At 33.6% G+C, this 144179-nt stretch overlaps 6 protein-coding genes across 11 annotated transcripts; 2 read left to right on the top strand and 4 right to left on the bottom strand.

The window, feature by feature from the left end:
• Positions 1–1271: 1271 nt before the first annotated feature.
• On the bottom strand, positions 1272–3144 carry LOC112755342 (histone-lysine N-methyltransferase ATX5). Its single transcript, XM_025803368.3, has 5 exons — positions 2844–3144; positions 2597–2701; positions 2354–2418; positions 1963–2176; positions 1272–1655 (listed from the first exon to the last, which is right to left on the bottom strand). Exons 1-5 carry the CDS (start codon positions 3009–3011, stop codon positions 1461–1463), a joined length of 747 nt encoding a protein of 248 aa, XP_025659153.1. The 5' UTR covers positions 3012–3144; the 3' UTR covers positions 1272–1460.
• A 47077-nt stretch (positions 3145–50221) lies between these two features.
• On the top strand, positions 50222–54297 carry LOC112755341 (uncharacterized RNA-binding protein C1827.05c). The gene is made up of 9 exons (XM_025803367.3): positions 50222–50525; positions 52065–52184; positions 52270–52384; positions 52478–52533; positions 52769–52816; positions 52910–53007; positions 53523–53592; positions 53691–53801; positions 53920–54297. The coding sequence occupies exons 2-9, from the start codon at positions 52080–52082 to the stop codon at positions 53965–53967; spliced, it is 651 nt and encodes a 216-aa protein (XP_025659152.1). The 5' UTR covers positions 50222–50525; positions 52065–52079; the 3' UTR covers positions 53968–54297.
• A 5642-nt stretch (positions 54298–59939) lies between these two features.
• LOC112755339 (uncharacterized) lies at positions 59940–64288 on the bottom strand. Of its 2 annotated transcripts, none has more exons than XM_025803365.3 (8): positions 64028–64288; positions 62854–63012; positions 62440–62566; positions 62289–62342; positions 61577–61650; positions 61351–61468; positions 60946–61004; positions 59940–60331 (listed from the first exon to the last, which is right to left on the bottom strand). In XM_025803365.3, exons 3-8 carry the CDS (start codon positions 62530–62532, stop codon positions 60253–60255), a joined length of 477 nt encoding a protein of 158 aa, XP_025659150.1. In that variant the 5' UTR covers positions 62533–62566; positions 62854–63012; positions 64028–64288; the 3' UTR covers positions 59940–60252. The 2 variants fall into 2 exon arrangements, with proteins under 2 accessions (XP_025659150.1, XP_025659151.1); XM_025803366.3 differs by having other exon boundaries at positions 62938–63012; positions 64028–64259.
• A 1414-nt stretch (positions 64289–65702) lies between these two features.
• LOC112755338 (histone-lysine N-methyltransferase ATX5) lies at positions 65703–75268 on the bottom strand. Its single transcript, XM_025803363.3, has 23 exons — positions 73045–75268; positions 72890–72945; positions 72550–72763; positions 72077–72205; positions 71880–71948; positions 71716–71784; positions 71518–71609; positions 71242–71334; positions 70260–70395; positions 69663–69765; positions 69459–69558; positions 68994–69118; positions 68618–68763; positions 68371–68475; positions 68115–68179; positions 67724–67937; positions 67342–67428; positions 67153–67209; positions 66982–67071; positions 66776–66862; positions 66595–66669; positions 66259–66359; positions 65703–66108 (listed from the first exon to the last, which is right to left on the bottom strand). The coding sequence occupies exons 1-23, from the start codon at positions 73984–73986 to the stop codon at positions 66018–66020; spliced, it is 3246 nt and encodes a 1081-aa protein (XP_025659148.1). The 5' UTR covers positions 73987–75268; the 3' UTR covers positions 65703–66017.
• A 26565-nt stretch (positions 75269–101833) lies between these two features.
• Positions 101834–109403, top strand: LOC112755335 (sister chromatid cohesion 1 protein 3). Of its 4 annotated transcripts, none has more exons than XM_072221333.1 (15): positions 101834–101967; positions 102342–102542; positions 103115–103376; positions 103459–103505; positions 103601–103644; positions 103742–103809; positions 103889–104313; positions 104386–104494; positions 104625–104761; positions 104844–105373; positions 105712–105751; positions 105916–105961; positions 107296–107425; positions 108314–108457; positions 109001–109403. In XM_072221333.1, exons 2-14 carry the CDS (start codon positions 102419–102421, stop codon positions 108407–108409), a joined length of 2058 nt encoding a protein of 685 aa, XP_072077434.1. In that variant the 5' UTR covers positions 101834–101967; positions 102342–102418; the 3' UTR covers positions 108410–108457; positions 109001–109403. The 4 variants fall into 4 exon arrangements, 3 of the variants coding, with proteins under 3 accessions (XP_072077434.1, XP_025659142.1, XP_025659144.1); XM_025803357.3 differs by having other exon boundaries at positions 101875–102014; XR_003178980.3 differs by lacking the exons at positions 108314–108457; positions 109001–109403 and adding an exon at positions 106390–106604 and having other exon boundaries at positions 101875–102014; positions 107296–107427.
• A 298-nt stretch (positions 109404–109701) lies between these two features.
• Positions 109702–113374, bottom strand: LOC112755336 (uncharacterized). Of its 2 annotated transcripts, XM_025803361.3 has the most exons (5): positions 112999–113139; positions 111792–111866; positions 110730–111239; positions 110436–110582; positions 109702–110139 (listed from the first exon to the last, which is right to left on the bottom strand). In XM_025803361.3, exons 3-5 carry the CDS (start codon positions 111213–111215, stop codon positions 110050–110052), a joined length of 723 nt encoding a protein of 240 aa, XP_025659146.1. In that variant the 5' UTR covers positions 111216–111239; positions 111792–111866; positions 112999–113139; the 3' UTR covers positions 109702–110049. The 2 variants fall into 2 exon arrangements, with proteins under 2 accessions (XP_025659146.1, XP_025659145.1); XM_025803360.3 differs by lacking the exon at positions 111792–111866 and having other exon boundaries at positions 112999–113374.
• Between the last annotated feature and the right edge of the window lie 30805 nt (positions 113375–144179).

Below are 144179 nucleotides of genomic sequence, written 5' to 3'. Positions count from 1 at the left end.
TATCGTTCTGGCTAGCCACAGAACCCACTCCCTTCCACCTCTGCCATGAAGCCGAAAAATCGCTGCCATAGAAGAGGAATAAGTCTTTTTGTCGCCGCTGCTGGCTGGCTAACTCAAAACACAAAATCGATTCTGTAGAAGAACCCCGATCTCCATAAAGGTGTCATAATTCTCAGATGACGACGCAGTCAAAGCACAAAATACATAGCAGTTACAACAAGTCTATTATCTTTTATTTCAAATTATCCTCGACGTGTGCGTGATAGAATGAAAAATTAAAATACAATTCTATTTAAACAATTATTTGTATTACTTTTTATTAATTTATTCAAAAATAATTAAACTTTAAAGCTAATTGATATAAAATATTACAGATATAAAATTAAGAGAAATTTTTATTTGTATAAAAATGAGCTAATAAATAATTATTCTATTTAATATATAATTAAGAGTATTTTTTTCTTTGCCAACGAGTTATAATTCAAATGGTATAGTCTTCTTATACTCACTTAAAATGTTGCGGATTTGAGTCTTCCTATTTTGGGTAAAAAAAAAATGAGTACTTCTTTCTTTTATTAACTTATATAATATTTATTGAATAGTCGCAGTTACGTAAAAAAATTTTTGTTATAGTATTTGAACAAAAAAAAGAAAATATTATTTTAAAAAAAATTAATAATATATTTTTAATACAAAATAATAAATTTTAAATATAGTAAAATAACATATTTCAATAAAAAAATTGTTAATAAAAAAATTATATAAATATTTTTTTATATGAATTTTTGTTTCACACAAAATAAAATTATTATATATTTGTTTACTTCTTACGTTATATATATGTTTTTTAAATTAAATTTATATAATACAAAATATGTTATCATTCACTTCATATTTAATGTTATAATTTTGTTTCACATAAAATAAAATTATATATATGTATTAATTAAATTTATATAACACAAAATTTTTTATTATTGTGTTTATATTTAATATTATAATTTTGTTTTACACAAAATAAAATTTATTTAAATTTTAATATTATATACATAATATATATTTAATATTATTTTTTTTATGATTCTAATATATCTTTTTTTATGAATTTAGTACATAAATTTTCAATTTATTTTTCATATATTATTTATTTTAATTCTAAAATCCAGTAATTTTTTCTGTTGTACATACATGTTGTTTTTAATATTTATATACTTATTTTTTTTTTTGTTTGGACTTCAGCTCAATATCTGAAACTTAAAAAAAATCTAAAATTTATAAAAAAAAATGGTTAACCTGATTAACAGGTTACCTTTTTAAATTCAGACCATTCAAATAAGATATAATAAATGAAGAGTTCAGATTTAACGAATTAACAAGGTGTGCAGCACTCCATACTTAACAAGGAGCGTTTAAGGATGAGCCGCTTATCACATACTTAAGTGGAACATATTTTATTTTTTTCAACTATCTATATTTAATAAAGGTGTGCCTGATGTTGGGGGAGGGACGGTTATGAGTGAGGAGGCAGATTCTGAGAGGACAATTAGTTGTGCTCTTAATGGATGATGGTAGGGAGCATTCAAACTCTGTATTGCATCTAAAGGATGATGGTAGGGACCCCTCACATGATGAGGAACGGCATCAGCTGCTGATTTCTAGCAAGTGGAAATCCCAAAAATGAGTGAAGGGGCATAGTTTATGAGGAGAGATAACAGTGCCATGGACATACTAGAGAGATGAAGATAGTGTACAGAGAAGTGAACAGAGAAGTGAACAATTCAAAGAAAAGTTCATAAACCATGGTATTTCACTGGTAAATTCCATTAATTTATGATCTAAAAAACAATTTAACTTGAAGTATGAATTGCACCGAAAATGTAAAGAAGTATCAAGAGTAAATGTTACATTGACTAAGCATTATGTTACAGATTTTGCAAATGAAAATAAATCTCTGCATCTTACCTTTTTAGTGTAGTTTGTTCTTTGAAAGATTCGACATCTAGCGGCAGAGAATGGCTCATGTTCAGTATCTTCTGCTTGAGGGGTTTCTTCTACCTTTGTTCTTCTAGAGGAAATTAGCCTGGAACCCGTTTTTTTCTTAGTTTGTAGAAGACTTTTAGTTGATATGACCCCAAGGGGGGTTTGCATAATCAAAACAGTGTCTGGATTGGGAGCCCTGCAAGTAATATTAAAACAAAAAGCTGACAGTAAGATTCAAATGAATCTTAAATTCATACTTGAGGAATTCAAAAAAGAGTAAAAATTGTGTCAAAAGCAAACTCTGAAAAGGAAACCGTATAAATGGACAAAGAAGAAAGTATTGTCTCTTTTGTTGTAATTGAAGATTCTATACCTGTGATAAGCACAATAGGAAACCATTTTTGTTGTCTGTTTACCATTTTTCTCCGAAATGTGCAACTGCATTTAAGCAGGAAAATTTAGAGAAAAAAAAAGTCTCTAAATTATCTATAAGAAAATGCAACATGTAGTCATGATGCATAACTGAACTGAAATCCAAATTGTAAGAGGTTAACAACAATTCGCAAATGGAAGCCCGAAATAATAAATAAAAAATAAAAACCAGAGTTGATCCGACCTCCATTCGGTAGCCAGCCCTTGATGCACACATGGCATGGAAATAAGTAGAACACTTGCAACATTGTGTGCATGAACCATGAATTTGCTTACAAATAACACAAATCTGAAATTCAACAAACACAATTTAGATTAACATAGGCATAAAGAAGGAACAAGAGACGTCAAATGAAAACCATTTAGGAAACCTGTAGTCTATATCATTTTACAATTACGTTTTCTAAACAAACTGGGTATTGATATCTCACCTTAACAAAAGAACTTGACGGAATACTAAGAATACCCAAAGCAGGCTCCATCTTCTCATCACTAGCAAAAGCCACTTCAGGCCGAAACCAAGCACAAGTGACATGAACCCATAACGTGTCAATATCTGTTGGCTTTAGAGCACCACCTAAGGAACGATAAACTTCCATGCGAAAGCTTGGCCGTGGCAGTGGCCGTGGCCGTGGCCCAATAGCACAGCCATGATGATGCTAACCACTAGACCAAATGCAGAAACTACCATCAACCTCACGAGGACCAGCTACCATTCTGTCGACTGCTTTGTATACCAGAATTCCAGCAAGCAACCATATCAATTGGATGGAAACCAAAGCCCCAAGAATCTCTATTCTAAAATATCCATACGATTGGCGGGGGTTAGCTTCCCATCCAGCAGCCCATAGCGAAAATAAGGAAATGGCAAAGGCTGCAACATCCGAAAGCAAATGTGCCGCATCAATTAATATTGCAAGCTGTTGGCACATTTGCAATTTTGTTTTCATGACTGTTGAAGTAATTGAAGGGATCAAAGCCAACAGTCTTGCCATATTAACAGATGCGGCACATTTGCTTCACTACAGATCTTACTCCCTCCTGGATTCCTTGTTTCATCATGATCTCCACTTATTTCAATGACTTGTGCATCCTTAGAGCCATGTGCTTCCATCTACAATATATACCAAAAATACAATCTTTTAGAGTTGGAAAGAAAAGATAACAGAAGCATAAACTCCTCCTATCATTAAAGAAGCAATACCAATAATAGCAGGCATCAACAACTTAGGGAGTATGGACAATATGATGAAAAGGTGGTGCTCTATGTTAATGTGTTATTGTTCCTTAGGTGGTGCTCTAAAGCCAACAGATATTGACACATTATGGGTCCATGTCACTTGTGCTTAGTTTCGGCCTGAAGTGGCTTTTGCTAGTGATGAGAAGGTGGAGCCTGCTTTGGGTATTCTTAGTATTCCGTCAAGTTCTTTTGTTAAGGTGAGATATCAATACCCAGTTTGTTTAGAAAACGTAATTGTAAAACGGTTCATAATAATAGTAAGAGTAGTATTGATGGTACAATAAATGTGATAGATGCATATATATATATATGCAAATGCTATGGTGTCTATTATGTTGTACCTAAATTATTAAAAAGGGTAAATACATAATATTTAATAAATTTTACATGATTTATTTTTTACTTTAAATATTTTATTTTTTATTTTAAAAAGTAAGTTAAAAAATTTAAACATTATAACAAAGATACCATAAAGCTCACTAAAAGGAGTGCTAGCTACTATTGATGGTACAATAAATATGATACTTGCATTATATATATATATATATATATAATTTTTACCAACTTTTGTACCACAATTGCTTATTTTTATTTTTCGTTTTTTTACATTAATTAGTTTGTGTTTTAAAGGCTTATATCTTTAGCACTTTTTTTCCTTCTAAATACTTTACAAGTAATAATTTATAATTTTACTATCTATCTTTGCTAGTAAAACAAAATGACATACCTACTAAATGTTTATTATGCCATAGAAAGTATTTTTTCTAAAAATTGGTTGGAATTCTTTGAAAATATTTAATTGTTAGAAGGATACTAATACTATATATATATATATATATATATAATCCTGAGATTGACCATTCGTTTTTTTATTGGGCCACAGGCCTAATTTACGTTTTTTACAATTGACCTTATTTTATATATGACATATAGGTTTTTAACCCAATATTATGCTTTTGTCCTAGGTAACCTCTTTTTTTCTTTTTGGGTTAAGTCCTAGGTAACCTCTTAATGTAAACCAAGTTCACGTCCAAAAAATTCTACCAAGTTTGTCCATTCTACCTTTCTGCTTAGCCCAAAAAAAAAAACTGGCTTTCTGATTTCTAGTTTCTACACGACCCTTCGTACTTTTGTAGTCGTACTATGCAAGAAACGCTTTTTTATCTCTTACCCAAAAAAAAAAAAACTCGTGTTGATATCCCTTTTATTCACGAATCAATATTCAGTTGTGCTAAACTAGATAAGTTTGAGTAGTGGTGTTATTTTATGCGAAACTTATACATGAATCAATTCACCGAACCTTAAAATGATTTCATTTGCGAAAATCGCAGTATAACCAAAGACTGGACTCTAATATGGACTCGAAGATTATGTTTGACGATAACACCCACAATATTATTAACCCAAATGGATCTGTGATATTTAGTGCGCTTAATACAGGTTCGCTTATTTTTTTAAATAAATAAATACAGGTTCGCTTATTTTTAAAGATAATTTAAAGATAGTTAAAAATAAATAAATAACTATTGTATTAAAAATAAATAAATAAATAACTATTTTCAGCAATGGTGATTTTTAGATTTTTTTTTTTGTTGCTTTGTTTTAAATGTTTCTATTTTTTTAAATAAAAAGCTCAACACAACAAGGTGGAGCATTAACGTTTCAACAGAAAAGTACTAAACAGATAAAATAAACTAATTCATAATCATCTTTGACAAAAGTCATCAACAACCCAAAAGATCAAATATCACTCCACTCTTTGTAACTCTTAATCGACCTGTTAACTACTCTTGCAACACCTGATTCTTGATTCCTGAAAATTCTGTCATTCCTTTTCAACCAAGTGCTCCAAATGATAACAATGAAACCAAACTCAACAATATTCTATTAATTTGACTGCACGATTGACCCCCTGAATCATGTAAACTTACGATCATTCAGCTCTATATCTACCAGTTCGATAAAGCTGTTAACACACTAGCACATTTTCTTTCTTCCAACTGCACAACCTCATTGAAGACACCCATGTAGCAAAGAGGAACCTGACATATTTCCGATAAAAAACTCAACTCTTCCCACACAGCAAGCTTCTCTTCCCTTGTATGCGCACCATACACCAAGCAAACAGCACAAATAAAATTATTGTTTGTCAATTCCCGTTCTATACACAACCATCTCTCCCTTTTGTAACAATTACTCAACCTAAATATCATAACATCCCACATTATTAATAAACCTCCAGAAGCACCTTCCGATCCCACAAATTCCAAACTCACCGCATCATTACCCCAAAATTGTACTACATCAAACCTAGAAATCACCTCCTTCTTTGCCTTTATCAATCCTAATATATTCACATTATTTTTACTCTTAAATTTTTTACCATTTTTCACTTTCCAACACCCCTTAAACCCCTCATATTCCACAAACTAAAATCATTTAAAAGCTTTATTACACACCTTGTTTCGGTTTTTAGGGCAGCACCTTCTTGCTTTCTCTTTCTGTTTTGCTTGCCTTCTTTTTTGTGCCAATACTTCATTCTGAGCTTGAAGAATAGCCATAATGTCCTCATCCTCGTCATATAAAACAGCTCCTGATTCGACAGTCAAGTCCCAAGCAGCCCTATTTTCAGCTATATCTTTATCCCAACTTCCTCCGTGTTCATCTTGATTAGTTTCACCGTCTGCATCCTGCTCTGAGTCCTCCGAATCTTCCAAGTTCCTTACAGCCCTTTCATCATCCAACCCAATTTCCTGCACCACTGTATTCTCATCCTCTAAATCTGAATTTTGCACTGCATCACCCCTCATCAGACCCATATGCCAACATGCTGCTTACCACTCTCGTCCAAACTAGCGTGGATCTCATTAACTACACCTGGTGGAATATTTTTCTCTGCTGTGCTGTTCGAACACTTCTCCGCACCTCTGCCAATCTCTTTTCCGGCTTGATTATGCTCGTCGGGTGTATAAGGGGCTTCACACTCCTCCCTGCCCTCCACGCCATCAAGTTCAGCGCGGACATTATCACCTTCGCTACTAGCAGCTGACTTCCACACTGCTCCCAAATCTTCCTCGTCGGCGCTGTTCACCGTGGCATCAACCCCGCGAACTCTATGACTAGCCATGCCCCTCTCGTCACCATCGCCTGCAGCAGCTAGCAAGGAGGCCATTTTAAAACGTACAATGATGTACTCTCCGTCGCACCACACAGCCACTTCGCTGCCACACCCCACTAACGTATTAGGCCTTATATGCTTCAACTCAGCCCCAACTGAACTTTTGTTCAACACCAGATCAACCCCTTCTTTCCGTTTATCCCCGTATTCCCAAGTCTCTGTTCTTTTAGAGATTGCTTCATTGCTGATTGTTTGAGATCCCATAGATTCTGCACTCACCATAACTGCCGGATACATCAAAGGATTATCCGTTTGCGTTTTCAAAAAACCATCATGCCACTCATCCAACTCCTCAACAGCAAATACCTTTCTATCCTTGTCATGCTTTGGCTCCCGTAGAGTGGCATCATTACCACCGCATCCCATCCCACCTCCAACGGTTCCCTCTGAATTTCTAGTTCTTCACTTCTATGGTGTTCCAAGACAACTCTCTCTTTCTCGTTCACCTAAATATTCTTTTCTTTGATTTTTCTTGTTTTCCATCAGGAGACTCCATGACATCTTCATCGTGTGTAGTGGTTTTTCTCCGGACATCAATCCTCCTCCTGTACTTAGCCTCACCCACAAATATCTCTTTGCTCCTTAATTGCATTCCATTCATCTCATTGATGGCCTTTAATATACCTCCTTTTGTAGTATACCTGATAAAAGCAAACAGATGGATCCGACCATACTTCTCCTTACGTGCCAAATAGATGTCATTTATCCTTCCTATCCACTTGAACATATGAAACAATTCATTCTTCGAAACATTGCCAGGTAAATTATCCACAAAAATTGTGAATGATTCACTCTCCAATCGGAGATACGCTTCCCAATTCCAAATCTGTGGATCTTTTTTCACCATGAAGCTGTCTAACTTTATCCCACCTTACATTAGACATAGATAGATTATAGAGTACCAGGAGTACTTACTCTCATACTTTTATTGAAGCACCATTCTGCCAGTCTTTTTCTCTGATTGTGTCGAGGACGGGGTTGTGTGGTGCGAATGTAGTGACTCTCGGTGGCTGGGACGGCTTTAGGGTTTTCAAAGGTGTTTCCCTTAAATGTTCCTATTGTTGTTGTGTTTTTGCTGTAATTTAAATGTTCTTTTGATTTTTTTTTTCAAATGTCCAATGAGTACTTGATTGATTGATTTTGTTCACTGAATGTATTTGATGATAAATTTTCAATTGATAACTCTATTACGGTTTTATTGTCTGTTTCTATAGTTAAATTTTATTAAAGTTTTTTGAATTTGCAATGTCTATGTTATTGATTCACCGTTACTTCATTGTTTTTTTTTTTTGTTATTAATCATTGTGATGAGCTTTATTAAAGTTGGATTGAAAACTACCAATTTTTCTTCATTTTTCACTATTCTAACTTCTGTTTTTATTAAAAGATTTGCAATTGGTGATCTTTTGATTTATTATATGCTTCATGTTTTTATTATTCTATTTGCATTGTAATTCAATCCATCTATTTTTAATGGAAGTATAATATGTTAATTGTCAATAAATTTGCAGCAAGTTATTGCATATTTTGATGATTAATTACATTTAATTGGTAATATTTTATATAGGATTTTAAATTTGTAAAATATTTATGATGTTTATTTATTATTTTATTATGAAATAATTTTTTCGGTTGAACTACGAATAGATCGATTAGACCAATAAACTAATGAATCAATGACTAAAACGGTTTGATAATCGATCCGATTTTCAGGACTTTGCTAGTTTGCTTCGATCTTTGTTTTTGTTTTAAAAAAAAAAACAAAAAAGAGTTTTTGTTTTTCTCAAAAAAGGTTTTTCTCTTCCAGAAAAAGAAAAAAAAAATTGCTTTTTTGAATCCAAGGTGAGTAGTACTACTATTAGTATCTTTCTTTTTCAATACATTGAATCATCAATGCTCATCAAGTAAATGTGATACGAACAAATTTTCTCATGTGAATCATCAATGCTCTTAAATCGTTTAACTTTTGTCTGGTTAGTATATGGCGCAATTAATAACCAATTTGAAGTTGATGGACGGTTTTTTAACAGCTATGATAGACTATTAACAATCAATGATATTTGACAAATAAATTTAAAGATAAAAAAATACAGATTAAAAATTTAAATTTAAATTTTTAATCATATTTAAATATTAAAAAATAAATAAATAACTATTTTTAATCAGCAATAACATTTAATTACTTGGAATATACCCAGCACAAACATCCAATTCCATTAGCGGGTTATATAATACAATATATATATATAGCAATAAACATTTTTGAGGTACTTGAATAATAATTATGTAAGCACTGGATGGAAAAGTAAATTCCTTTTTTTAATTACTATATATATAATATATAATAATAGTAATATCTCTCGTACTCATAGGGGATTTTTTAGTTTAATAAATAAATTAAATATAATAATTATTAAAATAAATAATTTAAAAAATATTTACCGAAATAAATATCCTTCTCTCATCTCGTTTATACGGTAAATGAGATATATATAGTTTTTCAATTTTCGTATATCTCGTTTACAGTATAAACGAGATAGATATTATCTCGTTTGCACTGTAAACGAAATATATGTATTTATGAATAATTAAATGTAATTTTTAAAAATAATAAAAAGTATTAATACTTTTAATTTGACCAAACTCTTACAAATGGAATGATAAACTGTCCATTTTAAATAGGAAAGATAAACTATCCATTTAACACGTTTACTTTGAAAGCACATAAGTGCACCATTAAATTGCCCACTATTATTTTTGTCCCAACGTTTGGGATAAGTCTTAAGTTGTCCCTAACGTTTTAAAATTAACTCAATATTGTTCTGTTAGGGATCCGTTAACAGAATTGACGACGAGACAAAATTGAGACGATTTTAAAACGTTAGGGACTTGAATAGGATGAAAACGTTGAGGACAAAAACCATAGATAGAAATAAATTTTAGTTTTATCCTTTAATAATATCAATTTTCTACTGTACATAGTATTCAATTACTTTTTAATCACATCTAAAAAAATTACACTTAGTGCTTGTTTGGGCGCCATTATTTTGATAAAAAAAGATCTTTTTTCAATAAAAAAGATCTTTTTTTATTTTTTAGCGTGTTTGGTAAATTTCTAGTAGTAAAAGTAAAAGCACTAGAAAAATAAAAAAAAATCTTTTTTGAGAAGCTGTAATTTACATCTTTTTTTTAAAAGATATTTTTTTCTTAAAAAAAATATGTTTTTCATTTAATAAATAAACAAAAAAGTACTTTTATATTGTTATACCCAAACATAATTGATAGATAAAAAGATCTTTTTGCATGAGATATCCAAACATAAAATTACTTTTACTTTTCCATAAGATCTTTTAAAAAAAGATAACTCAAAAAAAGATCTTTTCTTAGAAGTTCACCCAAACAAGCTCTTAATCACATTACTTTCATTCTAAATAAGTTTTTTTAGATTTTTATATTAACTTATAACTTAGTGTAAAATTATAAAAATATAAATAAATTTATTTAGAATGAAAGTAACGTGATTAAGTGTAATTTAATTAGATGTGATTAAAAAATTATTGAATATTATGTACGGTAAAAAATTAATATTATTGAAGGATAAAATTAAATTTTATTTTTATGTATCATTTTTGTTCGGTAGGTCGGGTACCGGACGGTTCGGGTTAAGACCCTGAGGTCAGCGTTTCGGATGGTGGAGGGGCTCGTCTGGTCGTGGTTTCCTGGTCCCGAGTGGGCGAGATCCCGAGCACTTTGTACGAAGAAGGGGGTGCCACCTGCAAAGACACTCCGACGCTCTTGTCAGAATATGTGCAGGCGGAAAGGAGGTGGTGTAAGAATGTGACGTACCTTGGGGGGAGAGCCAGTCTCCCCCTTATATACATGTCAGTAGTGGGCCCCTTCAATGGTCAGGCCCATACCCTCAAGGGCGCTGTCCTTCGGCTGTGTGCAAGCCGTACGAGACGCGTGTCCGGGTCGGGTGGAGGGCGCATTACTGGGCCGGCGAGAACTCGGGTCGGGTCGACCCGCGTGAGTTTGGGCCAGGCCGTAACAATTTTCATACCCAACGTGTTCGTTCTATTTAATTCCCTAACGTTTCAAAATCGTCTCGATTTTGTCCCGCCCGTTAATTCTGTTAACGGATCCCTAACGGCAGGGCAACATTGAGCCAATTTTGAAACGTTAGGGACACTTTGGGACTTACTCCAAACATTGGGAACAAACACGATACTTTATTTTAATAGGAATCATCTAACCAATCAATCAATCTCCATTGAGTTCTGTGTTATTTAAATTATATTTCAAATTTTTATGTACTCTCATGTAACAAACGAAATTTTTATGTACTCTCATACAATAAATAAAATTTCAAATTTTTAAACGAAATAATTAAATATAATTTTTGAAATTTCAAATTTCAAATTTACAAAATTTTGTTTGTCGTATGGGAGTACATTAAAATTTCGTTTGTTGCATGAGAGTACATAAAAATTTGAAATATAATTTAGAAAGAACTCAATGGAGATGGATTGATTGGTTGGATTATTCCATTAAGAGTCAATCCAAAATAACCGTGTTAATAGTGGGCAGTTTAACGGTGCACTTATGAACGTGTTAACGTGCTTATTTTAAATGCACAGTCCATCTTCCATTTTATTTAAAATAAACAGCTTACTTTCCTATTATTTGAAACCTTCCATTTTTAAGAATTTGGTCCAATTAAAAGCATTAATATTTTTTATTATTTTTAAAAAGTGATACGTTACCACAAACCTCGGCCGCCCGAAAAGCTCGGCACGTGAGCAGATAAGATCGGCCTCACACCAGCTGCCCGAAAAGTTCGGCCCGAAAGCAGATAACAACGACCTCACCCGTTTGAAAATTAGAAACGTGCTCATCAAGCCTAATCACCAAAACAGAATATCATAACTAACCTACAAACTAGGACTTATCCCCAGTGAAGCGGATAAAACAACTCCTATAAAGCCGAGCTAATATCCTCGGCTAAGGTTCAGGTTTTCATTCTTAGTCTTCAAACTTACTTAATTACTCTCACTCGAGATTATCACTAACTTGAGTGTCGGAGTATCTTTTTGCAGGTATTCCCGCCGCGGTGTTCGATCCAGGCCGACGTATAGCTCTTCCTCTCCGACAGCCACTTGCTCGGAGTCGCTAAGCTCGGCCACCCCAGTGCCAGGACGAATCACTTGGCGCCCACCATGGGGCCCGAAATATATCTGACCTCACCATCCATTTTATTTAGTATCTTACCTTGTTTTGCAGGATTCCCTATCCTCGGACATGGCTGACAATGGAAACCCCCAACCCACACAAGCAGAGCTCTTGGCTCAGATCGCCGAACTCCAGGCGGAGGTGCGGAGGATAGCTGAACTATCCACACAGAACAATGGAAAGCAGGAAGGAGAAAGCTCTAAAAGCTTGGCGCAGGGCCACACAGATCTCCTAAATATCACTCTACCAAAGGAGAAGCTCACCCTCGAGAACCCCTTTTCTGACGAGATCATTAAGTTCCAGATGCCAAAAAATTTTGTATTGCCTACAGCGCTGGAACCGTACAAGGGGTTCAGTGACCCCCAAGCTCATATCAAAAAGTTTCAATCCATGATGTTCTTTAACGGCGCTAACAATGAGCCCGTCCTTTGCCGGGCTTTTCCTACTTATCTTGATGGTGCTGCATTACTGTGGTTTTCTAAATTGTCTGCAGGTTCGATTTCCTCCTTTGAGGAACTGGCGAGATCCTTTATTGACTATTTTGCTACATCAAGAATTTATGTCCATGGATCAGACTACCTAGGCACAATCAAACAAGGCCAACATGAGAGTTTAAAGAACTACATGACCAGGTTTTTCGAGGCTACTATGGAGATCCAAGACTTGGATCCGGCTGTCCACCTTCATGCCCTCAAGGCCGGCCTCCGACAGGCAAATTCCGAGAAACCATTGTGATAACAAAACCAAAAACACTCGAGGAGTTCCGAGAGAGGGCTGCAGGTCAAATGGAGATTGAAGAGCTCCGCGAGGCCCAAAAGTCGGATAGACAACCACAAAGGAGGGATGAGGAAAAAGCTTTCCGATCACCAGGCAACAAGGATACAAAGAAGCCCTTCAAGCTCACACCAAAATACAACACGTATACCAGATTCAATACCAAGAGAGAGAACATCATAAAAGAGATTTTGAATGCCAAAATCGTGAAGCCACCAACTCGGGCAGGAAACTACCAAGACCAAAGGTTCGTGGATAGGAGCAAGCATTGCGCCTTCCATCAGAAGTTCGGCCACACCACGGACGACTGCATTGTCGCGAAAGACCTCTTAGAAAGACTGGCGCGTCAAGGACTTCTCGACAAATACGTCGAGAGCCGGAAAGCCAGAAGAGCAAGCTCGGACAGGGAAGAGAGCAAACAAACAGTAATAGACAAGAACAAAAAAGAACAGACCACCCCTGATCCACCAAGAGGCATCATCAGCCACATATCGGGAGGATACGCAGGCGGAGGTGAAACAAGCTCGGCCAGAAAACGAAGTTATAGGGCGATGCTGGCAATCAAGGGAACACTGCAGCCAAAAAAGGAGGAGGACCTAGATGTCACAATATCTTTCAATCAATCAGACTTCAGATCAACAAGCCCTAACCTCGACGACCCAGTAGTGATCTCCATACAAGTTGGAGAACTGTTGGTAAGAAAAATACTACTGGACCCAGGTAGTAGTACTGATGTTTTGTTTTATTCTACCTTTAAAAAGATGAAACTATCAGAAAAGCTAATACAGCCTTCCTCGGGAGAGCTAATTGGGTTCTCCGGAGAAAGGGTCCCCATCATGGGACATATATGGCTAAGAACTACAATGGGAGAAATCCCTATGTCGAAATCCATTGATATTCAATACCTAATAGTAGATTGTTATAGCCCTTATAATATTATAATTGGGAGACCCGCTTTGAATATATTCAAAGCGGTAGTATCCACATTACACCTGTGTGTCAAGTTTCCAGTGCAGGAAAATAAGGTAGCTACGGTGTACGCCGATCACCAAAAAGCTCGGCAGTGCTACAATGCCTACCTAAAGCAAGCCCATGCAAAGGAGATAGCTCGGCCCCAGGTCCAAGCCATACATAGCTCGGCCGAAGCCACAATGTTAGCTGATCTCGACCCGAGAGAAGACCTCGGCGAAAGACCTCAGCCAATGGACAACCTTCACCAATTAACATTAACAACAAATGAAAAGCAATACACATACATCAGAGAAGCACTCGAAGGAAAATAACGAGCAAGACCCATACACATACTGCGACAGAACGCCGACCTATTCGCATGAACACCAGACGACATGCCGGGAATAAGCCCAGAAGTCATCTGCCATAAATTAGCAATCGACAAAACAGTCCGACCAGTGGCATAGAAGAAAAGAAACCTCGGAGAAGAGAAAAAACAAGCAGCACTTGAAGAAACCAAGAAGCTCCTTAATGCAGGTTTCATCAGAGAAATCCGCTTCACCACATGGCTATCAAACGTGGTAATGGTAAGGAAAAGTTTAGGTAAATGGCGCATGTGCGTCGACTTTACAAATCTAAACAAAGCTTGCCCTAAAGATGCATATCCATTACCTTGCATTGATAAGTTAGTTGATAACGCTTCTTGTTTCAAAGCCTTGAGTTTTATGGATGCATACTCTGGTTATAACCAGATTTTGATGCACCCAGAAGACCAAAGCAAAACAAGCAAAGGTAATAAAAAGTAACCCTGGTAGCCTAAACGGTTACAAAACCATTTGCATTCAATCCTGGTCGTCAAAAAAGAGAAGCATTAATGACCCCGAAATCCAACGGATAAGGGTGCCTGGGAATGCGGGGCATGTTTCACGTCAATCATATCAACTGGCGCGAAAGACAAAGCAACAATTAAACACACAAAACGTTTCAAAATCCACACAGAACCAAGCCGAGCTTGGGGGCTGTAAGGAATATACACGACAAACAACTCAGCGGCCGAGGCTTATGACATCATTTTTTCGAAAGCTCGCCTTAGTTCTGTCCAAACCAAAGCAAGCTTGGGGGCTATGATACGTTACCACAAACCTCGGCCGCCCGAAAAGCTCGGCATGTGAGCAGATAAGATCGGCCTCACACCAGCTGCCCGAAAAGTTCGGCCCGAAAGCAGATAACAACGGCCTCACCCGTTTGAAAATTAGAAATGTGCTCAGCAAGCCTAATCACCAAAACAGAATATCATAACTAACCTACAAACTAGGACTTATCCCCAGTGAAGCGGATAAAACAACTCCTATAAAGCCGAGCTAATATCCTCGGCTAAGGTTCAGGTTTTCATTCTCAGTCTTCATACTTACTTAATTACTCTCACTCGAGATTATCACTAACTTGAGCGTCGGAGTATCTTTTGCAGGTATTTCCGCCGCGGTGTTCGATCCAGGCCGACGTATAGCTCTTCCTCTCCGACAGCCACTTGCTCTGAGTCGCTAAGCTCGGCCACCCTAGTGCCAGGACGAATAAAAAAGTATATTAAATTATTTATAAATACATATATTTTGTTTACCGTCTCTCGTTTACAGTGTAAACGAAATAACATCTATTTCGTTTATACGGTAAATGAGATATACGGAAATTGAAAAATTACATATATCTCGTTTACAGTGTAAACGAGATAAGAGAAGTATATTTATTTCGGTAAATATTTTTTAAATTATTTATTTCGATAATTATTATATTTGATTTATTTATTAAAATAAAAAATTCCAATCATTTGTGTGCATAATTAATTTGCATATCTACATAAGCGTGCTATTGATGGTCTAATTTTTGTACTTTAAATTTGTGTACTCCAAATTTTTTACACAAATAGTAAAAGAAGCACGAGTGGTCTAGTGGTAGAATAGTCACAAAAAAAAATAGTAATATCTTTCGCAACCATTTGTGTTACATAATTAATTTGTGTATTCTAAATTTGTTATACAAATAGAACGGTTTGATTTGTGTATTCTAAATTTTTTAAACACAAATTGGAGGATCCAATTTTTATACTTTTTGTAGTTTTAAAAAATATAAAAAAAATTATAATATTAAAATATATCATTCATTCTACTTCCATCTTTAAATTTTTTAATCCATAAAACAGAAGTGTTGCAAAAGCCTGAGACAAAAAAAATCGCTTTTTAAATCCATAGTACTACTATTAGAATTTTTTTTTGTCTTTTCAATACGATTTGTGAGTGAAATATTGAATCATCAATGCTCATAAAGTAACTGTGATACAAAAAAATTTTCTCATGTGATACACGAATGAGGCTAATTTTTTTTATATGGTTAAATATATGTGTAATACATTGTTATTGGAAAATTAAGTGTTTTTTTTCATATGATGTTTTATTCAAATCGGACAGTCCGATTTATTTGATGAAAAAAATAAATTACAATTCGGAAGGTCCGATTTGTTTAAAGAAAAAATTAAACTCTAAATCGGATGATACGATTTGTATTTTTTATTTTTTTTATTTGTTAAAATAAAAATCGGACAGTCCGATTTTAACATTAAATTTTTTTTTTATTTTCGAAATCACAAATCGGACGGTCCGATTTGTGATTGTTTGTTTAAAAAACAAAACAATGCAAACAAATCGGTACCTCCAATTTGTGTCATTCCATAGCCAAATAAAACACTTCTCTGTTCACACCATATTGATATACACCTTTCTCTCTCCCGCACCAAAAATCAAAAGGGCACGAATGACTTTGATGAATACTTTTGACTTTATTATTTGTCTGACTAATACTTTTGAAATGCAAATACATCAGCATCTGGTTGCGTCGTATACGACACACGTTTGTGACCAAAATTTTCTTGGGTGCAATGATCTACTGTGGCATCATTTTTTGAATCTTGATTTCCAAAATTTTGAGCGCTACCTTTTGTAACCGGCAAATGTATATCATTATCATCGCGATGTCCCATTTTGGTTTCTATTTGTTCTTTGTGCTTTTCCCATAGAATAGAGTATAAGCCTATTACAATCAAGATGAACCAATCACACTACATTCATAAAATAAATGTGCTTAATTTTTAAATTTTTAAATATATTTTTTTTAAATTATTAGATATTTAATTTTTAATATTATTGTGCTAATTTAAAGAATTATTTATAAATTATTTGCTTAAAAAGTTACTTTTAAATTTTTAAATTATAGTTATATTTTACTTTAATTATAATAATATTACTCTTTTATTTAAAGAAAAACTAATAAATTAATATTTTCAAAAAAATTAAGTTCACTTAATAACTAGTAGCAATAAATAAGTTCACGTAATTATTGTAGTTACTTTATATTCTTTTTTATATTCAAGTCAAACTTAAATTTATTTTTTAAATTTAAATTATACTTAAATTAAATGTTGATAAGTTAATGAAATTTAAATATAATATATTTTTTGTAACCATACTAAATTATAATTCTAATATCTATTTTCTCTAAAAGAATAATTAATTAATTAATATTTTAAAGTTTTAAAATTTAAAATAAAATTTGATATCAACACATCATTGTGAAATAATTAAGTAACTATCACATTTCAAAATATTTTTAATTATTAACATGGAGCTAATTTTTTAATTTTATTTGATATAATAAAATTAAATTTTAAATTCTACCTATATTTTTGTAAAATTTAAATAGATTTACCTATGTTTTTACAAAAATCTTCAAGTGTTCAAGTTGTAGCTATCTCCTTCAAAAGATTTTTTTTTTGTTTTCATAAAGTTGAAGTCTAATTTTATTTAAAAAATATTATTGAGTTAAAATAAAATATGAAAATGATGTCTTTTATTTAACGTAGTATTTTGTACAGAATTTATTACTTGAATTCTCCAATGAGATTGCGGACAATGGTGGATCTTAAGTGTTGAAAAATGCTATTACACCAACCAAGCAACTATTCTTGGAGTCCGAAGATTCGGGAGCGGAAGGAGATACCTCAACTTGCAAGATGATAAAGATTGAGAATAAAAATTGAGAATTTGAATGGCATATTTTAGAATCCCCTTTTTAAGCCTATCTAATAGAATAATGTCAAATATATATTTGTTTTGGTGAAAATATTATTTGTTCTTAAATTGTTTTTTTTTTTTTTGAATTTTTATGTTTGAAATTTAAAATTTTTTTAAATATAAATTAATGTTATTTGGTTATTACTTGTGATTTTTTTTTTCAATTCATACCGTTGATATTTTGTTAATTTCTAATTTAGTATTTGATATCATAAAGTTTTATATTTCTAATATGAAATATTGTTGATATAATTAAGTTAGTTATTAATTTTTAATGTATAATTATTTAAAAAAAATCTAATTCTAATTTATAATTGCTAATTAAAACACTTTGTTTAAACTTTTTAATTTAAAATATTTTTTTTAATTCTTAAGTAAGCAAATGTCTTTAAAAATATCTTTTTTATCTACATCATTTATAAGCAAATTTGCTAACTACAAAATATTAGATTAAATTGAATGAAATTACTTATTTTCTTAAAATGTGAGTTTATTTATACTATTTTAAAAAAAATTAATATATATTTTTTCCATACTTAATCTTTTTTTTATCGTTCCTAAAAAATTGAACTAATTTAGTAGTTCGAAAAAAATGGAGAATTTTTTGCTATGTGACACTAATACATTAAGTTTGGAAATTATTTGCTTAGGTGTCGTTATTAGAAATTTTTAAAATTTTATTTATAAATTATAAGTTATTTGCTTAGGTTGTTATCTTTTGAATTTTAAATTATTTGCTTAAATTGTTTTGCTTAAGTTGTTATTTTTTAAAATTTAAGTTATCTGCTTAGGTGGTTAGTTTTTAAATTTTTAAATATACTTTCTTAAGTTGTTAGCTTTAGATATTTACATAATTTATAAGGTTATTAATTTTTAAATTGTAATTAATTTTTTGTTTTTATTGACAAATAATAGAATAGATACAATTTATGATAAAACTAAAACAATTATTTTTAATTTCTATTTTTTATTAGATTAAAGGAGTTTTATATTTTAAAACAATATTAAATTTCAATTTTTCTCGTGCCATTATTTTGAAAAGAGCATAAAATAAAAATATTAATTAATTAATTTAATGATAAAATCAGGAGTGATATATACAAGGGTTTGGAATTCAAGATATAGATGTTAGGGATAAAATCCGTACTTTCAGAGCAGATAAATGTCTCATTCTAGCTATCCGCGTCTTTCACAGGTAGCATGAGATACATGTTTAATAATTATCAAGATACTCTAGCAATTTGTAAGAAATATATGGATATCTAGATATTTTCACCACAATGACATGTAACTCGAGTTGGCAAGAGATTGGTAGAGTTAATAATCCAAAGAACTTAAAGGTTGAAGACGGATCAAATATATTATGTAGAATGTTCAAAATTAAGCTTGACATGATAATCTCCGGTCTTAAGCAAGAAATTCCATTCGAAGTGCTAGATGCAGGTATTGCTCATCATTTAACCCTATTTTTAGGAAAAATTTCCATTAAATTATTTGCACAGTTATATATTTATCAAAGCATATATATAAAATAGATAGTTTATTTATAACATATTATTTTTTATCTTTTTATTATAATGATGTATATGGTAAAATTCTAAAAGAGAGGTCAACCACATATTCATATTCTTTTGTGGTTGAGTGGAGACCACAAGATAACAAACACAACTTAAATTGACCAGTTAATATTGTATGTTAGGATTGTCCGATCCTGTTCGATACCCAAAATTATTTAGAGCTGTGTCTACATATATGACTCATGGACCATTTAATTTGCTCAACATCTCCCTAAATGAAAAATGGATACTACACCAAATATTATCCTAAAACATTCAATAACACCACAGTTATTAATGATAGTGGATACCCATCATATAGAAGATAAGACACAAGAGTAGTTACTGAAAGGAAGGTATTTTATATGGATAATAGGAATGTAATTTCTTACAACGCATATCTGCTAATGTCTTATCAAGCGCATGTTAACGTAGAGTACTACAACTAGGGGTGTTCAAAATCGAGCCGGACCAACCTAAACCGACCAACCGAACCGAAAAACCGAAAATAAAAAAATCGAATACCGAATAAACCGAAAAAAATACATTTTTCTATTTTTGTTGCGGTTCGGTTTGGTTTTCGATTTTGATTATGAAAACCCCAACCAAACTGAACTAAACCAGTATATTAAAAACCTTAAAAAACCAAACCCCCCACCCCACCCCCAAAACGTGCGTGACCTAATCCCCCCACCCCCAAATCCCCAATCATCCCAAATGGCAAATGTAAAACCTAGCTCTATTCTCTCAGTCTCGCACTCTCGCACTCTCAGTCTCAAGCTCGAAGCCCTTCCTCCCACCACCTAGCAGCGCCGTAGAAGCCTTCTTCCCAGCGCCACCGAAGCCTTCTTCACAGCGCCGCCGAACCTTTCCTCCTCGCGGACACCACCATCGATCCCCAGCCAGCACCACCCTCGCGGAGTCACGGTCATCGACACACACCGGCGCTACCCCCAGCACCGTTTCTGGCCACCCGCAGCACCGAGTCACCCAGCACAGCACCACCGAGACATGGAGCCCGAGCCTCCGAGTTAGGTATGTAATTATTTAAATATTTATCATACCGCTCTCTAGTCTCTGAACTAACTTCATCTTTGTTAGATTCTTCTATTAACTAGAAAAGGAATTTAAAGGTTCAACATAAAAAAAAAGGGTAGAGAGCCAACAGAGGGTAGTTGTTTATGGTGAACAAGAACAAAGAAAAGTTATTGTCATCAACATAATAATCCTGTGATTTAGGTGTTATTTGATCCAAACTCATAATGCATAATTATAAGAACAAATAAGTAGTTGATATAGATTAGACAGTTATTGAGCACAACGGAACATCCATCCATCCTGTTCTAGTTTCAAAGATATTACAACAATAATACATGAATTAAGTAATTTGTTTGATTATTTTAGTTGTTATTGATTCATTGATTTCATTGTTGCTGGTTGTATTTTTATTGCTGGTTCAGTTCATTGTTTTATTTGTTTTTCATTATTTAGGAAAATTCATTGTTTTATTGCTTTACTTGTTATTGATTCATTGTTCTGATTGCTGGTTCACTGATCATTGTTCATTTTATTTGTTGTTCTATTTTTATTTTATTTGTTGTTGTGTTTTTGCTCTTGATTTTGTACTATTGCTATATTATTATTATTATTTGTTGCTCTTTATTTGTTGTTGTGTTTTTGCTCTTGATCATTGTTTAATTTATTTGTGGTTGGCTTGTTCTTGATTCTATGGTTGAGTTGTTGATTCTGATTTAGTTTTTTAATTTTGAAATTTTTGTTCTATTTTGATTTAGAAAAATTCTGGTTTAGGGTTGATTCTGAACTTTTTAGTTTAGAGGAAGACTTTGGAAGAGTTAAGGTAAAAATGGGGCTGACTTTCACGAAGTTGTTCACCATTATATGATTGATGAGAAGCTCCTGAAATTGAACAAGGATGGCCTAAGATTGATGAGAAGGTGTAAAAGATTCACCATTATATGATTCCGACCATTTATTTTATACTTTTTCATAACCTCTGTTGCATATAATATGTTTGAAACCATTTTATGTAATTCTTGGGTTTACTTGTGCTGCAGGCGGATATGTACAGCTTACGTGAAAGAGGAAGAATTTGTGGAATTGGTGCACCACATGAACATTTTTGGAATTAGTTTGATTGTATTTTTTACTTAGTTTGGTTCTATTTCTTGATTCAGTTTGGAATTGGTGCACCATTTTTGCAAAATTTTTGGAATTAATTTGGTTGTATTTCTTGATTTTCTTGATTCAGCTCAGGTTGATTATTGTTCTATCTGTTTCTGCTGTTTTTGTAACAAAATTGTTAATGATTTTAATTTATAGTACTTCTGCTAATTTGTTAGTGATTTATAAGTTGATCATTGTTCCATCTACATCTACTGATTTTGTAAAATTGTTAATTATTTTAGTACCCTAGATATGATTTGATGATTAGAATAGGAAGGGTTTTCAAAACAATTAAAAACCGAACAAACCGAATCGAACCAAACCAAATTTAATTGGTTTGATTTGGTTCGGATAGGCTTAATAAAAAAATGAACCAAACCGAACCGCACTATTAATATAACATTGGATCGGATGATTTTTCATTAAAAAACCGAACCAAACCGCATCGCGAACACCCCTAACTACAACAAGTCAAATACTATGAAATATTTGTTCAAGTACATGAATAAAGGTTAAAGACAATGTGGCAGTTGAGGTTTTAAAGGAAGCTTTCAATGGAGAGTGTTAAAAAGGGGAGAGGGAGCAATAGGAAAAATATTTGTGAGTATTCAAGTTGTTTGGAATGATACAATATAAAAGGGTATTTATGGGTACTAAGAGAATCGTAATAATAAATACGTAATTTTCTATAATAAATATTTAGATATACTATATAATACTAATTGATTCTAATTATATTCTAACATCTCCCATCAAACTCAAGTGACAACTTGAGTTTGAAACTTATTTAAAACAACGAAATAAAGAGAAAAACTGCATAAACTAATAAAACGGGTGCAGACAGAACTGCTGGAAAGAAGCGCAGATGGAACTGCCACTTGTCTGAAGGAAGCGCAGATGGAACTGCCGCTTGTCTGGAGGAAGCGCGGACGGAACTGCCGCTTGTCTGGAGGAAGCGCGGATGGAATTGCCGCTAGTCTGAAGGAAGCGCAGACGGAACTGCCGCTTGTCTGAAGGAAGCGCAGACGGAACTACCGTTGTCTGAAAGAAGTGTAGACGGAACTGCCGAAAAGAACCGCAGTCGGAACTGCCACAAGAGAACATAAACAGAACTGCCACGAGAGAACGCAGATGGAACTGCCACGAGAGAACGCAGACGGAACTGTCGAAAGAGAGCGAAAACTATATGATTTCTTCATGAGAATAAGTAAGCAGCGGATGACAATGGTGTTTGATCATTCGACTCAAAATAACACAAGACAGAGAAAATAGGCTAGTCGGTAAGGTGAAAAAGCATCAAAGGAGTGACAAAAGAGAAAGAAGAATGTCATAGAAAAAAGTGCAAAAACTACGGTGATTTCACCGCAAGAAAAACAACCTATCCTCTTCAAGAAGGATACCATGGCTCTAATACCATGTTAGAAAGGGGAGAGGGAGCAATAGGAAAAATATTTGTGAGTATTCAAGTTGTCTACTCAAGTTGTCTGGAATGATACAATATAAAAGGCTATTTATAGGTACTAAGAGAATCGTAATAATAAAGACGTAATCTCCTATACTAAATATTCAGATATACTAAATAATACTAATTGATCCTAATTATATTCTAACAGAGAGGATGCTCAGATTATTATGAGATCAAACAATTTTATAATTGTGCGTATTTATCTACACGTGAGGTTGTGTGGAGAACTTTGACTTATGATATTCATCAGAGATGGCCTTCAGTGATGAGATTAACCTTTCATTTGTCTGGAAAGCAAAATATCATCTTTAAAGACAATGACAATCTTGAGAAAATCATGGAATAAGAGAAAGGAAAAGGTATGATACTCTTAGCATGGATGGAGGCCAACAAAAAATTTAAAGCAAGTCAAACTTTAACGTATGTTGAGTTTCTAAATCAATTTGTTTATGATAGAGAAAAAAGGGAATGACATTCATGCAAGAGAGGGTATTCTATTGTGAGGTTAAACTATGTTTCATCGGGTACAAGTGATATCTATTATATGAGAATTTTGTTAACGGTTTAGAAAGGTTGCACAACATATGAGTTTATTAGGACAGTTAATAGAATTACATATCCTAACTTCTAAAATACTTTTAATTCATTGGGACTACTGTATAACGATAGAAATTTATTACAGCTATTAATGAGGTTTGGTCATCAATTGAGAAAACTATTTGTGATGTTATTGATATCTAATAATGTTAGCAAATCAAATTGTATTTAGAATGCAACTTGGCCATTATTAGCTAACAGGATACTATATAAGAGGAGAAATATATTAAAAAACCAAGGTATTTCATTATGTGGTAAATCATTATTACATATAGGACTTTGCTTGCCAAAATCAATATTCACCTATGGACAACTTTATGTTGTTTTGTCAAGAGTTAAGAGTCGCATGACTTGAACATTCTAATTTTAGGCTAAGATAGTAATCCAAAGTCATCAACAACAAATGTCGTGTTTAAAGAACTTTTTAATAATATTTAGGTAAAAAAATTAGTATTTTCATTTTAGTAACATGTTATGATTTATACTTTTGTACGAATATTTGTCGTAAATTTAACTAATTTATCTATAACTATACTTTCAAACTTGAAATGAAATGTGTAACATAGAGCATAACATCACATGGCAATTTTTTTTATCTAATGATGTTAGTAAAATATCATATTGTGGATAAACTTTTGTTAGTTTTTTTATATAAAGTTTAATGTAAAATTGATATGCTACCAATACAGGGTGTGTTTGTGAAACACGTTGGAGAGGATAAAAGTGTGTTTAAGTGCTTTGAACGCTGTTCTTTGATGTTTGGTAACTTTTCTTCCTTAAACGCCAACGTGATTTTGCATCCCAAAAGCTCGTTCACTAGAAGCAAGAAATTATAACTTCTGCGTTTACTCAACGTACGTTTAGTTTGTTGCTAGTTATTATTAGTTTTTTCCATAATTTTTTCTAAATAAAAAATACTGAGAGTGTTAAAATAATTATTCTAATTTTTGTGCACCATTTACTATTTTAATTTTTTATAATATGTATTATTGTTCCTATTAAAAATGATAAATTAAGTAAAAAATTAATTATAAATAATAATAAAAACATAACTAGCAAAAAATTAGAACTTAAAATAATAATAAAAATAAGATTATTAAAAGTACTTAAAAAGAGTACTAAAATATGTTATTTTATATATTATTTTTAATTTAATAAATAAATATTAATTTTTACTGTAAAAAAATACTTAAAAAGTTGGCAATTTTTATATGTTATTTTTAATTTCATAAATAAATATTAATTTTTATTATAATAATAAAAAATTATAATATACTAAAATAGAGTACTATAAAAAAATACTATATGAAAAATACTAAAAAAATATAAAAAAATTAAATATAAATAATATTATAATTTAATATTATATTTTTTAATAATTAATTAATTATTTATCTAGAAGTGATTTTATCTAATATTATCCAAACAATATTTATTTTATCAAAATCAATTTTAGTAAAAATTGCCAAACATAAATCATGTTGGCACAAACTCACTTCTAGCCAAAATCAATTCTACAAAATCATTTTCATTCAAACTCCAATTTGACCAATGTGAATCCAAACACACACAGTAGTTATATATATTCTTATCTTTTCAGGTCTCTTTTCTTATGATTCAAGAATATTATAGATTTCAAACTGTTCTATTCGCATTTTATTTTAAATAAATATAAAATAACATATTCAATACACTTATTATATAATGACGATGATAGTATTATACTAAAGTTAAAAAATTTATCGTTATAAAATACTATTTTTAATTTATCATGTCAAATTAAAATATAAGCTCGTGCATCGCACAGGTTTAACATTAGTAGTAATATAAATGGGGGGCTCTTATACTGACGTGGCGCTCATATATTGAGTTTGAAAATTTATTTGCTTAGGTATCGTCACTAAAAATTTTTTGAATTTTATTTATCTTTATCTTTATAGTAATACAAATGGGGAGCTCTTATGCTGACGTGACGCTCATACGTTGAGTTTGAAAATTTATTTGTTTAGATGTCATCACTATAAATTTTTAGAATTTTATTTATAAATTATAAATTATTATTTATTTAGGTTGTTACTTTTTAAATTTTAAATTATGCTTTCATAAGTTGTTAGGTATTTAGTTTTTAATATTGTTGAACTAATTATTTGCTTAAGTGTTGTCATTAGAAATTTTTAAAAATTATAAATAATTATTTGCTTAAGTTATTATTTTTTAAAATTTTAAGTTATTTGTTTAGGTTGTTATTTTTTAATTTTAAGTTATTTGCATATTAATCTTTTGAATTTTTAAAATTTTATTTATGAATTATAGATTATTATTTGCTTAGGTTGTATGTTACTTTTTTAATTTAAGTTATTTGCTTAAGTTGTTATTTTTTAAATTTTAAGTTGTTTTGTTTAAGGTGGTTGTTTTTTAAATTTAAAGTTATTTTACTTAGGTAGTTATTTTTTAAATTTTAAGTTATTTGTTTAGGTTGTTACTTTTTAAATTTTAAGTTATTTGCAGATTACTCTTTTAAATTATAAATTATTATTATTTGCTTAGGTTATTATTTTTTAATCTTAACTTATTTGCTCATAAATTAAAATTTTTGAAAAAACTAATTTAAATTTATTTTAATTCAAATTTATTCCTAAACTAATAAGTTCATGTAATTATTGTATGAGTCAACACGAATCAATTCAAATTTATTCCTAAGCTAATAACGATAATAATTAATAATTATTTAATTAGTGTACAATTTTTTAAAATTCTTACAAAGATATGATTATATATTATATTTTTGTATTTAAATATTGATTTATTGTAATTCTTATTATTTGATTACTGTGTATATAAAACTTAAACCTTGATCTTGGTACAATAAAATTGTATTATATGATCTCATCTTTTTAATCCATAGATTACAGCTATCGATAATTTTTTATAGGTATTATTTTTATACTTCACATGGTGAAAAAAAAAGTATTTTTTATATAAAGTATTTGTTGTAGATATAACTGAAACAGAATTTACTATCTTAGTGATTATTAGATGTGATAGACATCGGTGACTCAAATTTTTTTTGTCGACAATGCGATGCTATGATGTGGTATGAAGAGAGACAGAGTCCAAAACAAGATCCAATATTGAGTTCTCAATATGTTGTATGCGAGGGAAGGTACAATTGTCATTTTTGCAATGTCTACCTCAGCTCTTACAAGATTTAATATCTGGAGCAAACCAAAAAATACAAGAAAGAAAGTCGAGTATGCAACCATTGTCAATGGTGGAAGACTATTTCAACAGTTCTTAGTTGATTGTTTTTCCATGATTGAAGCATAAAGGCTGACCTACTATCGAAACAACCAAGTTAAGGTGAGGAGTAATATATACAAGGGAATTCAAGATGCTACTCGGGTCTTTCATTGGGGGCATGAGATACATGTTTAATAATTGTCAAGGTGCTATGGCAATTTTTAAGAAATATAAATATCCAGACCTCTTCATCACAATGACATGTAACTTGAGTTGGCAAGAGATTGGCAGAGTTAACAATCTAAAAAACTTAAAGGTTGAAGACCAACCAGATATATCGTATATTAGGACAGTTAATGGTACAGGTGATATCTACTATATGAGAATTTTGTTAACTTTTCAGGGAAGTTACACAACATACGAGTCTATTAGGACAGTTAATGGGATTACATATTCTAGGTTTCAAGATGTTTGCTATTCCATGGGACAACTGTGTGACGATAGAAAATTCATTGCAGCTAATGAGGTATGAACTTGCATTTAGTCATCAATTGAGAAAACTATTTGTGATGCTACTGATATCTAATAATGTTAGCAAACCAGATCGTGTTTAGAATGTAACTTGGACATTATTAGCTGACGGGATACTATATAAGAGAAGAAAAGCATTGAAAAATCAAGGTATTTTACTATGTCTTTTTTTATATCAAGATTGTATTCTCTTATTACTTTTACTTTTACTTTTATTAATAGTATTAATAAATTTTATTTTAGAATTACTTATTAAATATTCATAAAATCATCATGTGCTTTTGCTAGGACATGACTGATGACGAATTAAAAAATCTCTGTCTTATTGAGATTGAGAAGATACTCAATAGCAATGCGAGATTTTTAAGAGACTATCAATCAATACCATATCATGAGCTGTCTGATGTTCGCTTTTTTCAAAATAAGCTAATAGAGGAGGAGTTAGCATATGACACAAATTAGTTGACTCATATAAAGTTATATACGGAACAAAAGATGACTAATGAGCAAAGGTTAATATTCGATGAGATATTCAATGCTGTTATTACAGACTATGGTGGTTTTTACTTCATTTATGAGCATGGTGGGTATGGTAAGACATTTATTTGGAATGAACTTTCTTCTGCTATTTGGTCTAGAGAAAAGATTGTTTTAAATGTCGCATCCAATAGAATTGCATCTTTACTCATACCTGGTGGCAGAATGGTTCATTCTAGATTTTCAATACCCATTATAATTACTGATAAATATACTTACAACATCAAGAATGGCAGTTTGAAGGCTAAGCTGCTCATCCAAAGTAGTTTAATAATTTGGGGTAAAGTTCCAATGCTCAATAAAATATGTTTTGAAGCACTTGATCGGACGCTCAGGGATCTTATGTCAATTACTAATCAGCATAAGATACATCAACCATTTAGTGGTAAGGTTGTAGTTCTAGGAGGTGATTTCAAAAAGATACTTCTGGTGATTCCGAAAGGGAGTAGACATGATATATTATCATTAGCTATTAACTCATCCCATCTGTGATTGTTCTGTAAGGTTATTAAGTTGTATACGAACATGAGATTTCTAATGTCTTATTTGGGTCAACATGATGGTGAAATGAAGTGATTTTCTAATTGAATATTCGATGTTGGAAATGAAAATATTGGTTCTGCTATTGCTGATGAGTCAGAAATTGAAATTCTAGATAATCTACTGATTATAACTACTGATGACCCTCTCTCTCATTTGGTAAACTTTGCATATTCAAATTTGTTGCAAAATATGTCAGATTATAGATATTTTCAAAGTAGAGAAATTCTTGCACCCACGTTTGAGAGTGTCGAGAAGGTAAACGATTTCGTCTTGACAATCTTTTCAGAGATGGAAAATGAGTATTTAAGTTCTGACACAATATGTGAAGCTGATGGAAATGAAGATATACAACAAGAGTGGTTCATATTAGAGTTCATAAATGACATTAAATGTTCGGGACTACCCAACTATAAGTTTACTTTGAAGCCAGGAGGATGTAATGCTACTGCGAAACATAGACGATACTTCAAGTTTATGCAATGAGACAAGGTTAACATTTAACGAACTTGGCAACAACGTAATTGGAGCGACGGTAATGACCGGTAGAAATATTGGCGACAAAGTGTACATTTCAAGAATGAACTTGATCCCTTCAGGTTTAGGATTGCCATTTAAGTTCCAACGGAGATAATTTCCATTAACAGTGTACTTCGCAATGACCATCAACAAGAGTCAGGGTCAATCATTATCACATGTAGGGCTTTACTTGTCAAAATCAGTATTCACCCATAGACAACTTTACGTTGCTTTGTCAAGAGTTAAGAATGGCCTCAAGGTTCTAATTCTGGACAAAGATGGCAATCCAAAGTCATCAATAATAAATGTCATGTTTAAAGAAGTTTTTAATAATATTTAGGTAAGAAAAATAGTATTTTGATTTTAATAACATGTTATGATTACACTTTTGTACAAATATTTGCTGTAAATATAACTAATTTATCTATAACTCTACTTTCAAACTTGAAATGAAATGTGTAACAGGGAGCACAACATTATATGCCAATTGCTTTTCTAATGAGGTTAGTAAAATACTAAGTTGTCAATAAATTTTTATTAGCCTTTTAATATAAAGTTTAGTGTAAAACTGACATACTACTATTACAGTTATATACATTCTTATTTTTTCAGGTCTCTTTTCTTATGGTTCAAGAATATTATAGACTTCAAACTCTTCTATTTGCATTTTACTTTGAATAAAGATAAAATAACATATTCAGTACGTTTATTATATAATGACGATGATAGTGTTATACTAAACTGGAAAAATTTATGATTATAAAATATTATTTTTGATTTAACACTAATTTTTTAAATGTACTCCATATTAATTAATTGTGATTAATTAGTGATTATTAAATTTTATTTTTAAAAAAATACAAAATTAATAATTATTAATTGTAATTGTTTAAAATTGGCTTAATAAGAGTTGTTTATCATACTTTTTCTTTGTTAATCGGTGTTCGTGAATCGTCAATCGTCACCATTTCGGCTGCATGTTGCTATGTGCATACTATATTGTAAGGGAAAAAAAACGTTATATGATTAATAAAATTTACTATATTTTATTAATTTTTGTTATTTTAAAATTTAAATATTAAATTTTAAATTCTAATAGTATAAAAATATTAACGAATATTAATAAAATATTAACTTCTAATATTTCTTAAAAATAAATATTAAGGTAGTGTTTAAAAGAAAGACAGAGATTAGGAGATAGAAACTGAGAGATAGAAACAAAGAGATATAGACTAAATTAAGTCAGTATATTATATTCAATGTAAAATATATAAAACTTAATTATGTCTTAGTGTCTTGATTGATTTAAGATAAAAATAAAATTTTAAATAAATAAAATTACTAAAATACTCTCATTCAGCCACCTTTTATTTTCCTGATTTTCTCTCTCTCTCTCTCTCTCTCTCTTTCTCTCTCTCTCTCTTTCTCTCTCTCACACACACACACACACACACACACACACATCTCTGTCATTCTCTTTTTCTGGCAGCACCTAACAACAACATTGTGTCTACTGTCGTGTTCAAATTTTAGTCCAGCGACGATATTGTGCTGCCGAGTGTCGTCATGTTCGAGTGCCAATTCCGTGCCATGTCTGCCGTTGTGTTCAAATTTTAGTCCAACAACGATATTGTGCTACCGAGTGTCATCATGTTCGAGTGCCAATTCTATGCCGTGCCGCCTCTATTCGTGCCGCCTCTGTTTGTGCCGCCGTGTTCGGGTCTGTCGTGTCGCCTCTGTTTCCTGGAGTGTTTACCACGTTATCTCTATTCTTCTCTTTTATATTTTGATTTTAAAATTCTCTTGTGTTATGATATTGTCGAATCTAATTTTGACTATGTTTTGAGATTGTTGTTGTTTTTGGTAATATTATTATTATTGGTGGGGTGGAATTTGATGACTGTAGAGGTGTAGTGAGAGGTGGGGTGGGGTTGGGGTGAGAGGTGAGGACTATAAAAGTATTGGCAGTGTGAAGGATAAATTTAGAATATAAAATTTTTAATAACATTTAAAAAAAAGTTATTAAAATTTTAGTCCTTGTCTTCAAAAATTTCAGTCTCCTGTGTTCTAACTTTTTAGAAGTATTGAAAGACTGAAATTTTGTATCTCAAAATTAAAATTTTAGTTCTAGTCTCTAGCCACTAAATATAATACTGAATCACAATTTTTTTAGTCTCAAATCTAATATCTCGTACCATTATATCGGGCCTGCTACACATACAAGCAAATAAGGCTTACAAGCCTTACAAGTTGCCTAGCCCAGACTTCTATCCACGCGCACTCACTCCCTTTAAATGGGCGTCATTTACACGCGCGTCACTCAACGGTTACGCTTTGCAAAAAGCGCTCGTTATGGCGCACTCTTCAACTTCTCATTCGAAGAAAACACAAACCGTCAATTTTCGAGCAATATTCCAAACTGAAGAGATAGAACTCGTCGCGAAGATTAGCAGAAACTATCAACACAAGATAGAACTCTCCATCAACAATCTCCATAAAAAACGAAGATATATTACTCAAGGTACGTTACTATTTTACTCATCTTGTAGATTTTCCACATTTCAAAATTGAAGAACTAGGTTTTACTGTTCTTCTACGTTCTTATAGGTTTTACTGTTCTTCTTGTTCTAGCTCTCATTTTACTATTTTTAATATTCTTCTTGTTCTAGGTTTTACTATTCTTCTTGGTTCTAGGTTTTACTGTTCTTCTTGTCTAGTTCTTCTCGTAACTGATTTTTGGGAGTATATTGCGTAATTTGGTGGTGTATATGGAGTAATTTGTTGGGTGTATATGGCATAATTTGTTGGGTGTATATTTCTAAACTGATATACTGTAATATAATCAACCGTTGTAACTATTCTAATATTGCTTGTCCTTGGGTGTATATTGCTTGACCTTGTAATGTTGCTTGACCTTGTATATTTATGCATGTTTGAGTGAATTGAAACATCATTTTGAACTGATCTAATTAAATACTTATGAGAAACCGTATATGTGTATGTGGCTGATTGACAAACCCCATTTGTAGGGTTTATCTTGTATTGATTTTTGGGGATTTTATCACCTTTTACCCATATTTATTCAAGAAATAGCATGGTTTTGTATATTCTCCTTTAATTGTGCTTGAATGTGAAAACATGCTTTTTAGGACTCAAAATAGCTAAATTTAATTCACCTTGATTCTATTAGATGCCTTGATGTGTTTATTAAGTGATTTAAGGTTTAGGAGGCAAAGATTGGATCAAGGGAATGAAGAAAGAAAGCATGAAAAGTTGGAGAACTCATGAAGAAATGGAAGAACCGGAAAGCTGTCAAGCCGACCTCTTCGCACTTAATCGGCCATAACTTGAGCTACAGAGGTCCAAATGATGCGGTTCCAATTGGGTTGGAAAGCTAACATCCGGGGCTTCGAAACGATATAAGATTTGCTATGGTTGAACCGTGCATGGTGACGCGTACGCGCATAGTACGCGCACACACCGTTGCTGCCACCTGGTTCACTTAAAACAAAACGTGGCCAGCGAATTCTAAAGCCTTGTGGGCCCAATCCAACTCATTTCTGATGCTATTTAAGCCAAGGATTGAAGGGGAATCAACATACTTTTCATACTTTAGAAGTTAGTTACCATTAGTTTAGTTTTAGCTTAGTTTAATAGTGAGAGTTAGTTCTAGAGAGAGAAGCTCTCACTTCTCTCTAGAATTAGGATTAGGTTTAGTTCAATAACCTTAGATCTAGATTTTAATTCATGCTTTCATCTCCTTCTACCTTTCAATTCCTTGATTGTTACATTCATTCTTCTTCTATTCTTTTGTTGTAATTTCCTTTATGTTGTTCTTATGTTTTGTTGTAGATCTACTCTTGCTCCTTCTATTTTCTTTCCATTCAATTAGAGGTAATTCATAATAATTGTGTTCCTTTTGATTGTTGTTGTTAATTCTTTACATTTGATTGTAGTTAGAATTAATTCTTGTTATTGATTTACTATGTTTTCCTTTTGTGCCTTCCAAGTGTTTGATGAAATGCTTGGTTGGATTTTAGAGTAGAGTTTTATGTTCTTGGCTTGGGAAGGTAACTTAGGAACTCTTGAGTTACTAATGTCCAAGTAATTGATGATTGGGATCCATTGACTCTAGTTCTCACTAATTGAATTAGTGGAGAGTTAGGACTTATGGACTAGGATTGATATAGCTCATTTGACTTTCCTTTACTACTAGTTAGAGGATGATTTAATGAGATTAATCCTTGCCAATTCTCATATTGTGGTTAGTGATTAGGATAGAGATCTTTGACCACCAACCCTTGCCAAGACCTTTTTAGCCATTAGTTTACTTTCTTACCATTTATCTTTCATGCTTCATATCAAAACCCCAAATATAACTCACAACCGATAACAAGACACTTCATTACAATTCCTAGGGAGAACGACCCGAGGTTTGAATACTTCGGTTTATAAATTTTAGGGGTTTGTTTTAGTGACAAACAACTTTTTGTATGAAAGGATTAGTGATTGGTTTAGAAGCTATACTTGCAACGAGAATTCATTTGTGAAATTCTAAACCGTCAAAAATCCATTCGTCAAAATGGCGCCGTTGCCGGGGAATTGCAATGGTGTTATGTTATTGGTTATTGTATATATGTAAATAGTGTGAATATGTTTGCTTTTGTTAGCTCTTGCTAGTTTTAGGATTTAATTTTCTTGCTTCTTATTTGATTTTGTTTTCATTTTTTCCTTGCTATCATGAATTCTCATTTTGGCTATGAGTGTGATTACAACTATGTTGTAGGTGATGAGGTCTATAATAGAGATGTGTATCAAGGATGGGACAATCAAAGGTGGGAAGAGCCATATGCTTATGATCAATCATCATGGCAACAACCCCCACCAATGCACTATGAGGAAGAGCCATTCTTTGATGCATATCAATCAAATGGCTATGGTGGATCTCCTTGTGATTTCCAAGAACCACCACTATATGCCTATGAGTCATATCCTCAACATGACCCTCAACCACACTCACAAGCTATTTTCAACAAACACCTCCATATGACCATGATCCTTACCCACCATACCAACCTCCTTTTGAACCATATGAGCCATACATGGAACCACAATTCCAAGATTACTACTCCCAAGAACCACCTCAATACACACCACCACCTTACCAAGAAGAACCACCTTCCTATAATGAACCCTTTCTCCAAGACAATGAACCCTCTTATCCACCCCAATCCTCAATGGATGAAACCCTCGGTGTTCTTCTTCAAGGACAAGAGGAGATGACAAGGGATGTGCAACAATTCATGACCGCCTTGGATGAGGTGGTAAACCGGTTAGCATCCCAATGCTTGAACACTCAAGGGACTCCCATGGCTACATGTGGAGAAACAAATGAAGAGCATAACATGAAGGAGAGATTGGTGGAGAACAAGGGAAGTTGCTTTGTATTGGAACAATTGGAGGAAGCTATAATTGTTGAAGAAGAGGAAGAATTGGTTGAAGACTTAGGAGATGCGGAGCTTCCATGGGAACATAGAGTTGAAGAAAACCCCTCCAAGATAATTGAAATTGATGCTAGGGAGGAAAGTGCACACCTTCCAAGGCATATCCCATATGAAGACTTGAATGGGATAGAGAAAGAATTGAGTTCCCTTGGTGATGAAGATCAAGCATCAAGTCTTAGTGGTGAAGAATCCTTTAAGCATGAAGAACCTTCTCCGGTTGGATTTGAAAGCGTTGAGGAGGTAAATTTTTCTCACCCTCCCTATTATGATTTGAGTAAAGGAAAAGGTTTAGATAAAATTGTTGAACAAAAGATTGAGATTAAGAGATCTTGTGAAGAGGTGGAAGTCCCTAGAAATAGAAGAACGAGGGTTGGTTATGCTTTGTCAAGATCTTTGGAAGCATCTTTGCCTAGGTTGTCATCTACCCCTTCACTTGAGTGGGTAAAATTCATTTCTATTAGCTTTATTGTTCCACTTGAGTATGGCTTGCTTGAAACGGATGGTCAACTTAGGATGCTTTGTGGGATGAAGCGTAAGCGAAAGATGTTTCGTGGTTGGCGTTGCAAATCAAGGCTCATTTTGGTTGATACTTCAAGAGTTGAATACAAAGGTGGGAGTAGTGCTCAAATAGATGGGTCCAGGAGGATTGTTGGCCACTATATAGAGAATTCACCTCACTCGCCACCCGGTTGGACTAATAATGATGATCAACCTCAAGACGGGTGTGGAAACAAAGTGTGGGATCCCGGATTACAAGAAGAGGATCAACTTTGGGAGCCCCAAGCTTGTGAAGAACTCCATCAAGACTTGGCTCAATCCATGAAGAATCTACTTGGGGCACAATGGAGAACCAAGCATTGGTGGGAGTTCCAAGATGAATACAAGCACAAGCCACCTTGATGAGGAGCTCCCCATAAGTCCAACTTAAGGACAATAAACAAAAGTGCTAGGTGGGAGACAACCCACCATGGTAAAATCCTTTCATTTTCTCTTTTGTACATATTGATAGAATTAGTTTAATTTCATGTTTTGTTTAGATAGTTGAGTTTAATTGGTAGTTTAGTATGTTAAATAAGGTTTTAGGGTGTTTTGGTAGCTGTTTGGAGGTTTAGAATGCTTGGATTGGTGCAAAAACATAGAAAAAAAATTTTGAAAAACAGAGCACCATCCACGCGTATGCGCACCGTGCGCGTACGCGTGCATCAAGTGTTTTCGACCATCCACGCGCGTGCGCCATGTACGCGTACACGTGGATTGCAAAATTTCATTCCTCCATACATTGACCCGAGAGTTGTGCCTCAGTTGCGCTAGCACTGTGCCTTTCGCACAAACCAACTCGCGCGTACGCGCACATGACGCGTACGCGTCACTCTCGAAATAAGCCATCGATGCCGACGCACCATGTACGCATACGCGTCGCATCCATTGCACCACCATCCGTGCGCGCGCGCGCCATGCGTGCGTACGCGCCGATGACCTTCCTTCAACACATTTCTTTTCTTCTCCTCTTTCTATTTCTTTACTTCCCCTTTCTTCTTCCCTCCTCCTACCCCTCATCCAACACTTCCAAACACCATTGACAACCATTTATTTTAGTTAACAAATTAGTTAGTTAGTTAGTTGATTAGTTAGTTTTAGTTTAGTTTTCATTTTATTTTCTCTCTTTTCATCATAAGTGTTGGAGTATTGACTTTGTTTACTATACATTGCTATATCCCTTATTACCTAAATGCTATTTTAGCATGAATGTTTTTAGATAATCTTTGTTGGATTCTATGGTTGAGGTTATATTTTGTTACTTGGTTTTGAGTTCTTCATGCTTACCTTTTGAAAAAATACCAAGTGATGAGAATTGTCTTCGAGCTTATAACTCTTTTGAATTGCATGTTGTAGCTAGCCACCATGTGATTTGGATCCTTTTCCCTCGATTAGGCAACCTCTTGATGGATGATGTTGTGCATTTACCTTAATGCATTGTGTTCATGATTATATCCATCCATATGTTTGACTTGAATGCTTTCATGCTTCTCTAATGCTTGTCTTACCTTACAAGCTTACTTAAAGCATCTCAAGCACACTAGGATAAGTGAAGTGCATGCTTCTTTTGTGACATAGCTTTTATGCTAATGTGTATTCTAAACCGCGCAATTTAGAATTCACACACCTAATATTTCTTAATGTCACACTAATTCACTCACCTCATTCTAGTGATTTACCTCATTCCAACAATGTATGCTTCCTTACTTTTATATCTTATCATCTTATGGTGTTATATTTTTGTTTTTCATAACGAATGCACCACAAGCAACCATGGAAGCGGAAGAAAGAACACATAGCAATCCGGAGAGTCGCCGTACCCCTTGCTCATCTTTGAGTGCACCGAGGACGGTGCAAACTTTTAAGTGTGGGGAGGTCGTCCGACCGGTCGGCGATTTTGGGTGACAAATTTCTAATCCCAACACTTTTGCATTTCATTTTAGGATTTTAGGATTTTTACTTGCATTTTCTTATTTTTGCATATGTATACACAATAAGCTTAGTCAAAATAATGAGAATTTTTCAAGATTTCTATCTATAGGGCATGTCAATTGATTTGAGTGAAAACTTTTCATAGAACTTACTTGAATTATATATATTGTGGAACATGTTTTAAGCTAAGAACACAAGCTTGTGAGATTTGAGCCTAACGGTGTGGTTACATCTTATAACCACTTATTTTTCCTTCTTGTGTGCATTATTCTCTTTCTATGATTGTAATCCTTGATTTGTTTGATTTTTTATGTCCATTATTTTGTGTATTCATGCATTTATATGATTGAGGCCATCATTTCATTAGCTCACTTACCAAAATGGCCTTACCTTCTATCTTCCTTTGTTAGCCAAATTTGAGCCTACGCTTAACCCACTTATTCTTATTTTAGCACATTACAAGCCTTAAAGCGAAAAACAATAATTGTCCCTTAATTTGGATCTTTGATTAGCTTAGGCTAGTGTGTGTGAGTATCATTCAAGTGTGGGAACCTTGGGACATTGGGTGAATAAAAGGGTATTTTGTATTGTTATTGAAAATATTGGGAATTGGGTACATACTCATGTATTGATCAAATGTAAAACCTTATGCATTGATGCTCTTGTATATAGAAAGAAAAAAAATGAGAAAAAGAAAAGAAAAATAATATGGAAAAGGAAAAAAAATAGAAAAAAAAGAAGAAAAAAATAATAAAAAGGGGACAAAATGCCCCAAGGCAAGGTCCAATAAAATCAATGCATAAGTGTTGTGAAATGAAAAAGAAAATGCATGAGTATGTGAAAAAGTGAAGAATGGGTAGCTAGATTAGAACTTAATTGTATAGGATGTCATAGGTTAGGTGGGAAGTTTAAGCTTATCAAAGATTCAAATTTCAAGCTCACTTGACCAAATATGCATCCTACCTTGACCCTAGCCCCATTACAACTAATGAAAAGACCTCATGATACTTGTATGCATGCATGAAATAAATGTTGATTGTTAGAAGAAAAACAAATCTTGAAAAGCATGAAATAGAGGAGAATTGAGTGAATTAACCCTAAACACTTGAGTGAATAGAGTGCAAACACTACCGGTGAGGGTTTGATGCTCAATTACATGTTTTCACCTATGATCATAATTTTCATGCAAGCTTGTAAAAATATTTAATAACTCAATTCAACTGTGGATTAGACTTGCTAGTCCTTAGCCCTTGTGCATATATGTTTCTTGGGAATTGATTTATTTTGACCAAGCACTTGCATTCATTTAGATAGTTGCATATAGGTAGATTGCATTTAGTTAGTTTCCATTGAATAAATGCCATACCCTTACTTCATTCTTGGTTTAAGCATGAGGACATGCTTGGTTTAAGTGTGGGGAGGTTGACAAACCCCATTTGTAGGATTTATCTTGTATTGATTTTTGGGGATTTTATCACCTTTTACCCATATTTATTCAAGAAATAGCATGGTTTTGTATATTCTCCTTTAATTGTGCTTGAATGTGAAAACATGCTTTTTAGGACTCAAAATAGCTAAATTTAATTCACCTTGATTCTATTAGATGCCTTGATGTGTTTATTAAGTGATTTAAGGTTTAGGAGGCAAAGATTGGATCAAGGGAATGAAGAAAGAAAGCATGAAAAGTTGGAGAACTCATGAAGAAATGGAAGAACCGGAAAGTTGTCAAGCCGACCTCTTCGCACTTAATCGGCCATAACTTGAGCTACAGAGGTCCAAATGATGCGGTTCCAGTTAGGTTGGAAAGCTAACATCCGGGTCTTCGAAACGATATAAGATTTGCTATGGTTGAACCGCGCATGATGACGCGTACGCGCACACGCCGTTGCTGCCACCTGGTTCACTTAAAACAAAACGTGGCCAGCGAATTCTAAAGCCTTGTGGGCCCAATCCAACTCATTTCTGATGCTATTTAAGCCAAGGATTGAAGGGGAATCAACATACTTTTCATACTTTAGAAGTTAGTTACCATTAGTTTAGTTTTAGCTTAGTTTAATAGTGAGAGTTAGTTTCTAGAGAGAGAAGCTCTCACTTCTCTCTAGAATTAGGATTAGGTTTAGTTCAATAACCTTAGATCTAGATTTTAATTCATGCTTTCATCTCCTTCTACCTTTCAATTCCTTGATTGTTACATTCATTCTTCTTCTATTCTTTTGTTGTAATTTCCTTTATGTTGTTCTTATGTTTTGTTGTAGATCTACTCTTGCTCCTTCTATTTTCTTTCCATTCAATTAGAGGTAATTCATAATAATTGTGTTCCTTTTGATTGTTGTTGTTAATTCTTTACATTTGATTGTAGTTAGAATTAATTCTTGTTATTGATTTACTATGTTTTCCTTTTGTGCCTTCCAAGTGTTTGATGAAATGCTTGGTTGGATTTTAGAGTAGAGTTTTATGTTCTTGGCTTGGGAAGGTAACTTAGGAACTCTTGAGTTACTAATGTCCAAGTAATTGATGATTGGGATCCATTGACTCTAGTTCTCACTAATTGAATTAGTGGAGAGTTAGGACTTATGGACTAGGATTGATATAGCTCATTTGACTTTCCTTTACTACTAGTTAGAGGATGATTTAATGAGATTAATCCTTGCCAATTCTCATATTGTGGTTAGTGATTAGGATAGAGATCTTTGACCACCAACCCTTGCCAAGACCTTTTTAGCCATTAGTTTACTTTCTTACCATTTATCTTTCATGCTTCATATCAAAACCCCAAATATAACTCACAACCGATAACAAGACACTTCATTACAATTCCTAGGGAGAACGACCCGAGGTTTGAATACTTCGGTTTATAAATTTTAGGGGTTTGTTTTAGTGACAAATAACTTTTTGTATGAAAGGATTAGTGATTGGTTTAGAAGCTATACTTGCAACGAGAATTCATTTGTGAAATTCTAAACCGTCGAAAATCCATTCGTCACTGATCTATGGGTGTATCTGACTGATATCTATGGGTGTATTTTTCATTTCAGAAAAAATGGCAGGAAGAAACCAAGCTGGAAAAAATGTAAGAACAAATATATGTCTTAGATCAAATTAGTTTTTCATAATAGAAATATATCTAACTTTAATTTTGCTTTGTTAACAGCAAACCAAAGACCTTAAGTGTGCAACCCATTTGTTGAGTGAGAAATTCAGAAATATGAGCGAGGAGAAGAAAGCAATTGTTAGGGATTTGGGATTTGGTGGCCTGGTGCACATCCCGCCGCTAAGGGTGCATCACCAAATATTAAAGAAGTTGGCTAAGTCCTTTAAATTAGGGGAAAACAAACTCGAAACTGGCTACGGTTCGTTTAAAGTAAAACAAAAAACAATAGAGGCTGCGCTTGGCATCAACGCGTCAGGTAACTCGCTACAAACATAGGTGTATATGAGCCATATTCAGGTGTATTTCAAGTGATGCTTAGGTGTATTTCAACTGATTTTCATACAATGTTGTTTCCCTTTTTGTAGGAGATCTACTGCCTTAGAAAGTCAATTATAAGGATCTTTCTGAAGACGACAAACAAATTTTTAGAAGATTCCAGGGGAAGACCCTCAAAAATCTGACAGATGAGATGATGGCTATTGGTGTTGATAATGAACAGGATCGCCTCATGTTCAAGAGGATTTTCATCCTCTATATACAGATGGCGTTCCTGTTACCAACGACAATAAACAAAATCTCCCATGTGCACCTGGCACCAATTTTCAAGATGGACACAATAACTGAGCGAAACTGGGGAGCACATGTTTTGAATTTTATCATCAAGGGCATAACAGATTACAATCTGAAAAAGAAAAAGGCAATTGACGGCTGCCTGTTTGCCCTGATGATAGTTTACTTTCATCTATCAAAAAATAAAGACAAGAAGGGGGCAGAAAGACCTCCAGAACCCTGGATTGCCAACTGGACTAGAGAGCAGTTGGTTGAAAGAATGAGGGCAGAAATGGAGGAACATATGGTAAGTGAACAAAATATCTTGGGTGTATTTTATTTACCTGACTGCTGCTAACTAAAATTTCTAATATTTAAGGAAATTGTAAATATGGCCGAAACAAAGGAGAAAATGAAAGAAATAAAGAAAAAAGAAAAAACCAAAAAAACAAAAAAACAAAAAAAAAAAAGAAGGCAAGTTCATCATCATCATCTGAAACTGAAACAACTGAAAGTGAGGTCCATTCTACCTCTGAGTCTGAGACTGAAGAAGACTCAGAGGATTCAACAAGGAAACAACCCACCCAAAAAGCCAAAAAGTAAGTAACATACTTGGATGTATTTTGTTTATCTAGTTGGGTGTATTTTGTGCATTTATTTGGGTGTATTGTGTGCATTCATTTGGGTGTATTTTATCCTTTTTAGTATGTTTTTAAATAATGATTGTTTACCTTCCATAATGGAGTCCAAAAAAAGAAAGAAGATTCAGGAGGATTCTGATTCAGAATCTGAATCAAGTGATGAGTAATGTTCTGAAATTATTACTGCTTTCCTTTGGGTTTATTATCAAGATTTCATGTATTAACAGAGCGTCTCTTATTAACTTTTAGAAGCGAAGAATCATCACCAGTAGAGAAGCAAAAAACAAAGAAAAAGACTCAGAGAACACCACAAAAGTAAGCACTTCTTCGGATAGTATTTTGTGATCAAATTAATTTTGTATTTTTGATTCATACTTGTTTTTTCCCCCCAGGACACAATCCAAAAAGAAAAAGGTCATTGTTGAGGATTCATCTCCTGAGCAAGCTCAATCCTATCATGGGTACAGTACTTTGTAAGCTATATTACCATCTATCATCAAAATTATATTTGCTAACATGTTCTTTTATGCATGTACTGTCAGATCTGAAATTGGAACTGAAGAATTAGATGAATTCTTAAGGGAAAACAATGAAAAATCTGCTGCATAGGGGTATGTCTTGTTGGGGTGTATATTTCAGATTTTAAGGTGTTTTCTTTGCTAATAATTGTTTCTTGTTTGGCAGGGAGAAGGAAGCTGACCTGCGATCGACGGAAGGTCACTATGTCTCATCTGAAACGTAAGAAGCTTTATTTAATAAAATCTTGTTATCCTGATTTAACAGTATGGTATTTTTTGTGAATAACATGTACTCTATTATGTTTAGAATACCAGACATAAACTTAGGAAGTGATGATCCTTTCTCTCAAGGACACACAGACCAAAGTAGCGTAAATAAACCGGCAGAGAACATGTAATTTCTCTTTCAAATAACCGTTGCTTTTATTCTTTTATTACCTTCTACTTCTAATTCTGTATATATTTTTTTAGAAAAAAAGCCCTTTAATGTTTTATTCGAGAAAAAAAAAGGCAGGAAAAAAAAAACAAAAACTGCAAGTATGTAAGTTCTCAAAAAACAAAGCCTGTCTTTCTTTTGAATGCTTCGAGTGTATTTTTGACTTTCTTAGGGTGTATTTTAGGGTGAGTCTAGTTGTAGAGTCAGCCAGTGAGCCAGCTGAAGAGAACATGATGGTTGTGAGGGAAGAGACACAGTCCGAAGCGCTTGCAATGTGAGTTTTTCAAGAAAATTTCAACCTTATAACCTTTTTATTTTCGGAGGCTTTGTTAAGCTTTTATTTTTCTTTTTGTTTAGAGTTCTGATTCAAGTTTGTCTACCACTGTCCCAAACAACCACTGTGCCGGAAATTGAACAAACACCTGTGACAGAAAATGAACCAACCCCTGTGCTACAAATTGAAGGAACTACAAAACGGTAAGAAATAGTCTTGGGGTGTATTTGGTTATAGTTTAGGTGTATATTGTCCCTGTTGGGGTGTATATGATCTTTTTTGGGGTGTATATTTTCACGATTGATCCCTGACTAGTTTTTTTATAACGTGATTAATTTTATGTAACCCTGCAGCACTCCAGAACCACCACAAAAACCTGAAGAAAGCACACCCGCGCTTCCACCAGCTCCATCTAAAATGTAAGTTCATCAGAGTAAAATCAATGATTCGTTATCATTTGTATATTCTTATTCTTAATATACGTTATACATGATCACGCAGTAATCCAGCCCCATAAGACGCAGCTGCGCTGATGATGATGGCACGGACAGCATCGTATGTTCCTAAAACAGATCCGATGCCATCATTCAGCCTTGGCTTGACTGATTCAAGCCAAGAAGAAGCAGCAACGCAGGAGGGGGTGTCAACACAAGATGGAGAGAGGGTAAAAACTCCTGAAACCCCAAAATTGCTAGAACAATTAGGGGATCTGGTAGAAAAAATTGCAAGTGGTGGGGTGACAACAAAAGAAAAAAGTCCACAGATTCGAAAGGAGAGTGGTAGAGAGAATTTCGAGAAGTTTGAAACTCCTGCGAGGACGAATGAAGATACTTCTGACATGAAAGAAAAATGCTACCTCTGGGCCATACGAGTGAAGACATACGCAAATGGTCTAACTAATGAGTTTGACACCGTGTGCACACTCCAAGCCCAAGATAGATACATTTTGTCAAAACTCCACCTTGCATCACTCGCAGCTGAAACGCATATAGAAGCTGAGGTAATATTACAATAACATTAATGTTTTTATCACCAAAATTAACTGCAATGCTGATTGATGTAAATTGATTTCGGTATCTTTTTCTAGATTGTCTCTGCCATGTGCCTCATTCTAAACCAACAAAAGATTAAAAGGTTTCAAGAAGAAGTATACTGTCTCCCTCCTGATATTGTGGTAAGGGTTGCTTCAACAAAATTTGGGTGTATTTTCTGCATTCCTTCGGGTGTATTTTTTGTCTTAAATTGGGTGTATTTTATGTGTTCATTTGGGTGTATTTACTGTGTTCAATTGGGTGTAAGTTGTGTATTCATTTGGGTGTATTTTCTGCATTCGTTTGGGTGTATTTTCTGTATTCATTTTGTGGTTCACAATTTTTGCAGAACATGGCCATTGGAAATCATCCACAAGGGGTATTCTTACAACCTAAATCCAATAAGCCATTCAGGATGTAAGACTACCCAATGTTTATACCCTTCTTGGACCTTAAAAGATTAGCATCGCATCGTTATGTAAGTTTTCATTTCTAAAAGTTCTTATTACCATTTTTTACTTATGTGTCAAATAAACTAAAACAGTGTTCAATCTGAACATATTTCAGATTTTTGCACCTGTTTGCCATTCACAACATTGGTGGTTATGGTTGGCTGATACAAGAAAGCGGAAATTTTATATAGTTGACCCATATCACAAGAAATCTCCGTCCGATGAGAGAACAGCCCTAAATACATTCATTGTAAGTTGGTTCTTTGTCCTGTATTTTAATAGTTGGGTGTATTTCTGTTCAATATAAGGTGTAAGTTTTGTGCTCCTTTGGGTGTATTCCTTTATTAAATTTATTCATGTATTACTGATTTGTTTTGTATTTTAAGGGATATGTAATTTTACGAATTAAAGTATATGCTGGGGGGCACCTCTGAAGACAAGGAACAAGGACAAAGAAATTGAACCACCATACCTTAACATCTCAGGCCAAAAGACAAGGTATAAATCTTTCACTCTAAAAATTAAACTTTCCTATATGTAATTTGTAATTTATTTTCTTGATTTTCAGCTATAACTGTGCTATTTACGTAATGAAGTGACTTGAGATAATTCAGCCTGAAAACATTAAAAGGTTGAAGTATGAGTGGGACAATTGGACCCAGGTAAATGTGTTTAAAACTAAATAACTCTGTATTATTTTACTCAATTAACATGGTTGATTAAACAGAATATTCTTTTTAATTAACTGTAGGATGAGGTGGACCACTTTAGAGTAAAATATGCTTCCCGGATTCTATTCCATGAAATGAATCAAGACAAAGCTGAAGCCATTAGAGGAAGTAATGCAATAAGACTGTCCAAGCCATCCTCATTGTTATTGAGTCCATATTGTCAGATAGATTCTAATGATATTAACACTGATTAATGTAACTGTTATATAGTCTTGTAACAAATTGAACACATGCTGTAAAGAAGATCACTTTTACCTCGTTTAAAGCTTTCGTTTTCTTCTTCTTTGAAGCATTTGCAATCTATTTGTCCAACTTTGAACGTAGCCTATTTTTTGGACGTCCTCTTGTTCGAATCCTTTGAGGGCTTTGAAGCTCATTAACGGATTCCAAGTTGGCATCTTCGTGAGATAAAGAAGATGTCCCCTTCCTTTTGGCTTTCAATGATTCCATCTCAACCATGATGTTATCGTACGCAAGGTGCAGAATTGCAGTCAGCTCCTCCGATTCTGATGCAAATTTGCAAATATTTTGCAAACGAAAAACCAATTCGTCAAACCTCTTGCTTCTTGGTTCCAACAATGGCTCCTTGTGGCTGCTCTTGATGTGTGTGTGTCGCCTCTTTACCTTCTTGCTCCATCGTTCCAGTATATATCTAGGTGACACTTGGCTTACTCGTTCAAAGCTTAACAAGCTTAGTGCGTGACGGCACAATATCCTTCTTGACTCAAATAATAAGCATTGACATTTTACCTCGGCTGCTACTAAGTCGTAAGTAACCACAAACTTGTTGAATATTGAGCTGGAAACTTATTCTCCAACTTCGTATACTGAATAGCCTAGAGCGGAATTCGTTAATTTAGTGATGCAATTCGCCTTTCCTCTAAATTGTGCTTGGACTTTCCTAAACTTTTGATGAGTGTACACATCTTGAAACTGAGCTTCAATGGAGGATTTGGTTGCACACGGTATGACCGTATGAAAATCTGCAGCATCTGATTCTCTCTCTGCTTGCTCCCTGCTTCCGAGTCAATTATCGTATTGTTTGACAAATTGAATAAGCGAGCTGTTCCGGGTAATAAACTTGTTAAAAAATGAATGTATGCTCTCGCTCCTTTGTGTGCTTCTCATCCCTGCCTAGAAGTGGTGATCCAGATAGATTGGAACCCATATATGACGGTCTTCATAGAGATCTGCAGAATACACCCAAAAACAGACTATAAATACACCCGAAAAAGATGCAATTTACACCTCTGCTACAGATTTTAAACAACATTACCTGACAGCCACTTGTTGTCCACAAGACCAAAATTCAGCAGAAAATCATTCTAATTCCTATCAAATGAGTCTTTACTATGAGAGTTCCAAACAACTTGGCTCATTTCTTGTTCAATTTCTGCATGTCCCTTGTACCCGTTTAATTTTCTTGGAATCTTCTTCATGATGTGCCAAATATAACAACGGTGAATTGTTGTTGGCATACAAGCCTCTAAAGCCCTTTTCATTGATGCGCATTGATCGGTGAGAAACCCTTTCGGAGCATTTCCTCCCATGCAACGAAGCCAACATTGAAATAACCATTTGAATAATTCAATTTCTTCGTTTTTCATCAAAGAGCATCCAAGAAGTGTTGACTGACCGTGGTGATTCACCCCGACAAAAGAACCACAAACCAAATTATACCTGAAATAAATTACCATAGTGCAGAATGAAAAATCATTACGTACACCCCAAAAATGATTTTATACACCCAAAAAACCCAATATACACCTCTGTGGCAGATTCATAAAACAACATTAATTTAGCATCATAAATATGGACAGTTTATTACCTGTTTGTATTGTAGGCGGTGTCAAATGAAAAAAGAAATTATGATTCTTCTTTTTCATTCTTAACAAATATTTTCCGAATTCCTTTGCATCTTCTTGTTCAGAAACATTTCACACTTCTCTCGTAATGTAATTCCTCACATCCTTTTCAATAAAATTTAACTCGCAGTGACCCCCGACTGCCGCAACAAATGATTGGTAAGTTTTGCTTGGTTTAATACCAGCCTCCTCGTTATTCTCTATTGTACGACGAATGGACATACTTAGTTTCCTGTGCTGTTTGAGCATCTCTGCTTTACTTGGACAACAAGAGTGTGAATGATGCAGCACAACCTTTGAAATGATCCAAGCACCAACATCCTTCAATGTGTGTATATAAATTCTTGCAGGATAGTTTAAACCGGCTGTGGGATTTGTCTTCTCGGTCGGAGATATTTTAGATTTCTATTTTCCCTCTCTGGTACATGTAATCAATTGATTCTTAATCTCGTTTCCTTTCCTATTTGTGCTCCGAACTCTTGTAGAAAAACCTGCAGCCTTGGCGTAGTCCCTGTAAAATTTTCTAGCATCTTCAAGGGTGGTAAAGGTCATTTCAACCTTGGGAACAAACTGATCATCAACAACACAGAGAGGCTGCAGAATACACCATGTCAAAAACTAAAAATACACCCAATAATGTTTGATCTACACCCGAATGAAAACAACTCAACTTAAATTAAAAAAAAAGCCATAATTGTAAATACACCCACACTTCCCCTAAAATACACCCAAAAAATTCTAATCTACACCCAAGCGTCTGCTATAAATTACAGATAATTAATCAAAACTAATACATTAGATTCAATCCACAGATTTATATTCACGCATTAATTTCACAGTCAATGTTCACGAATTATTCAGCTAGACAATCATAAACCAATAACTGCATCAAATTCAGAGTAATCGTAATAAGCTGAATGTAAATCAAACCTCACAAACTTCGTTAGATTCAAATTCAAAATCCACTTCGCCCTGATTCAACTGACAATTTGAGGTTGAATAATCCATTATCTTCAAAACGAGTTCAAAATTTGATTTCAGAAACTAGAAAATCGAAAAAAACAAACTAGAGCTACAGAAAGAGAAACTCACGTCAATAACAAAGAACAAACGAGTGATAAAACGCAGGGAAAAGAACGATCGAAAAGGCAAGGGAAGACGCACGAGAAGGAGAACGAAGAAATTTGGCAAGAAGGAGAACGAAGAAAGAAACGAAATCTTTTAAAAAATTGGAAGTTATATATTCGCGCGTTCTGTTATATAGCGCGTGAAACCTATGTAACATTAGGAGCGCGTTTTGAACGTTAGTTGTTAATTGGACTTGTAAGGCTTGTAAGCCTTAATCGCTTGTATGCGAAGATTTTCTGTCATTATATATTCAATTGAAACAAAAAGTGAGATACAAATGAAGGTGTAAGAAAGAGTAACAAAAACAAAATATTTGTCAATTTTTATACAATTTGGCACAGTAAAACACAAAGACAAGGCCACATAGAGTAAAGTTTAGATGATGTTAAAGCTTCTATTGATTACTCAAACACCAAAGTACCTTACTAGCTAAGAGGAAAAAAAAAATCAAGAGTCAGAAAAGGAGGGAAAAAAAAAGAAAGGAACATTTAGAAGATTTGGAAGCATTAGAGTTAAATTGAGGAAGAGGGACTAAATTGAATCCAAATTGCAATATGGTCAGTTTAGCTAGCTGTTGCACACTTCAATATGGCAACGTGATGCTACATCAGTGCTTCCATAATTGAGTCATCACTAAAAAGGTGTCTAATGACCACTATAATGTCTTAAGCTCTATCTGGAGACTACAGTTATAAAATTAAAATTTTAAGGACTATATTAGGTAAAAGCATGAATCTCAGAGATTATTATAAGAATTTACTCAGTGATAATATAAGTTGTTAATTATCATTAAATTTTAATTATCATATGACAATGTAAGTGATTAATTATCATTAAATTTGTAATTTCTATCATATGTAAGTCTTATTATTTTAATTTAAGGATGATTAAATTCTTATTTTTTTACTTGTATCAACTTCTTCACGTTAAGAGTTTGATCTTCTTCTACATAACATTAACAATTGTAATTATAATTATTGTAGTAGTAATTGTTGTGATTTTTTTTTTTACCAAAGATAAGAGACTCGAACTCACAACCTCTTAATTGAATATGGAAAAACTATGTTATTTGAGCTATAACTCATTGGCAGTAATTATTGTGATTTGATATTAAAATAATAAAATAAAATAAAATATTCGTTATAAAAGTTGTATATGAAATTAAAATTTAACTTAAATATTAAAAATTAAAACAATGTATGCATAACTTTTTTTTTTGTTATTTACTCTTTGATATATTATTTTTTTTAAAACCCGATTCCAAATTTTTCTCTAACAAATCATACCACTTTGGGTCAAAATTTAAATTTATGGTGAAGTGGATTTGAATTCTTATCTTATGGGAACATTAAACATTAATGATTTTAAATACTTGATGTATAGAAATTTTGTTGCACATACGAGAGATAAATGGATCGAAATCTGCCAGATTGACCTACTTAACTCATAAAAAAAATGGAAGACATACTAAAACTTTAAGATTATCATAATAAAAAATTAGTTTAATTATTTTATTAGTCTCTATAATTTTATCAAATTTTTAATTAAATTTTTATATTTTTTTTAATTAAATTTTTATATTATTTTTAATTTTATAATTAAATCATTTTCATATAAAAAACATTAAAATTAATAAAATATATTTTGCAGTCAAATCTAATTAGATTTTTAATTATAAATATCTTTTATTTGTGAAAAAATATTTATTTAATTTTAACATTTTTTATACTAGAAATTATCTAATTATAAAATTAAAAACAGTATGAAAATTAAATTAAAAAAATATAAAAATATAATTAAAAATTTGATAAAATTATAAATACCAACAGAATAATTAAACTTAAAAAATTTTGCCTAACTCCTACCGTTTGAGCTACAGGCTTGGTTGGGATGAGCTTGTCCGATGGGCACGCCATTTTGTTTTTTAGGCCTAAAACAAACTAAAAAAAAAAAAAAAATCCAAACTCATAATTCACTCTAACTTAAACTTAATTTAGTAGAAATTTTACTTTTTAAAAATTAGAACATCTAGAGATAAATTTTTAAATGGAAATCAAAAAAGTTATAGCACTATGTTTAGTAAATTAAATTAAACTAAATTAAATTAAAAATTACTTTCCATAAACACAAATACAACAAATGCATTTAATAAAATAATTTTTAAATTTTAAAAATATTATATTAAATATTAATATAAAAATTAAATTTAAATATTAATTAATATATAAAATTATATTAAATTTTTTAATTTTGATAACAAGTTATCTTTAAAAATCTTAACCTTAGGTTTTTTAAAAACCACTCTTATCTTTTAAAAATTATAAATACAAACGCACAAGTTTTTTAACCAAATCAAGCCTTACGATAAAACCTACACGGTGGCGCTAAAAGCCCGGAGGGCCTAACACTTTGTTTTTTGGAAAAAAAATAAAAAATAAAAAACAAAAAACAAAAAACATACCCAGACCCATAACCCGACCCGATTTGCAAGAAACCCTACTCGGTGGCGCTAAATGCCCTAACAGGCTAACACACACAATAGCAGCCTCCACACCTGCGAGCACTCTCGCTCTCTTCTCCGACGCTGTCGCACCTCTCCCTCCATTCCTCTGTGGCTGCGTTCCTAGCTTCTAATCCGCCGCTCTCGCGTTCCCCCATTCCTCTGCTTCGTGCCTTCGCCGCCGTCCCTCACTCGTCTAAAGGTCTCATTCGTGTTCCGTTTCTGTTAGTGATTGTATTTTTGTTTCTGCTATTATTTTGTTCTTAGTTTTTGCATTTCTGTCGACAGTGATTGATTTTTTTAGTACAAGCAAGTTGGCCATGTACCTATTCTTGACTATTTTCAATTTAAGTCATTAGTTTGTTCCCAATTATCTTTTTAATATTTTATTGTTTGGTTTCTATATAGACGTTCTGCAATATTTTATGTTCATATGTTAGTGGTGTAATCTTAATTCCATTATGTTCCTCATTTCTTTTGAGACCTATATAAGTCATTATCACCTTTTCATTTGTGTTCTGTTTCTGTTAGTGTTTGAATTTTGTTCTGGCTGTTAGTCTTTTCTTAGGTCTGGTATTTCTCTCGAAACTGTTTGATTTTTTTACTATAAGCAAATTTCCAATGCACCTCTTATTGACTAACATCAATTGAAGCCTTTAGTTTCTGCTCGATTATGGTTTTTTTTTTTATATCTTGGTTTGTTCTTTTTGTGTTTGGACTTACTGCAATATAAATTGGTAGTTATGATGTTCTTTTGATTTTTTTGGTTCTGCACTCATTTTAGTCACCCATTTTTTTTGAAGACTTATACCAGTAATTATTTCCCTGTCAATAGTGTTATGTTTATGTTAGTGATTGATTTTTTTCCAATTATCTACAATACTTTCTACCATCTAAAAGTCTACAACACTACTTGCAGTTGTTTTCTTTACCCCATTTTGAAATATTAGCCTTTAATGATTAATTAGATTTTCAAATCAATGAGCTTTACTGGCTTAGGGTTTAAAAACTAAGTCAGATTTTTGTTAAAAAATGATGCAGTTTTTTTTTTGCTTTGAGCTTTGCTGGTTTAGGGTTTAACTAAGTCAGATTTCTTTATTGAAATCTTTGTGAAATTATATGATTTTTTCAATATTTAATGGATTTAGTAAATTTCTTTCTTAAAAAAAAAGAAACCGGAGGGCTAAGACTGCCAGCCAACTGTTAGGTAGGGCAGGGTAGAGGTATATGACCGCCCCAATAGGCGGTGGGAGACGGCCTGCTTGCTTGCTTGCATACCAACAGCCAATTAAACTTAAAAAGAAATTTTCAGGGCTCTTTTGCAATTTTAAGGAAATAGGTGATGGGTACACTCCATAAATGTTTTTGACAGGTCCATCGATGCCCTTTCTCTGAGAGGAAACTATATAAACAAAATTAAGAATCCAAAACCTAACCCCTTCCATTTATCAGTGGCTTCTCATCCCTCTCCTTAGCTTGTCCACCCTTCGCCCTTCATTTTTGTTGTGCTGTTGTTGATTTCTGGTAATTTATGTTCTGCTTTTTTTCTCTCCCCCTTTTTTGGTGTGTACTCCAGCTATGGTTTTTGGCTCTGTTCGGTTCTTTGGAAAGAGTCTTTATATTTTTATCTTTTGGAGGGGAAAAAAAACTGTTCAACAAGTAGCAAACTTGTTACTATTTAAAATTTGCCGGTATTTTTTTCTATTAAGTGTCTGAAAGTGTCAACTTTTCTCGCTCTTAGGATTCGGTAAGAGAGATGGGGGCCAAGGCAAAGAAAGCTATGAAGAAGAGTTTGAAGAAGGCTACTTCTACCAAGCCATCATCTTCTTCCATCAACAAATCAGAGGCTCCTGATTATTTGGTATGAATGAATGTGAATGAATGTTGACATCGCTTCTAATTTTGTTCTTTTTTGGTTATTTTGTTTTATTTTATTTTTGCTTTAGCCCTTGGAAGGTGGTCCTGCTCGCAAGCTCCCTGAACAGAAGCCTTTGGAGAGTGCCGCAACAGTGTTGTATATTGGCCGCATTCCACATGGGTTTTATGAGGAGGAGATGCAAGGTGCAACTCTTGTTTCATCATTTCCTTTTCCATATTATATAATTTTTTTTCCAGCCTAGATATGTGTTTGTAATGAAGCTTAATTAATTGTAGGTTTTTTTGGACAATTTGGAACGGTCAAGAGATTGAGAATTGCAAGAAATAAGAAAGTATGATTCCCTAAACTTGTTTTCATGTGTTTGTGTTTGTTCACACTTGTATTAGTCTATCTATGGTGTTAGTCTTAAATTGTTATTATAGTTCTTATTTTTTTATTTGTTATTTTTTAGAATGATCTCATAGTTAGTGCGTGTATGAGTTGCTCAGCATTGAAAATATTTTGATAATTTTATTTTTAATTATTGTTGATTGATACTAACCATATCTATTTCTTATATTTTATAGACAGGAAAATCAAGGCATTTTGGGTTCATCGAATTTCAGTCTCCTGAGGTAGTAGATCTTTCATGTGATCCGTGTTCTGACTTGAGTTTTTCAACATGTCATAGATTTCTATTTCTGTGGTAATATTGCCTTGATATGTAGGTAGCTAAAGTTGTAGCTGAAACTATGCACAATTATCTGCTTTTCGAACACCTTCTCCAAGTCCACTTGATACCCCCTGAGGAAGTTCATCCACGATTGTAAGTTATTCTTTCTCTTCCACTTCTATTTCCTTTTGAGGTTTCATCACATGTTATCTTAGCATTAGTATTTGTTTTCTTTATTTCCTTCTTTAGAAAGCAAACATTTTATTAGGAGCACCAAAATAAAATGAAAAACATTCAATTCACGTTGAAATGTGAAGAAAATTGGCTAGAAACCCTTGTGAGATATTTATTGCTCTATCTTCTTCCAAGGTCTTACTCCAAAAATGACAATAAATAGAAGAAAAAAGTGAAAGGCCTCTGAATACAAGGTTTTAGCTAGAAACAGAGCTAAACACATGCATATTTGCCTCCTTTCTTACCAATGCTAATAAAATGGCATACTTTGTCATATTTGATTGAACTAATTCAGTAATATCAATATGTATTAGCATAAGTGCAGAATAAAATTAAAAAAAAATGGAAAAACTAAATTTTGAAAGAAAAAAAAAAGGTTTCTTATTTTGAATACCAAGAAGATAATTTGAAGACGTGGGGATTTTAATTTGTAGATGGAGAGGTTTCAATTACAAGCACAAACCAATTGATTCAGTACAACTTGAACGAGGGCGACATGACAAGGTAACTAATTGAGGAAAAGTATATGTTTCTGAGGGTTTTCAATGTGATTCTCAGTATTATAGCAAGTGTATAATGTTCTTTGGCAACATTTTATTCAGGAAAGAACATTGGAAGAGTACAATAAGTTGGTAGAAAAGATTGTGAAGCGTGACAATAAACGACGAAAAAGGTTGGAGGCTGCTGGCATTGATTACGAGTGCCCTGCGATTGTGAGCTTTTTACCTGCTTACCTCCATTAATCTGTGTTGCTTAGATACTTTCTTTTTTCAGTCATAGGAAGTTTTGCGTCTGGATTTTCACTCATGATATATATTATTGTTCTTCCAGGTTGGTAACATCCATCCCGCACCAAAGAAAATAAAGTTTGAAGACTAAGGAGGAATGGATCTTGCAGCATGCTGGTCTTGATGTTTGTCAGGGTGTATATTTTCTATATACCATAATGAAAAATATGATTTTGCTGAGTGTACTGAAGAGTTGGTAGAGGAAGAATGCTGTTCTACTAGGGTTGACGTGAGAATTGCCGTTTTAGGAATTTGTTTATCTTTGGTAGTGAATTATTGAATTGTTATCTTTTCTATAGTATTAGAGCCTACAAACATACTTAACCATGTATTCTCAGAAGTTAGGATTTTAGTATAGAATTATGCTGTGGAGATTCTGAAAGGACCAGCAATAGCAGAATGATCAAGTTTTATTGATACAGCGGGACGGCCAATTAGCTATCCTTAGAAGGTTCTACACAGCTGGAACTACCAGCTTAGAGAGAGAGAGATTCTCTCTAACATCTAACAGAATTCACAACTGAAAAACTATCCTCTCTAAACTAATTATAACCTAGTTATTTATAGGCAATGAGTAATAGGGTCTAACAACCTATAAGCCAACTGGATATGCCGACAACTCCTAAAACATTTCTACTTGACCTCTACTTATCCCTCCTTTTGTAACACAGTCCAAACCTGTTAGTAGTAGGCGCCTCTCTATCAATACTCTCTTCTCGGACAACCACCTTGTCCTAAAGGTGGAACTCCGGAAAGGTGGCTCGCAATGTCGCCGCTCGCTCCCAACTATCCTCACAAGGAAAGAGGCCCATCCAGCGCACCAAATACTCCAAATTCCCATCCTCTGCGGTTCGCGGTGCCACAATCTGGGATGGCTGCACCACTAGCTCACCATCCTCAGCCAGTTCCACTGGAAGTGTCTGTACCTGCTGCGGCGGGATAGCCTTTTTCAACTTGCTAATATGGAAGGCCGGGTGAAGTCTGCACCCTTGAGGCATGGCTAACCTGTATGCCATTGCCCCTATCCTCTCAACCACTTCAAACGGTCCATAGTACCGAGGGCTTAGCTTTTCATTGACCCTCTGCGCTAGTGTCCGCATCCGGTAAGGTTGCATTTTCAAAAAAACCCACTCACCCGGCTTGAACTTGACATCCCTTCGATGCCTATCTGCTGCTTGTTTCATTCGCTGCTGAGCCTGCACCAAGTGCATCTTCAACTCTGCTAACACTGCATCCCTGGCTGCGGTCAATGCTGCCACCTCCTCAACATGCGATGGAAACATCTCTCCCCGGAAAAGAATAGGTGCCGGCACCCCATAAAGTTCTTGAAATGGAGTTGTTTGGACTGAGGCATTGTAGGAGGTATTAAACCAAAACTCCGCCCATGGTAGCCACTCCAACCATTTCTTCGGGTAGCCCCCCACAAAGCACCGCAAATAAGTCTCCAAACAGCGATTCACCACCTCGGTTTGGCCATCGGTTTGCGAATGAAATGCCGTGCTGTACTTCAATTTTGTCCCTACTGCTTGGAATAGTTTGGACCAAAACTTACTCATGAACACCCTATCCCTATGCGATATGATTGACTTGGGGAACCCGTGTAGTTTAATTACCTCTTTAATAAAGGCTAGTGCCACCTCCTTGGCTGAAAATAGATGAGCTAGGGGGATAAAGTGAGCATATTTAGTTAACCGATCGACCATTACTAGGATAGTGTCCATGCCTTTGAATTTTGGCAATGCCGCCACAAAATCCATTGTAACGTGCTCCCAAACTCGCTCCGGAACTGGTAATGGCTGCAACAGCCCCGCCGGTTTCATCGCTGCATGCTTGTTTTGCTAGCAAGTATGGCAGCCTGCAATATAATCTTTGATTCGTTGCCTCATGCCGCGCCAATGAACCGTTGCTGCCAGCCGCTTATAGGTTCGAAAGAAGCCTGAATGTCCACCCGCCCCGCTGTCATGGGACTCAGCCAGCAAAAGTGAGATCTGAGAAGAATTTGCAGGAAACACTGCTTTCCCTTGGTAAAACAGTCGACCCTTGTGTAGGGAATACCCCGGATAGTCATCCAGCCCCTGCTGCAGGGCGACCACAATCTTTTGTAGCTCTTGGTCGTGAGCCACTTCCTCTTCCACCATTTCCCAGAGGTTCATATGTACTATTGAAATCACCCTTGCCATCATTTGCCGTGACAACGCATCTGCTGCCTTATTCTCAAGGCCTGGCCAGTATCGAATCTCAAAATCCAAGCCTAACAATTTAGTGGTCCACTTCAAGTAAGTTGGGTCCATGAGTCGCTGGTCCGTGAGGAACTTCAGACTTCGCTGATCTGTGAGAAGAATAAAATGGCGACCCAACAAGTAATGCCGCCACTTTTGGACAGCGAAGACAATGGCCATCAACTCCCTCTCATACGCAGATTTTTGTCGGGCCCTTGGAGATAGTGCTTGGCTTAGGAATGCTATTGGTCTGCCTTGCTGGGACAGCACCGCACCCAACCCCTCACTCGATGCATCAGTTTTCAAAACAAAGTCTTGATTGAAATCCGGGACTGCTAGAGTCGGTAGGTCTGCCATCAGCCTCTTCAATCTCTCGAAAGCCTCCTGTGCCTTGTCATTCCATTCAAACGCATTTCGCTTTATCAACTCCGTTAACGACTTGGCGATCACCCCATATCCTTGCACAAACCACCTGCAATAGCCGGTAAGGCCCAAGAATCCCTGTAAAGCTCGCTGGTCCATAGGCACCGGCCACTCTAGCATCGGTGTGGTTTTGTTAGGATCCGCCGAGACCCCTTGTGCCGAGACAATGTGGCCCAAGTATTCCACTGAACTCACTGCGAATGTGCATTTCTTCTCATTCAACACCAGCTGGTTCTCCTTTAAAATCTGGAAAACTTCTTGAAGATTAAGGGCATGGCTAGCCATATCCTGACTGTAGATGAGGATATCATCGAAAAAGACTAAGACGAATTTTCGCAATAGAGGCTTAAGAATGTCATTGATCAAGGATTGGAAGGAGCTAGGGGCGTTTGTCAAGCCAAAGGGCATGACTAGAAACTCATAATGGCCCTCATGAGTGCGGAAGGCGGTCTTGTGGATGTCTTGATCCCTCATCCGAATTTGGTGGAACCCTGATTTTATATCCAGCTTAGAGAAAACTGCAGCTCCCGTCGAGTAGCTCATCAATGACGGGAATAGGAAATTTATCCGGCACCATAATACCATTTAACACCCTATAATCGACACAAAATCTCCAGCTGTCGTCCTTTTTCTTCACCAACAATATCGGGCTCGCGTAGGGGCTGGAGCTTGGCCGAATTATCCCTGAGGCCAGCATTTCTCGTACCATTAGTTCAATTACTGCTTTCTGATGGTGCGGGTAATGATAAGGTCTTATATTCGGAACTGAAGCTCCTTCTATCAATGGAATGGCATGATCATGGCAACGATGTGGCGGCAGCTCTGGTAGTGTTTGAAACACCTTAGCATGAGAAGCTAACACCGATTTGATTACCTGCGGCACCTTCGATACCGTAGCCGCTTGCAAAGTCATGGGCCACAGCTGGACCATAAATCCTTCTCCCCCTTCTTGAATGGACAAAATTGCAGATTGAAGGTGCATGCCTCCATAGCACAGCTCCGGGTCCCCCTGCAATGTAACCATGCTATCCCCATTCCGAAATCAAAGGCATGATTTTTTGAAGTTTACGAGAATGTCTCCCAACTTATCTAGCCACGCCAGCCCCAAGACAAATTCCGCTTCGTCGGTTGGGAAGATGAATAAGTCTTCCTTGATTGCCAATTCCTTGAATTGGAGCGTGACACCCAAACACCTTCCCTGCACCTTCCATGTCCCCCTTTATTGCTATTGTTCGTTACCCTAACCTGGAACTTAGGGGTGTTTTCAATTCTTAGGCCCAACTCGGTGACAATCTCCGGTGTTGCGAAGTTGTCCGAAGCTCCACAATCTATGAGAACGCGTACACGGCGGCCATTTACCTCTGCTCAGGCTTTGATTGACTTGTGATGTCCACTCAAGCTCATGAATTTGAGCTCCAATTGTCCCTGCTCCCTTGTTTCCGGAACTGCCTCATGCTGTAACCAATCCGCTTCAAAGTCTGGCTCCATGATTAAAAGCTTGAACTCCCTATTCTTGCAATTGTGATCTGTGGTGTATGGTTCATCACAGAGGAAGCATTCTCCCTTGGCCCGCTTAGCTCTATATTCCTCGTTGTTGAGATGTCTCAATCCGCGCCGTCGCAAGGGATCCGTCGTCGACTCCACACTGTTGCTTGCTGCAGAGTTGGACGCTGTAGCGGGGTGCACCGCTTTGGTGGCGGTTGAATTGGCAACGGCGAAGTTGGGAACCAATGATTTACCGCGTCCCGATACCCCTCGCAAGGCAGCGTTGCGGTTTTCGACCTTCTGTGCCAGTTCCATTAACTCGTCCACTGACTAGTATGGGAACAGTTTATATTCTTCCCCCACTTCTGGTTTCAGCCCATTTAAGAAGAGGTCCATCAACAATTCCGGCACAATTCCGCGGAGGGGCCGCGTGTGAAGCACGAACTGGTCAACGTAGTCCCGCACTGAATTCGTCTGTTTCAGCTTCAGCAGCGCTTGATAAGGGCTCTGTAGCTGTTCCGGTTGAAAATGCCGTAGCAGCGCCGCACTGAAGAACCACCACTGCAGCACCGGTGCCGTCGCCTCCCACCACCTGAACCACGTGAATGCCCTTCCTTCCATTGCAAAGGTGGCGACCGTGAGCCATTCTTACTCTGGCACTGTGCGCAGCAAGAAGAATTGCTCCATGCGTTCAACCCAAACCACCGCGTTGTCTCCACGAAAGATCGGAAGTTCTAGCTTTCGCCATTGCTCCGGCGCGCCGCGGCTTCCAGCCAATGAGCCTGGGGCCAAGTGCGATCTCGGTGAACCACACTCATTCCGATTAGGCGTGCGATTTTTGAACGCATCCATTCGGGAATCGAAGCACTGTAGCGTCTCCTGCATCAATCGGAACATCTCCTCCATGCGCGATTCAATTGTGTCAAATCGTGACTCCATTTTCCTCGATCTCGATTGCACCATTCAGCGTCGGGATCCTCAAGCTCTGATACCAGTTGATAGAACCAGCAATAGCAGAATGATCAAGCTTTATTGATACACCGGGATGGCCAATTAGCTCTCCTTATAAGGTTCTACACAACTGGAACTACCAGCTCAGAGAGAGAGATTTTTTCTAACTTCTAACAGAATTCACAACAGAAAAACTATCCTCTTTAAACCAACTATAACCTAGCTATTTATAGGCAATGAGTAATAGGATCTAACAACCTATCAGCCAGTTGGATATGCCAACAACTCCTAAAACACTCCTACTTGACCTCTATTTACCCCTACTTTTGTAACACAGTCCAAACCTGTTAGTAGTAGGCACCTCTCTATCAGATTCACACATTTTCACCCGACTTTTATGTTGGCAAATTCAAGTTATCTTTTAATGAACCGAACATCACCAAGATCAAGTGCACCAAAATTGGATTCATGTAACATCACCCTCAATTCCTCATCATATAACCAACCTTGATTCATGCAAACGTGGAAGTGCAACCAAAATATTGGATCTCCCTAATTATGTTATCTGGGGGATAATAATGGATTATAAATTTCACCCGCATTTTCAATAAAGAATGAGAAAAACAACTAATGGCATGAGGAGTACTTTTCTTGTTTATGTTTAAAGGAGTGGTATCAATTTCATTCAAAAGATGAATTCATACTGGACTAGATCATCAAGCGTTTATAGAAATGGGTAATATATTGCAATTGGTAAATTTGATAATTTGGTTTTTGAATATTTGAACAGGTACCTAGAAACAAAAGGGAGTACCAAATATCTAATTTGCAATCTATTTAAAAAAAAGAAGGCTTTCACAAAACCAATTCTCCAGGTACTTGTATAATTAAAGTTTATACCAACCACCTTTTGTCCTAATGCCAATGGAGGCTCCCATTGGGTGTTTAATTGGTTACGATTAGAGACTTACTGTCCAGAGTTCAGTTTTTGGAATTAAACCCTGCAAGTGGTTTGTTTCAGACTTACCTTGCAAAAAAATAAAATAAAATTTGATTTACATCACATTCTTATATTGTTTCTAGTGAATGTAGATGATTTGGGGAAAATAATTGCAACACTCGTCATTGCTCAAAATGACGTTTCATAAGCACAAACTAATGAAACTATGTTATAAGAAACTTATGAAGCTCACAATCAATCAATAATTTTAATTGAATTACAAATTAATCTATATATTAGAACAAACAACCAAATCCACAGCATCAGCATCAGTTGCATTTTTCTTTTCTTTCTTTTTTCAAAGTTCTGTGTCGCATAATCTAATCATCAACTCAGAAACCATTCTACGAGCAAAAGGTATGTAGCTTAAGCTGTACCTGTGATAACTTGGAATAATTAATGATCTTAAACGTAAGTAAAACATGACCATGCTTTAATTAAAGTTCCTCTTAAAATGCTTCATCTGTGAAATAGTTTTCAAGACAACTTTATGTCTAGGTCTATTTGGTTTTTGTTTTGCGTTTTCAGTATTTTCAAAGTTTTAGGATTTGCGAAGGAAGAAACAAAAACAATAAAATCCTGTTTATTTTAATTTTCTTTTTCATTATAGGGTAAAGTATGCTTTTTGTCCCTAACGTTTGCATCTTTTTTTAAAAATACCCTTAACGTTTAGTTTTATTCAATTTTGTCCTTAACGTTTTAGATTTGTGTCAAAATTACTCCTGAACGTTATTTCCATGTAAAACTTTAGGGACAAAATTGAAAACTTTCAAGGGTAGTTTTGACACAAATTAAAAACATTAGGGACAAAATTGAATAAATCGAAAACATTCGGGATATTTTTGAAAAATATTGCAAACGTTAGAGACAAAAAGTATACTTTACCCTTCATTATATCATTCATAAAATTATAAAACTCAGAGGCACTAAAATAAAAACAGAATATAGAAACAAAACCCAAATAGACCCTTATTGTCCAAGGTAAACTTACCAAATAAGAGCACCAATCTCAATTATGATAGCAATTATAGTCAACAACTTGTCATGAATCTACAAAAAGAAAGAAGGATATCAATTGTTATGAAAAACAATATGAATTGATCAGACTCCACTATCAAATTGGGCAAATAGACAACAGCAAAAAGGTTGCTGACGATTATTCAACATGAGAAATATTACCTTGTCACCATAGGATGGAGTGTGGTCCAGACTTAAAATGGGTCACATTCAATCCTAAGTGATGACGCGGTAAGACTAAGCGAGTATACAAAGAATTAGTCATTAAATCTCTTCCTTTTACCCGTTTCTATTGTTCAATACTCAAGAAAATTAAGGTTTGCAAAATTATCAGCATATTAGAGAAATGACTCTGTATTATCAATGGTGTATGACTTACCCAGAGCGCACATATGAGTGCTATAACCACACATCCAATGTATATGGCTGTTGCAAAAACACGAGCATTATCAAGCATCATTCCGAGTTGTTGTGCAGGTCCAAGAAGAAAGGCTGTGCTGCCAGATACACAACACAGAAGTTGGTAGGTGCATTGAATTGAATCCAGTCTAGGGGAAAAAATTAACTCTAATACAACCAGAAGTCCGAGGACCAATCGAATCTACCTTCCCACTGCTAATACGTTTCCAAAGGTGAATAATAATGCAAATTTGATGGGTTTGGCAAAAACAATCATTGACTGCAAAATAGAAAAAAAATAATAATAATAAAAAATGAAATATCATGTGTTCAGTTCTCAACATTTGACTTGCGGTTCGTATTGTACAGAAATTGAAGAAAAGAAAGCTAAAAACCATTGATCACACGGGAATAGAAAATTTATCACTTAAAAAATATCACTATTTTTACATTAAGTTATGCACAAGCTTCAATGAAAAATAAATACACCATTGATCCTTGGCTCTGGTTCGTGATGTTCCTAAGATCAATTAATGGGTATTCATTGCTATAGAGTCCTGGGTTAGAGTAACACAAAAACAAGAAGAAAAACATTCCTTGAGGGTGGTCAAGAGATCCTTATTCTCAGATACAGATGCTTTCTGATAAACGAAAAACACCATGAAAATAACTAGAATAGCAACGAAATAACAAAATATAATATCAAAAGCCGTTGTGCTTCCAATAGTTTGAAAAAGCTTTGCACTTTAACTATTTTGTTTCTAATGTCCTAAATTGGACAAACGTTATTTATATACTTTCTCTTCAGTAAATTTATACTTGGTGAAATAGAAATATACAAACAAGGCAAGTAAAACACATAAATACCGCAGAAGCAGAACAAATATAAAAGTAGCACAGTTTCTCTTATGGTCTTACCAGTAACATGCAAGCAAGACCAGCAATCAAACAAGCTGCAAATCCGTAAATTCTCTGCTTCGTCAAGACATAAAAACAGCAAAAATGTTTAGAGCGAAAAGATCAAAATAAGTTTAGCCAGCAAGGCTTGTTTGAAGAGTTTTGGAAGTACCTGTGTTGGAGAGAGGGAGCAGAGGCCACCTGAATCCTCACCCAACAAGCTCTCCCCTTGCTCTTCATCATCTCCAACTAAAGACTTCCACATTTTTTACACGAGAATTTCTTGCTCACTATTCACACTACAGAAACCAGGAGGGGGAAAAAACTCATATAACCTAGTGTAGAAATGAAGCAACTTTATGGTTATAGGGATATATAGAACAAATTAAACCAGATACAATGCAACACTTCAATTTTATTCTATCATATAGCCAACGTTTTAAGGCTTCAGAAGAAGCATGCAGCAACTGACGCTTCAGCATATGGCTTAGAAGAATTATACTAAATTTGTATTGTGTCTAATCTTTCCATCCAAATATCAAACAAAAGAACAAGTATCGGAGGCACCACCAAGGAATAGCCTTACCCACAAGGAGATTTTGGAATGGGAAATCTCAACCTTCTGGTAATGTCTATCTGGATATAACTCAATATAATGATTTAGTCACACCTTTAGTTTTGACACTAGAAAATAAGTTGTTTTGTCACTGTTGACTTGTTGAGCATTCCATGCATCCAAAAACACCTGAAAAATCACATTTTAAGATGTTATCTGCCAACATTTTCAACAAGAAAACTTTTAACACATTTCGAACATCTTTCCCTTAATAAGCGACCTCATGCACTACCATTGAACTCTAAATGTGACCAATACACAAACTCACCTACCTTTGCTGAAATGCGGCAGCATAGGTACCATAATCTAAACCACTTGGTGATGAAAAGTAAATACTTTAATAGAATGATTTCATGGATCACTTCTATCAAAAGCTGAAGTGGTTGAGTAGAGACAAATGAGTGACTTAAAATGGTTTTCTGTCTTTCACTTAAACTTTGGGATTAATGCCCAGAAATAAAACTAAGCTACAATGTCTCAAGTCTCAACACAAGAAAAAGGTCCTACTAACTCTACCAGAAGCCTAATTAAACTTCCACATTACAATTATTTTGGTTTTCAAAGGGTATCCATTGCTGGATAGACTAATCCCTTTCAATGCCGAAGATGAGATTCGAACACCCAACCCCAGGTTAAGAGACTAGATAATGACCCACCATAACACATCCACAAGGTTTTTCTCCATTACAGATAAAAATTTATACCAGACTCCAGTACCATTTTCTTGATACCAAACTCGAAACCTATAAACAAAAGCTCAGGAACAATGATGGAACAAGCTACTATTAAAGTTTTATACTAGTTAACCAACATCAAAACAAAAAGAGAATGAATGAAACACGTTATTATTATTATTATAGAAGCTTACGCTTTTCAGTTAGGATTTTGTTTAGGTGAAGACTCACATAAGCGAAGTTAATAGTTGAAAATCCTTAGAAGATTTGACATATTTGATTAAATTATCATCTGGCCATAATTGTTAACTATTAATTTTACATGAAAACAACTAAGTTTCTACCTGTATTTACTTGTCCCTGAAAGTAAGAGTTTGGGAAAAAACTCGCAACAAATCTTGCAAAATTCGATATATAGAAGAGTTTAATTTGGTCATTCTATGAAAGTGGAGATTGGAAAAAGTAGTTACCGGAAATGGCATCAATGCGTTGGTGTTGGAGGAGTGACAAATTCAGTGGAGTAAGCGTAGCCCAAATCTTAGTCTGAAGGAAAATTTATCGCAACTTTTTGGCTTCTCTTTTTCCTGAAATCCACCTCAACTGACTCACCGTACTCCAAAGCTCTGCAAATGTGTGTTCAAGAGGAAAGCGTTGAACATCCTAAGGCCTCGTTTGGCAAAGGAAAGAAGTGGAAAGCACAAAGGAAATTTAATTTCTACAATGTTTTGTTTAAATTAAGAAATTTGAAAATTCTTTATTTAAATTTTAATTAAATATATTATTTATCAGTCACCGTCATTCAATATAATTATTTTGATAAAAATAATTTCATACTCAAATCTACAATACATGCATTCACAAATAAACACCAAAATTATCAAAGAGACATCTTGTATTCTTAATTGAAAAAACATACATTATAAAATACTAAAATATATTTCTAATAATTTTGTGTATCTATTAAATTAATACTATTTTAAATATAAACACACTTATGGAAAAAGATAAACACGCAGCAAATTACTATATATTAAACAAATTTTAATTGAATTTGTCAAAATGAATACAACCTAAAATAAAATTTACAGAAACAAAATGAAATGCGTATAAAAATTTTGTATTGTTTTAGTTGAGTTCACAAAATATTGAGAATTAAATATATTGATTAGAGATATGTTGATATCTAACTAGTTATTTTTTATTTGTTTATATCCTGATCCATGATAAGGGTTTAAATTTAAAATGATTAAGACTTAATTCATAATTTACAGAATAAGAGTCTAGATCTATACCACCTAACTTATCTGGTCTCATAGAGGTCTACCACAATGGAGACAGTTCAATTTGACTTGTTCGAATAAGATGAATTTCAATTAATCCCTACAATCTCTATTACTAATTTAAAAAGGAAATCACAACAACTTTTTTAAACAAAAAAGAGAAACCACCTACTATTAAAGATGGAACAATTTCAGAAGTGTTGACTAGCTCATAAGGTACTTCTATAAATATCCTAACACATTGAAGTGTTTTGGAACCCTAACTCATAAAAATTTGCCTAAACTTTTACTAATTAAAGTATTGGAGTCACTTGCATATACTACTCATCAACCTCGCCGAAGAACTCACAATTTCACCTCGCTAGAGAAGACATCAAAACATCTCAGAAAAAAGAGTTTGGATCTCACGTTCATACCCAAATGATATTGATTTCGGATAAGTCTTGAAACACTACTTAATAATTATATATCAACTAGAGCCATATAATTTAATTAAGGTTTTGACACTCAAAATGAATAATTAAAATAACAAAAAGAAAAAAAACTTGCAGATTAAATAGAAAAAGTTGCATTGAGTGAGCTTCAATGGGTTCACAGCATGAAATTTCTTGAATGGTTAATCTCACCTCACTTGCGAACACAAACAAATAATAATCTAACTTCGCTAACTTGCTTAACACACTCATTGACTTGTTTAGCAAGCAACCAAAATTAGGGAGCTGTAAGCTTAATTCTAATAAGAAGTATCCAACAATTCAAGTTTTTTTTTTTTTAGTTTTATTTTTCACGTAAACGGTCTAACAATTTTCTTCTAACGATATAATCGAAGCTTTTCCTTGCAATTTGGTTGGTAAGAGAAGATACATATGAAATATACTGAGGCTTGCACTAGCTTTTATAGAACGAAGCAATATTATGAGTCCCATTTACAAAACGCCAAGAGCCTAAAGCCACTACGGCTTTTATTCAGCGCCATAATTCCAAGAAAACCAAACACTAAGAAATGGGAAAAATTAAAAGAAAAAAAAAATTTTTTTCCACTTTTTGTTTCTTTCCTGTACCTATGGTTTGATTAAAATTACAGCTTAGGTTAACTATGAGGTTCCCACTAATGAAGGGGATGGGTTAGGCTCCTTGTGGAGAAACAATAATGTCATCCTGATCTGTGTATATTATAGTCCTAATTCATGAACTTGCGGCAGTTCGGAGCTTTGCATAAACAAGGGACTTTAAATTCATCTGGCTCATCAGGATCAAACAAGTAGTCATACCTGCCAGATACATTCAAGATTAAGTTAATTTGACCAAACAAAATGTATGCTGAAGTTGCAACAGAAGCACAAGCACATTGCATGAACATGGCAGCACAAGCATGAAAACATGCAAACATGAAAAGATCTTAGAGAGAGAGAGAGAGATACGTTAGCTCATCGCCAGCCGTTACATCAGTCTTGGCAATGAGTGCGATCCGGCTCTCATCATCACCTACACTCATGATCCTTGCATAGCAATTTGGCATACACTGTGTTACATGATCGAAGATCCGGTAAGATGGGAGTATTAATAATCAATGGTAAGGGTACAGGGGGAACAATAATGTACAAAACCAATAAATATCAGCCATGATTGGCCTCTCCAACAGGTACATATTCAGCTTCAAGGATTTCATATTCATACACATGAAATGATTTCACAATCACAAGTTTCAACAAAATAGGTTGACTAGTTTGATGTTGTTTTAAGTTAGGTTGACTTACAGAATGGTTAATTAGCCTTGCTATATTTCCTTTATCAGTGGCATCTACTACCACTTCTTCACTTATCTTAAATAGCTGCCAAGAGAGAGAAAACAACCCAATTTAGTGTTACAGAACATGAACAATGAACAAGAACAAGAAATATGAATCTAGAGGCCACAAACACAAAGGATTAACTCACATAGCAGTCTTTCCCTTCTAATCTATAGCGTGCCTCCCTGAGATCCGCAATGCTACGTCTCACTTGTTCACCACGATATTCAAGAACCTGTTTTGAATTAAATCATGCTAATTATCAAGGGTTGTGTTCTGATTTACTGTGAAATTTAAAATACATAATGCACCAATGGGAGTTCAGAATCTTTTCATATTTGAGCATGACAATACCATTTCTCCTTCTTGAATATTTCTACGTGCAAAAAGTCCCCATCCATGAATGCCTGATCTACCAAAGCAAACCCTTTCATTTTCGGTTCTCTGGAATCATGCAAGTTGTACCCACAACATAATCAGAAATTGAGTACAAGGGCCAATAAAAGACTTAAGAGATTATTTTACCTGTAAGTGGTAAAGGCGCTCTCTGAAAGAAGAAAATGCCTGAGGCTCCTGTACCACCTGCTTGAGGGAAAGAGATAAGAAAGAAAGCAAAAGATGAATCCTTTATGTACCCAGGAAAAAAAAAGGAAAAGAAAAAAAACGTGAATCTTTCATTTCTTGAGAAAATATAGGAGAAGAAAGAGTATTTACTTTGGGAGCATTCAAACTCTGTATTGCATCTAAAGGATGATGGTAGGGACCCCTCACATGATGAGGAACGGCATCAGCTGCTGATTTCTAGCAAGTGGAAATCCCAAAAATGAGTGAAGGGGCATAGTTTATGAGGAGAGATAACAGTGCCATGGACATACTAGAGAGATGAAGATAGTGTACAGAGAAGTGAACAATTCAAAGAAAAGTTCATAAACCATGGTATTTCACTGATAAATTCCATTAATTTATGATCGAAAAAACAATTTAACTTGAAGTATGAATTGCACCGAAAATGTAAAGAAGTATCAAGAGTAAATGTTACATTGACTAAGCATTATGTTACAGATTTTGCAAATGAAAATAAATCTCTGCATCTTACCTTTTTAGTGTAGTTTGTTCTTTGAAAGATTCGACATCTAGCGGCAGAGAATGGCTCATGTTCAGTATCATCTGCTTGAGGGGTTTCTTCTACCTTTGTTCTTCTAGAGGAAATTAGCCTGGAACCCGTTTTTTTCTTAGTTTGTAGAAGACTTTTAGTTGAAATGACCCCAAGGGGGGTTTGCATAATCAAAACAGTGTCTGGATTGGGAGCCCTGCAAGTAATATTAAAACAAAAAGCTGACAGTAAGATTCAAATGAATCTTAAATTCATACTTGAGGAATTCAAAAAAGAGTAAAAATTGTGGCAAAAGCAAACTCTGAAAAGGAAACCGTAAAAAGGGACAAAGAAGAAAGTATTGTCTCTTTTGTTGTAATTGAAGATTCTATACCTGTGATAAGCACAATAGGAAACCATTTTTGTTGTCTGTTTACCATTTTTCTCCGAAATGTGCAACTGCATTTAAGCAGGAAAATTTAGAGAAAAAAAAGAGTCTCTAAATTATCTATAAGAAAATGCAACATGTCAACTAAACATTAGTCATGATGCATAACTGAACTGAAATCCAAATTGTAAGAGGTTAACAACAATTCGCAAATGGAAGCCCGAAATAATAAATAAAAAATAAAAACCAGAGTTGATCCGACCTCCATTCGGTAGCCAGCCCTTGATGCACACATGGCATGGAAATAAGTAGAACACTTGCAACATTGTGTGCATGAACCATGAATTTGCTTACAAATAACACAAATCTGAAATTCAACAAACACAATTTAGATTAACATAGGCATAAAGAAGGAACAAGAGACGTCAAATGAAAACCATTTAGGAAACCTGTAGTCTATATCATTTTACAATTGCGTTTTCTAAACAAACTGGGTATTGATATCTCACCTTAACAAAAGAACTTGACGGAATACTAAGAATACCCAAAGCAGGCTCCATCTTCTCATCACTAGCAAAAGCCACTTCAGGCCGAAACCAAGCACAAGTGACATGAACCCATAATGTGTCAATATCTGTTGGCTTTAGAGCACCACCTAAGGAACAATAACACATTAACATAGTGAGGATAAAACAACTTTACCAAAGCTTCAAGATACTATAATATAATTTTATAGCAATACATAAAAGAGAGGAGGAAGAATAACACATTTATATGAATTTACAAGGTTGAAAGAATCAAGTCGGCAAATGGGAAATCCAGAAAATATAATTCACAAGGAAGAACTATGTGTATAATGCATTTTAAACATTGAGGAATACCCACCTTTTACGGGACAAAGACAACACTCCCGTTTAATTTCAGGTGTTTCACAAGCTTTACACACCCATGATGTGAAGTCTCTAACATTTCTTGCACCGTAGCATTCTTGATGAACAGCTATTTGACATCTGTAAAATGTAATGCATTGCAATGCAATTCAATAGATAGTGATGATGACGGAATCAACTGTAAGGATGTAGCAAGTTTGATACTATATCAAGTACCAATTCTCCCAAAAGCTAAAACCATAAAGAGACACATCAAGGTTTCTTATATTAAGATATTTAAAGTTACAGATATAACTACTCATGATTTATTTTTCTAGAACATCTATGATCTCACTACATTTATCAGCTACAAAATGTTTACACCACACAGCAGCTTCTTCTGATCCTTGTATCTTGATGGTTTGACTATTTAAAAAATATATATATACAAACAGATATTAAACTGAAGATGCTGTTTTACCTGTTGCAAATGATAATTTTGTTGTAGTCCCAATCTTCAACCCATCTGCAAACAGCACATCGTTCTGTAGTCCACTTAGCACAAACCGGTTCATACTTCTCTGTCATAGAAAACAGTCTTCAGCAACATTATCACTCTCAGGAATTCTTCTAGGAAAATCATGATATTATGAATTTGTACAACAAAGAACTATGATTAATGTACCTTGCAAAAATGTAAGCAACTTCTGCTTCCTTTCTTTTAAGGAAGGTTTTTTGGGTTTGATAGAAACTACGGCATTAGAATGAAACTCAGCCAATTGCAGCATCTGAGAAATTAAAATGGGTTTTATTAGTTACAAATTAAGTCATGTCTTAAGTTAAAATCTTGGCCCCATAAATCTAATCTGCAACCTGAATCTTTCTTCCTCTAGGCGTGCCATATGCTAAATCGTAAAGAGACTAATATTATAAGTTTGCAGAGCTTCTCAAGAGGTCAGCATTATTGGCATTCACTGAAGACTTCATAATTCAAATAAATTATTGATATTGGTGAATAGTTGTATTATTAAATTTTAGACCTAAATCACAAGATGCAGAAAACTTAAATTAATAATAGTATTTGTAAACTATAACATGACACTAATATATAGCCAGACTATGAGTACATTGACCAAATTATGACTCCAGAAAGAGAATGATTAGACTCTTAACAGTCAACTATACTACAGGAACCAATTAGTATCACATTTTCAGAAAAAAAAAAAAAAAAGTATATGGGGACATTATGCACCAAAATCAAACAATACAGATTTGTACAAACCCATTGTTCCAGTGATAGCATGGAGCCTTTCACCCGAACACTTGTTCTCCAATTTCTCAATTTGGAACCTGTGTGGCGTTCCCATTCGCTAAGCGATTGCTTTTCTGTCTCACAAAAACCACACTTGCAAACAACTCTGTAAGAGAACATGAAAAACAAACCATTAACAAACAATTCTTCCTATCATAGCCAAAAGGAAGAAATGAATCCTTCAGAAGTCAGACAACATCGTCCAATTTATGATTAGCATCAATTAATTTCAAAAAATATAATTGGATACCAGATAACCATCTTATATGATTTATTGCAGTCATGAATCTGGATTTCATATAAATGCCAAATCATAATAAATTAGGATATAAGAAAATTATATTTTAGAGAAACCTGGAAATAGTGCGCTGTTTAGGTGAGCTTAGTTTTAGCTTATTTATGCCCCTACATTATTTTCACCTTAATATTTCATGACTAACAAATTGAGCTATCAGAATAAGGCCTTAGTAATAGGTTGATACCCTAAACAACATGTAGCTATGTTAGCCCCCCCCCCCCCCCCCTCCTCTCTTTCCCCAAAAAAAAAAAAAGGGAACTCTTTTTATAACCACATTATTTTTGAAGTAACTATCCAGAAGCTATCATTTTCTACTTTAAACAATTTTCTTATGACAGTAGAGCTTATCTAAGAAGTAAGAAGTTCTTTTGCAATACGGAACTAGTTTGGGTGTTTACACAAAGAAGAACTAAGACTAAACTAAAGTTTCCTCAACATTGCCGGGGACAAGTATTGGCGCAAATTTGGTTAACTTACAAATTGCTAAAACTAGAATCATTCATCTGAAGCAACAGAGGACACACAACCATTTAACTGTTAAGGAACATAAGATCTACCACCAAAAAGTAATAAATAAGCATAGAATCAAAAGTGATGATGATAGTGATAAACCTAAAATAGAATAGGAAACGAATTCTGTAAAAAAATACTTACAAGTGAAGGCTTGGATGATAGATTCCTTCCACACCATTGCATAGAACATTGACCCTTTTTGGAAGCACTAGCTGCCCATTGTTTTTGCTCCATCTAGAACATAAGCTTCCACCATAGTCAGAAATCCAAATAATAATTGTAAAATGACATATTTTCTAAAAGAGCTAAAATATATATATAATAAATCAGTAGATGAACACCACTCCAAACAAGGCAGATACTTCCAAGGAATATTAAGAAAAAATGGGTAAAAAGGTAAGAACTGTATACACTTACTTGACTTTTGGCTGTGATTTTTCGGAATCAGATAACTCAAAATTAAACTTCACTTTGCAACTAGGGCAGAAATAATCAGTGCCTCCAAGATTCTTCACAAAACAGAATATATTGATCAGAATAAAACAAATTGTCTCTTTATGAGCTTCAGATGCTGAAAAGATAAATACTCAGATATATCAAGAGTAGCAGATAAACCTTGAAAAGGTTGCCGGAAATTTTGTCACATTCTGCATGCACCCACACTTTACATCCATCACAACGTACCTAAAAAGTGGAAAGAAATTAGTACCCAAAAAAACAGGTATTGCATTGAAGACACCAAAGTGCCTTAAATAGCTAACAGAATTCAACTATCTCACCCAGCTTCCACTGTCTGAATGATTCCAAATTTTCTTGCATATGCCACAATAATGCTTAGATTTTGTTAACTGTCCAAGAGAAATATATTTCAAACATTATAAAAGATGGAATTTCAATAATAAAAAATAGTTAAATTATAATGTTTCTGTACAGACTCAAACTAAATGGCTAGAAGAAAAAGGCAAGTTATACATACCCCAACACATGTTTTGCATAGGAGTTGGCGAATAGGAGTTGAATTCTTTGTTTTTTTCGACATTTTGAAAGGAAGGTTCACTCCACATGCTTCACAAGGCCGTGTGTCTATTTTCTTATTGATTAAATCCTACATAAGGAATTGAAATCAATAAACCTTTACTTAAACATGATCAGATGTCAGTAAACTTTCCAACTCCTGATTCTACAATAACATATAAGAAAAAGGGACTGACAAGGGCATAAGCAATCTGAAGGAATTGGTATATGCCAAATCTACAAGTCAGTATTTGACTATTAGGGCCTTTTACTCAGAAAGAACCAAGCAGTGCCACAGTAAACTCAGTTACAAATTTGAATTGAATTCACAATTTCTCATCCATCCTTAAAATCCTCAAAATTTAATGCATGAGCTGGTAAAAGGCCTTCTGGATACACCAAATGAATAAATATTCCGTGCTGCTGATGACTTACCAGATTTAGAAAGCGTTGCTCAGCATGCTGGTTTGCATGAGTAACCTCCTTCAATCTCTTTACACCCGAATCACTGTAGGTAGTGTTGATAGCTGATGAATTAATATCTGCTATCAACTTCTCTGTAAATCCCTGATCCGCCAAAAACGCCTCCTCTATTGCAGTTTGAAATTCAGATGGATTACAGTAACTCAACTCAGACTGCCCCTGAAACCTAGATCAAGTATAATACTAAGCCAGTAAGCACAAATTCTTGAAGCAAGAAAAAAAAATCAAAGAATCAAAATTTTAGTTCTAGAAAACAAATGTGAGTAAGCAGACAACTAAACAAACTGCTCACCTGTCTACATAATCCATAAATGGAAATATCATCCCATACTTCACCCATGCATAATCCTGCTTAAATATCATCATCAAAACACAATAAATGGCCATTATTTCAACAAATAGACGTTGCTAAAAAATTATTTCATTTTTTTTAAAGATGGTCAATACCCTTTCATTTTCTTTCCCTGAGTATCCAAGAAACATGACACAAGCCGTATCAGCTATGCATGTCCTCAAGACAAGTTCAGGTGCCTGAGTGGTAGGATCAATGACAATGGCAGGCCAAAACGGTTCCTTCTTTCTCGCTTTTGCCCACACGATATCACCTGCATAAAAATCTTCTGGTCCATACAACCCTTCTTCCTTATTCTTCCTCTTCTTCTTCTCTTCTTCTTCCTCTTCTTCTTCTTCCTCTTCCACCTTCAGAACTCCCTCGTTCCTTGTTATGTCAACTTCCTCCACCTCCACAAATCCAACATCCTCAAGATACACCTCACGCTTCCTCAATGCCATCGAGCCGCGCGAATTCGAGTTCAAACACAATGTGGCATAGCTCTTACTCTTCTGCCCATTCCTTTCCCCATTTCTTCTCTTGCAAGAAGCCTTTGGTGCCTCTTCCACACTCTCAAATTCACTCGTACCATCCTTCCTCCAATCATCCATAACCGAATCGTTGAAGCGCGAAGGCAGCACCTGAACTCGCCCCCGCGAAGTCCGCACAAGCGGCGGCCGAGACACATTACTATCCTTCTTCCCTCTAACCGCCACTGCAACTTCCTCTTCTTCAATTTCATTCAAATCATTCGAATTCGAATTCGAATTTACCTCCACTTTGCCCCGAGAATAAGATATCTCCGTGGTGCACACATTAGAAAACGTCTTCTCCGGTGGTAACACAGCAGCTGCAGCGCCGAGTAACCCGCGAAAACTCGCGGGAATTACGCCGGCGGCGAAGCCACAGAGGATGTTAATTGGATAATACCCGTTGGTAGTTTTCTTCTTCTTCTTACGAGTGGACGCGGCTGACTCGTCCCCTTCACCCGCCGAGTCACCGAGTCTCTTCCGTTTCAGACTCGGCATTTGGAATTTCAGGTTCCGCTTGATTATCATTGTTTAAAGAAAATATTTAACGGTTTAACGAACAATCACCGCAGCTGCATTGAGTAAATTAAACCCCGAAGCTCCGATTCGAGAGAATTTTACAGTTTCTCTAAAACCCGAGGGATTCGGCTCCCTTGGGAGGAAATATAAACCCTAATCTGGAATTTGTGAATTCCGATAAAACAGAGCAATAAAGGAAAATCGGAAAACGAAGGATGTGTTGAATGTTGATTGAGAAAGAGTTACAGAGAAGAAAGAACTGGTTTCGCGGAGAAAGAGAAACTGAGTTACGAGAATGTCGCGGGATTTTGATCCACGAGATCGAACGAACCAGCAACTCTGACAATGAAAAAAGAGGGATCTGTTTTCGGCCAAACTCGAAGACAAACTCAGAAGAGAGAAAAAATATATATATAACAAATAATTTAATATTTAATATATAAAATAATATTGTGTTACGTAAATCCGAGAAAAAAAATTGTAATGTGAATTGATTTGATGAAATTTTCTAAACGATTTTATTTTATTTTATTTTATTTTATATATTTTGGAAGAGAGAAGGTAGGAGGAGAAGAAGGATATAGAGAGAGAAAATAGTTTGGGCGTTAAGTTGGAGTGCGTCAATGTTGTAATTTACGTGAGATGTGAATGTGAATTTGCATTAAGTGATGGAGTAGCGAAACTTGGGCGTCACGTGTTGCCAAATTCGTCATCGTAATTTTCTTTCTCCTCGCAATGGATTCGGAGTAGTGAAAATGTGAATAATAGTGAAGACGTGATGAGCCAGATCCTCTGCTGAATGCAGTAATGTGCTTCATAGTGTTACGTACAGGCACAAGGGGAAAAAAATGAATGAAAGATTTCCGAGAAATTCGGAACCCTAATAATAACAATTTAACAATTACATTTATGAATGTAGAAAAAATGTGTATGTGTGTGTTTATATATGATTTTGATATATCTATAGCAAGTTTTGTATTTTCCGGCGACGAATATAAGATTCTCTCTCTTTTTTTTTTTTTGGCCTTTCTGGTAAACTATTGGTTCTGTTATGTTGAATCCTTCTAGTTCGCACAACAATTAGAGCTACGGAAAATTACTAATGAGTTGGTTTTCTTTTCTTTTTCTTTTTTTCAGATAAAGGAGGATGACGTGAAACAGTGCATAAGGAGCACCGGCAGGTTCCGAGGAAAATAATTTTGTTGTGAGTTTTTAAATTTCTTTTTTGGGTTGAATTCATTTTTGTAATGGAATAATAATTTGGTTAATATATGTGAATTGAATAAATCGTTGGTAACGGTTATTGGTCCGCGGAAAACATGAGCTTCCCCACCCACCCACCAATATGTTGGTCGATGGACACGAAGAAGTTTTGTTTTGTTTTTTATTTTTTATTTTTTTCTCATGATAAGTGGTGGCTGAATCTTCATATAAATTGATTCGATTACGCCCAATTTTGCCCTAATTTCGAATATCAAATTATTGGTTGTTTTAATATTTATTTATTCATGTAATATTTGAAAAAAAAAAAAAAAACTCTAGGTTTTGCTGCAGATCGTCAACCACCACCATCCACCACCACTGCCCTGTCGAGAATCCATTCCCCTGTATTACAGTTTTTTTTTTTTTTATGTAGTTAAATTTGATTTCTAACAAAATAGAATTTTTTTTTTAAGTCTGTTGTTCAATCATTTGAAGAAGAAAGCAATGGTGGCATGGAAGTTTGTACAAGACTACAAGTACAGTTGCCATTTGCAAGGTTAACATGATATATTGATATACCTTTTTCTTTTTTATAGAATTCTGGGCTAATAGATTACGTTATTTATACTTACAAAAACATAAATAACGACAACAGAGGTTGTTCAGTTAGAAATATCTAAACGATTATTGCTGAAAAAAGAAGCTGTTTGTTTGAAGGCTGAGATGCAACATGACTATTGCTGAAATGGGAAATTGTTTGAAGACTGAGATACAACAAGTTAAGGCAGTAAAGAAAAAGAACGTTTATAGGTTTATTGTATTAATAATTTTATGTTCAATTTTAAAGGTAGAAAATAGAAATAGATAGTGACCGGGGTGTGTGGGATGTATTCATTTGTTGATTTCAGGATCCGATCCCTATGGTAATTTTGAATATCACTATTTGAAACTCACAAGTTCTTAGATTGGTAAATCTTTATCTAAGTTATATAAATACAATGGGGTGCATATCACTTCCCTTCCCTTTTTACATGGCCGGATTCTAAATCCACACTAAGATGCTAGCAGTAGCCTTTAGAATGTAGCATATGGGGTGGTTCCAAATCCATGATGATATTTATCATTATTATTATTAGGGAAAATATGAGGAGCCAAATAGAATATTTATACAATGTGTACAATGGAAGTTTAGAGAATATTAGAGATATAATCATTAGTGTTACCCTTTCCTATCAACTGAAACTTTTGGGATGAGCGGTATCATGCATGGTATTAGAACGCTATGTCCGAAAGGTCAAGAGTTCGATTCTTGGTGAACCCCAAAATTATTGAAAGATAAAGAAAAGAAAGTAATTTTAAATATTTATTTTGTACTTAAATTTTATTCGAATAAATAATATATAGATCAGATCTAAATACCTGTGTACGCTAGTAAAAATCACTTTCTCCTTCGATAGTACGAAAGTGCTATGCGTATCCACACTGAGACAAATATTTGCTGTCAATTCCTTGACCAATAAACATCTGATCTAAATTGAAAATTTTTTTACAACTCTTTGCACTCCATAAAATTCTTCTCCAAGAATATTTGTGTAGAGATAAAGAAATAAAACTCTTAGCATATATATAGTATGAGACTTGTTACTGACTTTAAATTTGAATCTCAATTCAAATTTAAATTATATCTTATTATTTTAAACTTGAATCTTTCAAATTTATTAATCATATCGTAATTCAATTTGAAACAGAATCAATTAGGATCTCATCCAAATTTAGAATTCAAATTTTGAAATAGAATAACTAATTATTCTCAAATCTCATTTAACATTCTCAATTATCATATTATTATTATATTCTTGGTGCTAGCAAAGAATATAATAATATTTCATTTGAATTAATATAATTATTTATTTGATCAAATCAAAATAATAATTTAATAATTTAACAGCAAAGATTAAAACACTCGTTAATGTGTGACCCCATAGGTTCAATACTAAGCAGGTAGTAAATTAGTCATACTAAATTTACTAATCAATGTTGGTATCAATACTCTTTAACGACCCGATAGTATAAAGTAATATATTTTTACTAAGAACCTAAGAAGAATAAAATATAATTCTTTCCATCTTTTCAACTCTTGGTTAACCCTTAGAGTATGGTTTAATTGTCAAACTCTAACTTGTTACCATTATTATAATGAACTATGAATGACCTAAAAAACTCATTTCTTCAATCATTCAATCTCCTTGGCCAATGTTTTATTCATCTCAGTCATTATAATCATAAAGTTTAAACTCTTTACCGAGAATTGACGAATTTCTTATAGACTAATCATTAATTCTACAAGTATTTAAATCATACCCAATATCCATTCAACTAGCACCCTAGGGTATTAAGTGTCCGGAATCAAAGTATAATAAATACATTGTTAATTACTATGACAGTCGCAAGTCAAAGAAAACTCTATTACTATGTTCATCTTGGGAATATGCTATTGATAAATATGTAGTAATTATAGCCATTAGGAATTCTTAAAGTGAGTTAGTTCAATGGTGATATCTCTATATGCACCATCTATATATATAATTTAACAAATGAGATCTATTAATTTTCATCCAATAAAGACCATTATATATATATATATATATATATATATATATATATATATATATATCTTTCCAGATTAAAATGTCTTTTCAGATTATAATGTTTTTTTTAATAATCATATGACCAAGAACAATTTAAATTAAAATATCTCAATATTATGATCACTATCACAATGATAAATCTCTAAATTTAATCAAAGACCTTATTATATTAACATTTTAATATAATAACAATAACAAATTATTTGACACATGATTGATTGGATTGTGGTTGTACTATTTATTCCCAACAATCTCCCACTTGCACGAGAGCCAATCATGATAAACTGGATCTTGGGCATACCATTATCTCACTAATCTCCCACTTGCACTAGAATCAATCAATCATGTATAAACTTTTTCAATGCACATTTGTGTTTATCAAAACTCTTTTAATCTTAAACACCTTATCTCTTGAGTATGTGTGCTTGATCTTTTATAAAATACACCTAGTGCATAATAAATATCACGTTTTCTCAAAACATAAAATCTTCCACTACAATAGTGCATAATTTTATTTTAAGGACAATCCTTATTGAACATGATTATAAAAAGTATAAGTAAACATTAGATCTATCTTTATAGAATTGTATCATTATACGAATAGACTACCTTTTAAAAAATTAGTTTGACGATCAAACCTTTTATACTTTCAGGAGAAAAATATATCGTCTATTGAGTAGTAAACAATTATAATTAAAGTAATTGTACTCCCACTTTTTTTTTGTAAATATAAAATTTTTCTTGATATTGCATAAATCAAACTTTTTTATTGTGACTTTATCAAGTTCTATTTGTTCACCTTATCTTTGTTTGCGAGGAATTTCTTTTTTCTAAAAAAAGGAGTTCAACCTCTTATCACAAATACTTTGTCTTAAGAAGAATGATAGAAATAATACTTATTATTTTTAGGGTAACTAATAAATCTCATTTATTAAATATAATATTAATCCTATTGTTATGCCATCTCTTAACACGTATAAGACATTTCCAAACTCTAATGTTATTGAGTTTTGACTAATGCCCTCTCCATATCTCATATAGGTAAAAAAACTAATTTAGTGAAAAATTTGTTAATTTAGCAATATTTTTAAAATGTAGTTCAAATATTTAACAAATAGTGATCCTCACCTAAATCAAATTCCATGTTTCTTTAAACATGATAGAGTACATAGAGTACTAGTATTTGTGCATTGAAAGAATCTCATTCTCTATTCAATAGAATATCAATTATATATTAGAGATTTTACTTCAAGCTCTTATAATAAAAATTGGTCAAACCAACCCTTAAGAACAATTTTGATTCGTATCCTCAATACTCATATTGAGTTTTTCAAAAAAATCACAAATCTTAATCATATTAAGGCCAATTATAAACTGTTTGTAACAAAATAAATTTCAAAAAATACTTACAAGAACAAATCTCGCTAAACTATTTGCCTAATGGCATTTCAACTTCTAAAGTTGTTTAATGTAAAGTATATTGTCCAATACTCCCACTAGTTTAAGCAAAATTTTTTAATCTTCATACTATCTTACTTTGAGTACCATACATCTTCTCAAGATGTTCATTAATAAATAGTAGATATATGCCTTTAAAATTAGAACTCATGGCCGTCAAAATAACCCATATAGCAATAAAACAATATTTCAAATACTTCACAAGTTCTAACCGTTCCATAACAAATTTTATTGGAGGATATTATTATTTTAGTAGAATTATTATCTCAACGATAACCTTTTGAGAATACAATTCTCAAATTGTATTTAATATATTACTTTCAAGTATGCTATACAAAAAGTGGACATATTTAAAAATTTAAAATGAAAGTAAATTAAGTTTCTGTCAAAATAATGAATGGGTATCTTGATTGTCAAGTTGTTACTCATACCTATTCTAATTAAACATGATTAAATTGTATCTTATACAATTATAATCTCAAATAATTATCTGATTGTCAGACAATTATTTAACTTAATTATATTTTATGCCCCTAAGTTGTCTAGGTTCAAGTATAAAATTAATTCTCCTTATACATCATCATATGCATAAATAAATTCTATCTTTGAATACAAGTCTTCTGGTTGTCAGGTTGCTCCTTATAAACAAGAGTTAAATTTATTTTTTTGCCAATCTCCTAACTTTTAGAATTTATCTCTATTGTTAGAGAGAATTTTTTATCAATACTGGTGGATTAAATTTTATACTCCTGGATTGTCTAGATAAAAATATAAAATTAGATCCCTAATACATCAAATTTATATACTAACAAGTATAATTACCCGTGCCATGCACGTGATAAGATTGAAATTATAATTTTAAATTATTTTTTTAAAATTAATTTAAATTCTAATAATTTGATTAATAAAAAAGTAACATGTTATGTATTGTTTTTTTTATTTAGTGTTAATTGGATTAACTCTAAAATAGTTATTAATCGGTTTTAATAATCTATTTTTTTAATAAATCAGACATATATATTGAATATGATAATAAATAATAAAGTAATAGTTAAATCTACCAATAAATATATTAGTTATTATTACACTATAAAAACAAATTAAATATAAAGGCTATTAGCACTTATAAATCTATAAAATTGCAATGTCTTTGTTCACGTGCAAGAGTTTACTTATCAAGTAAACTTAAAATATGAACAAAAAATATTTATAAATTGGACCTAGCATCACTTGAAAGAATAATGGAAAATAATCAACTTACCTTATCATCTATGAGAACCATTTTTATATAAGTCGTCTTGTTCTTATCAAATTTGGATGAGACTTTCCATAACCTTCTATATTAAGTTTGTTAAATAATTCTATATATATATTACGGTAGTTTTTACATATACATAAATAAAAAATATATGAATTGTATTTTATTAAACTCTATGTTACCGGTTATTAAAAACATTAAAATATATGAAAAAAATATTTATAAAATGGACCTAACATCACTTGAAAGAATCATGAAAAATAATCAATTTACCTTACTATCCATGAGAACCATTTCTATGTAAGTCGCCTTGTTCTTGTTAAATTTGGATAGAACTTTTCATAATCTTATATCTTAATTTTGTTAAATAATTCTATATATATATATATATATATATATATATATATATATATATATATATATATATATATATATATATTACAGTAGTTTTTCTTAATATATACACATATATATAAATAATTCTATACATATATATAAATAAAAAAACATGTGAATTATATTTTGTTAAACTCTATGTTACCGGTTATTAAAAACATCTAAATCACATATATTAATTATTTTTTGTTATAATTATTTCGTTTTATATATATGATTATTTTTTATTCTACAATCATGCAATAATTTTTTATATTTATATATATTCCTCAATTCCGACTCCATTCATACGTATATTAACAGTTTTTTTCTAACAGTGATGTTTTAATTTTTCGTTTTTCTTTTTTTCACGTATCTTTCTTTTTTTTAAATAGTGATGTTTTAACATTTTTTTAAATATATTTTTCTTAATAATTACATTACTAATTCGAAATATAAATGAGAAAGAAAATAAACTTAAAAATCAGAAAAATAAAATTTATATTAAAAAATATAAAAATAATATATTCAAAAGGAATAGTCGTAATATATAAATTGAGTCAATAATTTAAATTTCTTTAAAATTAATTTAATCAAATACCAATATTAGAAATAAATTACTTAAATAATATTTAATCTATTCTAGTCCTTAGACACGTATAGATTAGAGTCATTCTCGTAACGACAACGAACTGAAACATCATCGCAAGTTCGAACATTTAGAATTCGTGCAAATTCAGACCATTTCTTTGTTCTTTGAAAACTTTCTGTATTCCTGATAGAGTTGAATCGAAATTCTTTTTATGGAAAAAGAGTTACGGAGATGGTTTTGATGTTTTGGAGACCAAAATTCGGAAGTCACTATTTATATTTGAGTGTCACACCCATTAAACCCGAAAGACCAAATAAAATAGTATCTCTAGTTTTATTCTCATTTAATTCTACATTTATGATAATAAATGAGATGACCATTATATAAGTCAGTTAATGTAAAATAGCTTAATTTACGATTATAATTAATATATGTATTGTTAAATTTAGAATATAAGAATTATAGAAAAACTGGGTTTTCCCCGGCTAATAGAAGTGAGGTGTCGATTCCTCGTGAAATTCATTTTTCCGCCAAAATGAATGCAGTATTTTCTCTTCTAAGTTTATTTTATAAAAATATCTTTATTATAATTATACTGTAATTAGAAATTAAGTAATAATGCATAATTATACTAATTTAGGAAAATATCTTTATTTTTAGAAAGTAATATTCTCATGTAATAAAAGCACTATTCTCTCTTCTAAAATTATTTTAAAAAATATCTTTATTAAAATTATATCACAATTAGCATTTAATGAATAATGTATGATTATACTAATTTAAAAAAATATTTTATTATAATTATATAAAAAATTAAACATAAATTTATAATTCTAATTGCTATAAATATAATACTAACGTTCATAGTGGTAAATTGATATTGCAATAATTAATTTCTATAATTATTTTTGTGCTACTAAAGGCTATATATAGTGTTTCTTTGTGGTTAGTGATTCTAAATCTAAGAATCAAAACATTCTTTTTTTCTAATCTGTTATTCTTCTTCTTTGATTGGGCAATTGTTTCTAAGGAGCTTTGTTGGTCAAGTTCAAGTCACATCCCCTCCACGTTTTCTACGTTTGTCCGAAAATATTCGAAGTGGAGCATATAATGAGATTGAATTTCCTCAATTTAGGTTCAGTTTTGAAAAATTCGTGCCAACCTTAAAGATGCAATTCAAAGATTTATACTATATTTAAATTTTCTCCTCTTAAACTATTTGTATTAAAAATAATTTTATAACATATTGTGATTTTTTCAGACACTACCGGTCTTCTGGTGCATTAATGCAATGCCATTGAGGAGAATAAAAGTCAATTTAATTTGACAATTTTAATAAGAAGATAGTATGAATTTATACGGATTCTAAGTGTTCGATCTTATGATGTTATTTCGGTTGGTTGTTACGAGAATGACTCTAATCTATACGTATCTAAGGATTAGAATAGATTAAATATTATTCAAATAATTTAGTTATAATATTGGTAATTGATTAAATTAATTTTAGAGAAATTTAAATTGTTGTCTCAATTTATATATTATGACTATTCCTTTTGGATATGTTATTTTAAACTTTTTAATATGGAATGTTTTTTTTTTATTGTTAAGTTTGTTTTCTTTTTTTGATATATGTATCACCTTTTTTTTTTGTATTTCAAATTAGTAATGTAATTATTAAGAGAAATGTAATTCATCAATAAATTAGAATGATTAAAAGTTTAATTATATTGTGTAGACACAAGATTGATTAATTAAGATTAAGGCGTGAAAAAGGAAAAAGAGTCACAATACATGATTTTACTTTCTTGCTAATATATAAAAATACGTAAAAGAAAAAAAATTTAAAATATCACTATTTAAAAAAAATTGTTAATCATGCATATGAAATTAAAAGGGATTGGAGAATATGCATAGATATAAAAAATAAAAAGTTATTACTCGATTGTAGAATAAAAAATAATCATATATATATAAAATAATCATAACAAAAAAATAATTAATACATGTGATTTAAATTTTTATATGTATAATTAATTAATTAATTAATATATATATATATATATATATAAACAAACAAATATTTAAAATTATTTAACAAAATTAATATATATGTATAGATAAATAAAGAAATTATTATAATTTATAAAAATTATACATACGATGACATCTACTTTACTTAATATACTAAAATTAGATTTTTTTTAACTAATGAAAGTGAAGTGTCAATTCCTAATCAATCCATTTTTCCTCCAAAATGAATGCATTTAATGAATAATGCATAATTATACTAATTTAGGAAAATATCTTTATTATTATAATTGTATAAAATTAATATTTAATGTATTATTAAACTACTTATCAATTATCAATCGAAAATATTTTTAATAATAATAATAATAATAATAATAATAATAATAATAATAATAATAATAATCTACTTAATATACTAAAACTGGGTTTTTCTCCAACTAATAAAAGTGAGGTATCAATTCCTCATGAATCTATTTTTCGCCAAAATAAATGCACTATTTTCTCTTCTAAGTTTATTTTAAAAAATATCTTTATTATAATTATATTATAATTAGCATTTAAGTAATAATGCATAATTATACTAATTTAAAAAAATATCTTTATTTTTAGAAAGTACTATTCTCTCTTATAAATTTAATTTTAAAAAAATATCTTTATTATAATTATATTACAATTAGCATTTAATGAATAATGCATGATTATACTAATTTAGGAAAATATCTTTATTATAATTATATAAAATGATCTACTTAATATATTAAAATTAAATTTTTTCCCAACTAATGAAAATACGGTGTCAATTCCTCATGAATTCATTTTTTTTAATAAAAGCAATATTCTCTCTTCTAAATTTATTTTAAAAAAATATATTTTTTTAGAATTATATTACTATTAGCATTTAATGAATAATGCATAATTATACTAATTTATAAAAATATCTTAATTATAATTATATAAAAAATTAAACATAAATTTAAAATTCTAATTGCCATAAATATGATATTAACGTTGATATTGGTAAATTGATATTGCAATAATTAATTTCTATAATTATTTTTGTACCACTAAAGGCTATATATAGTGTTTTTTTGTGATTCGTAAGTCTAAATCTAAGAATCAACTTCATATTATATTCTTGGTGCCAGCAAAGAATATAATAATATTCCATTTAAATTAATATAATTATTTATTTGATTAAATCAAAATAATAATTAAATAATTCTACAGCAAAGATTAGAACACTCGTTAGTGTGTGACCCCATAAGTTCAATATTAAGCAGGTAGTAATTAATCATACTAAATTTACTAATCAATGTTGGTGTCTAGCAATACTCATTTAACGACCCGATAGTATGAAGTAATATATCTTTTACTAAGAACCCAAGAAGAACAAAGTATAATTCCTTCCATCTTTCCAGCTTTTGGTTAACCCCTTCGAGTATAGTTTAATTGTCAAATTCTAACTTGTTACCATTATTATAATTAACTATAAATGGCCTAAAAACTCATTTCTTCAATTATTCAATCTCCCTGGCCAATATTTTATTCATCTCAGTCATTATAATCATAGAGCTCAAACTCTTTACCGAGAGTTGACGGATTTCTTATTTACTAATCATTAATTCTACAAGTATTTAAATCATACCCAATATCCATTCAACTAGTACCCTAGGGTATTAGGTGTCCGAAATCAAAGTATAATAAATACATTCTTAATTATTATGACAGTCGCAGGTCAAAAAAAATTCTATTACTATGTTCATCTTGAGAATATCCTATTGACAAATATGCGATAATTATAACCATTAGGATTTTTTAAAGTGAGTCAGTTCAATTGTGATATCTCTATATGCACCATCTATATATATAATTTAATAAATGAGATCTATTAATCTCCATCCAATGAAAACCATTATATATATATTGATCTTTTCGGATTATAATATCCTTTTTAATAATTCTATGACCAAGAATAATTTAGAATAAAATATAAAAGATCTATCTCTCAATATTATAATCACTATCACAACGATAAATTTTTAAATTTAATCAAGGACTGTATTATATTAACATTTTAATATAATAACAATAACAAATTATTTAACACATAATTGATTAAATGATAGTCGTACTATTTATTCCCAACAAGCTTCACTTATAATTTACGGATTACATTTTAGATATACATATACAACCCAGATTATGATAACAATTTTACTATTCCAATGATCTCTATAATTAGATTATAGTTGCTTTAGCGGCTATCTCATATTCTAGGATCTAACATGTTCAATGAAAACATCAAAGTTAAGTGATAAAGTAGAGACAAAATGAATAAATTTAAATTTAAGTTCTATCTAATTTTTTTGTGCAGCTATAAAAAAATTTATTCAATCCTATTTTTTCATACCATATATTTATCATGAAATAAATATAATTTTGTTATTTATTAAAATTTAAGTATAACTACAATTATTTATAAAGTATTTATATTAAGCTCAAATTTCTTAGAAATCAACTTGACTTGTGAAAAACAATAACTCATAATAAAATAGTCCAAACTAAATGTTATAACGAAATAAATTTAGAATGAGACAGAAAAATCCAATTACTTTAGATACTCTAAAAATTATAAAATCTTAAAATTTTAGAATTAAAATATTATGTTGTTAGCATAATGAGCAAGTCATAAAGATCATTAATTAATAAATTCGTTATCTAAGTAACAAAACTGATCACGTTATCTAAAGAGAGGAATAAGCCAAAAAAATAGATAAGTGGAAATATATTAAGCACACCTAAAATACTCTCTAAGTAGAATATGGAGTTTCTTTGCAAGTTTTTCTTCGACTTAGTTTGTAAATATTGTTCGCTTTGGCATCTTAGCTTCACAATTTTATTCTTGATAGTAAGAAAGATGACACAGCTCTCCATACTCACTCATTAAAATGAGTCCATAAAAAAAAAAGATATTGACTTCCTTGTAAAGCATATGATACTAATACCATTTGTAACAACTTAATCCACCTACCTGTGGATATTGTCCTCATACCATTGTAACAACTTAATCCACCTACTTGTGGATATTGTCCATTTTGATATTTCTAGCTTCATAATTTTGATTTTGTTCGTAGTTTTTGTCGAAGTGATGAGCTAATGGGATTTGGAGATCTTAATTTGACAACGTTGGAACTAGGTCGAAAAGACAACCTGTAAAATACTCTGATGCTTAAATCAGTAGTGTTTTAGGTGATAATGTATTGAGAAGAAGGTACCTGCTAAATTTTTTTTTTCTTTATTTTTACCTTATGATGTAACGATTTAGATATTTACTGCCTTTAATGTACGTATTTAATGTTATGATTTGACAATTTCATGATTTTGTGACTTTATTAGTCTTAATAACATGCATGTTAACTAACAAGTAGTATTCTCATTAAATCATAATCTCAAGTATTATTTTTGTCCAGAATAGTGTCCCAACTCAAATTTTTTGACTTAGCGACTTTGTCAAAAATACTCGAATTTGATGGACCAAGCCCAAATAAAATTTTTACACTTAGTACTTTGGTTTGTTTTGTGGACAAATTCTTTTTTCATTTTCTCGAGTGTCTCTTAGCTATTTTGAACTTATTTAAGCTAAGTTTATTTAAACCTTATTGTCTTTAAATTTTATAATTGCATCTTTACATGTTACCGTTCTTCCGATATTAGTATAACAATGCTTTTAGTGATTACCATTGAATCAATATCATGTTACCGAGATAATGACTTCATGACCTCGCTTAATGAGCATTTAATGGATTTTTATTCTTATCCATAATAATTTTCAATTTAACGAGCTCATGACTTAATGACCTTATTTAACAAGCATTTAATGGGTTTTATTCTTATCCATAATAGTTCTCAATTTAACAAGCTCATGATTTAATGACCTTACTTAACAAGCATTTATTGGGTTCTATTCTTGTTGTCTAGAATAATGTCTCACCTTGAGTCTCTTAACTTTTTGACTTAGTCAATAATAGCCAAATTTGTTGGACAAATCGAGTTCATTCTCAAAGCGGTCTTTGTATGAGGAGATGGTTGTCTTCTAATGTTCCGATCTCAAATGGTGGGGACGTCTCAAAATTCCAACATCTTTTGGATATATTCTCTCAAGGGAGTTTTAGCCTAACGTGTTCATCGATAAATACTTAATGACCGAGAAAATCGAGTCAGGATTGACTTAGTTGCTTCTTGCAGATTGTAACCACCCTACCCCATGAGACTTGAGATTTCTCATTCCTCATGACGTTTGCCGACACGCATAGGTTTAAATATACATGCGACATATAGTAAGTTAAAATTATAATCCGCGACGCTAAAATTATTTAGCTTTTCCAAACAATAAGTTTTGGGTAATCAATCAATTACCACTATAATCAAATTTTCTTTATTTTATTAATTTATTAAGTTCACTGAATAATAAATTAGCAGAGGAACAATCCTAGATGCATCATCAATCAACAATTGGTACATGATCACAATTTCTATTCTTAATCCAAAATACTCTTGCTATAGGATAAATCAAACTAATACCTTAGTCATTCTTAAGAAAAACCCTAAGATCAACTAAACCATTAGTTCACTTAAACCTATCAATGTTTAACCATAGCTAAGGATAAAAAGAAAAGAAACCTACCCTCTCCCTCCTTTAATTCCCACGGACATCACCCTCAAACCATAGTTACACCGCTTAGTTAATTAGCTAGTATATGCCTGGTCATTAGTGCTGAGTACAGGTGTTACCTTATCCTCCTACATGAGCTACAATATATATATATATATATATATATATATATATAAATAAAAGCTTACACCCATCCCACCCTTCCCTTATTCAATTGCTCACAACACAAATAATCTGACTCAAAGAAGGGAGGAGGAGAGAAGACCGAAAGCAACCCCAACAGAGAGCTCGGTTTGCATGCAACCTTCTCCAACCCTTTCGACTTCCATAGGAGCTTGAAACAAGGTAGCTCTCACCTTTCTCTATCAACCCTTGCTGTTTTGAAACTCTTCACTAGGTAAGCTAGCTTCGGTTCCTTCCCCTCTGTTCAATTCGGTTTTCACCATTACCCAACAGCCCAACCTTGTCTTTCCTTTCAATTTGTGTAGCTCAATGGCATTTTTCCTAACCTCTCTGAACCACCGAACCGCCTAGTTTAAGGAGGTGTTGTAGCTGAGAAAGTGAGCTTAGGAGCAAGACATATCAATTTTCGACATCACCAAGTAAGGGTTAGGACAATTAGACTACTATTTTTGTGGCTGTACATGTGATGAGAATAGATAAACTATTATATGCTTGATTGATGATAAGTGAGGCTCTAATATGTATTTGAATGATGGTTAGGTTATATGAATTGTTATGTTTGATAAAAATGCAGAAAAGTGAAATTGGGTTATGAATGTGTGTTTGTAAAAAGGGGTAAATTAATGATGACTATAACTTCTTAGAGCTATGTTGATCATGCTAGCAACTTTAGTTAGTGAAAAAAGGTAAAATTATGGTTTTAATGAATTCTAGGCTTGAATATGAGATTTAGTATACGAGGTTGTTGGAAATACATTGTGCAGAATTTTTTGCAAAATCTGCATAATTGGCAGCAGAACGAACGAATGCTCCTAATTTTTAGATGAAGTTATTTTTCTGTAAAACTTTAGTGTGTCTTGAATATGACATAAAAATTTTAGGAAATTTGGCCAAGCGTTTTGGAAGATATGAATTTTTGAAGTTTAGTGGTTGCTGCAGAATTTTCAGTTTTTCTGGTTCTACAGTACCGACTTCCAGACGCTATAACTTTTGATTTAAACGGAATTTTGAGTTGCTCCCAAAAGGGTTTTAAAGATTTATCAGTCTATTTTAAGTGAGAACAATTTTAGGTCCATATCTATTTTGTAGAATTAGATAAGCCATTTGGAAGATAGGTTATTTGCTGAAAATTCTGAATTGATTTATAAAAACAGGCACCTCTTCCAATTGATAATTAATTACTCAAATGAAGTAATATGAACCTGAAACTTGTGGACTTTTAAACTTGGGAATGTTGACTTTAATCTCATCAAAATTTAGAAGTAACTGATTAGAATTGAAATTATTGTGGAATTTATAAAAAATACTGTTGCTGTCTATTTTTCTAAAATTTTGTAAATACAGTAGCAGAATTCTAAATATTGTAAAAAAAATTCAATTCTAATCCAAGTTCAGCAAAACTTAACTTAAATTGAAGATTAGGATCTCTAGAGTTACCTTACCAAGAAAAATAGGTCGTGCATAAGTATTTACAACACAAGAAGGTTTTAGATTGAACATGCTTAGGAAATGAAAAGGGATGTAAGTTGCCATAGGAAGGGTTAAGTTAAAAACAATGATATTGAGAGATAAATAGAAGAAATAAGAATGAGAAACAAGGAACGAAATAAAATTTGAGAATTATATTGAATGGGCCTTGTGCCGAACTGCTAATGCGAAAGTGCCCGCCTAATGGATAGCCTGAGATTGCTAATGCGGGAATGTTCGCCTAATTGATAGCACTGTTCCTTACTGTGATACACATTAACTGTTATTATAAAGAGGCCTAATTGACACGGGTAACCGTGATGCCAAGGTGTCTAATTGACACAGTAAAGAGACCATATTCGGGGTTCACTCCAAGTAACGTCGGGTTGCGGGTAGACAACCGACGCATGAGCTCATTGCCTACACTAGGAACAGGCATGCATCATCTTGTTTGTGCATATGTACTTCTTGTGAATTATTTTCTGCTATTTCCTTTTTGTCTATGCTATCTACTTGTTATATGTATGTTTGTGCCTTGAATCTCTGTGTTTGTTATTTTTTTTCTGTTTCGTGACAACTTAGAGACAAGGACCCTAGGTTCCCCTTTTACCTTGCTGAGAACTCTAGGTTCTCACCCTTCTTCCCTTTCTTTTTCCCCTCCCCAGATGGGTTCGGCAGAGGAGTTCTATGAGTTTCGTATCATCCTGAGCTTTGAGGACCCGGTACGGGATGGAGTCTTCATATGGAGCACGATGTGGACCCGCATCTACGTTTCACCCGAGCCCGGGTTACATGTTTCTGTACCGTGTTCCCCTTTTGACTTTGGCATGCCGTATGCATTCACGTTGTCCGAGTTACACCCATCGGAGATCAGTCCCCCTATTACCGTTCTTTGCTCTTAGTAGGACCACGCCGAGACTTACTTCTCCCGGATGCGCCTCTTGCACATGAGACTGATACGAGCCTTGCGCAACACCTTCCGATTCCCGCCTTTCAACCGGAGCCTATCGAGTTCGACGACCTTCTGGAGTTCGTGAGATCAGCTTTGGAGGCCGATCCTTTGAATGATCATCCTGTCTGGAACGACGAGCCAGAGGAGGACTCGGAGTCTAACGAGGATCCCGAGGAGTTTTGGGCAGCTTATCAGGAGTTAGTTCAGGGGTCACTCCAGAGTTAGGCATGGCGGATCTCCCTCTCCCTTTTGGTGGTGTTAGTGTTGCTTTCCCCTCGCTTTTGTAGTTTTTAGAGGGGTAGGACATCTTAGTAGTTCGGTTCCATTTTAGGAAACCCATGTGAGGGTTGGGATTGACTTCTTCTTTTGTGTCTGTTCATATAACTTGGTGTGGTACTCGGCTTTTGATAGACGACGCGTATCCTTAAACTTAACTCATGTACATATTTGTATATATGTTTTTATATGTTATTTTCTGTTGCCATGTGTTTTTTTGTATTATAACTTTAAGGAAACTGACCTTGCGAGCAGCTAAACGCTACGTCACGAATAATTCTTTATTTACGATTAAACCGATAAAGGCTTTTGGTCATGACGTGTCAAAAGTTGGAGTGTTACACAGATACTCTGTCCCGAGTTTAGAGGATGTTCTTTTGCTCAGCTACTTAAGTCAGAAATGCTAAGGAAGAGATCTTAAATTCCCGATTTGAGTATGTGAATAGAGAGAATGAGCTTAAAAGCTCTATAACTCGGATTCAGAGTCTTAATACTTCTCTCGCATCCTTACAAGAAGAGAACACCACCCTTCGAGGATTGGTACTTTCAAGAATAGGGAAATCGTTGAAATTATTTAATTTGCTTTTTGTAAAAAAAATTTAAGTTTATTGAACTCTCTTATTTTTACTTTTTTGTGTTTTGAATTTAGTGCTTTGGGATTATAATACTTTTCGTTCATAGTATTTTGTATTTAAACACTTTTTGTGCTTAATATTTTGAAATTTTCCATTCTATATGAGGTATGAGGTAAGTTTATTTTATAAATTTAATTGTCTTTGATTGTTTCTTTATTTAGACTAAGTCTAATAGACTTTATTGCCTTCTTTATAATTGCGCTTTAATTTATTGTACCATTTTTCTAATATCGGCGTATTTTGAATCATGCAATAATGTTCGAAATAATGACATTAAAGCATTCAAATAAATTAGCATTATGAAATTGTTATGAAACCAAATGCTGAATTCAAATACAACTTAATGAGAATTATAATTGAAAACATAGTGGGGTCTCGTTAAAAATCTAAATTAATAAGAAAAGAGTATACCTTATTCTTTTATCGATACTTCTTAAGAGTAGTACCTTTTGAGATAAACAACATTACACGTTTTTGGGATTTCGGCACCGTCAAAATTCTTTAACCTGTATACCCCATTCGCGAAGTTTTTTTTTCCCACCCTAAATGGTCCTTTTCAATTGGGGCCAACTTTCCTTGAGTTCTTGAGGTACCGATCCAGCCTTTCTTAATACTAGGTCTCCTAGTTGAAAGTTTTTGGGCCTTATTTTGGTGTTGTATTCCTTTGCAACCCTTTGTTTAATACTTGTTCAGCTAAATTAGTTCCTGATCTTACTTCATCAATAAGATCAATATCCATACAATGATCGAAACCCCTGAGTAGTAACATTGGACTAGGTTCTCCAAATTTTCTTGCGTTCTGGTTTTGACTTCTCTTAAACTCGAGAGTCCAAGTCCACTCAAAATACTCCAGTGAAATCTTTGACTTTATCTCTCAAGGTTAAACTTGCTTTATTGCACTTTATTGATTATCTGAGGAGATTGGGTAGCTGTTACACGACCTTTAGAGGTCAGTACTTCATCATGTAACTTTGTTGGTATAAATAACAGCTACTCGATGTTCTTTAATAGTGACTACATGAGTTTCAGAGGTCAGGACTTCATCACATAACTTAGTTGGTATAGTTCAGTACTTCATCATATAATTTTGTTAGTATAAATGCTCACAGGTCATTTATTGTTTTTCCTTTTTTCTTTATTTGTACCTTATAAGGTAATGGCTTAGACATTTAATGTCTTTAATGTAGTATTCTCGTTTAATCATAATTTCGAGTATTCTTTTTGTCCAAAACAGTTCTTAATGGTAAGGAAGACGGCATAACTTTTCACATTCACCCATAGAAAATGTGTCTATAAAGGAGAGATTCTACATCCTTATAAAGCATATTTTGTTCCCTTTTTTAATCGATGTAGGACTTCACATTCCACTCCTTTAACGGGGCCCAACATTCCGTTGGCATATCAATTTGAGAACTGATACTGATACCATTCGTTCTCCTTTCTAATAGATGTGAGACTTCACAATTTATATTATGAAGTATGTGGTGATAGATACCAACTAAGGTGCCACCTTACACATCAAATCAAGGAGGTGTGCTACACAAGCAAGTGCGAGAGTGACCAACATCACGTTGAGACACCAATATAACGATTTACTGTAGAATCAAAATTCTTGGGGTTGGGCTTGACTAAGTGTGTTACAAGTCATGGAGGAGGACGTTCCTTTGTTGGATTAGAGGACGACAATGCCAAGGCGATGTAGGAAATGCGTCGTCACATTCAAATTTGGGGAGGCGAAGAGAGGTGAGTCGGAGGATAAGTCCTCTTCGCTGAATAAGCCATGAAGTAGAATCTCAGCAAAATTATTGAAAAACTAGATAAATTGGGAGAAGGAGAAGAGAATCCAACCCGAAAAATTGCACAACAGTTTTAGGCTATACTAATTCTCCTTTCTCTAAAAAGTAAAAGTCGGTGTTGGCATAAAAAAAAAAGTTTGAAAAGTCAGAAATAACGTCATGAGCCAATTATAGTGGAACAAATCTCATTTTCAAACTAAGTTTTGTGTGTATGTCTCTCAATAGACGAAGAGAAAAAAAAAAGAAGAAAAAAAGATGTTTAAAACTATGGAATCAGATAAAAAAGTTATTAATAATTATTGTTTTTGTTATTTTGTATCATTTCAATAATTTATATATGTATTTTTCATATTTTATCTATTAGTATTACTCATGAAGATATTAAATTTAATAGCTAAATTTTTAATTTTTGATTTGTTTCGTACATTATTAAAATTGTGATGAATTGTTTATTCAAAATTTTAATAATATTATCCAAAAATAAATTTATTTTTTTTTCTAATCCAAATGTTAGATAACATAATTTAACATATTATAAAAAATTAATAACTACATTAATTTATTTTTATTTTAATTAATTAAATATATGGGGTTATAATAGAGACTAAAATTTTTTCTTTCTATTATAAAAAATACATTTAGTTTATATTTATGTTTATGACACAAAAGATGGTATAAATTTTTTTTTGTAACAACTAGATCTAAATAAGAATTTGAGGGAATTTCTCATTAGAAATCCTCTTTTATTGAGGCAGCTTTATTCCCATATGGTTTGTTTGATATCCTAAACATGTTCATTCGAATAATTCATATTTAACATTAATATTTTCATTCGAAAAAGAAAGGGCAATTTACCTATATAAAATAAATGTTGAAAACCTTTACCTGATTACAACAATTGGAAACTTGCTTCGTGAATGTCTTGTTTCACTTTCTATATAAACCGTGGGAGCCAACTACGGTTTCCAAACTACACATAAACCGTGGGAGGCAGCCACGGTTTATCCTTGGGGAATGCAACACATAAACCGTGGGAGGCAGCCACGGTTTATGAGGACAAATGTGCATAAAACGTGGCTAGCAGCAACGGTTTATGAAGGGGTTCGAATGGGCATAAACCACTCTGAGCTCCCACGGTTTATGAGGAGAGAAAATCTATATATATGTGAGTGAGATTGAAGCTGCTGAGGAGAGATCATTATCACAATATCAAGTGAGGAAGAGAGTTTTCTTGTCTTAGTGCATTGCTATGGGAAAATCAAAAGAAGCAAAAAATATGGTGTGAAGTTCACTGATAGAGAACCATTGAGTATTTTCATCAGTTCATCAAGCACCTTGTCAGATGTGAAGAACAGCATCTTGCAGAAGTTTGGGGTATTTGGAAGCAAGTGGGTGAATAAGCTATTCTACAAGATTCCCATCGCAGTGGTCTCGACCGGTGTTAAGTATGATATGTTTGTGCTAGCGGCTGATGAAGATATTAGGGTTCTGTTTCATTGTGTTAGGAGTTTTCTGGAGGTCAGAATACACGAGTTGTTCGCGAAGTTGGAGGTTGGTGTCGATAGTTCTGGGGCATCAGCTCCAGTTCATAGCTCGACTGCCGCGGGCAGTGCGTCTAGTTCGATGCCTGCGGCCCGGCCGTCTGTTCCGCAGATCACATCCCCTTCCTTCGCGGCTGATTTAGGACGAACGGATGCAGTTGGTTCTGTACTATTGGAGAATCCTGGGGTTTGGCAGCAGGCATTTGAGGCGGATACAGGTGGTGGCATAATTCATGAAGATCAAGGCTTTTGGGAACCTGATCGAGTAGAGAATGCAATGCGGGATGACGACTCTGACCAGAAACCTGTAGATATCATTAGGGACAGTGATGATGACACAGGTGCTAATCCACATGCACAACACAGGCCTTCAAGTTCTGGCACACAGCAGTACCCTCCACACTTCTCCACTCTAAACTTGGAGGCTTTGGGTCAACAGGCGGACGTAGGTGCACAGTTGGGGGTTCTTCTACAGAATTTCAGGTTGGACAATCGTTCCAGAATAAAGATGAGGCTGTTCTGAGTGTGAAGGACTATAGCATCCGTCATGGTGTTGAGTACCGAGTTTTGAAATTGGATCATCTGAAGTATCATGGAAAATGCAAGGAGTTCGGCAAGGGTTGTACTTGGTTGATTTGCATATCGCTTCGTACACGAAAGAGCACTTGGGAGGTTAGGAGGTACAATGGTCCCCACACTTGCTTGGCCACCTCTATTTCCAGTGATCACCGTCAGCTTGATTACCACGTCATCTGTGCGAGGATTTTTCTGTTGGTTAGGGCAGATGCTGTAGTTACGATAAAGGTCTTGCAACAAGCAACAGAAGCTGATTATGGGTTCAGGCCTAGTTACAAGAAGGTTTGGATGACAAAACAGAAGGCAGTCGCACAAATATATGGAGACTGGGAAGAGTCGTATGCCGAGTTGCCACGTTGGATGCTAGGGGTACAGTTGACCATGGCCGGGACTGTGACTGTGTTGAAGACCTCTCCTGTTCGAGTTGGGGATCAGGTCGATGAGTCTACGGTGTACTTTCATCGTCTTTTCTGGACATTTCCACCCTGCATCGAGGCCTTCCGGCATTGCAAGCCGCTTGTGAGTATTGACGGTACCCACTTGTATGGCAAGTATGGAGGCACATTACTATTGGCGATTGCGCAGGATGGGAACTTGAAAATCCTCCCGATTGCCTTTGCCCTTGTGGAGGGAGAAAATGCGGATTCGTGATCATTCTTCTTGTCCAACCTACGAACGCATGTGACACTACAAGAGGGTATCCTTGTTATCTCTGATAGGCATAATGGCATCAAGGCTGCTCTTGAGAATCCCGAGAATGGTTGGCTGCCTCCACGTGCTATTGAATTTTGTCAGGCGTTGGTGAAGGCTATTGAGAGGAACATATGAGACTCAAGGTGCTTCACCGTGACGTTATACGACAGGCACAAGTCGGAGTACACGGTGGCCGAGACGACACCGACTGGAAATTTCTCGTTAGGTAGCTATCGAGTTTTCCTTAAGGATCACACATGCGATTGTGGCCACTTTCAGGCGCTCCATTATCCATGTTGTCACGCCATTGCATGTTGCGCCTACTCGTGCTTGAATTGGGCGTCATATGTTCACGAGGTGTATCGTATGGTTGAGGTGTTCAATGTTTACAAGCACGGGTTTGTTCCGCATATCCCAGAAGGTCTATGGCCCCCCTATGGTGGACCAACTGTCATACCTGATCCCAAAATGAGGCGTGCAAGAGAAGGTCGTTCGAAGGCAACCAGGATCCGCGGTAACATGGATCAATCTGCTGAGAACCAGCCAAAGCGCTGTGGCCTCTGCCGTCAGCCTGGGCATACGCGGAGGAACTGTGACCGGCACAGACATACTGCTGGAGGTGAAGCTTAGATGTTATGGCTTTTATGGTGTCGTTGTTGTCCTGTAAGTTGTATTAGGAGGTCTTAATTTGAGTAATGTAAGGTTGATTGAGTCAATGAATGCCGTTCCTTTGTTCAGTGTACTAAGTTCGTCTGTTTAAGTCCTTTTATTTTAAATGTTTAATTGAATTACTTTGATATCATTATCAATGCGCGTAATACTTGTGACAAGCTATTTCGTAGCTGTAGATCATACAAGATACATAAATATCACAAAAATAGCAAATAATATGCAACAGCCGTCTGGAACATAAAAACATAAACATGATGCTAAGAACATAAGCTAACATAGTCCCAATCCTAGGAACAAAAGAACACATAACTAATCAGCATCCTCGATGGTGTCACTGTCATCATCATCGAACTGACCAAGCAGGTGACCTCCGGTGCCACACAAAGGAGGACGCCTCACCCTCCTCGGTCTCTGGTCCGCCACTGGTGCGGATGGCTGTGGGAGAACGGCGCTGAATGCTGATGCTGGGGTCCCTCCTAACGCGAACCATGGGTCAGATGGAGAGGCTGCAGGCTCGTTCAGGTCAACCGGCACCTGATGCTGAACATCGTGACTCGGTGGCTGGTACTCGGCAAACTGGGAATGAACCTCAGGCATATGGGGCCTATAATGGGTGGCATCATCGTCCCTCAGCATGTCTGCTATATCTCTAAAGAACTCTGACTGACTAACAGGATCATCGATATCCATGCCGACGGCCGCGGTAGTAAAGTCAGCGAATGCCTGTGCGTCGACACTTCTGAACTAGGGATGGCAAAATTCCCCGAGACGCGGGGATCCCTGCGGGGACTGCCCCAAATGGGAATCCGATTGTGGGGAATTTTCTCCGCGGGGATGGGGATGAGGGACAAAATTCCCCCGAAGCAGGCACGGGGACCCGAGCGGGGATCCCTGCCCCGTCCCCGCTATTCCCCGAAATTTATAAATTTCTTGAATTATCCTTAATAGTTTATTTCTCATACATGTTTTTTAGTCATTTCTCACACACACATATATATAGAAACACAAAACTCCTAATCTTTATTTGCATAACTCCTCTTCAATTCATAGATCCTTAAGGCTGTCCATATTCCATCCAACCTCTCTGCAGTCACTCCCTCATCACCCTTCTCATCGCATCGTCACACCTCACCGTGCCATCAACCTTACCGCGTCGTAATTTCTATTTGCGGCGTTCCTTTTCGTAACTCTGCCGTCGTGTCTATTCTCCTCTCTATTGCCGTATCTCCTACCTCGTCCACTGCTTTTTCCTTTGGCTCGTCGTTGCGTTCCCCATTGCGTTATTTCGAAAGAAGTCACCATCGTGTTATTTAGACTTTTTGTATAAAATCTTGCAGTTTTTGTATAAGATAGATACTTGTAGCTCTATTCATATAGAAATTAATAATTAATTAGAACTATTATGTAGATGGGGAATGGGGTCCCCGCGGGGAATGGGGCTCCGTGGGGAATGGGGATGGGGAGCAATATTCCCCCACGACGGGGAATGGAGGCGGGGATGGGGAGCATGGAGGCATCCCCCGCCCCCGCCCTGCCCCATTGACATCCCTATTCCGAACTGCTGAGAGGACCCTCCCACATCGTAGGTGGGCTGATCCATCCCGGTCGCCACACCACCAACATCCTCACTAACAGTGTGCTGAGCACCGTCATCCTCAGCGGATGGGACTCTACCCCGAGCCCGTCCACTACCATCCTGCCCACCCTGTCGTCTGGCTCTACGTCGAGGAACACGATAATCCACAACACCTCCATCATCAGGAGCAGCTAGGTCTTCATCCAAACGGTCGTCAAGCCATCGCCAATCTCGATCGGTGGTACGTGTGCTTATACGCCGACGCTGATCCACTCGCCTATTATCCGGTCTGTCGATAACCTGCACCCTGGGAGGTGCCTGTGACGATCCTCTGTGACGAGCCTCCTCCGTCAGCAAAATCGGCCTAGGATCCTGAAATGCAACCTCTGGGATAGGAACTGTGGGCCACACGGCACCACCAGTCCAAGTACTCAGCTGACGGACCGGGGTCAGCTACTCGGTCAACCAGTATGACTGAATCAAAACGGTCCTCCCAATGCTGATGCCACTCCTGATAATATCTGGGGAACCATCGGTCTCCACCCCTTCCATCCTTTGCATGGAGCCAATCTATGTTCAGAGAAAACTGAGGGAGATGCTGAACTCCGCCGAACTGCGGCATCACCCTATCCACCTGGTGCCACTCAATCGCGGCAAAATATATCAGGCTAGTGACCGCCGTCCATAGCCTACGGTGCTTGTCCACTAGTATCTCCGGATGAACAACAGCAGCCACCTCGGGAGAAGAATAAGGCTCCCACACCCATGCCGATCTTCCGTTTTCCATCAGATTCTCAAAATCAGCCAGACACCCACTCACGGACTCCCCATCGATCGGCAAACCCAGCTGATAGGCCACGTCTTGCAAAGTGATAGTGCACTTCCCAAATGGCATATGAAAGGTGTGGGTCTCAGGACGCCACCTCTCAATGAATGCGCTAAGTAGAGGCTCATCAACCCAAAATCACTGACTGTTCAGCCTAGCCAAGTGATACAAGCCCGCGGTCTCCAAATATGGTATAATCCGGTCGTGTAAAGGCATATTCTGTTGTCTTCTGACACCGCTAATAACCCTGGTAGACTGCAAAAATATGCATAAGAAAATCCTCAACATACGACCAATACTAACAACATCTAATATAATTTTAAAAAAATTATTATACACAAACATTAGTTTTCTATGTACTCTAGCGATGACAATAGTTCTAACAATACCAACAGGAATCACAAAAGTAACAACAACAACACTAATAATACTAACAACTCGCAATAATAACCATAATAACATTAACGATAATAATAATAACGATAATAATAACATCGATAATACTAACAAGTCACATTACTAGTAATAGTAATAATAATAATAATTATAAAAATAATCAAATTAAAAATTCACAATTAAAATATTAATAATAATATTTATAATAATATTAATAATGATAATAACAATACTAGCATTAACAATAATAATAATAAGAATAATAAATAATAAAGTTATTTAACTAACCTCTTGGTCGATATATCCGGCCACATGCGTAACACCATTTAACCGGTACATACGAGATTCGTCTTCCATCGGTCCACCGCTCAACTGGTTCAAAACCTCAACCCGGCCCCCTAAACCACAAAGCTCTCAGGATTCTCTCTCACACGACCAACCTCACAAACTTTTCAACCCTCAAAAGTGATCCGCCCTTACCAGCAACGGCTTCTATATTTATACTTGCTCATGAATAAACCGTGACTGCCTCCAAGGTTTTATGCACACACCATCTTCTTCGTAAACCGTGGCTGCCTCCCATGGTTTATGTGTTGCATTCCCCAAGGGTAAACCGTGGCTGCCTCCCACAGTTTACGTTGAGCACCAATTGCATGTAATCCTTTGCTGCCAGCAACGATTTATGTGTAGTTTGAAAACCGTGGTTGGCTCCCACGGTTTATATAAAAAGTGAAACAAGACATTCATGAAGCAAGTTTTCAATTGTTGTAATCAGGTAAAGGTTTTCAGCATTTATTTTATATAGGTAAATTGCCCAAAAAGAAAATAGCATAATACATTAAATAATATAATTATTAGCTCAAAATTATATTTTAATTAACTTTTTTATGCTCAATTAAAATTATAAAATATTAATTAATTTATTATTCGCTGTATTTAAATTATTTGAATTAGAGAAAAGGACAAATAGGTCCCTGACTTTTTGTTTTGCGGACATTTTCGTCCCTGACCATTGAAAAATACTTTTAAGTCCCTGACATTCACAAAATTTGGACGGATCAGTTCCTCCGTCCAAATGCCTCCGTCAGGGACTGATTCGTCCAAATGTCTCCGTCAGGGACTGATCCGTCTAAATTTTGTAAAGGTCAGGAACTTAAAAGTATTTTTCAATGGTCAGGGACGAAAATGTCCGCAAAACAAAAAGTCAGGGACTTATTTGTCCTTTTCTCTTTGAATTAAGTATAAAACTTATATAATTTTTTTATTTTACTATATGGATATTACTTTAGGTCTTATTTAGATTTTATGATTTTATTAATTTCCTTTTTTTACTTTAATTGTTAATAATTCACATCAATTCATGAAAAGGTTTGTGGAACAACTTTTATTATCTAATTTGAATAAAAAAAAATTACATCATTGGATATAAAATTTATCTATCATCTTAGTTTAACTTTTTTGTTGCATAATTAATTTGTTTAGATATTATTAAATTATTATAAATTATTTTTTGAATTATAAAAATTACATTAATATTGTTTTATACAGTTTTTAAAAGATGTTTTTAATTTTTTGAAAAATTATTGAAGAACTTTTGAAAAAATAAAAAAATATGAATTTTTTTAATTTCAAAAGTTATTTTATTATTTTTATTTATTAAAAAAATTAATTAAATTATTTACCTAAACACAGAATTATTTATTTATAAACTGATTTTAATTTAAATTCTTATATTTTAATTTCTTTTAAAATAATTTAATTAAGTTGTTTTTCGAAAATTGGCCTAAACAAATTGGATCCCATGACACAGACACAAAAAAACTTGGATCTTATGGCAACACTAATTTTTTGGTATGACTTTTGCAAAGTGTACCCTTTATTTCGTACCCGCCAAACACCAAAGGTTTTCGCGCCCATTTCTTTTCACTTAATCACTTTTTTCAATTCTCTCTCATTCGTTTCCTGCTGCCTCTTCAACCCTAGACTTCACTTCCACAGGCCACAATCCATCACCTCCTTCCTTCTCTCTCCAACCCGACACACATTGGCTTCAATTCCTTCTTCTTTCTCTCTTCGTCACACACCTACACTGACGACGCTGACGAGAACGCTCGGTTGCTCTGGCGGCCTCTGGACTCGCTGGCGGTAGTGAGGAGCGGCAGCGGTGAGCTGAAACGGGGACCCAGATTTTCTGATTTTCTGAATTTTCTGGTATTCTAAATATCTGATTTTTCTGCTACTTCACTATGGCGCTAAACTTAAAATTATTTCACTGGTATTGCTATCAATTTTGCATTTTTGTTAGCTTAGTATTTTGAACTCTATAACTATCACTGGTTTTTGACAATATGCTTATGAGAAGCGAAAGATGGAATAATACGATGTATTTAGCATCTAGGCATATGTTTAGGGTCCAAAGGCTTTCCCTTTTTTTATGCCTCATGCTTGATTATAATTATGCTTTTTAGTAAAAGTGCCCAGCAGAGTTTTTTCAACGAAACTTAATCGTTCGATTCCTTTTGCTTTCTCTTCTTACAGTTTCTCTGGAATCAAAGAGCTAAAGGAAGACAAGAACATCAGTACTTTGCTACCAACATTTGGAACAAGGAAAGAGTATGTTTTATTCTCATACATTTTTGGGACGAAAAGGCCCGCTGGCAACAGTGTGGATTGCTGCTCATCTCCAACACAGGCTAAAGAAGTCACATTATACGTCAACCAATATTCCATCCACCATTGGTAGGTTTTTGTTTTTATTAATGCCAATTTATAAGTTTTGATTGAGCTCTAAAATGTGTGGATGTCCATTTCGTTAATCATTTTCTTTAAGCTTACTTAATACTTTATGGCACTCATCTTTTTCAATAATCTTTTATATCACTGCTATCATTTCTGCATTATTCCTGAAAATCCTTTTTTTTATTATTTTATTTTTATTCTTTGGAAAGTCCAAGTTTTTTTTTGTTTCTTTTCCAAAACAACACTCATCTCATTTTAACGGTTCTTAATTTTTCATAATAATTTACAATTATTCATTTAGAATTTGCTTTCATGCAAAAGAAGAGGGTGGACTTGTTGCTTTTGGCTGTGCTGACAGTTGAGAGATATAGAAAGGACTAAGATAATTGCAAATGCTTTTTCATTTTGAAAGTCACTCCTAAACTTGTGTTTCTTAAATGTTTTTATGTGGTAATTTCTGTGTTTTTCAACTTACATTTGGTGATTTTTTCCTGTTGCAAAAAGCTACAATACTCCTCCTTTAGAATCTAATTTTAACACTTAAATTAATATTTTACCTGGATCTCTTGTAGAACACATCATGGATCCAGGGGCTCCTGTTGCACTAAGATTGTCGGGCCACCTTCTCTTGGGCATTGTTCGGATATATTCAAAGAAAGTTGATTACCTTGTCCATGACTGCAGTGTTGTTTTGACTAGTTTGAACAAAGCATTTGCTTCTATACAACTTAATTTGCCAGAGGATGCAAGGAAGGCACCAGTTCAATCTATCACCCTACCTGAGACATTTGATCTTGATGCCGTGAACTTGGATGATGAACCAGATCATAACAGGTATTGTAACTCGGTATGCTTTAGTCTTGTTTTTTCTTCTATTGGAATCTATAGATGATGTGGATTGTTGAATATCACTTAGGATTGAGGATAAGCACCAGAAGAATCAAGAAGATATCACAATACCAGGTTATATAACTAGATTTGTTGAATTAGTTATGTCTTAAAGTTTGTAAAAACATGACATTAATGATCTCTTTTGTGCTTTTTCATGTGAAGTGCAGATCAAATGGTAATGGAGCAGTTTATAGTTGTATCTTTTGATGAGGTATAACCTTATTTCCTTTCTATTACCTGCACCCTTTTTATTAATGGGGTTTTGGAGTTGCAAATATATTAAATCTGCTGAATTTTTCAATATTTAGGATATAAGAATGGATTCCTCTAACACAGAAGTGCTTCCAGATTCAGGGGTTGGACAAATGGAGGAGGAGTAAGCTTTCAAAGTTCTTTCTCATTTTGGTGTTTGTCTTATGAAACCAATTGAATAATCTATTTCTTTTTGGTTACAGCATTATCCTCCAGTCTCCATTGAAAAATGCTGGTTTCCAAGATGGTGGTCCAAGTATCCAGAGAGAATCACCTACTACCCCACATAGTGCTGGTGACCGCCCTCATAATGTTCAGGATCCTGAGGTTACCCGTGATGTGGGTCCTGGTGATACCACTTCTCCACAAGCAGCCCAACCTACGCCGGAGATTCTTCGTGATGCCAACGATGCTCGTAATGTAGAAAACCCTCTAGTATATCCAAATCCCGAGGATAAAGATACTGTACCAAGTGGAGATCTTGATGAAACTATGAAGGAAAAGGATCATATTCCTGAAATGATGGATGTGGACCCTGAAGGGATTCCTGCACCATCTGAGCAACATCTTGGACCACAAACTCCGGTTACTTCTCATGGGGATGCTTCAGATGCCCAAGTTTTCGTAGGTCAGTGCATTCTGTCTCGCGTTTTACAATAACCTAGAATTATAAAATTCTTAATCCTTAATTGTGTTGTAGGACATAGTTCCCCTCTGGTGCTTCGTGAAAGTCCACCAATTCAGCAGCATCCAAAGAGAGGAAGGAAGAGAAAACAGTTCTTTGATGATCCCATAGTCTTGACTAATAGGTAAGGTTTTAAAGTTTGAATTTTATTAAATTGCTCTGTTCTCCTGCAACTTATAGTCATGATCTATATTTCTATAACTTCCTGTTTTTCTTTTCATGCCCATTACTCATATAGGGATGTATATTTGTAGATTCATGAGGGGAGCACTTAATAATCCCCAAGATATACTTAAAAAAAGAAGGGAAGCGCCTTCCTCTGCCTTGGGTACATGGAAACTGAACAATATCCAAAGAAAGGAACAAATGTTTGATCAGCCATTATTAACTGGTAAATAGGCTTGTTTTACAGCTTGTGTCTCCTTATAGTTTTTCATAAACTTATCATCTGAAAACATGTTGCTCCATATCAGGAATTTGTAAGGATCATATAGACATATCCAAAAGGGAATATATATGTTCAAAACCCCATTTGGTCATCTCTGAGGAAGATCATGAGGATGTTGGTATTGCCAGGACTTCATCCCCAACTAATCAAATCCCGGAGGAGCCTAGACCTGTTACACCTGTTGCTGTATCCATTGCTTCACCTGTACTGGATAGGGAAATTGAACATATACGCCTTAATGTTGCTGCTTCTCCACCTCATATGGTCCCTTCTCACGATGTGGGTGTTGAAATCAATATTGAAGGTGAAGGTGAAGGTTCGGGCAATGTTGGAAGAGATGACATGAGTTCTATTTCTGCTCAGAATTTAAGGTCTGTGTCAGTTTCCCCGGAGAGAACAAATATTGCAACTGGGTCAATGGATACACCAGATTTAGCAACATCACCTGCAGTTCCTGGATCAATGATGGAAACACCCACGACATATGTTGGTGAATCATCTCGAAACCTTGGTCTTTCAGATATTCATCAGTTGATCAATTCTGCGGCAACAGAAGTAAGCTTTGAAACTTTGTAATCAATGCTTTCGTATATTCTTACTTGGTTAACCATATTCCATCCTATCTATACATTGTGTTTCTCCTGATTTTGTTGTTTTGTTGTGTTACTTTTTTTCTTTTTTGGTGGTATGAAATATGTATGAGCAAATATATTTTACATTTTGACCCGTGTTACCTTAAAGTTGATATTTATGTATATTCTTTTAAAATCCACTAGTTCTATAATTTTTAGTTTTAAAAACCTTTTAATTGATTTAATGATGCCTTTTGATTTGATGTTCTTAATTGATTACGATTAACCATTACATTTAATGTTTTTGTTCAACTCCTGTAGGAACTCTCTTTTCTGGAAATGGACAACAACTCACCAGCCAGTATGTTCTATTTTCCTTTCATTTGCAATTTGATGTACTATTCTTTATTTCTTTTTCTATTTATTGTGGGTTTACTTTTATCTTGCACAGACGATATTGGAATGCCAAAGTTTGTGTTATTTTCATAAGTAGCATTATAGATAACATAAATATTTTAATGGCAGGTTTGCAAAGTACAAGTGAAGGTCTCAATATGTCTACGAGGACTAGGTACTGGTTTATTATATTTGTTCTGGTTTGGTTTTGGTAGTCATATAATGTCAATTAAGTCTCTTTAAGAAGGATTTTGAAAATGTTTTTAAGCTACACATTTGAGGCTTCAAATTTTTTAGATGTAGCTTGTGTTGCTAAATAGGTAGCTGTATAAATACTGCCCAAGTCCCTTTATTTTCCTGAACGAATTTTGAAGTTAATAAAATGAAGAGTCATGAGAGAACAATAACAACAACAAAGTCTTATCCCACTAGGTGGGGTAGATTACATAGATCAAACTTCATTGTACTCTATTATCTATCATGTTTGTAGTAAGATTGTTCACACAGATTTCACGTAGCCACTTAATGTAGAGTGTTTATAAGTCTTCCTCCTCTATTTCTAACCACTTGTCTGTCTTCCTTCTAATCCACCTTTCTCACTAGATGCTCTACTTGCTTTCTCTCCACATGTCCAAACCACCTAATACGAAATTCTACAATCTTTTCAACAATGGGTACTACTCTAAGCATCATCATCCCAGCCATGCTGAACTTATGTTCATATTCATCCTTTGTCAGCCAATACACCTTTCCATAGAGCCTCTGTTGACTACATGAGAGATTGAGAGATGGATTTGATGGATAAAGAATGTGCAAAGGTGCATGCATTTATTGCTGTATCATTACTTATTTTACATGCTATTTCAATTGCTTTGTGATTCAAATTACAAGTTTTACATGAACAATTAATTTTATCTGCTTTTAGTATTTTATCTCATTCTTCATGTAGTCTGGGAACTTGAATAGTTCCAGTTTACCTAGTGTACTTCTACATCATATGATCTCTGGCCTTTGGTTTCCCTCTTTCATGGGCTAGAATAGATTATTTATTTGACTTATCATAATATGTAAGTGGAAATTCAAACATAAGATATCAAGCAAGAGTAAGTATGGAAAAAAATGGTTACTTTTAGGAATTGGATATATTTGGGATTGATGGTGGTGATTATGCAAAAGAATCATAACAAGTAAAGGCACTCTTTTGTCAATGATGTTGATGGGGGAAGTACGGTAGACTTTCATGTTAGGTGGTTTGGGTATGTGTGGAGATCCTTTAGTAACCCACAGTAAGGACGGTAAGAGTAGAGAGGGGCTCGACAAATCATGGGTGAAACTATTAGAAAGATTTAATTTGTAATGTGTAAATGTGAATGTTATTTATGATTTGGCATTATGGCCTCATCAAATGTAGTTGGCTTTATTTAGTGTGATAGGGCTCAGGTGTTATTGATGTACTAGTTGTTTAAGTCCCCTGCTTTGAGCTAATATTCTCGACTTGTTTAACTCTAGGGCTGTAGCTGAATTTTTCAAAAGTCGAATTGCCCCAATTTTGGAGGACCCTGCTGAAGATCTCAGCTTGAATAAGATCTTGGAAGGGAAAACTAGAAGGATCTCTGCTTGCATGTTCTATAGCATATTGGTGAGTTTTCAGTAACATTTCCAAATTTTACATAATAACCATATGTTAGGGACTTGGGTATTATGGGTGCTCAAAGTCCCACATCGGGTAGTGTGGGATGCTTGATGTTGTATATAAGGAGAGTGGTTCTTCCCCCTTAACAGCTAGCTTTTAAGGTGTGGTTTCCCACTTTCCTTATATATTTAACAATGGTATCAGGGCCTGGTTGTCGGCGCCATGGAAGCCGCTGTGGACGTCGGCTCTCCAGGGCCGGTGTATTGTTAGGGACTTGTATATAAGGAGAGTGGTTCTTCTTCCTTAACAGCTAGCTTTTAAGGTGTGGTTTCCCACTTTCCTTGGATACTTAACACCATAGTTATGCAACATGAATATGCAAGAGGATACTGATCATACAATTATTACTTAACATTTAGATAGTAGAGACTAGAGTATTTTTCTAATTTTCTCTTTGTTTTTTCCAATTAGATATGACTTGCTGTGGGTTTTCTTTATGACTTAAGACTAGTGGCTTATGATTGTGTGTATGTTAATTGGACCAGTAGTGGATTGTGAATAGAGATATAGCATTTTAGTGTTTTGTTGACCGGTAGTAACAAAAGGGAAATTTCTTTGGTGAAGAATGAAGATTCACACTAAATTTATAGAGAAGATGATTTTTTTGGGTGACCTTTTCTCTTATTTAAAAAAAAAATCTCCATTGAAAAGCATTCTTCACCATAGCATAATCCTCACAAAAAGTCCTACAAATTGTACTTATTTATTCTTGTGAACAATGGAGTGTCCCCCCCCCCCTCTCTCTCTCTCTCTCTCTCTCTCTCTCTCTCTCTCTCTCTCTCTCATAGAATTTAGTCTTTTCTTGGTGATGCCAATTTGAATGTTGCATTATAGGTTTTGAAGAGTTATGGACATATTGACGTACATCAAGAACAGCCTTATGGTGATATCAGCTTGAATTTGACCCCTTCCTTGAATTGTCAATTTTGATAGTTTTGTTAAGTTGCTTGTAATACTTCAGGGCGCTGATGTAAATAGGTAAGAGTTCTAGCCTCTTTTTGAGACTTTCATGACTTTATTCAAGCTTATAGTAGAAACTAGTTGTACTTTTGGTTTAACTCATTTTATTTTATATTTTTACGGTCATCATCTGTCATATATGCTGATGCATTTGCTTTCAATTGTAATACTGCATTGTCTTGTTTGTTATTTTGGTAAAACCTGGGGAAGAGGGTAAAAAAGAATATGAAGCAAATTTCACTCTTGAGAATTCTTGACCTTGAAAATGTATTGGATCTAATTTATACGTAGGGTTTGAGCAAACAAATTGTAGTTAATCATTTATTTTCTTAAAAGTCATTAGATAAATTGAGAATTCCCATGCTGTTGTTGCTCGATAATTATTATTTATTTATTTATTTTTATTGATGTCAATATATAATAATTAAGTTCTTGTTTATTTATACATCCCAAAAAAGAAGTCTCTTTCCTTTTTGACCCCATCCATGCATAATACACTGTTGATGAAGCTAAAAATTCGTATTATCTCTTGTTTAAACTTTTATCTTTATTGGATTGCAGATGGGTCTCGAGACAAGAAAAGTGTTGGATTCTGGTAAACATGGACACACACTAACAAGCACATAGAGAAATGGTTTTGTCACTTAGTTTTGTATGTAGAGTACTTGCGTACTCTAATCAAGCTATAATTAAATATTAATATTATTATTATTATTATTATTATTATTATTATTATTATTATTATTATTATTTCTTTTTAAGTTATTGTAAAAAAAATAGGATGAAATTTGGCCTTTAACAGTTTAATTTGGTCTTAATTTATTGTCTGCCACTTAGCAAAGCATATGGCATCGTTTCGATGTGTTTACTAGCTAGCTTGTGTTATTTATGGATGGAAATGATAATTTGTATTTGCTGAATGCTAGATAAAGGTGTTAATGTTACAGTTTTTACAGTTGTCTGCAGTTGGCATCCTTTGTTTTCTCTACTGGATTAGAGCAGGTTTTTTTTTTTTTTTTTTAACTCTGGTTATTTTTGTGGTCGAAGTGGCTTAATTGTATGGTTTACTTTAATATGACAATAACGGTGCGTTCAGGTGCGAACAATCTAAACAAGATCCTCTCGTGTACAAAGAAGTTTGATAAGAAAGACTATAAAATTTGAAAGGAAAAAATAGGTCCGTTCAGTTTGGCATGAGACTAAAGTTTGAATATAGAGTTAAAGACCATGAAGTCAAACTAAGAATACAGACATTGACAAAATAGACGAAAAAAAATGGCATATCATTATACATAATTGAACATGATACACTCCTCTTTTCCCTTTTATTCAACAAACCTATTTACAGATGAACAAGGAAGATCACTTCCGTAAAAAAAAAAAAAGGCTATTACAGTAGATTGAGAGTTGAAAGTGAACTTCCCCTAAGGAGTTTTATGGAGGTTCGGTCTTATTCAGCCATCTATATCTGTTCAAGTTAATAATACAAACTCCACTAAGTCTACCATTATACGCACATATTCTATTAATAAGCTCTTCTCTTCTTGATCCGATATAGATGCTTGGTTGATGATTTTCCTAATTGCTTCCATCAAAATCAGGGTTAAGATTCATTGCCTCTTTATGTCGGATTCTTCCGTCTTTGCAAACCTTCCGCGGATTCTTGGCTGGCTGTCGGCGAGTGCCTTCCTGCAAGCATACTGGAAACAAAAGCAAATTATAGTGTCAATGGAATTATGCATGATTAAAAAAAAAAGTTTGATGCCTGTTAAATTACTTAAGCTATGTAAATAATTGGTTTTGACAACTAGTATTTCTACATTGTTTAACCCTCATTCTTTTTTCTTGATATTGCCACCTTACCTAGTATTTCTTATACAATCTTACAAAAATTGAAGGCACATGTGATGTGAGGCAATCCAATACATAAGAATTTTCAAGGCATTTGCTTGTGAAATTCTTAATTATCAAAATGGCGGCAAAACTGAAAAGTTACCTTAATCTTCCTTCCAAAATTTCTCTTTGTCTTCTTGTTTCTATATCTCGAGAGTTTTTCTTGCCGTTCCTCGCTGGTGCAGTTGCTAAGAAGAGAAGGCCTATCATGGGGAGATTGAGCAACATTCATGTTTCCATTACCAAGTGTCTGTAAACAAAAAATGCATCAATTTGTTAATTCTAAGTGATCAATCAGATTAAGGTAATTACAGAATTCCTTTATAGCAAACCAACTGATAAGAGATGAATTGATTGAAATTCTTTATTGGTCTTGTTAGGTCTTGAGCCTACTAACCTTTATATCTCCCTCACTAAATGCTCGTCGCATGCCATAAACCTCATTGAAATCAATTCCAGGGAATTCTAGAAAAGTAGGCTTCATGCCAACAGAATTCATCCAATCCATTGCACTCAAGCTTCTAGAACTGACACTCTTGGCCAATGGCACATCAGGAATTGGTTTATTTTCTTGAGTGAAACTGTCATCTACATTCAGAGCAGGAATATTGATTTCCAATATATCAGACAGCGGTGACTCTATCGCTGCCTTCTCTATGAGATCCTTTTTGCACTCGTAGAACACCTCACTCAAGAGCTGATTATCGTTCTGAAGAATGTCGATGTCCTGAGATTCTAGACCCTGTGAGGATACATCTTCCCCGCAAGATATCATTGAGATGGCTGCTGCAGTCATTGGATCCACATCTATCAGTGGTTCTTCTATGATAGGTTCCGGTGCTTTGAACAAATCTCCTTCTACTAACAGATCATACTCTGTCATTGCTGAAGATTGAGCAAGGTCACTCTGCATCAAACACAAGGAAACAAAAAGTAAACAACAGATAATTCAGAAACATAATATGTATAAATTTCAGCTTTAAGATAAAAAAGATTAAATACAGAAGATATCAAACACTTAATATAAACATAGTGGCAGTAAACATCATAATCAATGTATTATTAATGTTAATAGCAATTTAAGTGTGGCCCTCCACAGCCGCAACGAAACACAATGAGCAATTCAATGGTGCTTAATCTGAGGTCAATAATGATCATTTTTCTTTAATACTTGTTATAAATAAAAACAGGAAGAGCAATCAAAATAAGAAAAAAGAACAGAAAGAAGACCACTTGTATTGTGAGTCATATTTGTGTGTGTCCCTGAGCCAATTACTAAATAGTTTTATTGTATTATTAAGTATGATATATATAGTAGCGAAACTACAACATAACAGAAGCCTTGCATCAACAATGAAAAGGGCACAAATTCAGCTGAGACCGTCACACGGGGAAAGGAAGAGCGAGAAGCAAGAGAAGAGATCAGATCAAGTTTTTATTTGAATTGGAATTTAGTTACATGAGTGCTAGTTCAAAGATCATCATGCTTCACCCCCCAAAAGCTGTGACTTTGAATGAGTCCATGTGTTGATGGCTGAAAACATTGAAACTAGCATCAGAGGAACATGCCCATAGCTTCAGGTATCTCATTATAGGATCAAAATTTTTGTTAACAATTTGGAGGGAAAATACTAAAATCTTTTCACCATATCTGTCACTTTTAGTTCTTTGATACATTAAAAAGTGTACCAAAACAAAATTATATCTAAATACATTGATTTATTAAAATATAAAAAAATAAAGAGCAACAGTAATAATAATAACCCGGAACTAGTAAATAAATGAATAAAGTGAACAAGTATCAAAGTATCTTAAGCTTGAGACTAAAGTGTTGTTTCAAACTTCAATGACCAAAACACTAATCCATGTCATTTTGAAAGTTGAAACAACCCCACTTACTAATAATTTTTAAGTACTTTATTTATTTGTTTATTACTGACTTTATTATTTTAAAATTGTGTAGTGCAGAGAAATAGAAGCAAACTAGCATGATAATCGCCTCCTTTCTCCTCCAACTACAAAATTTTAGTGCGAGACAAAGCCATGATGAAGCTATTAAGTTGAGCATAAACTAGTCCTTTTCCTCTAACCCTTTTCTTTATCATTGCCATAAAGAAAAAAGAGAATAATAATAAAAGAACTTTAATTTTTTCCCCTTCAATCAACCTCCCTCAGTGCGGCACAAAAAGACAAGCCCCACTATGAGTTCACACTTCATCCCCAAAAATATTAAAATTAAAATTTAAAAATAGAAGAAAGAAAGAAATTGCACAGAACACGGAAGTATCACAACTAATAACACTTTCCATCAATGCTTCTTTTTTTTTTCTTTTTTTTTGTAACACTTTTTCCAGATCCAGCATATAAAAGCCAACTCCAGCTGTGAAAACATTCTGAATGAGATGGTGCGAACGATCAAAACGAAATAATAATAATGATAAAAAAAAACATGGTGTTAAATAAATAAATTGACAAAAATTAAATAAGTATCAACTACTCAATTTTCTTCTCATCAAACTTAGTACTATGAATCAAGCAACTCAATTTTGAGATTTCAATTAGTTCATGCAAGTAGAAGAGCTCATTAGGTCAAATGCAGATGAAGCAAGCGGTGCTGAAGAAAATTGAACAAAGTAAAAGCATTAATAAGAGAGTTATATAGGTACCATTGAATCAATGGATTTCTGGTTCATGCAATACTCCTCAAGCTGTTGAAGCTCTTGAGAGAAGTTCTGCAAATACGGGAAGAAAAGACCAGTTTCTGCATACATTTTTTCTTTCTTTCTTTCCTATTATTTTTATTTTGTCTTGGAAAATCTAAGCTTCAGTGAGAAAAGAAAGAAGAGGAAGAGAATGGAGAGAGCAGCCAAAGTGTTTGAGATTTTAAGAGCTTTGATGATTATGAAGACTTAGAAAGAGAGAGAGAGAATTTAATGATTTATATATGTGAAAAAAAATTGAGGGGAAAAGTGATGTAAGGAAATACTAAATAAAGACAAAAGTAGGAAAAGGACACTATCATTTTTATAATGCAGTGACCCCATTTCTCTTGTCATTCTCATAAAAGATATGCTTTTTCTTTTTCTTTTTTTTTTTTATTAAATAGTAGTGAGGACTGAGGAGATATATTATTTTGGAGTATTATAATTGCAAATTGGTGCACAGAATACGATGAATTGCACCAAAGGCAGTGTCAGTGTACTGTATCTGTGGCCATGTTGTGGGGTTGGGTCCTCTTTGGGACTCAACAGTAATCATCACTCATCTTTCCCACTCATAGGCGGAAACAGTTTTCTCCCAAATATTTTTTTTTTCTTTATTAGAGATGACAATGGCTCTATGTAGGGGGGAGATTCTTCTCCCATCCCCTGTCTTCTGTTCTACTTTGATAAAAGTCATAAATCGCTTTTTGTCTCTATCTCATTTTTATTTATTTCCTTTTTCAGAAAAAAAAATTAGATGCATGCGAGTATTGATAAATATTAAACTTTAAATTTTTTAATGTGACTTTAATAAAATATAATACAATTTAATTAGATATGTCTAGTTCAATCCGATAAGAATTTCGGTCTGACTATGGACCACCGATCCGACGGGACACTCGATCCGAATTTAAGGGTGACTCACTCGCTACCTCACGTTCTGCTGGAAAAATTTGGACAGCTAGTAGAAATTTTTAGACAGATGAATCTCAAACAGTAAAAGAGAAAAATAAGGAGAGGTCTAGACAGAACTTCTTGTCCTAACAACACTCATACAATCAGAAATAAGAGAATAAACTATAGCAAGAAGAGGGGTATCATATATATGAATTCCTAACAATAGACTCTGATCCTGCTTAAACAGACAACCAGCTACCAAATTTACTTTTCAAAGGTTGTGACGCCAATTAATCTCCTGTATGTGGCGAGACAAAACAAGGATATCTTGGATTAGGAGGAAGCAGGGATGATTAGACGAGCACCCGTTCTTAATCATGTTGATAGCCATATGAGAATCCGATTCTATAATAATGTGATTCAATTCATTTGCCATAGCTAATTGCAACCCTTTTATCACTGCCCATAATTCAGCATGCATTATGGAACAATTTCCCAGATTGCAGGAGGAACCTTTCACAAATCTTCCTAAGGAATCTCTAAGAACGCCACCGCAAGCTGCATTGTTGTTATGATTATAGAAGGACCCATCGACATTAATCTTGATAAACATCTCTTGAGGTGGTTCCCATCCAATCAAACGCTTTGTACTGATGTTCAAGTTCCTGTGCTTTAGTAACTTAGAAGAGGTACTCTCTATCTTCCTTGACCGAGCCTAGATAGAGTGAACCAACGCATACTGCGAGGTGTATTTCCCTTTAAAAATCAGCAAATTCTTTGCATACCATAGGGACGAAGCAACGATACCAAAGATCCTCTCCCCCACTGTGCGATTTTTGGACAGATTAAAAGTCAACCAAGCTTGAAGATCAAGGATAAAAAAAAGTATTTATGTACTCCTGTGGAATGAGACGACTCTAGATCTCTTTGGCCAAAAAATAGTCTCGAAACACATGCAAAGTTGTCTCGTCTGCTGCATTACATCTCGGGCAAGAGGAGTACATAGTCATATGTCTTCTTTTTCTATTGTAATTTGTTAAAATAGCATCGTTTGCCACCAGCTAGAGAAAGTAATGCACTCTTTCCGGACCTCCCCACCTCCAAATACGATTGGACAACAAATTAGGAGGGGGAACTCTTCGCATAAGGAATTGTAAGCTAATTTTAGGTTAAAAGATCCATCTTGCGACAGCCCCCACCTAATCGATCAACGTCTCTCCAAGGAGAAGGAGGAGCCATGGCCATTATTCTCTTCACGATATCCTCCGGCAACCAGTCCCTGAACTTTCTTTTATCCCACGCACCTGAAACCGAGAGAAAGTCATTAGTAGATAAATTGGAATTGAACTCACTACTTACAGCATGCTGTTTAAGATGTCCTACAGTCGGAACCCACTGGTGATTTCAAAAATCAAAATTTTTGAGCCATCCCCAATCCTTCAAATCGTATTGCTTTTCAATTTATCCCAAGAAGAGAAAGCCCCCTTTCATAAGTTCGAATCCTTACTCCTTCTTTAGACAATAGGGAGAATATGACTTCCAAACTTGTACTTGGACCTAAGCACTTTGGCCCAAAGACTGTTGTTCTTCTCAACTAGACCCCACCCAATTTTCATCATGTACGCCTGATTCAAGTCCCTAGCATGGCATACTCCAATCCCCTCAGAGTTTTTTGGTTCCCTTAACTTCCTCCAGCTCATCGGATGAGGTTTTTTACTGTGCTCAGTCTCTCCCCAGATAAAATTCCTGTAATTTTGATCAATAATATTATAAATAGATATCGACAAGAGAGCAGTTTGCATAGTATAAGAAGGTAAAGATGAAAGAACAGATTTCATCAGGGTTGATCGTCCAGCAAGAGAGAGAGAGAATTTTCCTTCCAACGATTTAATCTGGACTTCATTTTTATAATAATACCACTATAAGTGTTCTTGCTAACCCTTTCGTGAAGGATAGGAACACCCAGATATTTTCCGAGATCATTTGTTCTAGTGAACTGGAGGGATTCACTGATCTCTTTCCTGACACTGTTTTTCACATTTTGAGAGAAGAGGATATGAATTTTCTCACTACTAATTTTCTGTATAGAGCTAGCACAGAATTCGTCCAACACTTGCTTGATAACTCGCGCCTGGTCCATGTTGGCTTCCGCAAAAAGGATAAGATCATTCGCGAAGCACAAATGGGAGAGCTTAGGCCCCTCACGATTAAGACAAATAGGCTTCCAGATGTCAAGGTCCATTGCCACACTAATAAGCTGCGAGAGCCTTTCCATGCAGAGAACAAAAATGTAGGGCAATAAAGGATCCCCCTTCCGAATGCCTCTAGTAGGGGAGAATTCCTCTAAAGCCTCTCTGTTCCACAATACCCTCATCTTTGCAGTGGAAATGCAGACGCTAATCAGATGAATAATGTGTTGAGGAAAGCCAATATCATGAAGAATGTCTCTAATGAAACTCCACTTAAGCCTATCATAAGCTTTTTCTAAATCGATCTTGATGGTCATCCAACCGATCACCCCTTTCTTATTCCTCGTGGAATGAATCACTTCTTGCGTGATGACAATATTATCAGAAGTCTGCCTCCCCGGAACAAAACTAGATTGAGTCGGCTTAATTAACTTTTCCATGCAACTCCGAATCCTTTTAGCCAGAACCTTAGCAATAACTTTGTAGGACACAATGCAAAGACTTATAGGCAGCATCTGTTTAAGGGAAGATACTTGATTAGCTTTCAGAATTAAAGTAATAAGCATTTCATTAATGCTGGTCACCGCCTATGAATCCTGGAAGACTTCCTCAACCAAATGGAAAAGATCCGTATCAACAGTATCTCATTTATCCTGATAGAAGATAGCTTGAATACCAGCAGTATCCGGAGTTTTTAGCCTTCCCCCCATACTAAACAGAGCATCTTTAATTTCAATAGGATTAAAGATCCTTCCAATCAGATCACAATCTTCATCTGACAAGGCAAGGAAGGCACCTTTTAAGATGAAAGGAGCATTAGGTTGATCATCAGTATACAAATTGATATAAAAGGTAGTGACCATCCTCTCAAGAGACTCTTAGTCAGACACCCAGACACCCAAGTCCCGTCTTCCTCCTGCAAAGAGACAATTTTATTCCTCCTTCTTCTTGCTATAGTTGTTCCATGAAAATACTTGGTATTGTGGTCTCCAAATTCAATCCAATTACATCTTGATTTTTGAAATCACAGAAATTTCTCTTGCGCTAAAATTTTCTCATACTCAGCCCAAAGATCTTTCTGGAGTTTTTTTTTCCAAAAAATGGTTATTTCTTCCGCTCGGAATGTTATTGATGCCATGAAGCCTTCTCAGGATCTTTGTTTTCTTTTTATAAATATTTTCATAGACATTGGTGTTCTAATGTTTTAGAGATAGTTGAAATTCTTTCACACAATCATCCTAAGAATTTCTAAAATTCCAGCTAGGAGAAACCAGTCTCTCAAAATCTGGATGCATGAGCCAATAATCTAAAGGATCTGCGTCTTCTATTAGGCACAACTGGAGTTGAAAGCTGAAGGCGCAAAGGGGAATGGTCAGACTTGAGGCGAGGTAAATGCTTGACACAAGCATCCGGAAAGGTCACCTTCTAGTCAATGTTGTAGAGACCTCTATCAAGTCTTTCAATTAAGCTGCCTCTTTTCCCCGTAAAGGGAGAGCCTGAGTAACTCAAGTCAATAAGGCCACACTCCTGAACGCAATATTTAAACTCCATACATGCAGAATGTTGATTCCGTCCCACACTCCCTTTCCATGGAGCAAGGCATTGAAATTCCTAATCGCACACCAGGATAAAATTAATGGAGTTACTCAATATTTTCAGATTATCCCAAAGAGCTTTTCAAATCAAACGCTGGGGACTCCCATAAATAACAGTGAGCAACCAAGGCATAGAGTCTTTATGTTCAACTTTTAAATGAATGAGCTGAGAATTCTGAAAAATGGCATCCACTTTCCAAAAATCCGAGTCCTAGAGGCACTAGATGCCACCAGAGTGGCCTTTGGCCTCTTCAACACAACACTTATCAAAGCCTATTCTATCTCTAACAATTTTCCCACAGTCCCCACAGATGTGGATTTCGAGTAAAACAATGAAATGAGCCTCATAATCTCTCCTAATATCTCTGATAAGGGTGGCAAAGGCTTTACCCCCGCTCCACGGCAATTCCAAACAATGATATTCATGGTAAACATCATGAGAAGGGAGATCAAACAGACCCAGCAACCTTAGCCCAAGTTCTGAGAACTAGGCTTACCCGTCAAAGGGATCCGAACCGAAGGGATAACCTTCATTCCTCCTTTTTCTGAATTTGATTCCCCTGCTGTGCTACTCCAAGTTAGATCAGAAGGGACCTCCTTAACTCCTTTGTCCATCACTTCCACCACCCTTTGCTGGGACAGGGGTTGCTAAGAAATGAAGGTGTTAACAACCACATGATTTTCGAGCACATCAGAAAGTTTCTTGGAGATTTCGTAAGCCTCAATTTGTTGGCGATTTATTTCTCTTATGCTCTCCAGCATCACCATTTCTATAGTTTGGGTATTACGGTTCCTCGAGGCGGAGGTCTTGGCTTGGAAAGATTCAGCTATGTTGCTTGCATTCACAGGGATCTTTTTCTAATACTTTTGTTTGGTCTTGAATCATTTTTTGGGGAGGATGAGCCCAATACAGATACCCGAATTTTTCTTGGCCCTTGTGGGTTTTTTCCCGCTCCTGGCCTCATCACCTTTTTTTGGACAATACTCCCTAGGGAAGGAAAGCTTTAGGCCTGCAAGGAGCTTGGCCCAGTTTGCATGGCTACTATAGTAGTATTGTTTATGTCATTGGGATGAACCTCCACAACATTGACATGACTCAAATCCGATTGCGAAAATCCCGCTTCATTCTCTATTCCCATTTCATCATCTTCTGCTGTCAGGATATTAAATCTTGATCCACCTTCCATCGAAGATTTAAACCCATTTTTGGAAACATTTCCATTATTGGAATTGTCATTCATATTATTCACTCTTTTATTTTCCAGTGAGATTTTCTCTTGCTTTCTTCTAATTTGCTTTCTCACCATCATCTAACGTCTGAAATCCGGAGGGTCTTGATTAGCCCGCTGAATCCGCTGATTTTCTTTATTGCCCTGATTCTCGTGTTAACTCGAATTAATGTCCACGTTCTGATTGATTGCCTTCCCTTTTAGATCATCAAGATCAGCCACTCCCGGTTGGACATTCTCGTCGGCAACTACCTTAAGGTATTAGCCCGATTTGTGTCCATATTTCCCGCACTCGAAACAAATAAGGTGAAGACCTTCATATTCAATGCTAAGAGTGTATCCCATAACCGAGATTCTAGGCACCAGCTTTTTAGATAGATCTATCTCAACACATATCCTCGCAAACCTTCCTCTGGAATGAATAGAGGTTGCATGATCAACTTTTAGCATGCTTCTGATGGTTGATCCAACCCTGCACAGAAATTTATGATTGTATAGCTCAATAGGATGATTAGGAATACGGATTCATGCTGCTATCTTCTTTACTGTGTTCTCATTTGATAGGAATAAAGGTCTCTAACATTGAACGATAAGATAATGTCCAGCCACCATCCAAGGACCTCCGAAAAGAGCGTGATTGTAATCCTCCTTTTCTGAAAAATGAGTAAGAAAGTAATCACGTTCCATATCAATAACATGAATCTTATTTTTTTGACCCAATTTCTATTAAGTCGTTGTTCCATAAATCCAAGATGCACCCTTTTTCTAAGAACTTTGATAATAAAAGCCGCTTTCCCTTGTTTGCACCATTCATTAAATACCAAAACGACGAGACAAGAATCAAAGGGTTTATCTTCTTTGGAGGACTCGCCCTCCTCTGTATACCACCTATCTTCAGGTTCTTCCTCCTCAATATATTCTTAAACATTAGGAGTCATCTCTACTTAATCTCCTGGAGACATCAGCAGTGTATCCTTATAGGATACATTTGTCCTAGAGTCCGGGTTATCGGCCTCCAGCATACGTTCTTCATTGATCTCACTCCTTTAGTTCAGATCGAGTTCCGTCTGATCTTTCACTTTCTTGGTACTCCGCTGTACTAAGTCGTACTCTTGAGTCGAAACTCTAGCAGAGCTTTCTAGAGACATTTTTTATGTCTTGAATAGTATCTATATAAAAGACTTTGAGTACTTATTTCTTACTAAACAAATATATATGCATTTATGGAATTCGTGCTAATATGCATAACAGACACTTAAACACTCTTAACTCTTTTATTTAACAATTTAAAATATTATATTACTAACCTATTTTCAAATGGTCTTTCAAACCTATTTTCATAATTTGCAAAAAGTATTTGCAGTCACCAAATTGGATATCTTTAAAAGATATTTTATATTCAAGTGTTTTAGTAGAAAGAGTAACAAATATTTTCTTAATACATTTTCAAAGAACTCTTCTAATGAGTATATGAATATACATGCAATGATCAAAATTGTCTTGACATCCAACAAAATCAGAATATAAATACTAACCGATCTCTAACTTTATTTTCTAACTTAATGTGTGTGAATATATAGTGTTTTGTTGTAACAAAATTTGTTTAACTACTATTTAGTAATTCATTCTTAACTTATTCAAATATCTGCCAAAAATACCAACAACGTACATAATAACTATAAGTGTATAGATTCGGTATCAATTAGACTAATGTTAAAACATAAAAAACCTCATACACTTTAAGCTTTATAACTTTTTAAGCACATAATGAGACTGTACTTGTTTCTCTTAAAGTTAAGAGGATTATAACCTTACTAGTACTTTTATCCGTAATAACATTATGGGAATATGAAATTTTTAAAATTACGGTGCACTTTGTCCTAACAGTATAGATTATGCATAACACAAAAGATTTATAGAATTAACCTACTTTTATAAAAAAGTCGTAAGTTGACAAAAATTTTTGGTTAAGAAGACCAAGATCTTTGTAAATTAAAAATTAAATAATAAAGTTTTTAGTTATTATTTTTATATGAAAAAGTTTAATTTTTTATTAATAATTAATTTTAACATTCGTTTTCTAAAATTTGAAACAATTTAACATGTATACTTTTACATTTAATTAGGTGTTAAGTCTGTTGCACAAATAGAAATAATTAATTTTTATACTTGTTATTTAAAAATAATATTCTTTCTCTCTATGTATATAAATATATAATTAGATATTAGTATAAAAAAATTATATTGATAGTTATAAAATTAATTCAAAATTAATTTTTTTAAACAATTAAATCTTGATTCTAATTTTTAATTATAACATTAGTATTCTCTCCAAATTATATGTAATAAATATTTGAAAGAAGAGAAATAAAAATATAGATTAAAAAGATAAGCGGTAAAAATTTAAAACTAAATAAAAAACTAAAAAAATATGTATATAATAATAATATTTTTATTTGAATTATATATATTATTTTGTTAATTTTGTTTTTTGTAGAATAGAAAAGTAGAAAAAATAGAGAATGAGAGAAAAGAGAGAGAAAGATAAAGATGAAGAATGAGAGTGAGAGTTTGTTAATTTTAGAAGTTTTTTTTTAATTGTAATAAAAAAATATCGGATGACATATTTTGATTTATCAAATTACTAATATAAAATATAAATTATATATAGAGTGAAAATGGTAGAGAGAAATAGAAAAATGGAGAGAGGTAGATGAGAGAATTTCGGAAGGGAGTTTATTAATTTTGGAGAAAAAAATTTTCTTTTAATTTTAATAAGAGAGTGTCATGTGACATATTTGGTTACTAAATTAGATAGTAATATATGATACATAATAAGTATATTTCAGTTTTAATTTCAATATTTCAATTTTAATTTTAATGCAATTAAAGAATGTCATGTTGCACATTTTAATTGTCAAATTCGTAATTAGTCATTGATAATGATATATAAAAGAGATGGACTGGTTGAAGAAATGAGAGAGATAGAGAAAGGAAGAGGGAGGAAGGGAGAACTCTTTAATTTTAGAAAGAAAGATTTGATTTTGTTGGGAATAAATAGTATGACCATAATCCAATCAATCATGTGTCAAATAATTTGTTATTGTTATTATATTAAAATGTTAATATAATAAGGTCCTTGATTAAATTTAGAGATTTATCATTGAGAGATAAATCTTTTATAATTTAATCTAAATTGTTTTTGGTCATAGGATTATTAAAAGGGACATTAATAATTCGAAAAGATCAATATATAGACAATGGTCTTCATTGGATAAAGATTAATTGATCTTATTTATTAAATTATATATATAGATGGTGCATATAGAAATATGACTATTGAACTGACTTACTTTGAGAATTCCTAATGGTTATAATTACCGCATATTTGTCGTAGGATATTCTCAAAATTAACATAGTAATTGACAATGTATTTATTATACTTTGATTCTGGATACCTAATACCCTAGGGTGCTAGCTGAATGGACATTGGGTATGATTTAAATACTTATAAAATTAATAATTAGTCAATAAAGAATCCGTCAACGCTTGGTAAAGAGTTTGAGCTCTATGATTACAATGACTGAGATGAATAAAACGTTGGCGAAGGGGATTGAATGAATGAAGAAATGAGTTTTTTAAGTCATTCACAGTTCATTATAATAATGGTAACAAGTTAGAGTTTGACAATTATACCATACTCTAGCAGTTAACCAAGAGTTGGAAAGATGGAAGGAATATAATTATACTTTGTTTTTCTCAGGTTCTTTGTAAAAATATATTACTTTATACTATCGGGTCGTTAAGGAGTGTTGCTAAGGAGTGTTGCTAGACGCCAACCTTGATTAGTAAATTTAGTATGACTAATTTATTACCTGTTTAGTATTGAACCTATAGGGTCACACACTAACGAGTGTTCTAATCTTTGCTGTAAAATTATTTAATTTTTATTTTGATTTGAGCAAATAATTAATTATATTAATTCAAATAGAATATTATTATATTTTTTGCTAGTACCAAGAATATAATAATAGTATGATAATTGAGAATATTAAATAAAATTTGAGAATAATTAGGTATTCTATTTCTAAATTTGAATTCTAAATTTGGATGAGATCCTAACTAATTCGGTTTCAAATTGAGTTATGATATGATTTATAAATTTGAAAGATTCAAATTTAAAATAATAAGATATGATTTAAATTTGAATTGAGATTTAAATTTAAAATCAATAACAAGTCTCATACTATATATATGCGCCAAGAGTAGAAAAGAAAAATATGAGAATAACTCACAAATGTTTTATTCTTTTACCTCTATACACATAAACGCATGTGAGCCTAATTCTTGGAGAAGAATTTTATGGTATACAAAGAGTTACAAGAGATTTTTCAATTTAGATTAGATATCCATTGGTCAAGGAGTTGACAGCAAAGGTTGGTTTTGGTGTGAATACGCATAGCGCCTTCAGTAACGATCCACAATTTTAAAAAAATAAATATAAATAAGTAAAAATTTATTTTATAAATTGGAGTTCTTTTTTTTTTTTAAAAAAATTACTTTATTATAAATAGTTAAATTAATTTTATAACTATTTGAATTTAATCAAATTCATATTCTTATATATATCCTTTTATGAAGAAATATTTTACATAATTAAAACTTTAATTCTAGCAATTTATAAGTAATAAAAAATCTATGTATATAATGCTATGTGAATATATATATCTTTGTGATTAAGTGATTAAAAATAAAACCTTTCCGTTTTCTTAATTAAACTTTTAGTTCGTACTCGCGAATGCTTAATATTAAATAAACATAGTATATAATTAAAGGAATAGAGGTAAGTAGCACTCGAACTTTTAGTGCGGTCATGAGGTGCTAAAAGTTAGGGTGTTACACCTTTTGCACCATCGAAGGAGAAAGTGATTTTTACTAGAGCACACACAGGTATTTAGATCTGATCTATATATTATTTTTCGAATAAAATTTAAGCACAAAATAAATCTTTAGGATTACTTTCTTTTCTTTCGCTGCGTGTTATGAACACATGGTAATCCTTCAAATTTCAATTGCAATGAGAGAGTGACATGTGACACATTTTGGTTGTAAAATTAGTAGGGAGAAGAGAAGAATTCTTTAATTTTGGAGAGAAATATTTAATTTCAATTGCAATGAAAGAGTGACATGTGACACATTTTGGTTGTAAAATTAGTAAAAAAGATGAGAAAATTTCTTAATTTTGGAGAAAAAATTTGCTTTCAATTATAATAAAAAAATGACATGTGACACATTTTGATTATAAAATTAATAATATATAATAGATTTACAAATCGGCATATCAAATCTTTTTTAAGATCTTGCTATATATAATTCCTTTTTCAGAAAAGTATTTTGAGAACTATGTCAATATATTCAAATTTCTAATTAAAAAAAAATATTACTAACACACAAGACTAGCGAAAATCTACTATTTTTTACTATTTATTTCAAAATATTATATAAAATAATAATTTGATGAAATATAAATTATTGACGACAACTTTTTTTTTATTTTATAGATGAAATTTTCGCAGTCTATATTCTTATTTGTATCTTATGATACAAAATTTTTTGCATATCAATTATTTCATTAACATTACTATTAAAAAATAATTTTTTATATTCATCTACTGTAGTTTAAGATTTAATATATCATTAATATCATTATAGTCTTAAATGAATCTTTTCATAAAATTGAAAAAAAAAAGTCTCCGTGTATTCAATATTTTATTTTTTAGTGGAACACTTTATAACAAAATATACTTTATATCTTTACATTATCCATTTAGTCCATTTAATTTTAAATATATATTAATAACTTAATACTTTTAAGTAATTAATAAAACGAGTCTCAGATATTATGTCTTTTATGAACTTAAACTTTTTTCATTGCATTAATACATAATATCTCACATAAAATAATATAATTTTTTAGTGATATATCAAATAACATTTTTTTTGAAGTATTAAATTTGTCTTTAAAATATTTTATTATTATTTTTTAAATTCAATATCTTCAAAAAACTACTAATTTTTTATCTCTAAAAAATATCTTAATAGTAAACAAAAGAAATTACTCCTAAAATAGTATAATATTATACAAAAATTTAAAATTTTATCAAGAATCTAAACTGCAATGTGTATCGTTTATGTATTAGATCCAAAATAATCCATGCCTATTTAAATATAATTGTCTCCAAGAACAGAAATACGTGTAGCTTCAAAAAGAAAAATTTGTATTCATACTAGATATGATCAATTAAAATTTTCACAGTGATGTTAGAAAAATAAAAATATATTAGAATTTTATTTTATTTAATATTTATTAATTATTGCAGTAATTAATAAATATTAAATAATTTTTTTTAATTAATTTTGATTAAATTTTTTTGGTTATTAAATATTTTTTAATTGGAAACTATTTCAATAAAAGGAAGAAGCACCTGTTAAAATTTAAAATTCCAAATAGATTATTATTAACAAGTTTATATGTCTAACCATAAGTAACCGGATAATTCTTGTTGTTAGAATATAATTAGTATCAATTAGTATTATTTAGTATATCTGAATATTTATTATAGGAGATTACGTCTTTATTATTACGATTCTCTTAGTATCTATAAATATTCTTTTATATTGTATCATTCCAGACAATTTGAATAGACAACTTGATTATACTCAATAATACACAAATCCTTCCTCCAGTTTAATCTCTTGTTTCTAACATGGTATCCTCCTTGAAGAGGATAAGTTGTTTTCCTTGCGGTGAAATCACCGTAGTTTTTGTTTTTTTTTTTTCTATGCCATTCTTTTTTCCTTTTTGTCACTCCTTTGATGCTTTTTCACCTTACCGACTAGCCTATTTTCTCTGTCTTGTGTTTTTTCGAGTCGAATGATCAAACACCATTGTCATCCGCTGCTTATCTATTCTCATGAAGAAATCATATAGTTTTGGCTCTCTTGTGGCAGTTCTGTCTGCATTCTCTAGTGACAGTTCCGTCTGCGTTCTCTCGTGGCATTTCCGTCTGCGTTCTCTCGTGGCAGTTCCGTCTGTGTTCTCTCGTGGCAGTTCCGTCTACGTTCTCTCGTGACAGTTTCGTCTGCGTTCTTTCGTGGCATTTTCGTCTGCATTTTCTCGTGGCAGTTCTGTCTGCGTTTCGTCTGTGTTTCCTTCTAGTAGTTCCATCTGCACTTCCTTCAGACAGCGGCAGTTCCATCTGCGCTTCCTTCAGACAAGCGGCAGTTCCGTCTGCGCTTCCTTCAGAAAAGTGGCAGTTCCGTCTGCGCTTCCTTCAGATAAGCAGCAGTTCCGTTGGGGCTTCCTTCCGGCAGTTCCGTCTGCACCTGTTTTATCAGTTTATTCAGTTTTTTTTCTCTTTATTTCGTTGTTTTAAATAAGTTTCAAACTCAAGTTTGAGGGGGATGTTAGAATATAATTAGGATCAATTAGTATTATTTAGTATATCTGAATATTTATTATAGGAGATTACGTCTTTATTATTACGATTCTCTTAGTATCTATAAATACCTTTTTATATTGTATCATTCCAGATAACTTAAATAGACAACTTAATTACACTCAATAATACATAAATCCTTCCTCCAATTTAATCTCTTGTTTCTAACACTTGTGTACCATCCATATCTCATTTATTAATTAAGTGAAGATAATATCGGGGTGTCTCTATAAAATCATGAAAGTGAGATGTTAGACCAACAAGCTAAGAGAATCGGCATTATCAGATAATAATATTTTGTAACTTTATTTAATAATAAGTTGATAATATAAGTTAATAACGTTTTAAAAAATTGATAGAAAAAACTAATTAGTATAATCTGTATTATATTTGTTTTCACAAGATGTTAAATTATCCAATGACATGGTATAATTAAGATATACTACAAGTTCATATTAATAATCAATTTAATTTTTGAAAAATAATATAATGAATTGGACAGAAAATTAGACCATATTCTAATGATGAGATTTTAATTTTTAACTCTAACAATAGGAAGAGATAATAACCTTCATAAACCCAACAAAAGAAAAAAATAAATTAAAAATAAAATGATAACATCGTGATTAATGAATTACTAGTTTAACTATTGAGTGACAGGTTAAATTAATTGATGACTTAGTCATAATTAAATAATTATATAAAATTTTCTTTTTTTTTATTAAATAATTATAATAAGTAATTTCTTAATTTTATTTTTATATTTAAATGTTATTTGTTAGATTCTAATAATAAACCAACCATCTATGTTGTATTGTTGTGTTCAATTCCTATGGCTATATACATACTATTTCTTTTTTCACATTATCCTGAACCATTAACTTTTACGTAGAAAATATAATAATTGAGTTCTAAATGGTCCATTTTAAAATTTCTAATACTATATTATAAATTATTTATCTAACTTTTTAATTTGTTAAATTAAAAATATGAATTATTTTATTCCAATGTGATGCTCATATATATATACACATGCATGAAGTTTCTCGATATAAAGAATTTCAACTCCATCTTCTCGTGATTAATTATTATGATAGACCCTCCACTCAAATTGATCTAGCTCAGCTCCTATATAATTTCAACTCCTATATAATTCATAATTTGAATGTGGTTGTGTGGTAGTGGAATATTTTCATTTTTTTAAATAATCCATCCCCTATATATCATCTCATCTTCATTTATAGTCTATTCAAAATTTGAAGAATAACTAAAAAGTGGGGTGACATGTTTCATATCCAAGTCTCATTACGTTGTTTAAGAAATAATTCCTAATAATTATTTTACCATGTTATGCTGCTTGAAATGATATCAGGCTGAATGAAAAAGAGTAAGGAGAAGAAGGATTGAAGAGTGAAGACGAGAGAGAAAGTAGAATATATAGTTCTATTCTTGATTAGTGTTGTAATTGGTAAAATTGAGTTGCTGAAACAGTTGGTTTTAAGCTATTTATAGCACAGAATTTTGGCGGTCAGTTGTCATATTGTGAATCATACATGCTTAACTAATTAGTGCTGAAGGGAATTTAACTAACTGAGCTAACTAACTGTGTGTGTGAGTTTAACTAACTAAGCTAATTGACTTTCACTTTCTCAACTTATTCTATTATAATCCCTGCTAATAAACTTATTTTTAGTGCTTTAAACTTGCCAGACTTGTTGAGCTTGTTTGTTAACTCACTGTCATGACCCCTGCTATTTCAATCTATTGTAGTTGACACATTTGCTTGAAGAATTGTATCATGGCTGCTGCTACTGTCTCCTTTCTTTGTTTTCTTACATTGCTCTAAGTTCACTTCCCCCTTTAACTCTTCTTCACTAAACTTGATAGAGGAAGACTTGTATTGCTTCAGGTCTTCTACCTTTAATTTTGTTCTTGATTCCAAAAAGGCAGCACTTGGCAGTGGTTTTGTCAACACATCTGTCAATTGTACAGTTTCAAGGACATGAGTGACTTGAATAATCTTTTTGGTGATATAATCTCGAAGAAAATGTAGATCAGTCTCAAAGTGTTTTGATTTTGAATATAAAATTGGATTTGCTGCCAATAATACTGCGCTGAGGTTGTCACAGTATATTGATGGGGATGTTTGGAGTGAAATTTGCAGTTCGACTATGAGGTTCTTGATCCAGATCAACTCAGCAACAAGGTCTGCCATAGCTCTATACTCAGCTTCAATGCTGGACCTTGCAACAGCACCTTACTTCTTTGAGCTCCACGACACCAGATTTCTTCCAAGAAAGACACAAAAACCTCCAAGTTGATTTTCTATCATCTGGATCACCTCTCCAGTCTGAGTCACTATATGCTGCAATACTATGGATGCTCGTTCTGTGTAGATTGAAGCCAAAGCTTACTGTGCCATTGACATATCACAGTACTCTCTTTACTAGCTTCCAATTCTCATCCAGAGATGTATGCATAAATTGTGACATCCTGCCTACACAATATGCCAGCTCTAGACGAGTGATTATGAGGTACTGTAAGCTTCCTACAACTAATCTGTAGAGCTTTGGATTATGAAAGACTGAACCACCAAAGGCAGAGGGTTTAACTGAGGATCGAAGGGTGTATGGCAGGGTCTGCAGTTCTCCATTTTTTCCTTTTTGAATAAGTCTTTAACATACTTCTCTTGAGACAGGACTAGACCACCAACACTAGTCTTGGTTACCTGAATTTCAAGGAAGTAGTGCAAATTACCTAGATCCTTTAGTGCAAATTTATGGTTTAACTGCTGAATCACTTGAGAAATTGCTTCTTCAGAATCACCCATGATGATTATATCATCAACATACACAAGCACAAATAGTGTGGAGTTTTGTTTGAACCTGACAAAGACAGAAACATCAGATTTTGTAGCACTGAATCCAAGGTGTTGTAAGGTTGTAGAGAGCTTGTGATACCAGGCCCTTGGAACTTGCTTTAAGCCATAGAGTGCCTTTGTGAGCTTGCATACTAAGTGGCCATATCCCAGTTCATAGCTTCTTGGTTGCTTTATATACACATCTTCGGTTAGATCACCATTCAAGAAGGTATTATTCACATCAAGCTGCCCGTTCTTCCAATTCTTGCACAAAGCCAAGGTAAGCACAATTCGGATTGAGGTGGGTTTTACTACAGGGCTGTATGTCTCAGTGAAATCAAAATTTGGCCTTTGTGAAAAGTCCTGGGCTACCAATCGGGCTTTATATTTCTGGAGGCTGCCATCAGAGTTATACTTAACTCGAAACACCCATCTGCTACCTACTGCTTCTCTTCCTTCAGGTAAAGGAACTAGCATTCAGGTATAATTCTAGATTAGAGCATTGTACTATGCATCCATTGCAGCCTTTCAGGTTGGATTTGTCAAAGCATCTCTTACTAACCTTGGTTCAGCATAAGCAGAGAAGACTCTAGGTCTAAACACTCCATTTTTGCTCCTTGTGATCATAGGGTGAGTATTCAAGGGTGCAGGTAAGGTATCATCTGTTAGGAGAAGGAAAACTTCAAGGTCTGAAATGGGAATTGGGATTGGAGTAGCTGATGGTTCTGATGGCACGGGAAAGAAGAAAGTAGGATTGGGGTTCTGGTTATTTGGAGTATAGAGGGACCAGAACTAGAGTTGGTAGGTAAAGTTGGTACTGGTGAGGAAAGGGAGTTGCTTGGGCTAGGCTGGACAGGAGTTGGTGTGTGTGAAGTAGCATTAGGATATGTTGGTGAACTGTTGCTTGAAGCTGAAGCTACAGGGATTCTTAGGAGAGGGATGGTTGGTGCTAATTGAGGGTGGGGTAGATAAGATGCTTCTTGTGGTTGTGAGGTTTTAAATCTGCCAGTTTTAAATGAAAACTGGTGCTCATCAAACACAACATTACTTGAAATAACCACTTTACCTTGTTCAGTAAGACACTTGAACCCTTTGTGAAGTGTGTTGTGGCCCAGAAATACACAGGGTGCTGATCTGAACTTTAATTTGTGTCTATTGTATGGCCTTAAATATGGAAAGCACAGACAGCCAAACACCTTAAGGCTTGAGTAATCAAACTTCTTTGCAAATAGTTTGTCAAAAGGGGATTGATCTTGCAGCACTTGAGTTGGCAGCCTGATTATTAAGTATACTGCAGCCATAAAGGCTTCTCCCTAGTATTTTGTTGGCATTCCAGCACTTGCAAGCTTGCAAGACCCTTCTCCACTACATGTCTGTGCTTCCTCTCAATACTGTCATTCTGTCGGTGTTCATGTGGGCAAGAAAATTTATGAATTACACCTTGTGTCTGCAAATCCTTGTCTAAACTCACATATTCAACAGCATTGTCAGACTGAAGCATCTTAATTTTAGTGTTTAATTGCAGTTCAACCATTTGTTGGAAACATTTAAAAACTGACTTGACTTGAGACCGAGTTTTAATGAGATACAGCCATGTATATTTACTATAAGCGTCAATGAAAATCACAAAATAATAGTTGCTATTCAAATCAGAAATAGGAGCAGGGCCCCATACATCTGTGTAAACTAGTTTTAAAGGAGAAGTATACATAGTATTAGAAGGAGGATGAGGAAAACTATGAGACTTTCCAATACAGCATGAATCACAAAGGTTTTTATTTGAGGAAACAATAATGTTACAAGATTTTAAAACAGAAGTGACAATATTATTGGAAGGGTGGCCTAGTCTATTGTGCCATAGAAGAAATTGGTCAGCTATTGTGGACACAGTTGAGACAAATACAGCTGAGTTATTTGATGGAATGAAATTGAGGAACTTGTACATTCCCTTTTCAACCTCCCCATGTATGACAATCTTTTTAGTTGCCTGAGATTTTACACAGCAGTCATTAAAATAAAATTTAAAATAGACATTATTATCACAACAGAATTTATACACACTAACCAAATTCTTTGTGATGTCAGGAACATGAAGTAGTTTTGCAGCAAGAAGTTTTTGTTACTTAATTCAGTTTTAAAATAAAAGTTTTCAACAAGGTTAATGTGCAAACCTAATCCATTGCCTACAATCACTTGATTCGTGCCTTTATAATTTTCTTTCTCAATTAAATTATACTGGTCTGAGGTCATATGATGTGTATCACTCGAGTCTGGATACCAATTTTGATATTGCTGGTGTGGCTAATATTGTTGCTGGTGTGGCTAATACATTGCTCAGATTTGCTTGTACTTCTTGCAGTGGCTGTGTACTCGACCTATTGTACTGAGTTTTTGGATCTTCACTCCTTTCAAATCTGTACCAGCATGTCTTGGCAGTGTGTCCAGACTTATCACATACTTGACAAACAGATTTTACATTATTGAATATTCTTGAGCTTCCATTGTTATTGTTGAATCTTGAGTCATTGTAAGACTGAGCTTCATATCTTGAGTTGTTATTTGAGCTGCTACCACTGAAATTATTCCCTCCTTGAGATCCTGAATTGTAATACTATGCACCAAATTGCCCATTCTCATTGTGAAAGCTTTTGTTATCTGAACCACTGAAGTTGTTGCCACCATCAGTTCTTGAATTATAGCTGTTTGGACCAAATTGTCCACTCTCATTGTAAAAGCTTCGACCACCTCTCATATTTCTGCCACCACCTCAAAAATCACCTCTAAATCCGCCTCTTGTGTTAAAATTATGTGAGTGTCCTTGTGGACCCTATGCTACATTTTTCTGTATGAACGAATCTGACTTTTAGAACCTATTTGGCATGCTTTCATGAGTCAGTAAGAGTGATTCCAGCTCTCCAATAGTGATGCTTACTGGTCTTGCAACCACCGATGTAATTACCGTGTCATATTCTTCAGTTAAACCATTCAAAATAGCATTGACATGATTACTCTCCCGCATTGGTTCTCTATCCTACAGAGGCTAAGACATCAATTGTTCCTTTTAAGGTTAACACATACTCATTTACCGAGTTGTCTATCTTGGTTGTGCTCAATTTGTTCTTTAATTGAATTATCTTTGCTCTAATTTGAGAAGAAAAATAATCATCTAACCTTTTTCAGATTTCATGTGAGTAAACACAACCTACTATTCGAGTTGTGAAGTGCTTGGTCATCGAAGCAAGAAGCCAAGACTTTAGCAATGCATTCTGTCTTTTCCAAACTACAAATTCTGGTGTTATTTGTCCTGATCCATCAAATCATAGAGGGATTCCTTCTCCAATGATGTGGATGAAGCATATTGTGTCTTTCGATTATGGATTCAGTTTGATCTTTCCACTCTAGGAAGTTATCATCATCGAGCATCATAGAGATTGGTAAAAAGGTGAAGCTCAGAACTATGACTGATTGATTCATTGAGATCTCTGTTGTTGATGAGCTTTCCGCCATTTAAAATTGAATGCAAGCTTTGATACCATGAAATGATATCAGGCTGAATAAAGAAGAGTAAGAAGAAGAAGAATTGAAGAGTGAAGACGAGAGAGAGGGAGAAAGCAGAATAGTTCTGTTTTTTATTAGTGTTGTAATTGGTAAAGTTGAGTTGCTAAAACAGTTGGCCTTAAGCTATTTATAGCACAGGATTTTGGCCAACTGTCACATTGTGAACCACACATGCTTAACTAACTAATGCTAAAGAAAATCTAACTAACTGAGCTAATTAACTGTGTGTGTGAGCTTAACTAAGCTAACTGAGCTAGCTAACTAACTTTCACTTTCTCAGCTTACTCTATGACTGCTTGCACTATTTTTCTTAAATAAATAAAATTTAAAAGCTAATCAAATTTAAGATTTGTAAGTAATGAAATATGTTAGCATGAATTCAGAAAAAAAATTTATAAAATATTTTAAAAACGTTTCAGATCGATCGGTTTTTATAAAATAATTTTTGAAATTTTGATAGAACTCAAATTAGTTATGAAAACACTTCTAAGATATAGGAACATTTCAAAATCTAATTTTGAAACAATATTTTGAATAGAGTAAAGTATTGTTTTTATCCCCAATGTTGGGGATAAGTCCCAAAGTTGTCTCTAATATTTCAATCGTCCTATTTAAGTTCCTAACGTTTCAAAATTGACTCAATGTTGTCCTGCCGTTAGGGATCCGTTAACAGAATTGACGGCGGGACAAAATTGAGACGATTTTAAAACGTTAATAGGGACTTAAATAGGACGAAAACGTTGGGGACAAAAACGATACATAGAAATAAATTTTAGTTTTATCCTTCAATAATATCAATTTTTTACTGTACATAGTATTCAATTATTTTTTAATCACATCTAAGTAAATTACACTTAATCACATTACTTTCATTTTAAATAAATTTATTTTTTTATAATTTTACACTTAAAGTTATAAGTTAATATAAAAATATAAAAAAAATTATTTAGAATAAAAATAGTATGATTACGTGTAATTTACTTAGATGTGATTAAAAATTAAATTGAATATTATATACAGTAAAAAATTGATATTATTGAAGGATAAAATTAAAATTATTTCTATGTATCGTTTTTTATCCCTAACGTTTTCGTTATATTTAAGTCCCTAACGTTCTAAAATCGTCTCAATTTTGTCTCGTCGTCAATTCTATTAACGGATTTTTAACGGCAGAATAACATTGAGCCAATTTTAAAATGTTAGGAACTTAAATAGAACGATTAAAATATTAGGGACAATTTTAGGACTTACCCTAAATATTGGAGACAAAAACGATACTTTACTCTTTTGAATAAAATAATAAATAAAACCTAAAAATAAAAAAGAAATAAGGTTTTAAAGTACTATTTGAAATGGGAATAGCCCAAAGTAAGAAAAGGATAGCCTTACATTAAAGGAAATACACCTTGAAGTCACCAAAAAAAAAAAATAAAGGAAATACGCCTTGAGCCACCTCTAAAGATGTTTTAGCATTTTGAAATAATTTATAGACAAATTTAGAATAGAATTATCAATTTTACAAATAATAATATTAAAAAAATTTCCCATTGCATGCCAAATTTATGCGAAGTTATTATTATGCGCAGACAAATGAATTTTAGCTACTTTAGCTTACTCACACTAGAACCGACATCAATTTTTGTATGAATCAACCGAGTGAATAGTTGGATTGTGCTACTAATAAGCATTATTTTATATTATGCTTCATTCTAGAAAATTCAATTTATGTTCTGGAAGGGTAAAAAACAGCATATTGCTCAATTCTTGAGAATAAATACACTTAAAAAGCCGAATTCTGTGATAATCAATATGCACGATTCAGAACGAAAAAAACGTATTGAGATTGGTTATCACACAACATAGATGGGATTATGGGAATAAGTAGGTTGTTAATGGGTAAACTTTGTCCTGCTCAAAAGCCTATCAATAAACTATTAGAAATAAGTAGTATAATTACCATTTAATATATTATGTGTTAAATAATTTATTATTATTATTATTATTATTATTATTATTATTATTAAAGAATTAATAAAAAAATTGATTAAATTTAAAAATTTATTATTATGATAATAATTATAATAATATTGATAGGAAATTATTTTATAAATAAATCTAAACTGTTTCTAGTTATAAAATTATTAAAAAAATATTAATAATCTGAATAAATTAATATATATTATATATAGAAATATGATTATTGAACTGACTCACTTTAAAAATTTTTAATAATTATAATTACTGTGTAATTTTTAATAAGATATTTTTAAGATAAATATAGTAATAAATTTTTTTTTGATATGTGACTGTCATATTAATTAATAATATATTATTATATTTTGATTCAGACACTTAATACTACTTTAGGATACTAGTTAAATGGAAAATAATAATAATAATAATAATAATAAGTCACCAAAAAAAAAAAGTCACCAAAAAAAAAATAATAATAATAATAATAATAAAGAAAGGTTAAACTACTGATTTACCTTATATATTGATTTTGCTGATGTTACTATGCCAAATATATAATTGACTATATATATTAATTTGAGAGTCATTTTCAGATGTCTAATAGGATCTTGTGGTTTTTACTTAAAAGCAGGGTTATAATTTGCTGGTGTTAGATTGAAAGATCTTCATAAGATTTATATGATTTAAGACTACATATAATATTTCATAATGAGATTATAAAGATAATAATGATAAATGTAGACTTGCTTTGTTACAAAATACAACATTAAAACGATTGGCCTTCTTCTAAGGCCTAGAGAAATTAAAATCAAGTGTGCATCATCATTCAATTGCACAAGTCAAATTTTCCTTCTCAATATAATATTTAAAAAATTGAAGCACCGGTTTTGTATTTATTATATTAGCTGTAAAATAAGATAAGGAAACAGATCAGAGATTCCAAGTTCCAAATTTTGCAATTATTCAAATTTTCTTTCAGTGGGGAGCCCTATTTCTCATTCGCAAAATGGATTATTAAGATAATTATTTTATAATAAACAAGGTTTCAAGCTAATTTTGTCCTTTCTTCAAACTGTGAGCATAACGTAAAGAATAAATGTTAGTTACGACAAAAAGTTAAAAACTTAATAGTAAAAATTTAAAGAAATCCAAAGTAAAATGCTCCTTTATTTTAGTTACTATTGTGTATAGTTTATTTCGAAGCTGCAGGAATTGAATGTTTGCCTGACACAGTTTTCCGCTAATAAAAGTGTGTTTGGTAAGAATTTAAATTTTTGGTTTATCTATCACGTGTCCTAAAAACTATTATGTGTCCTAAGACCGTATTTGTTTTGCTAGACATATTTATTACTTAAGGCAGCATTTGACTTATATTTTTACACAAAAATATAAATATTAAATATATAGACACAAATTATTAGTATATATATATTGTGTTTGATAAAATATTGAATAAAATATAATTAAATTAAAAAAAATTATATTTTATAAAAATTAATAAAAAGTAAAAATATAAAAAATTAATAAAAGTTAAAAGTATAAAAAATTAATAAAGAATAAAAATGTAAAAATTAATTACGTAAAAATTAATAAAAGATAAAAATATAAAAATTGTATTTAATTAATTGTGTCTTAATATTTTAGAGGAATACTAAATATATGTATTTTGTGTACATTTATGTACTAATATGTTCATTCAAAATTTGTGTCTTAATAAACAAACAAAGGGCATGTACTAGCATATTCATGTCAATATATATGTGTCTTTGAAGTCAAATGTTGCCTGAAGTAACGTTTGGTTGATATTCATGTCTCAATGAGACATGAACAGAATGACACATGTCTGCTAAAGATATAGATGGACATGGAGACACTAAATTTGTGTACTTTCAATTTGGTGAGACACTTAAATACAACTTATGAAATACTAATTTTTTACTCTTTTACCCTTATTCAATTTTTAAATTTTCAAAATTTGTCTTTCTATCTCCCCAAATTTTTCTTTTTTCTCTTCTTCTTTTAGAATCTACAATCAAATTTGTCCTCCTGTTTTTTTCAAGAAAAAAATTATACATTTAATTTTTTATTTATATAAATTTTGATTAATCTTTGATAAATTCTGGACTTTGGTTTTCTATTTTTTTTTAAAAAAATATATATTTAATATTTAAATGATAATTTTAGATGATATTGGAAGAAATAAAAATATTGAAAGAAATAAAAATTCAATGGTGATGACATGTAGTATTTGGGGTGATAAGTGTGCAATGGTGGTGGTAAAACTTGTGGTTGAATGAACAGTAATTCAATTTTTTCTAAATAGTTGTGTGTCTTGTTCATTATTTTTGCTAAACACAATACATAGACACAAGTATTTTATGTCTATGTCTTTAATGTCTGTATCTTTGTGTCTATGTCTCATCCTATACTCAAGACAAGGTCGTGAGTCATGAAAACCCTGAACAAAAGGAGGATGCTTGATCGTGTCAAAAGAGGAGCATTCTGCAGTTTACTTCTTGTAGTCTATAAATAAGAGAAATTCAGAAGAATTTAGTGACTTCAACTAGAACATTTCACGATCACACTAAAACGCTGCAAAAATTCAAGTCACACTAACATAAAAAAAATCATGGAGTGTCAGTGCAAATTTTTTATTGTTCATTTTTATTTATTTATTTTATTTCTAATATATTTTATTGTTTTGTTTTTCTTTTCAAGTACTTTAATTTTCTTTTCATTTATTTTGAACTTCAAGTTATTTACTCTTTTATTTATAGTTTTTATTTATTCATCCATTTTCCATTTTGTTATTTTTAGGGTTAAGTACAATTTTGGTTCCTAAGGTATAAATCGAAAATTTTTTTCATTCCCAACCTTTTGTTGCATACAAAACTGTCCCTAAGATTTAATTTGATTTTAAAATCGTCCTTTGGACCATTTTCACCAAAATACCTAGTTCTTCTTCTCCATCACAACAATATTTCTTCTTCTTTTTCTTCTTTTTCATCATTAGTAGCGCAATCAGAATAAATCAGAAGAACATAAGAAATCAAAGAACAATGAAATCAGAAGAACAACAAAACCAGAAGCACAATAACAATGAATTCAAAGAAATAGAATCAGAATCAGAAGCACAGCAACAATGAAAATAGAATCAAAATCAGAAGCAGAAGAAACAGAAGCCATTAACCTAACTTTCGGCCGCTGCCGCCCTCACTGTGCTGGTTCTACCCTCCTTCTTCTACCCCTTATTTTCTTCTTCCTCTTCCTCTCAACCGCCACCCATCGTCACTGTCCGCAGAAACCCAGAACACGTCACAGCGCTGCCACATCTTTCTCTCTACATCACCCATCACCGAGGTAACCTCCATCTCTGCGGTTCTACCTCTCTCTTCCCCTCTCCGTAAACCGAAAACCTCTGAACCCTAGCGTCGCCGTCGAAATCCAGGCCGCTGCGACGTCTCCCTCTTTTGCCCCTCCGCAACCTAGCCGATCACCCGTGCTCGCCATCAGTTCCTTTACTAAACAGAAACCACCGAAGTCTGTCTCTTTTCTCCACAAAGCTTGCTATTGCCACTGATCGCCACTGCTGGCCCCATTGTCCCAACTATAAACCCCGCTAAAATTAGTAAATAATTAGTCAATAAATTAAATATTAATAAGGAAAATTAGAAATATAAATCCCATGTTAAAATAGAATAGTCCTCTTTAAAACGAAAATTTTGACACTAATTTTAAAAAATTTGGCCCAAGATTGGGCCGAACAGGCCGAACGGGTTGGATCGGGCCCAACCGGACCCATCAAATAAATGAGCCCAGGGCTCATCTTCTTCCCCATTTCAGCAGAAACCAACGCTGAACAGCCAAGGGAGAAGAAGGGTTCCAAACCCACGCCATATCATCAATCCACCATAACTTCTTCATCCGAGTTCCGATCGCTGCACTATTTGTGGCTACGCGTCCAACGTGTCGAGCTCTACAATTCTATCGGATCAATTTCACAGGTAAGCTTCAATCTCACGCCAGCTTATCTATCCCTCAATTTTTGAAATTAAAGGGAACCCTTGTTGAGATTTTGCTTGATTTAGTGCTCTAGGTTCAATTTAGCTTGCGGAGCTTGACGGATTTAGTTCATTTAGTCCGTAGGCACGGTGAGAGTCCTAAATCCTAGTTATTTCTTGTTTGGATTATGTTGGATATTGAATTGTTGGGTATATATATGTATATATATGTGTTAGGTGTATGAATGCATGATATGGAGACTTTGAAATTTTTGGAAGCTTGATTTGAGAGCTTGGTGGTGTTAGAGTTGAATCTTGGTGATTGAAGTCTTGCCCTTTTTCCTTGTGGATTGCCTTGGTTAATACGTTGAAATCGTCCAAGGTACGGTTTAGGTTTGGCGTATATAATATATAATGTCGTGTGAAAACTTAGGTTAGAGAACCATATGATAAGCTGGAATGATTATGTATATTGAATGTTTCGTGATAATGATATGATTTGAGCATGTGTGGTGTTCACTTGATTTTGTTGGTATTGGAATGATGAATGATGATGTGGTGATGGTTGAAGAACTTATGATCATGGCAATATGTATATATAGATTGATATGTTGGTGTTTGTTGTCAAACTTGTGAAGTTTAGGTTGAAGGGAGATGTTATTGAGTTGAGAAATGGTAGGATTACAAAGATTGTTGTGATATTAAGGGTAAGTTATATTGATGATTATAGGTATGATGGATTGGGTTGGAATGAGCTTTGCAAAGAAAATGAGGTTTTGAAGCTTTTTGTGAAATTTGGTTTTTCGCCGAACTTTGGCGACTCATAACTTGACTTCTGGACCCCCAAATGGTTTTAAACTTGTTTTGTATGAAAATTGGGTCCGTGAAGTTTATGCTGTTTGAAGAACAGAGAAAAAATGATTTAAAACAGAAAAGTTATGCACGTCGAAAGTTTAGGATTTAAAATGGCAATTGGCAAATATGCAGATTTCAGACTTGGTAAAATTTTTGGAAAAACGTACGCTTACGCATATGCGTCGCCCACGCGTATGCGTGACATGAGACTTTCGCGTACGCATAACCCTCATTCACGGATGGTAGCTACTGCATGCTTGGTGCTAATTCATATGCGTAATCAGGGGATGCGTGCGCGTCTTGGCCTAAACGCATACTCACGCGTACGCGTGGCTCTGTTTTCTGCAAAAAACTAGATTTTGAGTTTTTAAACTGAATTTCAAACTTCTAAACCTCTATTTTCCTATTGTTAGTTCTAAACTTAGTTAAGAAGCTTAGTAATGAGGTGGAGTTAGTAAATTAAGGTAACTTGAGGGTGAAGTAAAGGTTAAAAATGATGAAATCATGTAAAAAGGAGATGCATGCATGAATGATTGAAGCTGCTAAGGCTTGAATAACTAATTGCTATAATTACTATGAAATGTACGAGGCTTACACATTCAAATTATCTGAGATACAAGTTTCTTTGGATAAAGTACCGTGACTTGCCACCACGTGTTCTAGGTTGAAACCCGATACTCTGTTGACCCTGCGACGTAAGATGTGACCAGGCACTCTAAATTCCTGGGAAGGTTGACCCCCATTGAGCAATTTATAATATGAGAAAAAGCTATGCATAGAATCTTAGGGATGCGCGTCGGGGGACAATCCAAAGGTTTAGCAAACCGGACTTGTCGGGTTCGCTTAATAACCGACAGATGAGACTCATCAGCCATAGGACAGGCATGCACCATATGCATATTACCTGAATTACTTGTTTGTGCATTAACTGAGTGTGCCTAAATGTATTTGCTATGCTAATTGTATAATTGATATCTGCAGTACTTGTACTCTTCTTGTATTTGATTTTATCTGTTTAACTGTGTGTGGTATACCATAGGATTAAGGTTAAGTTATGTTAGGCTTGGATATCTCTAGAAAGTCACCCCCTTTATGGTTTCTGTTTAATACTTTAAGACTTTTTAATCTAAGTATCGGCGTTCTAGGATTGCCTCTAGCATTCCCAGGACCTTATATATTATATACGTGGCACCTTTACCATGCTGAGAACCTCCGGTTCTCACCCCATACTGTGTTGTTATTTTCAGATGCAGGTCGAGAGACTCCTCGCTAGGCGTCTGGACTTCTGAAGCGGAGTAGTCTTTGGGTTATTTTGATGTACAACTTTATATATATGTACTTAGCTTTATCTCCAAGAAAATTGTTTATTTTGTTCTTCCTAGAGGGTTGAGGAGAGTTAAGTTTCCAGTTATGTATTTTGGGTTTTCGGGATATGTATATATATGTAAATATTCTCCGGCCAGCCTTAGCTTCACAGGGTGAGTTAGGAGCTTGTTATTATGTACTTTTGACCCTCCATTCCCGCTTTCTACTTAGTTACACCTATAATCTCTAGGTTTCTTAGCACGCAAGTAATCTCGTTTCCTGAGCGTTGCGCTTTTTATTTTGCGATTTTATTTTACCTATTTTTCAAGGCTCCTAGTTTATTATATTCTTTCTCCTATTATATGTATGTATTTTATTTTAGAGGTCGTAGCACCTCGCCACCTCTGTTTTACATCCTAGGTGTAAAGCTCTGTGTGGTAGGGTGTTACACCAACCACCGGCGAGCTACCCATTCTTCTTCTTCTTCTTCCCCTCTCTCCTCTCCTCCACCATGACAAATGTTGCGACCTCTGTTTCTGTTCCTGCAGCTACCAGCGTCCGCAACCACCACAGCCACTGCTGTGTCCTTGCCACTGCTTCCCTCACCACCGTTCCCCCTTTCCTGTGGTTCTGGTTCTCTCTCTCAAGTCTCAACTCCAAAACTCTCTTTCTCTTTTTTTTTTATTTTATAATTTTTTTAGTTAGAGGTAATTTGGTAATAAAAATTAAGATAGTAAAAATGACGATTTTAAAACCAAGTTACGTTAAACATTAGGGATAGGTTTGTATGCAAAAAAATGTTGAGGACGACAAAAATTTTTAACCTATACCTTAAGAAAATCGTACTTAATCCTTATTTTTATCTTTATAATTATTTTATTTTGATTCTTTTTCCTTTAGAGCATTTTTGTTTATTTTAATTTTGACTATCACTTTCTTTGAATTTTATTTACTTGTCAACATTTTTGTTTATTCATATTTCATACATTTTATTTATTTTTGACACGAACATTAAATAATTTTCGAGTCGAACTCACTCTTTTTAAAAGAAATTATACTTAGTCCTCGAATTGAGATCTTGATACAAATTTGATTCGATATCCTGTCGAAGTTACCAAAAATCAAGTAAAATAGTAATTCAAGTTAATTTTTTAATTTTTTATTAACTTAATTCCACCTTTTAAATTTAACGCAATAATTCAATAAATTTAATTTTAATACATTAATAATATAAAATATTTTATACAATTATATAATAATATTTTTTTATGACTATTCACACGATTACATTAAAATTAAATTTATAATTGAATTTGGTCCCTCAAACTTAACTACATTAGATGTCTCTTTCAAATTTTTACGTGAATCTCCAGATTTATGTAATTGACTACCACACTCCAGGTAAATATATACTGCGAAACCAAAGAGTGTCAACCCGTTGAAATTTGTATTATTCTCAATTACTTATACATATTAATGTACCAATTATAGTAAACAAAACACCGTTGTCTAAAGTCTTAAGCATTAATCAATATAAGTTTTAAGTTCTTTTCATTTTCAACTCTGAAAGCATAAATTCGTGGGCGTGGGGAATTTGAAATTGGGCTGTAAAGTAATAATCTGACAGAAAAGGCTGCAAGGGAATTTCATCCACATTAATTCTTTTTTTTTTTTTTTTTTCTCTTTTTAGAGGAGGATCCAGAGAGAGAGGTGTATATGCCTCTCTTTCCCTTCTTTTTATTATTTGAGAAATGACAATGAGGAAGCAAAAAGGAACTTTCATCTCATCATAACCTTAAAATTCCCACATTTGGAAAAACAAAAAAGAAATAAAATTTGAGAAAAGAAGTTAGAAGTCTCTAGGAACCTGCCCGAAAGAATTTTGATGCTAGCTAAGGTAGGCATAGTACAAACTACAAAGGTACTGTTGTCCTAATGCAACACAACAAATTTTATTTTAGAGGTCAATTTCATGATTTCGTGATCAGGAATACTCCATCTTCTTGTTATGGTATTTATAAATTATTATCTAATTATTAAAAAAATTTGGTATCTAATATTTAAATAAAAATTAGACACCAAATAAAAATATCATAAAATTGATATGTTGTTATATAATACAAAAGTTAAGAGTAATGTTTTTAATATATGAAATTTTTTTTTATGAAATACAAAAATATTAGAATTTTAAGGGTTTTATTGGAATATGGGAGATAATTATAAAATCAGGAATTATTAGGTGAGATTTCTGTTGTTTTCTTAAAGTTAAAATAAAAATCGTTGGGTGAATTTAACAAAAATAAAAATAAAATTGTTGGGCAAAATCTCTGTTTTTTTAAATTAATATAAGAAATTACTATGTGAGATTTTTATTTTTTTAAATTTAAAATAAAAAATTGTTGGGCGAATTTTTTGTTTTTTATCTTTCAAAAAAATTAAGATAAAAATCGTGTTTGATTGAGATTTCTATAAAATCATAAACTGTTGAGTGCGATTTCTGTACTACATCACACACTTATATATAAAATATCAAAATACATAATTTTGTGATAAAACATTATATCTATGATCTATCATAAAAAATCATTTGTAAAGTTAACATGTTTTGAGAACAATTAAAAACATTTTTTTATGTCACTTTTGTAAAATTTGGTATGTTAACGATGATATGATAAATTTTTATTATATATTAATTAGTTTTTCATTAATAATTTTCTTAGATGAAGGCAGGAGAGAATAAATGTAAAACCATAATTAATAAAAATATCATTGTAGACTTATTAATTTTTCTCCAAAATAATATATTTCAAATTACTTTTAACTTAAATGTATAATTATATTTTGATAGTTATTTTATAAAAAAATAAAATTAAATCAAGACATATAAATTTTAATTACTCATAAAAAAATATATACGTTAATTTAATTGTGTTCTAGAAATGTGGAAAAAACTTTCTCTTTCAAAGCATTCATTCGTAATTTAGATCCAATGGTTTCGTTACATGTGGCTTCTTATTAACACACCATTTGGCAGCAGCATTAAAATTTGTTGGTACTTGTTACCCTCTCACAAGGAAAGAAAAAAACATTTTGCTTCTAAAAAACCTTTTGGTGGAAATTGTGAATTGGGATCATCACTTTAGACCTCACAACTATTGTGGGTCGGAAAACGTGTTGATTTCC

This window comes from Arachis hypogaea, chromosome 16 (genome assembly GCF_003086295.3).
Source record: "Arachis hypogaea cultivar Tifrunner chromosome 16, arahy.Tifrunner.gnm2.J5K5, whole genome shotgun sequence".
NCBI lineage: Eukaryota > Viridiplantae > Streptophyta > Magnoliopsida > Fabales > Fabaceae > Arachis > Arachis hypogaea.
The sequence above is the reverse complement of the archived record's forward strand: the minus strand, read 5'-3'. Positions and strand labels throughout refer to the sequence as shown.

Bases quoted from the DNA above. Each gene is read 5' to 3' on its own strand.
- LOC112755342 (XM_025803368.3), bottom strand. From the start codon at position 3,011: ATGGAAGTTTATCGTTCCTTAGGTGGTGCTCTAAAGCCAACAGATATT. The intron at 2,702-2,843 runs GTGAGATATCAA...GTTGAATTTCAG, and splicing joins CGTCAAGTTCTTTTGTTAAG to ATTTGTGTTATTTGTAAGCA. The intron at 2,177-2,353 runs GTATAGAATCTT...TATTACTTGCAG, and splicing joins TCCTATTGTGCTTATCACAG to GGCTCCCAATCCAGACACTG.
- LOC112755341 (XM_025803367.3), top strand. From the start codon at position 52,080: ATGGGGGCCAAGGCAAAGAAAGCTATGAAGAAGAGTTTGAAGAAGGCT. The intron at 52,534-52,768 runs GTATGATTCCCT...TATATTTTATAG, and splicing joins GAATTGCAAGAAATAAGAAA to ACAGGAAAATCAAGGCATTT. The intron at 53,593-53,690 runs GTAACTAATTGA...CATTTTATTCAG, and splicing joins AACGAGGGCGACATGACAAG to GAAAGAACATTGGAAGAGTA.
- LOC112755339 (XM_025803365.3), bottom strand. From the start codon at position 62,532: ATGTGGAAGTCTTTAGTTGGAGATGATGAAGAGCAAGGGGAGAGCTTG. The intron at 62,343-62,439 runs GTACTTCCAAAA...TTGACGAAGCAG, and splicing joins GCTCCCTCTCTCCAACACAG to AGAATTTACGGATTTGCAGC. The intron at 61,651-62,288 runs GTAAGACCATAA...TCTATTTTGCAG, and splicing joins GTCTTGCTTGCATGTTACTG to TCAATGATTGTTTTTGCCAA.
- LOC112755338 (XM_025803363.3), bottom strand. From the start codon at position 73,986: ATGATAATCAAGCGGAACCTGAAATTCCAAATGCCGAGTCTGAAACGG. The intron at 66,670-66,775 runs GTGAGTTAATCC...CTCTCTTGGCAG, and splicing joins TAGAAGGGAAAGACTGCTAT to CTATTTAAGATAAGTGAAGA. The intron at 66,360-66,594 runs GTAAGTCAACCT...CATGTAACACAG, and splicing joins CAAGGCTAATTAACCATTCT to TGTATGCCAAATTGCTATGC.
- LOC112755335 (XM_072221333.1), top strand. From the start codon at position 102,419: ATGTTTTATTCTCATACATTTTTGGGACGAAAAGGCCCGCTGGCAACA. The intron at 104,762-104,843 runs GTAAATAGGCTT...GCTCCATATCAG, and splicing joins TGATCAGCCATTATTAACTG to GAATTTGTAAGGATCATATA. The intron at 105,962-107,295 runs GTACTGGTTTAT...GTTTAACTCTAG, and splicing joins AATATGTCTACGAGGACTAG to GGCTGTAGCTGAATTTTTCA.
- LOC112755336 (XM_025803360.3), bottom strand. From the start codon at position 113,103: ATGTATGCAGAAACTGGTCTTTTCTTCCCGTATTTGCAGAACTTCTCT. The intron at 111,240-112,998 runs GTACCTATATAA...TGTTTGATGCAG, and splicing joins AGAAATCCATTGATTCAATG to AGTGACCTTGCTCAATCTTC. The intron at 110,140-110,435 runs GTAACTTTTCAG...TTTTGTTTCCAG, and splicing joins ATTTTGGAAGGAAGATTAAG to TATGCTTGCAGGAAGGCACT.